Source organism: Schistocerca americana, chromosome 3 (assembly GCF_021461395.2).
Source record: "Schistocerca americana isolate TAMUIC-IGC-003095 chromosome 3, iqSchAmer2.1, whole genome shotgun sequence".
NCBI classification, from domain to species: Eukaryota; Metazoa; Arthropoda; class Insecta; order Orthoptera; family Acrididae; genus Schistocerca; species Schistocerca americana.
The window spans coordinates 247,476,997-247,598,892 of record NC_060121.1 but is presented as its reverse complement, the minus strand read 5'-3'; the positions used below and the strand labels follow the sequence as shown (position 1 = coordinate 247,598,892).

General features: G+C 43.0%; 1 long non-coding RNA gene across 1 annotated transcript; it reads right to left on the bottom strand.

Moving 5' to 3' along the window:
* Positions 1-7,319: 7,319 nt before the first annotated feature.
* Positions 7,320-53,970, bottom strand: LOC124606754. The gene is made up of 3 exons (XR_006978720.1): positions 53,847-53,970; positions 27,067-27,246; positions 7,320-8,532 (listed from the first exon to the last, which is right to left on the bottom strand). It is a non-coding gene; the product is annotated as an uncharacterized LOC124606754 (long non-coding RNA).
* Positions 53,971-121,896: the final 67,926 nt, after the last annotated feature.

Genomic DNA, 121,896 nt, shown 5'->3' with positions numbered 1-121,896 from the left:
CACCCCGAATCTCCGCAGAATCGTCTGAGCCTCTGGTTTAAGCCTTCTACTCGGCTACAAACCAGAGGACCGCAATCAGTTCTGGGAACGATACTACAAATAGTTAGCTCAGATTCCACCCCGCGAGCGAGGCTTTCAGCCTTCACCAATTCCGCCAACCGCTAGTATGAACTGAGGATGACTTCTGAACCCAGACGGCAGGAGTCATTGGTGCCGACATGAGCAACAATTTGCAGTCGGGTGCACCTAGTGCTCTCTATCGCCGCCGGCAGGGCCTCCTCCACATCTCTGATGAGACCCCCCGGCAAGTAGTCTGAGTGAACACTGGCCTTCTACCCTGACCTTTCCGCTATTTCCCTAAGTGGCTCCATCACCCGCCTAACGTTCGAGCTCCCAATAACTAATAAACCCTCCCCCCGTGTGTCTGCTCGGACCTTGCTGAAGGAGCAGCCACATGTCCACTCACAGGCAGAGCAGGTGATGCCACACGGCCAGTCTCCTCATTGACCCTCTGCCTCGTGCGCCGTGAACGCCGCTGAACCCGCCACTCCCCTTGGGGAGAGGGTGGCCCAACCGCGCCCGGTACTCACGAAGATGTCTCGACAGCAGGGACAGTGGGTGAAGCATGTAACACCTGTGGTGTACCATGCGATGCACCAGACTCCCCACTGCCGTTACGCTCAGAGGCAGCAGCCTGAAGACGGCTGACCGCGGACATCAACATGTTCAGCTGTTCGCAAACAGTGGCCAGCTCCCCCTGCGTCCGTACACAGCAGTCACACATCCTATCCATCCTAAGAAATCAATTTACTGTAGAGAGTTAATCAACTTTTAACTAAACCACTAATTCTCTAAAGGCGGCTGATAGTTGACTAAACTGTGGTTGCTAGACACTTCTTGTACAAAATAATGAAAATAGCACTACCCGTCTCTGGACTGTATTGAAAACAAACACTAGCACTACTGGCACTATGGCTGACTAAATGGACTCTCTCTACTGTATTCAAAACACACACAAAATCTATGGAACACTATTACTAGCACTCGACAATTAAAGCTTCCTAAAAGCAAAAACACATGGAAGCAGAAGTGACAAGTAAGAAAAATACAGTTAATACTTAAATTAAAGTAGCTCGCTGTACAGCAGACGTGAAGCAGACGGCAGTTACGATGACACTGACACTACTAGCACTATGGCTGACTAAACGGACTCTCTCTGACTGTATTCAAAACAAACACGAAATCTATGGAACACTATTACTAGCACTCGACAATTAAAGCTTCCTAAAAGCAATAACACATGGAAAAAGAAGTGACAAGTAAGAAAAATACAGTTAATACTTAAATTAACGTAGCTTGCTGCACAGCAGACTTGAAGCAGACAGCAGTTACGAAGACAGGTAGTGGTTATCCATTGCAGTAGTAGCCCTTGGGTGGCCTGAGCGAGGCATGTCATCGACACTTCCTGTCTTTCTGTATCTCCTCCATGTCCAAACAACATCGCTTTGGTTCACTCTGAGGTGCCTAGAGACTTCCCTTGTTGAGAGCCCTTCCTGGCACAAAGTGACAATGCGGATGCAATTGAACCACGGTGATGAGCATCTAGGCATGGCTGAACTACAGACAACACAACCTTCCTGGTGGAATGACTGGAACAGTTCATCTCTCGGACCCCTCCGTCTAATTGGTGCTTCTCATGCATGGTTGGTTACGTCTTTGGGCAGGTTTAGTGACATCTCTGAACAGTCAAAGGAACTGTGTCTGTGATACAGTATGCACAGTCAACATCCATCTTCAGGAGTTCTGGGAACTGGGGTGACGTAAAACTTTTTTTGATGTGTGTATTTGATCAACACCACACATGCATGCTCGTATTTGTCATGGCATACTATCCACAAGTTCATCAAAGCACTGTTGGTCCAGATTGTACCACTCCTCAATGGCGACTCGATGTAGAACCCTCAGAATGGTTGTTGGGTCACATTGTCCATAAACAGCACTTTTCAGTCTATCCCAGGCATGTTTGATAGGGTTCATATCTCGAGAACATGCTGGCCATTCTAGTCGAGTGATGTCATTACCCTGAAGGAAGTCATTCACAAGATGTGCATGATGGGGGTGCGAATTGTAGTCCATGAAGATGAATGCCTCGCCAATATGCTGCCAATATGGTTGCACTATCGATTGGAGAAAGTTATTCACATATCGAATAGCCTTTACAATGCCTTCTATGATCACATGTCAGTCCCACATAATGCCAACCCAAAACAGCAGGGAAGCTCCACCTTGCTGCACTTGCTGGACAGTGTGTCTAAGGCATTCAGCTTGACCATGTTGCCTTTATCAGGAGAAAGAAAACTGGCATTCTACAGATCGGAACATGGAATGTCAGATCGCTTAATCAGGCAGGTAGGTTAGAAAATTTAAAAAGGGAAATGGATAGGTTAAAGTTAGATATAGTGGGAATTAGTGAAGTTCGGTGGCAGGAGGAACAAGACTTTTGGTCAGGTGAATACAGGGTTATAAGTACAAAATCAAATAGGGGTAATGCAGGAGTAGGTTTCGTAATGAATTAAAAAATAGGAGTGTGGGTAAGCTACTACAAAGAGCATAGTGAACGCATTATTGTGGCAAGATAGACATGAAGCCCATACCTACTACAGTAGTACAAGTTTATATGCCAACTAGCTCTGCAGATGATGAAGAAATTGATGAAATGTATGATGAAATAAAAGAAATTATTCAGGTAGTGAAGGGAGACAAAAATTTAATAGTCATAGGGGACTGGAATTCTATAGCAGGAAAAGGAAGAGAAGGAAACATAGTAGGTGAATATGGATTGGGGCTAAGAAATGAAAGAGGAAGCTGCCTGGTAGAATTCTGCACAGAGCATAACTTAATCATAGCTAACACTTGGTTTAAGAATCATAAAAGAAAGTTGTATACTTGGAAGCAGCCTGGAGATACTAGAAGGTATCAGATAGATAATATAATGGTACGACAGAGATTTAGGAACCAGGTTTTAAATTGTAAGACATTTCCAGGGGCAGATGTGGACTCTGACCACAATCTATTGGTTATGAACTGTAGGTGGAAACTGAAGAAACTGCAAAAAGGTGGGAGTTTAAGGAGGTGGGACCTGGATAAACTGACTGAACCAGAGGTTGTAGGGAGATTCAGGGAGAGCATTATGGAAAGAAGTACAGTAGAAGAAGAATGGGTAGCTTTGAGGGATGAAGTAATGAAGGTAGCAAAGGATCGAGTAGTAAAATGATTAGGGCTAGTAGAAATCCTTGGGTAGCAGAAGAAATATTGAATTTAATTGATGAAAGGAGAAAATATAAAAATGCAATAAATGAAGCAGGCAAAAAGGAATACAACCATCTCAAAAATGAGATTGAGAGGAAAAGCAAACTGGATAAGCAGGGATGGCTAGAGGACAAATGTAAGGATGTAGAGGCTTATCTCACTAGGGGTAAGATACACACTGCCTACAGGAAAATTAAAGAGACCTTTGGAGAAAAGAGAACCACTTGTATGAATATCAAGAGCTCAGATGATAACCCAGTTCTAAGCAAAGAAGGGAAAGCAGAAAGGTGGAAGGAGTATATAGAGGGTCTATACAAGGGCGATGTACTTGAGGACTATATTATGGAAATGGAAGAGGATGTAGATGAAGATGAAATGCGACATACGATACCACATGAAGAGTTTGACAGAGCACTGAATGACCTGAGTCAAAACAAGGCCCCGGGAGTAGACAACATTCCATTAGAACTACTGATATCCTTGGGAAAGCCAGCCCTGACAAAACTCTACCATCTGGTGAGCAAGATTTATGAGAGGCAAAATACCCTCCAAATTGAAGAAGAATATAATAATTCAAATCCCAAAGAAAGCAAGTGTTGACAGATGTGAAAATTACTGAACTATCAGTTTAATAAGTCACGGCTGCAAAATACTAACGCGAATTCCTTACAGACGAATGGAAAAACTGGTAGAAGCTGACCTCAGCAAAGATCAATTTGGATTCCATAGAAATATTGGAACACATGAGGCAATACTGACCTTACGACTTATCTTAGAAGAAAGATTAAGGAAATGCAAACCTATGTTCCTAGCATTTGTAGACTTAGAGAAAGCTTTTGACAATGTTGACTGGAACACTCTCTTTCAAACTCTGAAGGGGTAAAACACAGGGAGTGAAAGGCTATTTACAATTTGTACAGAAACCAGATGGCAGTTATAATAGTTGAGGGACAGGAAAGGGAAGCAGTGGTTGGGAAGGGAGTGAGACAGGGTTGTAGCCTATCCCCAATGTTATTCGATCTGTATATTGGGCAAGCAGTAAAGGAAACAAAAGAAAAATTTGGAGTAGGAACTTAAATCCATGGAGAAGAAATAAAAACTTTGAGGTTCATCAATGACATTGTAATTCTGTCAGAGACAGCAAAGGACTTGGAAGAGCAGTTGAACAGAATGGACAGTGTCTTGAAAGGAGGATATAAGATGAACATCAACAAAAGCAAAACAAGGATAATGGAATGTAGTTGAATTAAGTCGGGTGATGCTGAGGGAATTAGATTAGGAAATGAGACACTTAAAGCAGTAAAGGAGTTTTGCTATTTGGGGAGCAAAATAAGTGATGATGGTCAAAGTAGAGAGGACATAATATGTAGACTGACAATGGCAAGGAAAGCGCTTCTGAAGAAGAGAAATTTGTTAACATCGAGTATAGATTTGAGTGTCAGGAAGTCGTTTCTGAAAATATTTGTGTGGAGTGTAGCCATGTGTGGAAGTGAAATGTGGACGACAAATTGTTTGGACAAGAAGAGAATAGAAGCTTTCGAAATGTGGTGCTACAGAAGAATGCTGAAGATTGTATGGGTAGATCACATAACTAATGAGGAGGTACTGAACAGAATTGGCAAGAAGGGGAGTTTGTGGCACAACTTGACAAGAAGAAGGGATCGGTTGGTAGGACATGTTCTGAGACATTAAGGGACCACCAATTTAGTATTGGAGGGCAACGTGGAGGGCAAAAATCGTAGAGGGAGACCAAGAGATGAATACACTAAGCAGATTCAGAAGGATGTAGGTTGCAGTAGGTACTGGGAGATGAAGAAGTTTGCACAGGATAGAGTAGCATGGAGAGCTGCATCAAACCATTCTCGGGACTGAAGACAACAACAACAACCATGCACTTATTACTAAATGCTCAATCATAAACGGTATCATTTGAGATTTGTGACTGGACTGAGATTTTCTTGATGGAGAGTGTACACTGTGTTCTCTTGGATAGAGAACAAGTGACAGATGTAAAAGTGAAACTTCCTGGCAGATTAAAACTGTGTGCAATGACCGAGACTCGAACTCGGGACCATTGCCTTTCACGGGCAAGTGCTCTACCATCTGAGCTACCGAAGCACAACTCACGCCCAGTCCTCACAGCTTTATTTCTGCCAGTATCTCTTCTCCTACCTTCCAAACTTTACAGAAGCTCTCCTGTGAACCTTGCAGAACTAGCACTCCTGAAAGAAAAGATACTGCGGAGACGCAGCTTAGCCACAGCCTACGGGATGTTTCCAGAATGAGATTTTCACTCTGCAGCGGAGTGTGCACTGATATGAGCTGATAGAGCTTCTGTAAAGTTTGGAAGGTAGAAGACGAGATACTGGCAGAAGTAAAGCTGTGAGGACCGGGCGTGAGTTGTGCTTCAGTAGCTCAGATGGTAGAGCACTTGCCCCCAAAACGCAAATGTCCCGAGTTCGAGTCTCGGTCGGTGCACACAGTTTTAATCTGCTAGGAAGTTTCATATCAGCGCACACTCTGCTGCAGAGTGAAAAATCTCATTCTGGAAACATCCCCCTGGCTGTGGCTAAGCCATGTCTCCGCAGTATCTTTTCTTTCAGGAGTGGTAGTTCTGCAAGGTTCACAGGAGAGCTTCTGTAAAGTTTGGAAGGTAGGAGATGAGATGCTGGCAGAAGTAAAGCTGTGAGGACCGGGCGTGAGTCGTGCTTCAGTAGCTCAGATGGTAGAGCACTTGTCCCCAAAACGCAAATGTCCCGAGTTCGAGTCTCGGTCGGTGCACACAGTTTTAATCTGCCAGTAAGTTTCATATCAGTGCACACTCCACTGCAGAGTGAAAATCTCATTCTGGAGATGTAAAAGTATTTTCAAGTATGTGTTAGGGCAGTGCTTGGAACTCTGTTGTTCATGTAACATATTAATGACTGCGCAGATAGTATTAATAGGTTCCTTGGACTATTCACAGCTATTTAGAATGAACCTGCATAAATATTCCATCAGATTTTGATCAGATTTAAAAGTGGGGCAAAGACTGGCAAGTTGCTTTAAAGGTTCAGAAAAATAAAATTGCATACGTAATAAAAATAAATAAAAAAATAAAAAAAAATTTTAAAAATGTTGTATACTATGGCTACATTATGAATGTTAATGTTGGAATTGATCAGCTTCAACAAATACTTAGGAGTAACAATTGGTAGGGATTTGAAATAGAATGATCACATAAGCTCAGTTGCATGAAAGTGGGAGACAGACTCCAGTTCATTGGTAAAATACTATGGAACTGCAATCAGTTTACAAAGGAGATTGTTTACAAATCACTCATGCAACCCATCCTATAAGTGTGTGGGGCCTATATCAAATAAGACTAATGGGGGGTACTGAATGGATACAGACAAGGCCAGCATGAATGGTCACAATTTTTTTGATCCATTAGAGAGTGTCACAAAGATGCTGAAGGAACTGGCAGATACTTGAAGACAGGAGCAAATTATCCCATGAAAGCCTACTTAGAAACTTTCTAGAATCATCTTTAAATGAGGAATATGGGACTATACTATAAGCTCCCGTCTATTTCTACCAAAGGGATGACAAAGACAAAATTAGACTAAGTACAGTGCAAACAGAGGCATTTAAGCAATCATTCTTCTCACAGCCCACATGCATATGGAACAGGAAAAAATCTTTAATATCTGGTACAGTGGAAAGTACCATCCACCATGCAGTTCAGAGTGGTTTACATTATGTAGATGTAGATGCAGCATAGAAGCTTTTGTCTACTATAAAGACTTCTGAATAGGTCTTGCTGTTTGCTAAGAGGCCTGTGTTGTACTTACCATCAGCACCATCTGATTGTAATTGAGTCACATGATTTTCATTGTAGATCACATTTTTTTGGTCTTGTTATTCCTCTGTTTGCATTATGTGTTTCATAATGGGCATTTCATACAGTAGAATACAATGAACTAGTGTGGCAGGATTCTGTGAGCTGACAGGATTAGGATACACGTTTACACAATAGTAAACAAAACATTATTTAATAACAATTCTTATAAAAACCATGTAAACATTTTCACAATTTTGATTCTTCATCACAATTAACTTGAGCAATTTTTTGACATCATCATAATTCATTATTTTTAGTGCAGATCAGTAGATTACACATCTATCTCAAATTAATGATAATGTGTGGCAGCACATATTAATATTAAATTTATGACACTGAAATGGAATGGATGAATGAAAAATGAAAAACAATATATGCATTTCAATGAGCATTTCTATGTGAAGGCTAATCTGTGAATGGCTACAGTACCACACATAAGCAGTTTGCTATGGATATTATTTATCATATGTCTGTTGCTCATATTTGTCATTCTACTTTTGAATATTTAAAATTAAATTTGAAGATTTTTAAGTAATTTTTTATAATGTAGAAAAGACTGAAAACAGTTTTGCCACAATCCTCTGAAAGCCACTGCACACTTATGTCAAACAACATTTTAATGTTTATTTTTTAAAATGTTTCTTAAATGTATTGCTCCTCATCTATTAGAGCTGCCAGAACCCAAAAGTCTTGGAGGATTGTTACTGAAATGAATGCTATCTGTTCATAAATGATAAACTATGATGAATTATGTACTGAATTTCATACTGTGTATCAAAGGTGTAATGAAATACTTGCTATAGAAGTTCTAAGAGTTCAGTATTTTTCATGGCATTTTTGCTACTGTAATATAATGCCACATTACAGATGGTATGCCATACCTATTAAAATTTGAAACTAAATGCTGTAAAATAATTGTGGTGAAAGACTGTGAAGCACTGTTGTGTGTCTGTTGGCTGTAAACCAGTAGAAAATTAGTCTATTCACCAAGACACAACATAAATGTCAAAATACACATCACAAAAGTCATTCAGCCTCTTCTGTCATTTACAGTCCTTGTCCTTCACTCTGTTGTTCTTAGTTAATAACTAACACTCATGCACATCACTATTTTCTCCATCAGATAACATTCACTTGTCTATTCACATAACATTGCTAACTCAAGGTGAGCAAATCTGCACACTGTCGCCATTCTGTGGTCCCAGGATGTTCTTGTTGGAAATGTGATGTTATTGATTGTACCAGTGGCCTAAGCAGCCACACTAGACTAGAAGCAACTTGTATGAGAGTAACCACAACGAGACAAAGGGATATTCCTGATGAAAGAGAAGACAAATGACCTAAAAAACAAAAATATGTTATATTTTAGTGAACTTACTGAAACTATAGTCAAAATAAAATACACATAACATAATGATGGTACCATACACATAATTATCAACATCTATTACAAACCATGTGAACAACAAAAATACATAATTACAATTAGCTAACACTAACTATTAAGCTTTATGAGTGAAACATGTGGAACATGAGGCAAACCCAAGGAACCTGCACTAGTGAAAGTGTAATGCAATTAACACAATGCATTCTGTAGTTGCTAAAATAACTAGCATACAAATTATTAATCAATTAATTTTTCATATTCATTCCAGAGCTGCATGCTACATAGGCAGTCATTGAGGAAAACAGAAGAAGAGACTGCAAAATATTCACAGCAAAGGATTCAGAAAAGATAAGAAAAGAAAACTGAAAGTGGGCTGAAAAAGAGAGGTGATGAGAAAAGTTAATAATGCAAATAAACTCTGCAATAAGATGGATGCAAAGCACCAACAAAAGACATTGGAAATAGGGTAACATACAACAACAAACTGACTGTGTTGGCACAGATTAATGCATACAATAAACTTCTTAACTGTGCACCTTTGTTATAATGCTGCCTCAGATACAATCAAGTTCACTCGAGAGGTGACACAGAAACAGTGATTTCCTGTGATTTATGTTACAGGGCCATAGGTTACACTACTACTGGGCGTTCCACTTAATCCTAAACATCAGCAGTGAAAAATTATGTAAATGCTTAAGTTGAGCAGTATTGCAGAAATATTGCTACAGACATAAATTCAACCTATACATTACCAATGTTAAGCAGCTGCTACAAACAGCGTTAATACCAAATGATCATTAAATTGCTATGAATAATATTTGGGACACTTGGAATATACTGCAATACCAAATGATCATTAAATTGCTATGAACAATATTTGGGACACTTGGAATATACTGCAATGCCCAACATATATCTCCTATTGAGATTTTGAGGACAAGATTAGATTAACTACAGAGGCATTTAAACAGTCATTCTTCCCACACTGCATATGAGAATGGAAGGGAGAAGACCATAATAACTGGTACAGTGAGACATACTCTCTGCCATGCATATCACAGTGGTTTGCAGAGTGTAAATGTAAAATTATTTATGCTTACTCACTAGACATTTAAAATTGTAGAATAAACAAGTATGCTGATACTATGAAACAATCTTCTGCTTCTTTAATTATATTCAGTTGTTGCTGTTCATATTCTATTTCTAGCTTAGTATTTACATTACTACATTGACATTATATAATCTTTATTTAATTAAATTTTGTTTAATTATAACAGATCCATTACTGAAGGAACTAAAAGAATTTTGTCACAGGATTTGAGTTGGAGGTGATCCTTGAGATATGAAGTATGGTGTAGAAAAAGTTCTCTGATTAGGTTATGAAGTGTTTAATGTTAGAGAGAACACTATCTCAGAATCTCACTTAAGATCATTACTTAAGCTGAGGAGCTGATTAAGGACTTCAGAACAGCCTGACAATAAACCAAACAGAAACAGTCTTCTGACAGTTTAAACAGCAAGAGGTAAATTTCAGAAGTACTCAAGCATACAAGATATTGGATGCATAAAACCTATATTTGGAGAAATTCAGTGTGGAATTATTACAAGTACATAAATGTTATTTGATATTTCAGATGGTGTTTTCGAATGTTATAATTAAACATAAATTCTTAGATGATTAATTTATTTCTGTCTGATGATGTTATGACTGATACAACATTTTTAAAGCTATTCATGTAATAATAGTTGGTGATACATTTTGATTTTCAAGAAATATGTAGGCCAAATATTTCATTTTAAAGGATATGCAGGTAAAGACAAATGTAACAGAAAGCCATTTCAGATTGCTAGCCTTCTCATCCAACCACTTATATGTATGGAATGAGTCAAGAAAGTAGTGACAGATGCCTATTCAAGTGCTGATTATGCAACTGTGTAACCACAAAAATATATTTAACATTAGTGTGGCGAACACTGCCAACAAAAAGTATTAATTGTGCTGGCCTATGGTGGCCTTTTCCAGCACACTGGCCAGCACTAGGGAACATTGTATCGCAAGTGCTAAACTAAGTGCACCTATGACAAGAGAAGACCAAGACACGCCCCAAAGCTATGGGCCAATAATGCCCCATGGGCAGCATGCCTATACGTCATTGACACCACTGACTGAGCTGTCTCAATCTCTCAATCTTAGTACCTCAGTAAATCACATCAGGACTCAGTTTGCATTGCACCTCAGTACCTCACTCTGTGCACCAGTCTTCCACAGTGATAGTCATTTCCTCGCACCTATGAGGGAACATAGTCATTTTATATAATTGTGATTTGGATACGGACAAGATTCAAGAATTAGTACACGTTATCTGATTGCTGTTATCCAACAAACTTCAGACTGGACATCATTGAAGATAAGTACTCAACTGGTTCCTGTAATAAAGTGTATTTTAACCATGTTTGCACTTTGTGTTGTGGTGAGAGGAAACCGGCCACCCACCTATCATACCACCCTCTCCTCATCCACCCAGGAACCACAAAACATTACAAGAGGGCACAGCCACAACAATAATAGTACTCAATACATGCTTAACAAGAAACAATAAGTAGAAGAACTGTCACTTAGAAATTAACAAGACTAGGAGAACGGGTAATTAATACTTTTACATTTCCAATATTCAGCTGTGATGCATGTACCACTGAATATCCATTCTCTTGTCACTGTCAGTCCATTCACTATAACTTCTAAGCCATGTTTTTACAACTTTAGTGTTGCATATAATTTATTATTAGGATAAATGTGCACAATTGTGCATAAGTTACATAAATTATATAGCTTTGTGATATCACACCTTGTTCATCACATTTCAGTATGCACATTTTTTATTATAAACAGAGTTCTACCAGTGATTTTACTCATTTTTTAGAGCCGGTCACATGGTAATGGTCACAGGGTTGGTCGCACAATTCACACACACAGTTACTGCTGGGGTCGTGGAAACTCTTGTTCTTGGATATTTTGTGTTGGTGTCCATGCACTGCTTTCGAATTCATCAGGTGTCAGAGTTCTTCATTTGTGTTGGTTCAGAGCCAGCCAGGGTGGCCGACCGGTTCTGGGTGCTACAGTCTGGAACCGCGTGACCACTACAGTCGCAGGTTCGAATCCTGCCTCAGGCACGGATATGTGTGGTGTCCTTAGGTTAGTTAGGTTTAAGTAGTTCTAAGTTCTAGGGGACTGATGACCTCAGAAGTTAAGTCCCATAGTGCTCAGAACCATTTGAACCTTTTTTTTTTTTTTTTTTTTTTTTTTTTTTTTTTTTTTTTTTTTTTTTTTTTTCAGGATCTGTTTGTCATTGCTTCTGTTGTATAAAAGTCCAGCCAAATTTCCTTTCTCTTCTTCTCTTTTTCATGTAGGAGTTTATTCGAGTTGTCAGTGGATGGGAGCCTCGTACATAGTTCCTCTATGAAAAAGGGTTCCCTGACGAGTTTGTATACTAGCCTCAACTTTGTGTGTTTTGAAACACCTAGGGCAGCTTTCAAGAAGCTTGATTTAACTGTTTCCAGAATCCTTAGGTCTTTTAGACTCAACTTTTCCCAGATGAGATCTATTCCATAGGTTGTGATGGGAACTATATTTGCCACGAACAAGGCCATGGCTGTTTTCAGTGACACTCTGGATGTTGCCTTGATGTCAAACATGGCTTTTGTGGCAGTTGCTGCTCAAGATTTTACATGTATTCAGAAAGATCTGGCAGTGCTTGTGTTACATATAATCTGCTGTTCTGACTTTCTTTGATTCCACATGTGTGCGTGTCTTGTCTTTCAAGTATCTTTGTCTATGTTTATTTGTGAGCTTCCTTGTTAATGCTTCTAGCCTGGACAGAGCTTTTCTCTGTTCTAGTCATTTCATGCAGCAATCTCCAGTATCATTCTGTACAACTGAACAATATAACTTGCTCATCAGAAAATCTGATGATAAACAGGTCGATAAGGAAAAAGTTTAAAGGTGCTAAGACTGACAATGGGGCTGAGTGCATTAATCACCTCCTTCACTGACATTTAAAGGAGAATGGTATTATCCATGAGAGCAGTTTACCATATGCATCACAGCAGTATGGTAAAGTTGAATCAGATCTACAGAGTAGAGTGGTCATGCAATGGTTATCTACTCTGGCCTACCATGGACAATTTGCACAGAAGATATCATTGTGGTAGTTTAGATAAGCCTTTATCCTGGTAAGCTCAATTATTATATCTTATTAATATTGTAGTGTGTCCTATTCTCATTTTGGTGGCCAAGAAATGTTTTCAGTCACTTTTGTTTATTCTAGAGTGAATTTTCACTCTACAGCAGAATGTGCACTGATTTCAAACTGCCTGGACATGAACCTGGAATCTTTGCCTTTCGTGGGCAAATGCTCCACCAACTGAGCCATCCAGCCATGACTCATGAGCTGCCCTAAAAACTCTACAGTGTTGATGAAGGACCCCTTCTGAATGTATCAACTACAACTATAAACAAAGTAGTAGCAGAATTCAAGATTGTTTTTTTTTATATCACAACTGATAATCAAAATTATTTTGTAGATTTATAAATCAAATGAAACCATGAAAGTCAGTATGTATTCATTTGTCAACTGCTCTTAGAAGACTTTAATATTCACAATTGCAAGCACAATGCAGCACCTATTAATGGCAGTTCCGAGCAACTGTTGGGATAATGCCCAATGGATGAAAATCACAGAAAGTGTTCTCTTTTGTGAGGCTGTAGATAAGCTGATGCTTGCAACTACTGCTGTCAGATCCGGCATAATGTCTTCTGACAGCCTTATAAGTCAGTTTCTATACAACCTTGGAACTGAACATTTGGCTAATGTTGACTGTGTCCTGAATTGTCTTCAATGAACAAGAGATAAGGATGTGAAATATAATCGTAGTAAACTCATACTTTGCATGTACTCAGATTCTGGCAGATACACACTGATGAGCCAAAACATTATGACCACCTGCTTAATAGCTCATTTGTCATCTTTGGAATGAAATACACATCTGATTGTGCATCTCATAGTAGCTTTGTGGAAGTATGTGGCATCTGATGTCTATGTACTGGTAATGTACACTATTGGCCATTAAAATTGCTACACCAAGAAGAAATGCAGATGATAAATTGGTATTCATTGGACAAATATATTATACTAGAACTGACATGTGATTACATTTTCATGCAATTTGGGCGCATAGATCCTGAGAAATCAGTACCCACAACAACCACCTCTGGCCATAATAATGCCCTTGATACGCCTGGGCATTGAACCAAACAGAGCTTGGATGGTGTATACAGGTACAGGTGCCCATGCAGCTTCAACACAATACCACAGTTCATCAAGAGTAGTGACTGGCATATTGTGACCAGTCAGTTGCTCGGCCACCATTGACCAGACGTTTTCAATTGGTGAGAGATCTGGAGAATGTGCTGGCCAGGGCAGCAGGCAAACATTTTCGGTATCCAGAAAGGCCCGTACACAACCTGCAACATGCAGTCATGCATTATCCTGCTGAAATGTAGGGTTTCGCAGGGATTGAATGGAGGGTAGAGCCACGGGTCGTAACACATCTGAAATGTAACGCCCACTGTTCAAAGTGCCATCAATGCGAACAAGAGGTGACAGACGTGTAGCCAATGGCACCCCATGCCATCACACCGGGTGACACGCCAGTATAGCGATGATGAATACACGCTTCCAATGTGTGTTCACTGCGATGTCGCCAAACATGGATGTGATGCAGTAAACAGAACCTGGATTCATCCAAAAAAATGACGTTTTGCCATTCGTGCACCCAGGTTCGTCGTTGAGTACAACATCACAGGTGCTCCTGTCTGTGATGCAGCATTAAGGGTAACCGCAGCCACGGTCTCTGAGCTGATAGTCCATGCTGCTACAAACATCGTCGGACTGTTTGTGCAGACGGTTGTTGTCTTGCAAACATCCCCATCTGTCGATTCTGGGTCGAGACGTGGCTGCATGATCCATTACAGCCATGCGGATAAGATACCTGTCATCTCGACTGGTAGTGATACGAGGCCATTGGGATCCAGCACAGCATCCTGTACTACCCTCCTAAACCCACCGATTCCATATTCTGCTAACAGTCACTGGATCTCGACCAACGCAAGTGACAATTTTGTGATACGATAAACCACAGTCGTGATAGGCTACAATCCAACCTTTATCAAAGTCGGAATTGTGATGGTGCACAATTCTCCTCCTTACATGAGGCATCACAACAACGTTTCACCAGGTGTCGCCGGTCAACTGCTGTTTGTGTGTGAGACATCGGTTGGAAACTTTCCTCATGTCAGCTTGTTGTAGGTGTCGGCACCAGCACCAACCTTGTGTGAATGCTCTGAAAAGCTAATCATTTGCATATCACAGCATCTTCTTCCTGTTGGTTAAATTTTGTGCCTGTAGCACATCATCTTCATGGTGTAGCAATTTTAATGGCCAGTAGTGTAATAAAGCATAAATAATGAGCCACTGATTTGGGTACACTGTGATGACACCCTATAGCAACCCAGATGTGTTCGACAGGATTCACGTCAGGTGAATCTCGTCACAAAGAAATCAAAATAAGTTCACTATAATACTTCTCAAACCACTATAGCATGGTTATGGCTTCAAGGCATGGAGAATTATACTGCTGAAAAATGACATCACGGTTGGGGAAAACATCAAGCAAGAGGGGATGCAGGTGGCTGGCAGCTGTTAATTTGTTGATTGCTACCACAGGTCAAATGCAAACACAGAAGAATGTCTCCCAAAGTATAATACTGCTCCTACCAGCCTGCATCTGTGGTGTGCTGGACATTTCAAGCCACTGTTCACCTCGATGGTGCCACTTGTAGAGACAACAATCAACCTAGTGCGGGGTGCACCCATAGAGCTGACAAATTTCCATCAATCACTGGTCGAATTCCAATGGTTCCATGCCTGCTGCTATCATAATTGACAATATTGTTGGGTCAATATGTGAACATGTAGGGCGGTATGGTGTGGAGCTCCATGTTCAACGACGTACAATGAAAGATGTGCTCCAAAACACTTGTGCATGCACCAACATTATGCTCTTTTGGCAGAGATGCCACAGACCATCATCCATCCTATTTTACACAACAGACAAGCCTCCAAACCCCATGTTCTGTGAAGAGTCGTGGACATCAAATCATTGAGCACCTGATGGTAGTTTCACTGTCTTGCTATCTCTTTCTATAGGTGCTCATGACAGTAACACATGAACATCTGACCAGCTTCACTGTTTTTGAGATACTTGTTTGCAGGCTCTGAATAATGATAATCTGCCCTTTGTTGAAGTCATTTATCTCAATGGATTCCTCCATTGCAGCCCATATCTTTGCTAGAGTGATCCCCTATCCACATCTGCTCTGCTTACATACTTTCGTTACTGCGTCATGTGCCCACAACACCACCAGGTAACATCCAACATTGTGGTGGGCAGTGGCCATAATGCTTTGACTTATCAGTGTACTTATGTATATTTTATACGTTATATAATGTGCTACATGAATCATTCCCTAGAAAAACTGTTGCTTCACTATCTCACAAGCAAAAATGTGTCAGCAAATCTACAACAAAAGCAGAGTATGTTTCAGCTTCAGATGTTGCTGTTGGATTCACCTGACTCTGAATGTCCATTTAAGGAACTGGAATCAACACCAGAGCAACCAACTCAACTATTTGTGGACAACCAGATTGTATTACAGTTGAAGAAAAACTATGCCCATCATGAAAACACTCAATACAGGGACAAAGTTTCATTACATACATGAAAAGAAGATAATGACTCATTTCTTGTTTACAATACTAGATCAAAAGACCAGCTATAATGACTCCTTTCTTTTTCATATGCTAGATCAGAAGACCAGCTGGAAAACATGTTTACAAAGCCACTTACAAATATACTGAACTAACTGCTATTAATAATCAGTACTGCCTTTAAAATCATTAAACACATAAGGGAGTAAAACAAAATACATACTGGTGTGCAAAATTAAAGCAACAAATGGAAATTTTGCAAGTTTGCATTTATTTTGCCACAAAACAGTACACACATGTGACGGTAAAGTACAAAAAGTGTTCAGAATACAGAACGTAAATAACTGCAACATGCATAATGGTAGACAAAAATGTTCTTCATTTTTTCCAACTTAACAGATTTGCACACACGGATTCTGACAACTGGTTAATGTGCTCAGTGTGGAATGTGACCACGTCTGGCAGCAATACAGGCATAACAACAATGGGGCATGCTGTGAATGATGTCATCAGTCTCATGTTTAGGCAACAATGCATGTTCCTCCTGCAGAGCTGCATACAAATCTTTGTGAGTGGTTGGTGGAAGCTGAGGTGATGCAACCCATCTCCCGATGTATCCCAGATATGCTGTATGGGATTCAAATCGGGAGAGTGCCACAGGTGCAATATCTTTCATTTCCAAGAAAACATCAACCACCTGTGCTCTATCGAGCATTATCATCCACCAGTACAAAGTCTGGGCCCACAGCACCTTGTGACAACTGCACATGAGGTCCCAAGATCTTGTCATTACAGCTGATAGCAGTTAAACCTTTACCCACACAATTGGGTACTGATATCTGTTGTCAGTTTGCATGATTATATCATGAATTAGACACAGAAGGGGGAAACGACAGTTTATTGCTTTATTTTTAGAAGCCAGTGTAGCTTGTTATGCTAATTATTTGTGATGTGTGTGTGTGTGTGTGTGTGTGTGTGTGTGTGTGTGTGTGTAAGGGGAGCTAATATGTTCTAGCTTCAGTGTGTGTGTGGTGGGTGATCATAGATGGGTCCATTGTCTACCTAAAGTCATGTTATTTTTGTGGTCTTTGGTGAGCAGAGGGGGTTCTTTATCTATTATGTATTTTATTAGCTTAAAAAGCATGTGGCTGCAAATATTTGTTTGGTTATTTACAACATGTTTCTTTTCTTTTATTACCTTTTGGGTTTAGAAATTGTCATGTCAGACTAAAAGATACATAGGTGACATCCTCTTCTCAGAAGCAACCCAGAAAATAAGATAGAACAACTACACACAGAGATAAACACCCTACATAGAACTTTAGAGAAATAATAAGCAGGGCAATTATGCATCATAGATATACCCATCATAAAGAAAAATAACAAACATGCATTAAAAATTTATGGGAAAATGACCAAAACAGACATAGTAAGACACCTATCATCTAACTACTCATAGTCCCAAAAAACAAGCAGCTCTCTGATGCATGTTCCACAGACTAAACACAGTACCACTTGAAATACAACTACAATAAGGAGCTGGACATAATTCAGATAGCAAAACATAATGGATACCAAAAATCTATAGTTACAAAATTGAATAACAAAAGCCAGAAAAAACATAAAAATGATAAACAAAACATCACAGAACAACAAAAACAACAACAACAGCACTACACAAGGCACAACATCAAAACTCAACAGACCTGCTGGTACTCATTCACATACAAAAACAAACTGACACACAGAGTTGTGAACATTCTCAAGAAACAAGGAATAAAAATAGCATACAAAAACAATATCTCAATATGGAAATGTCTAAAGAAGGAAGATGACACTGACATATATTTTTAAAAAATCTGTTATTTGCCAACTTCAGTGCAACAGTTGTGATGCTCTATATTTAGGGCACATCAGTGAACATCTGAAATAAGTTATAAAGAACATAAAAGAGCATAGAAACATGGCACCAGCCATTCAACATTTGCAGAACACCTCTGACAAGAAAACCACCATCCTAACACAATAAAAAGAGACACGAAAATACATTCATTAACAAAAACATCTCCTAACCTTACAAGAGTATTTCAGAATCCAAAAGGCAATAATAGAAGAGAAACATATAATAAACAACCAAACAAACATTAGTAATGAAACAGGATCCAAACTGATAAAATATGTAGGTAAATAACAACCTTGCTAGCTTTCCTAAATCACCTACCATTGTACCATAGTGAGGCATTCATTTACACAATCAGAATTTGAGAGAGAGAGAGAGAGAGAGAGAGAGAGAGAGAGAGAAATAACAGACACTCCCACTACCACCAATGCTAACAAAAAATGAATGCATCCTGCAATATTACAACAAAGTACGCAAAATGGCAGTGAACCTAGATAACATATAGTGTAAGAGAAAGTGCTGTGCACAAAATTCTAACACATATGTGGAGAAGAATGTTATGAATGATGTAAGAAACAGAAAAACCAAGAGTAAAGAAAATAATTTTTGCCATTTAAGTTAAACCATGAGAACTGTTCAAGATCCTAGCAAGCAAAATAGTTCCCTGCACCGAATTCCTTTAAAATCTAGAACTATTCTGTGATCTTAGTGGTTTGACAACCGGATATGACGGTAAAATAGAGAACAACTTAACATAATCACAGAAGGAAAGGTGATATCTAGATGAAATAAACTGAATACAGTATTATATTTGTGGAAAATATAATAAGATGTGACTAGCTGATCAACTGTTAAACGTTGTGTATAGATTTTCTATTTTGTATAGAATATTTTATACATTTTATGAGATGTGATATAGATGGGAGGGTTTGTATAAATTTTGAAAGTGATGGGTATTGTAGCTAAAAGCATGGTTTATAAGAATTGATAAATCATGACTAACACAAAACACACATCAAACCTTTCAAACAACCCTCACAAACAAGTGTGCCTGATTTGTCATTATTTGCCGTTTCAATAGGTTTGGAGGGGTTCCATCTTTGGGGCTATCTTCTTTCTCTTCTTCAATCCTAGTATCCATTGCTATTTTTTCCTTTCTTACTTCTCATTTGAGGATCTGTCTATCTTTTCCCTCTTTCTATATTCACAAACTCCTACCACTGAAGTCCTTCCTTATTTCCATGGTTACTAAAAACCTAAATCTTATTGTCAGATAAGAAGGCTGAAGTATCAGACTACACAGACACACATCGATATATACACAAATATACCCTTCTACACAAATATTAAATCACATAAGAGGAAGCCTGTCATGATGTGAGAATCACAAGGTGTGGCAGGGAAAATGTGTTTACATATGGAAATATGGGCACATATATATCACAGTTCTACATTGAATATACATAAGAAGAGGTGCACAAACATAACGAACAACTATAAAGTAGTAATGAGTAATGTATAAGAGAGATGCATGAGCAAAGAAAGAAAACGAAAGTAGGAGTAGAATTAGTCACGTTGGTCACTAAGAAACATCAGCATAATGACTACTCTGAGGAATTGATGGATAGTGGGACATAAATAGTATAAGTAAATATAATATCTATTAAAAATATAGAAGTTGATAAGTAGAAGAGGACTCTAGAGAGTAAATGATATATTAAAGAATAAATGCAAAGTTTAAGATAGATTTATATCTTTACCAGAAGATACTTAATTATGGTATACATAGAAATGTATACTAGGGTAATGAACCATGAGGACTATTCAGAAAGGATAAGGGGAGCATACCCAGCATTCAGTAAGTATAAAGGGCAGGTGTACCTACATGGAGATAGGACGATCTGTGGCCTAAAAAATAGGGATGTTTTGTAAGGGGGTACCTACCAGAATGGAAAGAGGAAGTGCTTTCATAAAGTCAACCCACAAGCAAGGAATAGGTGACAATCCTAGGAGAAGGGGACAGTATCATGACAAAAGTCACAAATTTTATAGGGATTATTCTGGGAAGTGTGAATTCTATGAACGACTAGCATTATTAGGTTTCGTGGAAACAAATTAGTGTCAAAAGAACACTTTGATTTCGTCCAGAGTTCTTTGAAGCTACAAATAATAAAAGTTATACATACTTGAAAAAGTTAAAGCAAAAGATAAGAATAGAAAATAGATTACTCACGTGTCATAAACATCTGTAGTTTATGATTGAAAAAAAAAAAGACAAAAAGGAAATAAAGAAAAGAAAAAGAGTTCTCACAATTACTAAATATTAGTAAAGCTGGCTAAAACCATGAGTAAATTCTCATGTCTTAACAACAAAGTAAAATAAGATAAGAGTAGAGAAACGAGTAAGTGAAAGATTGTTCAAGAGAGGACAAAGAATTGTTATTGAAAGAGAATATATGTATATAAACATATGAAATACATGTATACTGTTAAGATAGGAGATGTTGTAATGAGTGATATTATTTGCATAATGACTAAATATAAAATATCACTTGTTTGACCTGAGGGGGGGGGGGGGGGGGGTGGATATGTAGTGATTCGAGAATTTCTGCGTAAATTCTAGAACCACTCAGCCTTCTACCGTCTTGAACATACAATATTCTGGATATGAGTGTTGGATGGTAGAATCCTACCTACTGTGCATCACATGTTTGTGTGCGCAGGTTTAAAATCTATCGCAGGAAGAAAGTAGATGAGGCAGTTGGACTGCACTGAGAAGTAACTGTCAGGCAATCTATAGATATTTTAGTGAGTGTGTAAGGAAGAACCATGGATTTTATATGCAGCTCTGTGCTTATTGTGTCATTGACTATCGTTATTAAAACAAGAATAGTTGAAAAAGTACTCTTGTAGACTCTTGACTCAGCCTTGTTAGAGGCAATACTCATTTTATGATTCATGTTTAGAAAGTTCAAAGTATCCAAGCCAACTTTCTTTTAACTGTAACTTAATTTGTTTCTAATGTCTGACTGTATGAGAGACTTACAGAAAGTTACCTATTTATGTGGAAAGTGAGAGTTTTATGGTGTATGGTGATCAAATACACTATTAACTGACAAAAAGTAAATTTTGTATGTCTACTTATTTCATAAGCAGAAAGAGGCTTAGAAGTACCTGTACCTAGCATTACTCAATGGAGAAGAAGTCAAGAGTGTTTCCAGCAGCCGGCTAGCCAGTAGAGAAGAGTGACTACTAATTCCAAGTAAGTCATCTCATAAATAAATGGAGGGTGGTTTGGGGGAATAAATCATCATAACCCTGATTCACACTAACATTTTAAGTCATCAGAACATTAGAGGCTTTGTCATAGCCCTGCAGAGACCGCAAATACTAGCAAATACTGGCACCTAAAACAACCATCACAGAATTTTCCACAGCATTTTTGTAGTAATTTCAGTGAGATTTGTCTCACCATGTTTAGAAGTCATAGCTAAGGGTGCTTGTGTGTTAACTCTATCACACATCTCTGTTGTCAGCACACAGTCATTAACTTCATAACTAGAATTGTATAGTCTAAAGACTACAAAGGGGTAAGCAGTCTGTGTATGGTCTATGCTTTGACCTGGAGGGGCTGTTGTGTACTGGTGACTTCTGCCATACACCACAGGATGCACCCTAAGATTGGCATGCAGCATGAGCATTATGGCCCTTCACTGTAATTCAGACCATCATTTCATGATAGAAGTTTGTGTGTTACAGTACATGGAGTTTTATCACCATGATCCATGTTACAGTCTCCTATTGAACTACATTAGGGTAACTGAAATCTTACCCATTTTTACTTTATACCACACAAATGAGTAATCCTCCATCAATAATATTCACTCATAAATAATGAGATCTTATGTGAAAAGTCTGACATTGCAACTAGCATGGCCTGCTAACTTACTAATATAATTTGATGAACAGTACTGTTCTTATCCCATTTCCCTTCAACCCAGCCACAACTACTTTTGTGGCTTTAGATGACCATACATTTAGAAAGACTGCTGGATTCTGCATCTCACGTAAATGTAACCTCAAAACAGGCAAGGAATTTGCATGAGTTGCTGAAAGTTAAGAATCACCTGCTTCATCTTATTATTATTTTTGTTTATGATATGGTCAGGTCTGGCACACACATTAGAAATCATAGCAGAAGACCTGAATTTATGATTGGTATTTTTACTGTATCATCTCTTCCTGCCCTGTCCTTCCTGCTACAGTGCTCATGCCAAAGGCTGGCGATGTGACTCGCCGATCTTCCAAAGAGCCGCCACACAGTTACGCGGGTCCTCTACATGCGGTGCTGTCTGCCAGCCATGCAGCAGCAGCGCCACCTTGGCGGGCAGCCAGCCAGCGACCGCTAGACTCGGACTCAGATCTGATTTGACTGTTAAAGTGTGCACACGTCTTACTTTGTTTACTTGATCTGTGACTTTCATGTATTGTGTCGCCCTTGAAATATATTTGTTCAACTTGAAGTTATAACAGCTGGTTTGGTGCAGCCGCCTACCTACTAGGTCCTGTGTTCTCTTCAGCTCTTCACAAGTAATGTAACCTACATCTACTTGAATCTACTTACTACACTCAAGCCTTGCTCTTACTATACAATTTTTGCCCCCTCTCCTTCCCTATATTAAAAAATTTACAATCCCTCACAATTCTATGTAGTCATGTTGCGATGTAAATTCTGTTCCCCTTAATTTCTTTCCTTCTTTTAACATCACATCTCAAAAGCTTTTATTCTCCTCTTGTCTTGCCTGTTTGCTGTTAATGTTTCACAATAGTATTTTTGATGAAGCTGAAGAATATTCATATATTTCCTCCTGAAAACGGGTTCCTGCATGTTTCTGAGTAGGTCTGTTCAAGACAATTAGGCGTCTTTCTACAAGTGTCTGCCAACACAGATTTTTCATAATTTTTATGCCATTCTTGTGTAAGTTAGATAAGTCTGATCAAAGCATGGTCCTCTTGTGTATGTGCCCAGTATTCTTAACACTCTGATATCCTGGTACGAACACCACACACTTCAGAAGTTGTCCATCCTTTCAATAAATCCCAGCTTGGCATTTGCTTCAACTGTAACTGAACCTACGAAATCAATCTGTTCCATTTTGCTATGCATTGTTAATGATTTCAGCTGTGTCTCACAAACTATACAGGCAAATGCTACTGTTAAGTTAGGCTTAGCATAGTCCTCAATTTGATATGTGCCTATATTTATAGGTGGTCTCCAATTGTTACTCCTGCTTAATGCTACATCACTAACAAATTAGATGTTTCTATGAAGGTTTTTTTGAAGTTTCAACACAATAAAACCTTTATGGGTCTCTCGCCACATAATGTTGCAGTGTGAATGTAATGTTTCAGAAAGGTTACTTTCTCTCTCTTCTGGCAAAGTGGTAGTGTCACTGTCCATCTCCTTACATAGGAAACTGGAATAACATTTCAAACCTTGCACATTAAACTTGTTCTGTCACTGCTTAACAAAAACATATTTCCTGCATGATGGCTACTACAAGGGCGATTCAGAAAGTAAGATCCAGTTGGATTCAAAATGGAAATCACAGTGAAAATTTGATGAAGCTTTCACAAATGTGTTGGGCAGTGCCTCTAGTATGCCTCACAATTATGTAGTAGTAGTAGTAGTAGTAGTAGTAGTAGTAGCTTTCATGCAGCCACATAACATAATTGTCATGCATTTCTTTCATCACAACAATTTTCAGCTTCTCTCTTCAGGGGCAATTGAAGATGCACCTGCAGCATTTTAAATGGGAAGTGTTTGATCACCCACAACACAGCCCGTGATTGGTCCCCCTGAGTTTCATCTCTGCTCACATTAACTGTTGGCTATAAAGACGCAATTTTGGCACAGACAATGTGTTGCAGACAAGCACAGAGAACTGGTGGAAAACACAAGTGGCTGCCTTCTATAACATGGGTATTGGAAAACTGGTACAATGCAACAACAAATGTTTAAGTTGGAGCATTGACTATGTAGATAAGTAGCTGGAAGGTGTAGACAACAGTTGCAAATAAAACATTTATGATTTACACAGTGATTTACATTAATGACTAATCAGGTATTGGTTTCCAAATAGCCCTCATACTACGAAAAAGTTGATGGGTTTCCAGTGGCTCCATCTCTATCATGTGTCATGGGTCATGGTGAACTTCTACACCAAAAAATTTGAAGAGATTTCTCTAAGCATAACCAACATGTTTATGGTGTGACACTGTGGCAGGGACACACTAAATGAATTCATCACCAGAATATTAGATTTACCATGGAAGTGGAGGAAAACAGCTGTCTCCAATTTCTGGATGTCTGCATTGTAATGAAACTGATCATTATCTCTAGTACTTGATGATACATGCAAATAATTGGAGTACACAATACGTACTAACACTCAGAGTACCCAATACACTTGGACAACTGAATTACCCAATACTCAAAAATACTTCAGAGATCATATAAATTTTGGTTTTCTTTGTTGTGATTGAACAAAATATAGAAAATTGTTTCACTTAGTTACAAATACGTTAAAATGTACTACAATAAAATATTTCAATATGTGAAACATTGTGTTCATTTTAAGTTTGAAAGAAACTTTCAAAATAAATCAAATCTTGTATTGTTACTATTCACAAATATTACATTACATTTAAAAGAACTTCTGTAATGTAAATGTCATGAAACATTGCTGAATTACTTTTTATGCAAACAATCAATACGTAATAATGATATCTTTGAAATTATAGTGAGTCATGAACATTACTGGTTACTTTGTATTTCAGCTATTTATTTTTTTGTGGATATTAAAAAGAGTTAGTCTGATTTATGAGGGAAGTTGGAAGTAGTTGTAAAGATATAACTATTCTGGTATGCCACTGTACATTAAACGCCTTTTTCTGTGATAGAAAAACTGCCTGCAACAAGGTTATTTCCAGTAAATATTTTGAAGCTGAATCCTATCATCCTCATGCAAGTAGGAAATTTATATCTCTATATACTTAGCAACAACAAAGACAATAAACTTCAAAACATCAACAGAATAAGCTGGGTAATGAAAATCACCAAATTCTTATTATTCATGAAAATTATTTTATAAGTAATTCATCACCCTCTCATACTTGTTGTAATTAGTAGAACAATTTCATAAACATATGCAAAGTACCAGTTTTCCTAGTTAGCAATAAAATTAATCTTGAAATACAAGCAGGGAGGTTTTAACATGCAGAAGAAATCTGATGACGCCCTGGAACATGAAGTATACCCCCATATACCTGTATCTTCCAGCAAATAGCTGACTCGATCCAGGGCAGCAATACCTGTCTGTCGATGTGTATATGCAATTGTAAGTCTACATCTGGAAAACAAATCTGCACTAGTCAAGCACAGCTTGCTCAGTTAATAGTTTCTGGAACAGCATTATTAAGGAGGCAACTGAGATAAAAATGACAACAAATCTCGTTAGTCGAGATAAGGGTTTTGCCATGAGTGGTGCTTGGCAACCGGCCTTTGAAGAAATAAGATGGAAGAGACAGTGTCGGCATCACATAGGGCAGCAATGGACAGTGGATGCAAGTTGCCATTTGCATAAGCGATTAGGCAAGCCACTGTTATACGTTGTGGAATGGTCACTGCAACATTCAAATGCCTGCCGCTGATACCTATTTAAGAAGATGAGTTGTGACACACTGACCCTTCAGCAGAAGATGGAAAGCGAGAGTAGCCCTTCTGAAACATCACATTCATGCACTGATATTATGGGGCCAGAAACCTGGGATGATTTTATTACAACAAATTAGACATCACATGAAAAGTAATGCATATGTCACAGTTACCTCAAATATAATCTAAATTACTTCTGCATCATTAAATGATACCCTCTGATGAGGTTCTGCCTGTCAATATGAAAGACATTTGAAAACAAACGTTAGCTGAGTTGAACAAGGAGTTGAGGAAATAGTCTGATGCCTCATTTTGATTCAGAATAAGTTCCAGATTTAAGCAAAATATAGAGCTGAGTGATACGTGGCAGTACCTCTGTGGACCACTTCTACCACCTGAGATCTGATTTCAATAATCAGTGATTAGCTGGTCTGTGTGGAGTCATAAAGCAGCATTCATTGGAGGGTCAGCTAATTACTGAAAGTAAATTTTACCAAAGCATAGTATCCTTTGTGAGTCTCCGTACATACTTTCAATTTATTCTCCACAAATAAAATGGTAACCTTTCTGTATCCTACTATAAGGTGAAAAAAGTATATTTTCTTGCATTTCATTTCAGTCTGTTATGCTTTCAAAACGTAATGTGAAAAACAAGCTTAAAACTTTCATTCTACAAAATCTTAAGACAAAGATTTGGATTAAATGTGGAAAAGTGAGTAATATGTGACCAGATTGTCAAAGCTACTTTTACAAATTCATTTCTTTTTAGAGTTTTCTTTTTTTCTTTTTCTTTGCCTTTTTGCTTTCTTTTTATTTCCTTTAATTATATTGGCACTACACAAGATGCACATATACCAACATGTAACTACATGCTATATAAAAGGAGAGCATTTACTCCAGAATGCACAATCTAATTCATTAAAATTATAATACGCTACACTAAAAGCATATTTCAGAAACCTTTTGCCATATGAGACTCTCTAGACCTGTGTATAACAACTGATATTATTATAAGCTCCATTTCAAATGTTGAAAATATCATACCTAGAAGTGGGATAAGCAACAATGAGAAGGTTCCCACAAGAAGATCCACAGCAGGCTGCAAGAGTGAAGTGTCTGCATCATCCAGAAAGCTTGCTCCACATGCTAAGTGACCTCCTTCACCCAGTCCAACAATTGCTGCCCCTAGCAGCAATGCATCATGTGTAGCAGCTCCCAGCAGCACTGTATCAATAGACCAACATTCATGGAAATAATCAATCCAACAATTGACTTGTGTTAGCTTTGATACAAGGGTCATCTTTGAATTTACTCTCATTTGTCGAGTTATTTATTTTTGCTTATGAATATGTATTGTGTTGATCAAAACAAAAAGTAATTTTGTACACTTTGTTTTATGAGAAGTATAAGCCTTACCTATAGTTCAATAGCTCATACCTAAATATTGATTTGAAAACATATCTTAATTTTACAAGCAAAATTACCATTCTAGAATCAATATAAGTACACAGTTGCTAAACCACCATTCATTCACATCAAGATTGAGTTTAAGAGAGTCAGATCAATAGGTCAGTTAACGAAGAATTGGGGTTGAAGGTAGCCAAAACTTTATCAAAGGGGCCCATTATATCATTGCAAGAAGTAATTTCTGATACCACATTGGCCTTAAATGATGATGGTTGGAAAAGAAACATAATAATCTGAATGTAGCTACTAGCTGTGTAATGGCATTAAATTCTATACATAGAGAACACTAATTTTTAACACATCATTACAATCCTGTTCCATAATTAAAAAGATATGGATTTTTGTTCCTTTAATTGTCTTCACCAAATTTCAGTATCCAAAAAGTATTTTCTGTCTTTGGATTGAGACAGTGTAGCAATATAATACAGCACAGATTGTTATAAAAAAAGGGCCTTTCTATTTTATAAAACATGAAGTAATGATGTTAAATAAAATGAAAATAATTGTACAGCACAACACATTACAAGTCAAACCCAGGCAGGAGAAAAAGACAAATACCACACCATCAAAAAATAAATAAAAATTAAAGAAACTTCAGAAATAGAATAAAGCAAAAACTTTCTGGATTATTGTTAACTAAGAGATATTTAAAAACAGTAAACTGGATGGTCCTCAAGTTCAGTAAACAGTTATGGCAAAAGTGATGATACTTTGAAATCACTGTTCATTAAATTTTATGATTTCAGCCAATCAACATCCATATGTTAAAAATAAAACCAATTAAGTGAAAAGAAATTTGAAGCATACATTTTTTACTGGTGTATGTCGTTGAGCAGGGCCGCAAGAGGCCGGTGCTTTTGTGCCGCTGTGGTTAATCAGTATTATACTGGTGAGGAGATAAAATTGCCAACCACATCAGTGGAAAAACATACCATTTTGTTGAAATTTTGTGTCTTTCTGCCCCCGTTTTGTTGGCCTAGGCAAATCATCAGATGTAAACGTACACTGATGGGGCCACCAATGGTGTGTTATGGGGTCATTATTGTTCACTATCTATACAGAGTGATTTTTTTATGTGTATGTAAAATAATGTAATGTACAAATAATGCTAAAAGGATTAGAAGGTTACATAGTCCCTACCATTTTAATGTAAACCCATATTTACAGAGCTATTAGTATTTTCTGAGGCTCATTAATGACAAGCCAGAACAATACCACATTAATTAATATGTAAAATGATCACATTACAAAGATTTCATTGAGATGTTTCATCCAAATGGAGCATGGTGGTAGCAAAGTTCATAAAAAACATCAGCAGTAAATCAAGTGAATATGTGTCATAAATTTGGAAACACCATACTTCCTCACCGAGCTTGGTCAACAGGGCTACTTGGTGAGTACTTCCGAATGAATTTAGTGTACTCTTCCTGGTACATATGCACTGCATATTGTTGAAATGGACCAGGAAGTTCCTGAGTAGCTGCCTGTTCCAAGCAGTCAGTTTTCAAATGTTAATCAACATTGTTAAACAGCTAAAATGGTTGTCCAATCCTAGTCGCACGTTGCCTACTAATGGCATCCAGGGGTAGCTAAAATTTGATTCTTTAGTACCTCATATAATTATTGACCAAATCAAAAAATTTAAAATGCAGTCATAATCCACTCATTTGGAGGTATAATGCTATGTTAAAGGTTTAACACAACAAATCGAGTATCAAAGTTAGAAACTGTGTACTTGTCAATAGGCAGTGTAGCTCATGGTATTCAAACTACTCAGATTATAATCATCCAATATTTGAGAATGAGAGTACTTAGAAACTTCCAGCAAGCTTCACACATAATTTCAAACCATTTCATAATTTTTTTCCTCACTGACAGTTCCCTCCACAATCCTCCAACCCCCCCCCCCCCCCCCCCCCACCCCTCCCGACTGCCCCCATAAAACTGTGAAAGGAAAAAAGTTTATTATTTACTACATTTCCACTGTTCATTCAGTAAAACTTCAGCATTAGTGTGAGGTTCTAATTTATTGCTTCTCTACCACTAATTCTAGTTTAAACACTTTTTGTGGACAGTGTACTTACATACCACTGAATGTACCTGGAAAATTACATATTGTATGACACACAGTTCAGGAAACATGACAGCATTAAGATTAAGATGCATGACAAACTAGCTTTTCCTAAAACAGAGTGCAGATTACTCAGACTGTATTCATTCAGTGAGCACCATGAAATTAACAAAACAAACATAATTAGTGCATTGTGTCCTAAACCATAGAGATTTTAAATGCTTAATACAAAATTATTTATTTAACTCATTAACCAGATGTTTGAAGCTGTTTGTAGATGTGAGTTTGATTCTTTAAAAATTTGGGGGAGAAGGAGGGGGGGATTACTGGCATTGATAAAGTGTTGGTTAAACAAAAAGATGGAAGAGGAATTCTGGTCTGCAATCTGTACTTTCTGTATGGATCAGCATACACTGCAAAGTCACCCGCATAAAATGTTAAAACGTGTTTGGAGGCAACCTGGTCAGGCTGAATGCCTTAGACACATTGTCTGGCAAGTGCAGCAAGTTGGAGGTTCCCTGCTGTTTTGGGGTGGCATTATGTGGGACTGACGTACACTGCTGGTGGTCATGGAAGGTGCTGTAACGGCTGTGCGATACATGAATTCCATCCTCTGAGTGGTGGTGCAACCATATCGGCAGCATATTGGCAAGGCATTCATCTTCATGGACAACAATTTGCGCCCCCATCCTGCACATCTTGTGAATGACTTCCTTCAGAATAATGACATTGCTTGACTAGAGTGGCTAGCATGTGCTCCAGACATGAACCCTATCAAACATGCCTGGGAAAGATTCAAAAGGGCTGGCCGCTGTGGCTGAGCAGTTCTAGGTGCTTTAGTCTGGAACTGCGCTGATGCTAAGGTCACAGGTTCGACTCCTGCCTTGGGCATGGATGTGTGTGATGTCCTTAGGTTAGTTAGGTTTAAGTAGTTCTAAGTCTAGAGGACTGATGACCTCAGATGTTAAGTCCCATAGTGCTTAGAGCCATTTGAACCATTTTTTAAATTGAAAAAGGCAGTTTATGGACAATGTGACCCACCAACCACTCTGAGGTATCTACACTGAATCGCCATTCAGGAATGGGAACATCTGGACCAACAGTGCCTTGATGAACTTGTGGATAGAATGCCATGGCGAATACAGGCATGCATCATTCAAGAGGATGTGCTACTGGGTATTAGGGGTACCAGTGTGTACAACAATATGGACCACCACCTCTGAAGGTCTCACTGTATGGTGGTACAACATGCAGTGTGTGGTTTTCATGAGCAAAAAAAAGGGTGAAAATGTTGTTCATGTTGATCTCTATTCCAATCTTCTGTACTAGTTCTGGAACTCTCGGAACCAAGGTGATACATTTTTTTTTTTTTATGTCTGTATAAAAAGGTTGCAACTCCAACAAATTGTAGTGAAATGCTGGTATAATTAGAGAGGAATGATGTTGGTACAGGACTCACAGCTGAACTTCAATGTAAGTAAACAACCAGAAACATAGTGCAGATAAATAAGTGAAAAGATCTACACTCTCAATACTCTATTTAAGAAGTATGCATACCCAATTAATTACTGTGAAATACATAAAATAGCAAATATGAATGTCAAACTGTATTATTTTTGCCATAAATATGTGATGTCTAACACTGTCCTGTCTGTAGCAAATCATGTATGTGACAAATTATATTAATATCTGTGACAGATTGTATTCATTATGCTATATATACCTCCATAACAATAGCATTATACCCAGAAAATTTTGAGGAAACTTTATCCTTTCATAAGTCTCAGAAATACAGGGTGATTCAAAAAGAATACCACAACTTTAAAAATGTGTATTTAATGAAAGAAACATAATATAACCTTCTGTTATACATCATTACAAAGAGTGTTTAAAAAGGTTTTTTTTCACTCAAAAACAAGCTCAGAGATGATCAATATGGCCCCCTCCAGACACTCGAGCAATATCAACACGATACTCCAACTCGTTCCACACTCTCTGTAGCATATCAGGCGTAACAGTTTGGATAGCTGCTGTTATTTCTCGTTTCAAATCATCAATGGTGGGTGGGAGAGGTGGCCGAAACACCATATCCTTAACATACCCCCATAAGAAAAAAATCGCAGGGGGTAAGACCAGGGCTTCTTGGAGGCCAGTGATGAAGTGCTCTGTCACGGGCTGCCTGGCGGCCAATCCATCGCCTCGGGTAGTTGATGTTCAGGTTTCATAACTAACCTTTTTCTTAGGACTCTCCATACAGTTGATTGTGGAATTTGCAGCTCTCTGCTAGCTCTGCGAGTCGATTTTCCTGGGCTGCGAACAAATGCTTGCTGGATGCGTGCTACATTTTCATCACTCGTTCTCGGCCGTCCAGAACTTTTCCCTTTGCACAAACACCCATTCTCTGTAAACTGTTTATACCAACGTTTAATACACCACCTATCAGGAGGTTTAACACCATACTTCGTTTGAAATGCAACAACTGTCGTCGATTCACTTCTGCCGTACTCAATAACACAAAAAGCTTTCTGTTGAGCGGTCGCCATCTTAGCATCAACTGACGCTGACGCCTAGTCAACAGCGCCTCAAGCGAACAAATGTACAACTAAATGAAACTTTATAGCTCCCTTAATTCGCCGACAGATAGTGCTTAGCTCTGCCTTTTGTCATTGCAGAGTTTTAAATTCCTAAAGTTGTGGTATTCTTTTTGAATCACCCTGTATTTTCACATACTGTCTCTGATTTTTCATTAGCACATTTAATCCATGAACTTCCATCTTAATACCAATACTCTGTCAATAAAAATATTGTATTGTTACAGAAGATAAGTTGTCTGACAAAGAAATGAAGCACCTGGAAGACATAGTCTGATGTCAATGTAGCTTTCTGGACATATACAACATGGGAAGGTACATAATTGATTAGAGATGAGTTGTTCTCTGTGAGAGATAGAATGCCCACCAGATTGGATTAGTGTTGTTCATGTTTAGTGTTGTTACCAGGCCTGTTATGGTATATAAGGAGTGTTATCAGTGTCAGATCTTGAGTGATCACTGTGAAGGACACGGAGATGCCATGTATCTGTGTGAGGCTGCATTATCAGCACCTAAAATAGTTTGGAAGGGGCCTCACAGTAAGTCTCCATTTGCTGGCTGCTCAAATCACGCAATTATAGGGCATTTGGATGTGGCAGGAGCCCCACATTGGACTGTATGGGAACATAAGTATAGGCATCCTCATTGTTAAGGTTCTGGTTGACCACATCTGACCATAAGGGAAGATCACCATGTTGCACACTAAGCACACTGTGACACTTTCACATCTCCACCTACCATCCAAGAACAAGTAATGGACTTCCTACAACATTCTGTTCCATCTCACACCATAGGTTGGAAACTGGCTGCCTGTGAGTTAGGGAATTACTGTCGCAATATGTTTGGTGTGGTGCCATAAGTGGGAAGCATGGACTGCTGGTGAATGGCGATGCACTGTGTACAGTAATGAATCACAGTTCTGCAGCATCTTGGATCACCATCTTTGGCCAGTATGGCAGCAATCGGGGGTGAGGTCCTTTACTTCCAACACTTGGGATAGGCATAGTTGTGTTTACACCTGACTTCATGGTGTGGGAAGCCATTGGATATGACTTTAAGTCATGGTTGGTACCGTGTCAAGGAACTCTGACAGCACAATGGTATGTAACAGACATCTTGTCATTCTCATGTTTGATCTCTTCTGCGACAGCAATGTGGTGTCATTTTTCAACAGGACAACATGCGTCCACACGTGATTTGTGTTTCTATGAACTGTCTTCAAGATGTTGAGGTACTTTTGTGGTCAGCAAGATCCACAGATCTGTCCCCAATAGAAGATTTGTTGGACGTCTCTGATATCATCTCCATACAAAAGGGCTAGTTAATACAGTTGTGATACAGGTAGCCTCAGCAGTAAATACAAAGGTCTTATGACATTCTTCCCAAATGAAAGAATGCACACATCCAGGCCAGGGATGATACAATGTCATACTGATAAGTGGGCTCATACTGTCAAGTTCTTTGTAAATTTGACTCGATTTTGTAAGCCTAATCACTGAGTTAACATCACATACCCTCTCAACCTGCGAAGTTTCATTTTGTTTCCCCCTCGCTCCTGGGTGCTTCAGTTTCTTTGTCAGGAGTGTTTACATAATCTTTATACCTACATTTTCTATTGGCTTGTCCTATGCAGTATGTGCATAAAATGTAGCAGGGCGGGAGCAACATACATAAAACGTCAGAGAAGTCTAATTGTCTGAAGCGATCTGAAGGGAACACCCACATGAATCTAATTGTAACCAACGCTGATGCCAGGCTGAGATTCACTGGAAGAATTCTACAGAATTGTAACTAAACCACAAAGGAAGTGGCTTAAGAAAACACTCGTTGTAATATTACTATTGCTCGTTAGTCGTGTACCTATACCAGGCGGAGTTAGCAGAGGAGTTAGAGAAGATCCAGAGAAGGGCAGTATGTGTCGTCAGAGGTTTGTTTAGTAACCGCGAGTGCATTATGGATTTACTCAAGCTGCAGTGGCAGAGAGTAATTTTGCATCGCAAAGAGGACAACAATTAGAATCCTAAGACACCCAAACAAGAGTTGGGCAACATATTACTTTCCTCAAATCATTCTCAAATGAAACAAAGGAGAGAAAACCACAGTGGTATGATAAATACCCTCCTCCACAAGAAGTTAGCTATATGAGGAAATTAAGTATCGATTTTGTTGAAATGATTATTGCATTCTTTTTATTTATAGTGGCACATGTTTATCACATGTTACATTCAACATGAGCACCATTCACATCCCGAGAAGATTCCAATCTGCCGGCTGCGGCACGAAAGAAATTCCGGAGCATTGTGGTGTTGTAGCTGCAGCAGGTTGTTTAATTCGGCTCGGAGCTTCGCGAATCAGTTGGTGCTGTGTCGGCGAAACATACACCACTTGGTAAACTCCCAGACAAAGGGGTCCGTGCCGCTCAGATAATGGGTCCTGCGTGCCCAATTCACCTTCCAGGAAACACAGCATCCAAAAACGTATACACACACCTGTGGCAGAATGCTGAGGTGTCCCGTTCCGGTAGAAGTAAACATTATGCTCAAGTTCACCCCGCACAAGTATCAGCCTCAATGATGCAGTTATCTCGGTTAACTCTTCCACAAGGTTGCCTCGTCGCTGCGTAAGACCTGATGGAGGATGCTGCGATTTGCATCTACTTCCAGCAAATCCTGACACACGTTCATACGCTCTGCCAAAACAGCGTCACGTAAGTAGTGGAGAACCCGCAGATGGTACGGCGTTTTCTTCAGAGCGTGTCCCAACATTTTATGTACAGTCGAGCGAGGAACATCCACTTCCAGCGGCAATCGCCACACCGATCTTGGACTGCGTTCAGTGGATGTTCTAATATCTTATACCCGGTCAGCAGAGGTCGATGGGCGTCGTTGTCCGGTTTCCTTCAGAAAGGTACCAATGTGCTTAAACTTCTTCACTAATTGTTGAAATGCTTTCTCTTTAGGTCCAGGTATATGGGAAAGGCTATCAAATCTCGCCCAAATTTCACCATACGACAACCTCTGCAACTTCCACGTCACTACAGCTATCCTCTCCTGCACAGTTAACACTAAGCCTATTCAGGTACCTATAACAACAGAACACATGTTTAGTGGTGCCATGAAGCCAATCTATCGTTTTCAGCACCAACTACAACTTTTCCATCTACGATGTACCTGCGTGGGTGCAAAGTTTAAGCATTTTTCCAACACTGAAACCGTGACGTCATCCAGTTCCTTAATTGTAAGATTAATCATAGTCCGTTGACAAGTATCATTTCTTGATATCAAGTGTTGACGACAAAGACGTTGAAATTTAGAGCACTGCCTACTAGAAGCACTTCTGTGCACTCAATCTGATAAAGCATTCCCACCATGGAATGCATTTCTTCTGTTGAACAAGTTGTCTTTCGTCTTCCGGAAGAGCAGAAGGAAGAGATTAGACAGGAGGTTTCTCACCTTTTGCGTCGGGCTCGGCCTCCACGAAGTAACATTTCTCCAGCCGAACGAGCAGCTATTCGGTCTATTAGAGAGGACCCTGAACTGTTAATTTTACCAGCAGACAAAGGTAATGTTACCGTTTTAATCTCTAAGGCAGATTATGTGAATAAGATGTATGATTTACTTAAGGATCCGTCGTATCGTATAGTACAGAAGGATCCCACGGATCGCATAAAACGGACAACGATTTCACTTCTGAAGAAGACTTCCTTACCTGAGGACACTACCAAAAAACTACGCCCTGGTGCGGCCGTTACACCTAGATTATACGGCTTGCCAAAGATCCATGCGCCCTATTGTTTCTAATTTGGGTGCACCAACTTACAACTTGGCAAAATATTTAGCGTCGGCTCTCAGCCCTCATGTGGGTAAATGTGAACACCATATTTCCAATTACACGAATTTTATTCAGCGCTTAAAGTTGCTTCGTCTTGGTACCTCTGATTTACTTGTTAGTTTTGATGTGGTGTCACTGTTTACTCGCGTCCCTCTTGAAGAGTCATTGATTTTAATTAATGAAAAACTTGATACGGAAATGACGAAGCTCTTCCGTCATGTTCTGACGTCCACCTATTTTTTTATTTGATGACAAATATTTCGAACAAACTGACGGTATGCCTATGCGGAGTCCTTTATCCCCCATTGTCGCTAATCATTTTGTGGAGGACTTTGAGGATATTGCCCTGAAAATCTCTTTTTTGAAGCCTTCGTTTTTTCTGAGATATGTTTCTTGTTTGGTCACATGGAATTGACTCTTTGCACCGGTTATTAGACCGTTGTAATTGTCTTCATCCGAACATCAAATTCACAATGGAAACTGAAAAGTAGGGAAAGTTACCTTTTTCCTATGTACTAGTTTATAGAACCCCTCCATGAACCATGGACCTTGCCGTTGGTGGGGAGGCTTGCGTGCCTCAGCGATACAGATAGCCGTACTGTAGGTGCAACCACAACGGAGGGGTATCTGTTGAGAGGCCAGACAAACGTGTGGTTCCTGAAGAGGGGCGGCAGCCTTTTCAGTAGTTGCAGGGGCAACAGTCTGGATGATTGACTGATCTGGCCTTGTAACACTAACCAAAACGGCCTTGCTGTGCTGGTACTGCGAACGGCTGAAAGCAACGGGAAACTGTGGCCGTAATTTTTCCCAAGGGCATGCAGCTTTACTGCATGGTTAGTAGCATGGAGAGCTGCATTAAACCAGTCTCTGGACTGAAGACCACAACAACACAGTTTATAGAAAAGAAGACGGTACTCCTGGACACAGTGTTTACAGGAAACCGACTCATACCGACAGGTATTTACAAGTTTCCATCCACCTTTTCAACGTACAGGAGTCCTTCGGACCTTGGTTAAACGAACATATGCTGTCTCGGATGCTCAGAATTTACCACAGGAGCTGCAACATCTTAAGGACGTGTTAATAATAACGGCTATACGGACCGACAAATTCGAAGTGCTTTTGAGTTTGGACCTGTACCTGAACCTTCTGAAGACACCTTTAGGTCTGTGGCTTTTCTTCCGTATGCTAGGAATGTGTCCGCCAAGATAGGTAGACTCTTGAAGAAATATGAGCTCAGATGTGTTTTTCGTCCGCCAGCCAAGATTCGAGCACGTCTTGGCACGGTTAAAGATGATTTAGGTTTGAGGAAGTCTAGTGTTTACAAAATACCGTATGAGTTTTTTCTGAGGTACTAATGAAGCTAAAAACATACTATCGTAATAGCAATAACTATTAGTCTGCGACTAAAGGAAATGCTTATATAATGTCCGTCCGACATCAACCCATCGAACATTCATGGGACCGTGTAGAGGTCAGTTCGTACCGTCAACGACAGGTGTATTGAACATCATCGCTATACGCAATTATTACAACCAGAAAAATTTGCGGTGGCTGAGCATTGCCTTACAGAGGGACACAGGATGCTATACAATGAGACGCAAGTAGTTGCAAATGCTCCGCGGTACTGTATCTAGCGCATGCGCTGTTGTTCTTCCGATGCATATAAAGGTGCAGTCATTTGCGAGTGGAATCAGTTATCGGCGAGAGAAGCGTAGCTTTCCTCACCTGATGATGGCGGCCAGGTGGACCGCTGAAATATTGTGTTCAGATGACAGTTTGATCCGGCTGGAAACCCGACAAGAATCTGATATACTAATACGCCGGGAACGTCTACATAGTCACAATACTGCGTGATATAACCACAGAAATCAATGTGAGAAGACGAACGTATCCGTTGGGGCAGTGTGGAGAAATTTGGCGTTGTTGGACTATGGCAGAAGACGACCGACGCGAGTAACTTTGCTAAGGCATATCATCTGCAGCTCCTCTCCTGGGCTCGTACCCATATCGGTTGGACTGGAAAACCGTGGGCTGGTCAGATGAGTCCCGATTTCAGTTGGTAACAGCTGATGATAGGGTTCGAGTATGACGCATACCCACGAAGCCATGGAACCAGGTGGTCAACAAGGCACTGTGGAAGCCTAGTGGTGGGCTCCATAATGGTGTGGGCTGTGTTTAGATGGAATGAACTGATAATTTAATGGAAATGGTTATGTTCGGCTACTTGGAGACCACTTGCAGCCATTCATGGGCTTCATGTTCCCAACCGAAGATGGAATTTTTATAGATGACAATGCGCATGTCACCGGGCCACAGTTGTTTGCGACTGGTGTTAAGAACATTATGGAGAATTCACGCGAATAATTTGCACACCAAAATCGTCCGACATCAACCCATCGAACATTCATGGGACCGTGTAGAGGTCAGTTCGAGCAAAAAATCCTGCACCGTCAACACTTTCGCAATTACGGTCGGCTGTAGAGGTAGCATGGCTCAGTATTTCTGCAGGGGACTTCCAACGACTTGTTGAGCCAATTACACGTCGAGTTGCTGAACTACCCAGGGCAAAAGGAGGTCCGACACGATATTAGGAAGTATTCCATGACTTTTGTCACCTCAGAGTAAACATTAATGGCTTGCTAGTGAGGCACGTATTTGGAGGTACTAATGAAGCTAAAAACATACTATCGTAATAGCAATAACTATTAGTCTGCAACTAAAGGAAATGCTGATATAATGTTGTTCAGTGCACAGTCTTCAGTTATCAATAGAAATATCTGCACTTACACGCCTAACACCTTGTATATGGCAGTTGTTGTTTAGCATGGAAGCGATTTTACAATGTAACGTCCACGCTGGTTGATAGGAGTCGATGAACAACAACCTCGGTCTGACAACTTATGTGTAGGGATTTTCAAGATTCGTATCATTGGTCCCTAGTTTATTAATTGGGACCTAAACAGACAGAAATTCCTAACAGTAGCTATAGTACCTCGCAAATTCGGCGTTGTAGAAAATATTGATTACAAGAAGGGACAGGATGTGTTACAACAGCGGGGAATAACTTCCATCGTAACATAGGGAGCTGTAGAGGGTAGCAACTGTAGGCAAAGATGGAGATTGGAACACATCCAATAAATAATTGATGACACTTGGTGTGAATACTACTCTGAGAAGAAGAGGTTGGCATTGGAGAGTAACTCCTGGCAGGTCGTATCAAAGCAAACAGAAGATTGATGACTCGGCAAAAAATGTTTGTAGAGCGGCGTGCAATATTATGTTTTAGGTATTGGGGGTGTTGATAAAATATCGATACATCGATACCTTTTGCAAAAATATACATAAATGTCAGCGATATTTTTACTCAAGGTATATCAATATATCTATACCAAAATCGCAATTTCTAGTGCCGATATTTTTATTTTGAATTTTTTTATATAATTTTTGGTAAATATTTGAAGTTGTTCTTTTGAAATTTTAGTCGAAAATTATTTTACTTTCAGTGTGTGAAGGAGTCTCACTGCCTTTTGACCTTTGATCACGTCCAGTCTTTCTCCTTGATTGTGTGAAGCAAGTATATGTGGCACAAAAAAAGAAATCCCATTGCAAGTAGGGGGAGGGGGGGGGGGCGTGTGAACGGAATAACAACGTTTTCGATGTGAAGAAATAGCACGTAAGTTTCGTTAAAAATGTGCTATTTCTCCATATCAGAGTTCTTCAAATACAGGTGATGAAAATTATGAACAAAAATTTAAATGACAAGACCGGTCATCGCAGTGGGCGGAGATGTGTAAGGAAAATGCTGAGGTAACCGGCACTCGGCGCTGAGAACAGAAATTGCAACTGGTTCACATTACAACTGCAAGTCGCTGGCGTTGGCAGAAATGGAAAACAGGAAGTCGACATAATGTGTTCTGAACAAATCCGATATGTGATGAAAGTGAAGGGCGGATCCATAGCAAACTTTTTACTATGCTATTTGCATGCAGCTACCATTGTTAGAAAAGTGGTTATTGCCAAAGCTGAACGTGCGTTGTTTTCCTTTCAATTCTTGCTCTAAGGGCGTATAGGCAAGTTGCTAGCTTGCTGACGTACAGAATATCTATTAATAATCAATACTTAAAGATACAGCTCTAAAACCGGCAGTATATTTACAGTATGCAGCTGATATTTTTATAGGCCGGTACGTCGATATATCGATATATTCTTTGGTATATCTAGAGCCGATAATGACACTTTTTTAAATATCGATATTCGTATTCCTGACATTTTCAAAAATATCAACAGGTAAGGCATGTCACAAAGCCACTCGACTTGTTTCCGTAGTTCTCTCACAGGCTTTCTTGTCAGCAGCGGACAGTAGTGGAAAAAATAGAACTGGCCAGCAAGATATTTATAAGCCTGACGGGGAACCGACCCTTGTTAATGAACAGGAGAACAATCCATCACGCAAAATGCTGGAAACTGTGACTTCAGTGCACCAGTCAAGATTTTAAAGCTGGAAGTGTTTTGGTAAAACCATCACCAAAGTATGCAATGCAAAACCTAGTGGCAAAATGACGCGAAATGAGCTCCGTACCGAACAGAAATGCAAACTAGCCGAAAACAGTTGGTCGAGAAAAGGAAAGCCTGCAAGAAACGCCGACGAAATCTTAAATCCGTTTATCTGTGCAAGAAGGAATTAAGGGATTGTCGTGTCGAAACATTATCAAAAAGAACCAGATTCTGTATCTTCACAAATTTACTGATGTACATGACGCATCTCGTGGTCGTGCGGTAGCGTTCTCGCTTCCCACGCCCGGGTTCCCGGGTTCGATTCCCGGCGGGGTCAGGGATTTTCTCTGCCTCGTGATGGCTGGGTGTTGTGTGATGTCCTTAGGTTAGTTACGTTTAAGTAGTTCTAAGTTCTAGGGGACTGATAACCATAGATGTTAAGTCCCATAGTGCTCAGAGCCATTTTTTTAAATGTACAAGAGTCACAGCGTCCAGACGAACTCAACGCGTGTTGAGTTCTGCCGAAATTTACACTCTTTAGCGGTGTGTCCGCTGATATGAAACTTTCTGGCATATTAAAACTGTGTGCCGGACCGAGACTCGAACTCTTGGGTAGCTCACTCAATAGAGCGCTTGAGAGCGAAAGGCAAAGGTCCCGACTTCGAGTCTTGGTCCGGCACACAGTTTAAATCTGCCAGGAAGTTTCTCATATCAGCGCACACTCCGCTGCAGAGTGAAAATTTCATTACGGACACATCCCCCCAGGCTGTGTCTAAGCCATGCCTCCCTAACATCCTTTCTCCCAGGAGTGCTAGTCTTGCAAGGTTCGCAGAAGAGCTTGTGTGTAAGATTTGGAACGTAGCAGACGAGGTAATGGCGGAACCGGCACACAGCTTTAATCTGCCAGGAAGATGCATATGTGTATCAACCCACAAAAGACAAACGACTGCATGGATGTTTTCAGCAAGACGGAGCAACAGCACTCATTGCATGACAACCTTATACGAGTGCATGAGGTGTTCAGAGAGGAGAAGATACCCAAAGGAGAGAGTGACATCTCCTGTCCGTCTCGCTCTCCTGGTGTCTGTGATTTCACCTGTGAGGTAAATTAAAGTCAGGTCTACTACAGTCCCCGCACACTGGAGGAGCTACAGCAGAACACTGGAAATGTTGTTGCTGTCATCCCTCAGGCACAGCTGCTACGCGTGTCTCACTGTTTCATAAAGTGAGGAGAGCGCTGCATCGTTGTCAACGACGGCCATTTCCAACATCTTCTGTGTTGTTCATTTACAAGGGTCAATACGCCGTCAGCCTCCGGAATAAAGAGTGTTTATAACAAGTCCCTTAGAATTTCTGCCTCGATATTAATAATTCTGACTTTTTTGCGAGAAATCTACAAGAATGTACACGACAGAGCACTGTGAGCAATGTCGTATGAGGAAGCGTGGAACGATTCCAAGCGCAAATTTCACAAAACCAACTCCTACAAGACACGACATCAAGAAAGCTGTCAATAAATTCATGCGAACTGCTCGTGCTACTAACGAACAGCGTTCGGGAAGGTCGGCCGTAGCAGATGAAACTATAGAAGAGACTCACGAAGAAGTTACTCGCACCACCTCAGGATCAACTGGAAGACTAACAATGAATTTAGTATACGTCTCTCTCTCTCTCTCTCTCTCTCTCTCTCTCTCTCTCTCACACACACACACACACACACACACACACACACACACACACACACAACCACTATGTGGAAATCACTGCGGCTGGAGCCGGCCGAAGTGGCCGGTGCGGTTAAAGGCGCTGCAGTCTGGAATCTGGAACCGCAAGACCGCTACGGTCGCAGGTTCAAATCCTGCCTCGGGCATGGATGTTTGTGATGTCCTTAGGTTAGTTAGGTTTAACTAGTTCTAAGTTCTAGGGGACTAAAGACCTCAGAAGTTGAGTCCCATCGTGCTCAGAGCCATTTGAACCATTTGAACTGCGGCTGGAATTGAATAAACATTCCTATCTTGTCGAAATTGTCCATAAACTTGAAGAACGTTGTCTATACCGTCATATAAGCTTTGCGTTACGACTTTTTGGATGTCGTTAGAAATGCAAATTTAATGTAGCACATTGTGTTCAGCTACGAGGTAACATTTCGCATCTGTGGCTGGCTCTGAGCACTATGGGACTCAACTGCTGAGGTCATTAGTCCCCTAGAACTTAGAACTAGTTAAACCTAACTAACCTAAGGACATCACAAACATCCATGCCCGAGGCAGGATTCGAACCTGCGACCGTAGCGGTCTTGCGGTTCCAGACTGCAGCGCCTTTAACCGCACGGCCACTTCGGCCGGCCTCGCATCTGTGTACATGTGGATAGACATGGTTGTAGGATTTGAGCAGGCCAACAGCGAATGGGAACGTGACACGCCAAAGGGAAATGTGTGGATGGGAATTGCAAGATCGAAAGTATATCGACCATACGTGTCTGCTGAGAAAACAATAATCGGTAACACCTATCTTGACCTAACGGAATGGTTTTTGGAACCACAGTTGATTCAGGTTGACATTTTCGATACTGCTGTCTACCAACAAGATGGATCAGCTCGATAGTTTTCAGTAGTTATCTTGGCCAACGTGAATTCCGCTTTTCCAGGGAGATGCATTCGCAGCGCATCTCTAAGACTGGGTTCCCTGTTCTCTCGATATGAGCCCAGTAGACTCTCCGTCTAGGGATTTATCACCTCCAAGGTGTATCGTGTGAAAAACAATAAATTCACCAACTGAAATACCATATTTTTGCAGCTGTGGGAAAAATAACGCCAAATTTATCAGCAAATGTGTTCCGGGTTATCCAGGAACGATGGGTGGTATGTGTAGGGCGTTCGACAGCGAGGTCACCATCGCCCTTACTCAACTAATTGGATACGAATGCGGTTTCGTTTTGTAAAAAGTATGCACCAAAAGGTAAAATATAAAGTGTAATCCTCAGCCACCCTGAGACACTCTCTCTCACACCAAAAGATGCATGTCTCAAGAAAGTTTGTGATTAAAACATACAGGCTATAACTACACAACTGTGCCTCGTCGATAAATGGGAAATGAAGCAATCGCCCTGAAAACACATCAGAATGTTCTACCTAGGATACTACTGACAAGGGAACCTCCCCATCGCACTCCCCTCAGATTTAGTTATAAGTTGGCACAGTGGATAGGCCTTGAAAAACTGAACACAGATCAATGGAGAAAACAGGAAGAAGTTGTGTGGAACTAGGAAAAAAATAGGCATAATATACAAACTGAGTAGTCCATGTTTAAGATATACAGCAATAAGGAGACACTGTGCTCAGGAACGCCGTGGTCTCGTGGTTAGCGTGAGCAACTGCGGAACGAGAGGACCTTGGTTCAAGTTTTGCCTAGAGTGAAAATTTTAATTTTTTATTTTCAGACAATTATCAAAGTTCAGGCACTCACACAAAATCAACTTCGATCTCCAAAATTCCAGGACATGTTCAGATTTGCTTGAACATATGCAGGATTTGACGTTCTACACACGGAAAAATTTGAAAACGTTAAAAACATGTTTTGACAGAACACAGGGAAAACTGAGCGACTGTGGAACTGTTGCATTCATTTGTTGCAGTTTATGTGACAAACTCTTATGTTTTCATCACTTTTTTTGGGACTGATTATCACAACCACAAGAAAACCTAAATCGGGCAAGGTAGAAGAATCTTTTTACCCATTCGCCAAGTGTACAAGTTAGGTGGGTCGACAACCTATTGCTGTCATGTGACGCACATGCCGTCACCAGTGTCGTATAGAATATATCAGACGTGTTTTCCTGTGGAGGAATCGGTTGACCTATGACCTTGCGATCAAATGTTTTCGGTTCCCATCGGAGGGGCACGTCCTTTCGTCTACTGATCGCACAGTTTTGCGGTGCGGTCGCAAAACACAGACACCAAACTTATTATAGTGAACAGAGACGTCAATGAACGAACGGACAGATCATAACTTTGCGAAAATAAAGAAAATAAACCTTTCATCGGAGGAAAGACTTGAACCAAGAACCTTTTGTTACGCAGGTGCACACGATAACCACGGGACCACGACGAACCTGAACTTACACTATCCTTTATGTTGCCTATCTTGCAGATGGACTAGTCCGTTTGTATATTTTGCTTATTTTTTTCATAGTTCCATACAACTTCTTCCTGTTTTCTCGAGTGATCTGTGTTCAGTGTTTCAAGGCCTATCCACTTTGCCAACGTATAACTAAATCTGAGGGGGGTGCGATGGGGAGGTTCCCTTGTGAGAAGATCACACATAACGCAGAATTTTAAAATACGGACAACATTTGATTCATAATCTAGAATGCCAGGTCGGCTGGTAAGTTGGTTGGAGCCCACATGGTTTGGTATAAAACGCATTCTGTTAAAATGTGGTTTACCGACACCTGTGCACCACAAGCACTGCATACTGATGGATCCTCCTGCCTGAGGAGGAATCCATGACTCGGAGGACAGTGCCCTATCCCGAGGCCCGTTAAGAGCCCTGCCCCCCTCCACGGCAGCCTGAAGGAGAAACGTCAATGTCGTGACACTGGTTGCACCGACTGCAGTTTGTTGTTCCACTCCAGCTTCCACAGACGCGCGACCCTGTGCCTCGACAGTTAAGTAACTGCATCTAAGAGGGCAACACATTCAGAAACTGTACAGGGTGATTCAAAAAGAATACCACAACTTTAAAAATGTGTATTTAATGAAAGAAACAGAATATAACCTTCTGTTATACATCATTACAAAGAGTATTTAAAAAGGTTTTTTTTCACTCAAAAACAAGTTCAGAGATGTTCAATATGGCCCCCTCCAGACACTCGAGCAATATCAACCCGATACTCCAACTCGTTCCACACTCTCTGTAGCATATCAGACGTAACAGTTTGGATAGCTGCTGTTATTTCTCGTTTCAAATCATCAATGGTGGCTGGGAGAGGTGGCCGAAACACCATATCCTAAACATACCCCCATAAGAAAAAATCGCAGGGGGTAAGATCAGGGCTTCTTGGAGGCCAGTGATGAAGTGCTCTGTCACGGGCTGTCTGGCGGCGGATCCATCGCCTCTGGTAGTTGACGTTCAGGTAGTTACGGACAGATAAGTGCCAATGTGGTGGCGCTCCATCCTGCTGAAATATGAATTATTGTGCTTCTTGTTCGAGCTGAGGGAACAGCCAATTCTCTAACATCTCCAGATACTGTAGTCCAGTTACAGTAGCACCTTCGAAGAAAAAGGGACCAAAAACTTTATTGGCTGAAATGGCACAGAAAACGTTCACCTTAGGCGAGTCACGTTCATACTGAGTTGTTTCCCGCGGATTCTCAGTGCCCCATATACAGACATTGTGACGATTGACTTTCCCGTTAGTGTGGAAAGTTGCTTCATCACTAAACACAATCTTTGAAACGAAAGATTCATCTGTTTCCATTTGAGCAAGGATAAAATCACAGAAATCGATTCTTTTAATCTTATCAGCTGCAGACAATGCTTGAACCAATTTCAGACGATAAGGTTTCATAACTAACCTTTTCCGTAGGACTCTCCATACAGTTGATTGTGGAATTTGCAGCTCTCTGCTAGCTCTGCGAGTCGATTTTCCTGGGCTGCGAACAAATGCTTGCTGGATGCGTGCTACATTTTCATCACTCGTTCTCGGCCGTCCAGAACTTTTCTCTTTGCACAAACACCCATTCTCTGTAAACTGTTTATACCAACATTTAATACACCACCTATCAGGAGGTTTAACACCATACTTCGTTCGAAATGCACGCTGAACAACTGTCGTCGATTCACTTCTGCCGTACTCAATAACACAAAAAGCTTTCTGTTGAGCGGTCGCCATCTTAGCATCAACTGACGCTGACACCTAGTCAACAGCGCCTCAAGCGAACAAATGTACAACTAAATGAAACTTTATAGCTCCCTTAATTCGCCGACAGATAGTGCTTAGCTCTGCCTTTTGTCGTTGCAGAGTTTTAAATTCCTAAAGTTGTGGTATTCTTTTTGAATCACCCTGTATTTTCCTAGCAGGTATTGTTAGCTGCTTCATCCGATTCTTCATTACCGAGAATGATCACGTGCCCTGGTGCACAGCAGGATGACACTTTCTTGCTCTGTATTTGTAAATGGAAAAGGTTGTCGTGGATCAGCTGAAGATACTTTTCTATTGAACACCTGTAATGGATAGCCTAAACGCTACTTAGGGAGTCGGTGCAGATAAGAAATTTGGTAGTAGGATAACTTCTCGTCTTTCCAGTGCACTCAAGACTGCACGTAATTCAGCGTCATACACTTTGAATTCACCACGTAAGCGAAACTCGACAACTTCTGGAAATAACACAGCGCAGCCGACTGAGAGATTTTGATTAGACCCATTAGTGTAAATGACCACATAGTAATAGCGCTCGGATAAAATTCTGTAAAAGATCGACTTAAAAACGTAGCCTGCAGTAAAATTCTTGTTTTACACTGATAAACAATACTGGGTCTCCGTATCAACTACGGTGGCGAACGACTCCAGCCTCGAAGAAGCACAGGAAGGCGGTCAGCACTGAGTGCCGCTAAGTCATGCTGCATGCGAATCCCGAATGCCTTCACTGCTCGTGGACTATATCTGAATAGTAACTACGTTGGAAGGGATGGAACGGAGTGAAGTGCCGGCAACTGTGGGGTGGGGAGTGGGTGCATACATGACACAGCATGAGAACCAGCCACTGGATGTGAGTGGTGGTTTACCAGCTCAAAATGAGAGGCTAGGAACCGGACTTGTCCTATATGATCCTGTCCGTCCCGACAGCTGAGTGGTCAGTGCGGTGGTTTTTTACGCCAAGGGGCTCGGGTTCGATTCCCCGCTGGGTCGGAGATTTTCTCCGCTCAGTGACTGGGTGTTGTGTTGTCCTCATTATCATTTCATCCTCATCAGTGGAAGGCAACGGGAAACCACCACTGGAATCACTTCCCTGGACGCTCATGCGGTGGACCTCTCTGACGAGGCTTCCCCCATGACAGGACCTGCCCTAAGGCAGAACACAAAGTTTTATATGCTCCGTCTGGTCGAATCCCCTCATGGTGAACATCAAGGAGTGATCCTTAAGATAAGACAGCCTAACCGAACTGCAAACCGTGCATCCATAGTCAAAATGGGATCGCTTTTAAAACTGGAGCCGACATGTTCCATCTGCCCCCCATGACCTGTGGTCGAGGTATTTTAAAATATTCAATGCCTTTAAATCTTGGGTTTTAATATTGTTGAGAAGTGGTAACCATGTCAGTTGATCATCAAATGTGAGACCCAGAAACCTCACTGAACTTTTAAAATTGAGAACATTGTCCTTCAATTTAATTATGGGCAGGTTAAAAGAGCGACAGGCACGATTAAAATTAACAGAAACATATTCCTCTGAGGAAAATCAAAAACTGCACTATCTGCCCACTTCTTCAACCGTCGTATTGTCAGTTGCAACTGACGAGTAGTTGTTTCAAGGCTAGAGGAGGAGCAAAATATTACAAAGCTGTCCACGAACACTGAACATCGAAAAGGGGATTTTACCACAAACATATTACCACTGATGGTAATAGCAAAGAGAGTCAGACCTAAAAATCAAAACGCCATATCGAAAAATTGGGACTTGTGCTTACATTCGCATGGTCATGGCATTGAAACACACTAAATTTTTGTTAAGAAACTAGCTGAGTACCTGGCGTTGCCCAGATTTGTATTTATTCCAATTAATTATATCTCTGTGTGCCTCCGCCTCCCCTCTCTCTCTGTCCATATCCTTCTCCTCCATCTGTCTGACAACCTCTTTCACCACCAGTCTGGGCCGAGCGGTGTGGCCGTGCGGTTAAAGGCGCTTCAGTCTGGAACCGCGTGACCGCTACGGTCGCAGGTTCGAATCCTGCCTCGGGCATGGATGTGTGTGATGTCCTTAGGTTAGTTAGGTTTAATTAGTTCTAAGTTCTAGGCGACTGATGACCTCAGAAGTTAAGTCGCATAGTGCTCAGAGCCATTTGAACCATTTGAGCCACCACCAGTCTGTTAACTCGTCTTGCCCTTCTCTCTGTCCATCTGCTTCTTCGCCTTCTCTGTCCATCTGTTTCTCCGCCCTCTCTGTGCATTTGCTTCTCCGCCCTCTCTGTCTATCTGCTCCTTCCCCCTCCATCTGCAACCCCGCACTCTCTTTGTCTATCTGCTCCTACCCCCTCTGTCCATCTCCTTCTCCACCTCTCTGTGTCCATTTCCTCCCACTCGCTCGCTCTCTCTCTCTCTCTCTCCTCTCTCTCCTCATTTCCTCGTATTTCCTTTCTCTAACCATCTCCTCTTCACTTTCTCCGTCGTTTTCTCCTTCCTGTCACTCTGATCACCTACTCCTCCCTCATCTCCCTGTTCATCTCCTCGTCTTTCCTTTCTTTGTGCATTTCCTACTCCACTCTCGAATGTCGCTCTGCAGTTTCGTATTCACGCAGCTCAATGTTTATGACGTCATATCTGTTTAAGTATGTATTGTGCGATGACATAACTTAGCAAGTAAATCCAGTGGTATATGTGGAGACTGTCTTCTAAATATGTTGCGAATAGAGTTATTAGTAAAGAAGTAATACATTAAAAGTTCATCACTGATGCGGTAATTTTACTGCATGAACAGCAAAAATAAAGCAAGCAAGTAAATTTTTTGTTTCATCATTTCGTGTGGGGGGAGGGGAGAGCTGAGTACGAAAAAGGCTCATAAAGATGATAAATTATGTGTAATGTTGATTGCAAGTAAATAAGTGCCCCGTTCTTAAATACTGGATGAATGTAGTGTGGCTGTTTGCATGTTGTGAGCTCCCTTTGAGAAGTAGATTGCTCTTATCCTTGCAGGTGACAAGAGTAGCATTTGTCGACTTCGCAACGGCGTATGATACGGTCAACCACCAGCTACCACTATTCAAGGCCTACAATCTGACTAAAGATTTAGGTCCAACCAGACTCATCTCCTCCCTTCTGCAGCATCGCACGTTCTTCGTCGACTTTCAAGGACAGCGTAGTCGATGGCGGCTACAGAAGAATGGCCTCCCGCAAGGAAGTGTTTTGGCTCCAATTCCGTTTAATATATACACGAACGACCAACCCATAGCCCCAAACACCAGGAGCTTCTTATATGCTGACGACCTCGCTCTAGCGACGCAGAGTACAGATTTTGAATCCGTAGAGAACAAACTCACGAATGCCGTCGAAGGTCTATCCAGATACTACAACACAAACCAGCTTAAATCAAACCCTTCAAAGACCCAAGTGTGTGCTTTTCATTTGAGAAACAAGGAAGCCACTCGCAAGTTGAAAATAAAATGGTCGAGGGTCGATCTGGAATGCTACGACACTCCAAAATATCTAGGAGTGACACTTGACGGATCTCTCACTTTCAAAAGGCACTGCATGAAATGCGAGTCGAAAGTTTCCATCAGAAACAATCTCCTACGGAAACTGGCCGGATCACAGTGGGATAGTCAACCTCAAACAATCCGAACATCTGCAATGGTTCTATGCTATTCTGCGGCAGAGTTTGCCTGTCCTGTTAGGTATAATTCAACTAACGCCAAACAGGTGGATGTAGCTCTCAACGAAATCTGCAGAATTATAACAGGTTGCCTGAAATCCACTCCAGTCGAATGGCTTTACCACCTCGCAGAAATAGCACCACCACCTGTTCGAAGAGAGATAGCTGCGAACAGGGAAAGAAAGGCAGTGGAACAGGAAACTATCCATCCTCTGTATGGTCATGAACCGCATCCGCAACGACTGAAGTCATGGGAGGGTTTCCTTAGGACATTGAAGGAACTTAGAACCACTGCTGAAAAAACTAGGTTCCAACTATGGAGGGCTACGACCTACCTTCCTCCTGGTTGGAAAAGAGTTGTTGAAGCTTTATCTTCAGGTCATGACGTGGAATGGACAACTTTGAAGTCCCTCAATAGACTGAGATCCGGAGTTGGAAGATCAAAAGTTAACTTGGCAAGATGGGGATACACTGATACATATGATATTCGGTGTGACTGTGGAGAAGAGCAGACAGTTCGGCACGTGCTTCGGTGTCGACTGTGCCTAGTCTCCTGTACAGAAGATGATCTTCAACGAGCAACAGAAAATGCACTGAAAGTGACCAGGTTTTGGTCAAAAGGAATTTAATCATAGCTGTGTAAAATGTATGAACATGTGCCTGTATGTTTCTGACTCGAGAATAAAAAAAGAAAGTAGTTCTTTCTAGGCAGTAAGTGATACATGTACCAAGTATGATTGAAATCGATCAAGTGGTTTAGTAGGAGATATGGAACGTACATACATACACACTTGCATACACTTTTATAATACACGGATGGGCTAAAACATTATGACATCCTGCTCAATAGCTTGTTCGACGCTCTTTGGAACGAAACACATTAGTGATTGTGCGTGACAGGGATCCGGCAATTTGTTGGTAGGTTTGTGGAGATATGTGGCATTAGTTGTCTATTCGCAGGTCATGTTATTCGACTTAACAACAGGCCACTGAGTTACGTACGCGGTGATGGTGTCCGAAAGCGACTCAGATGGGTACCATAGGATCTACACTAGGCGAATTTGGTCGCCGAGACATCAACGTGAGTTCAGTATAATGCGCCTCAAACCACTGGAGCACGGTTCTGGCTCCGAGACACGGACAATTAAATTACTGAAAGACAACATGACCGCGGAAGTGGACATCAAGAACGAAGGGATGCACGTGGTTTGCAGCTGTCAGCGTGTCTTCAATTACTACCACAAGTCCCGTATAATACTGCTTTCACCAGCCTTCGTCCGTGGCGCTCTGCACTTTCGAACCGCCGTTCGCCTCGATAACGGCGTTTGTGGAGACGGCCATCGACCTAGTGCAGAAACATGTGGTTCACCTGAAGAGCCGACACGTTTCCATTGATCAATAGTCGAACCGTGATGGTCCCGTGCCCACTGAAATCGTAATGGAACATATCGCTGGGTGAACTTGTGAACATGTAATGATGGTCTGCTGCGGAGTGTCTTGTTCAACAATGTACGATGAACGGTGTGCTCTGAAATAGTTGTGCGTGTACCAGCATTGTGCTGTCTTGAAGAGATGCCACAGATCACCACTTATGCTACTTTACAGGACAGACAAACCTACGAACCCCATGTTCTGTGAAGAGTCGTGGATGTCCTACCATTTAGCACCTATTGATAGTTTACTAAAAATGGTTCAAATGGCTCTGAGCACTACGGGACTTAACATCTATGGCCATCAGTCCCCTAGAACTTAGAACTGCTTAAACCTATCTAACCTAAGGACATCACACAACACCCAGTCATCACGAGGCAGAGAAAATCCCTAACCCCGCCGGGAATCGAACCCGGGAGATAGTTTACTCTGTCCTACCTCTTTTCCTAGATGCTCACGACAATAGCACGCGAACATTCGGCCAGCTTCACCGTTTTCGAGTTACTTGTTCACAGGTTCTGTGTAATAATAATCTGCCCTTTGTCGAAGTCGCTCGTCTCAATGGATTTACCCATTTGCATCCCACATCCTGCTAGGGTGACACCCTGTCCGAGTCTGCTCCTCTTACATTCTATTTCTATCGCGTGACATGTCTGCAACGCCACCAGGCAGCATCCAACGTCGTGGTGAGCAGTGGTTATCATGTTTGGGCACGTCAGTGTACATACACTCCTGGAAATTGAAATAAGAACACCGTGAATTCATTGTCCCAGGAAGGGGAAACTTTATCGACACATTCCTGGGGTCAGATACATCACATGATCACACTGACAGATCCACAGGCACATAGACACAGGCAACAGAGCATGCACAATGTCGGCACTAGTACAGTGTATATCCACCTTTCGCAGCAATGCAGGCTGCTATTCTCCCATGGAGACGATCGTAGAGATGCTGGATGTAGTGCTATGGAACGGCTTGTCATGCCATTTCCACCTGGCGCCTCAGTTGGACCAGCGTTCGTGCTGGACGTGCAGACCGCGTGAGACGACGCTTCATCCAGTCCCAAACATGCTCAATGGGGGACAGATCCGGAGATCTTGCTGGCCAGGGTAGTTGACTTACACCTTCTAGAGCACGTTGGGTGGCACGGGATACATGCGGACGTGCATTGTCCTGTTGGAACAGCAAGTTCCCTTGCCGGTCTAGGAATGGTAGAACGATGGGTTCGATGACGGTTTGGATGTACCGTGCACTATTCAGTGTCCCCTCGACGATCACCAGTGGTGTACGGCCAGTGTAGGAGATCGCTCCCCACACCATGATGCCGGGTGTTGGCCCTGTGTGCCTCGGTCGTATGCAGCCCTGATTGTGGCGCTCACCTGCACGGCGCCAAACACGCATACGACCATCATTGGCACCAAGGCAGAAGCGACTCGTATCGCTGAAGACGACACGTCTCCATTCGTCCCTCCATTCACGCCTGTCGCGACACCACTGGAGGCGGGCTGCACGATGTTGGGGCGTGAGCGGAAGACGGCCTAACGGTGTGCGGGACCGGCTTCATGGAGACGGTTGCGAATGGTCCTCGCCGATACCGCAGGAGCAACAGTGTCCCTAATTTGCTGGGAAGTGGCGGTGCGGTCCCCTACGGCACTGCGTAGGATCCTACGGTCTTGGCGTGCATCCGTGCGTCGCTGCGGTCCGGTCCCAGGTCGACGGGCACGTGCACCTTCCGCCGACCACTGGCGACAACATCGATGTACTGTGGAGACCTCACGCCCCACGTGTTGAGCAATTCGGCGGTACGTCCACCCGGCCTCCCGCATGCCCACTATGCGCCCTCGCTCAAAGTCCTTCAACTGCACATACGGTTCACGTCCACGCTGTCGCGGCATGCTACCAGTGTTAAAGACTGCGATGGAGCTCCGTATGCCACGGCAAACTGGCTGACACTGACGGCGGCGGTGCACAAATGCTGCGCAGCTAGCGCCATTCGACGGCCAACACCGCGGTTCCTGGTGTGTCCGCTGTGCCGTGCGTGTGATCATTGCTTGTACAGCCCTCTCGCAGTGTCCGGAGCAAGTATGGTGGGTCTGACACACCGGTGTCAATGTGTTCTTTTTTCCATTTCCAGGAGTGTAGATTGTGTCGTTTATAGTACATAATTAAATGTTCAAGTGGAAAATTGTAAGTGAGCTTGTAAAGACGTAATTTTTTTTTTTTTTTTTTTTTTGAGTCAGTTTTCATTCTGCCCAGCCTGTATTTGGAGGCTTGTCTTCCTCGGCCGCCTCAGCTCATTAGGGCCGATCGCCAGAGCGGCGAACAGCTGTGGGGAGCGCCACTCACCGTAGAGTCCTGCGGCGGTGAGCAGCCCCGAGACGCCAGTCAGGTAGGCGGCGGTGGGCGGCGCGAGGCGCGCGCAGCAGGGCGCCGCGACGAGCGCGCAGAGGCGGCCGAAGGCGGGCACGGCGGCCGCGAACGCCGCCTCCTGCGTCGAGTAGCCGGGCACCGCCTCGCGCGCCAGCAGCGGCGTCAGCACGCACACCAGCGGCCCGCTCAGCCGCCAGCACGCCTGCTGCGCCGCCGCCGCGTACGTCAGCCGCCTGCGAGCACACACACCACCGACACCTGTAGTCTGCGTTACACTCATAGAGTAACCGTCTCTGGAGTGCGCATTGCGTTCTGCGCATGTTGTCAACATTAAACCTGGACTGTCACGTGTTTTCGGGACTTCGCTGTGCGTGTGTGCTTTCTGCAGCGTTTGAAGTTTATAATATCAAGAGTTTTTGTTGTGTTTCACCGTTTGTTTATAGCGTAATAGCGACGGTGAATTACTGTTGTTGCTACGGATGCAAAGAAAAATATGCGAAAGGAGGGACAGTAACTTTTCATGGGTAAATGGTTCAAATGGCTCTGAGCACTATGGGACTTAACATCTATGGTCATCAGTCCCCTAGAACTTAGAACTACTTAAACCTAACTAACCTAAGGACAGCACACAACACCCAGCCATCACGAGGCAGAGAAAATCCCTGACCCCGCCAGGAATTGAACCCGGGAACCCGGGCGTGGGAAGCGAGAACGCTACCGCACGAACACGAGATGTGGGCTTTTCATGGGTACATACCGTTGTTGATGTTGTTGTCTTCAGTCCTGAGACTGGTTTGATGCAGCTCTCCATGCTACTCTATCCTGCACAAGCTTCTTCATCACCCAGTGCCTACTGCAACCTACATCCTTCTGAATCTGCTTGGTGTATTCATCTCTTGGTCTCCCTCTACTATTTTTACCCTCCACGCTGCCATCCAGTACTAAATTGGTGATCCCTTGAAGCCTCAGAACATGTCCTACCAACCGATCCCTTCTTCTAGTCAAGTTGTGCCACAGACTTCTCTTCTCCCTAATCCTATTCAACACCTCCTCATTAGTTATGTCATCAACCCATCTAATCTTCAGCATTCTTCTGTAGCACCACATTTCGAAAGCTTCTATTCTCTTCTTGTTCAAACTATTTATCGTCCATGGCTACACTCCATACAAATACTTTCAGAAACGACTTCCTGACACTTAAATCTATACTCGATGTTAACAAATTTCTCTTCTTCAGAAACGCTTTCCTTGCCATTGCCAGTCTACATTTTATATCCTCTCTACTTCGACCAAATAGCAAAACTCCTTTACTACTTTAAGCGTCTCATTTCCTAATCTAATTCCCTCAGCATCACCCGACTTAATTCCACTACGTTCCATTATCCTCGTTTTGCTTTTGTTGATGTTCATCTTATATCCTCCTTTCCAGACACTGTCCATACCGTTCAACTGCTCTTCCAAGTCCTTTGCTGTGTCTGACAGAATTACAATGTCATCGGCAAACCTCAAAGTTTTTATTTCTTCTGCATGGATTTTAATACCTACTCCGAATTTTTCTTTTGTTTCCTTCACTCCTTGCTCAATATACAGATTGAATAACATTGGGGAGAGGCTACGACCCTGTCTCACTCCCTTCCCAACCACTGCTTCCCTTTCATGACCCTCAACTCTTATAACTGTCATTTGGTTTCTATACAAATTGTAAATAGCCTTTCGCTCCCTGTATTTTACCCCTGCCACCTTCAGAATTTGAAAGAGAGTATTCTAGTCAACATTGTCAAAAGCTTTCTCTAAGTCTACAAATGCTAGAAACGTAGGTTTGCCTTTCCTTAATCTAGCTGCAAAGATACGCCGTAGGCTCAGTATTGCCTCACGTGTTCCAATATTTCTACGGAATCCGAACTGATCTTCCCCAAGGTCGGCTTCTACTAGTTTTTCCATTCGTCTGTAAAAAAATTCGTGTTAGTATTTTGCAGCCGTGACTTATTAAACTGATAGTTCGGTAATTTTCACATCTGTCAACACCTGCTTTCTTTGGGATTGGAATTATTATATTCTTCTTGAAATCTCGGGGTATTTCGCCCGTCTCATACATCTTGCTCACCAGATGGTAGAGTTTTGTCAGGACTGGCTCTCCCAAGGCCATCAGTAGTTCTATTAGAATGTTGTCTACTCCTGGGGCCTTATTTCGACTCAGGCCTTTCAGTGCTCTGTCAAACTCTTCACGCAGTATCATATCTCCCATTTCATCTTCATCTACATCCTCTTCCATTTCCATAATATTGTCCTCAAGTACATCGCCCTTGTATTGGCCCTCTATATACTCCTTCCACCTTTCTGCTTTCCCTTCTTTGCTTAGAACTGGGTTTCCATCTGAGCTCTTGATATTCATAGAAGTGGTTCTCTTTTCTCCAAAGGTGTCTATAATTTTCCTGTAGTCAGTATCTGTCTTACCCCTAGTGAGATACGCCTCTGCATTCTTACATTTATCCTCTAGCCATCCGTGCTTAGCCATTTTGCACTTCCTGTCGATCTCATTTTTGAGACGTTTGTATTCCGTTTTGCCTGCTTCATTTACTGCATTTTTATATTTTCTCCTTTCATCAATGAAATTCAATATTTCTTCTGTTACCCAAGGATTTCTACTAGCCCTCGCCTTTTTACCTACTTGATCCTCTGCTGCCTTCACTACTTCATCCCTCAAAGCTAACCATTCTTCTTCTACTGTATTTCTTTCCCCCATTCCTGCCATTTGTTCCCATGTAGCTCTAATTATAGTTATCATATTAGTAAGTGACACTGTACATGTTTAAAAATTTCGAGACGCATTATAATTAAGGCTTGATTCAGTAGGCGTATTTTTGTACGATTTTATGACTATATAATACATATTACGGTTCGTACAAAAGCTTACAAACAATTGCTTCCTCTCGTAAATTTGCTAGTGAAACAGGAAAGGGAATGGTTAGTTGTTTCAGCAAATATTATCATCCATGCATTTATCAGTGACTTGTCGATTATGTATATAGATTACTCAGTCTACTATTTATTTAATAAACTGGGAGCAAGTACGTAAAACGCGTTAAATAAATACTTCAAAGTGTCACTAGTAAGAAAAATTGTGGTTTAGGTCGCAAAAACAAGAAAATAAATACGCAGAAATGCCAGAAAAAAGGACGAATTAGCGGCGATGTAATCGCTAATGTGTGTCAAATTCGGTGTTTTTTCGGACACTTGCAAAAGTACTAGCGTACTGTCAAGTCGTTTTCCAAGACTGTCACTGCATAAATGTACGTCAGGCTCGGTAATACTATAAAGTGCCGTATCATACCGAAAACTATCGAAAATCGAGTGCATATGAACTGTGACACCTATCACAAAGAAGCAGGATATAATATCACTTGCCCTTAAAAGTTACGTAGCTGGTTTATTCTCGGTATCAAATGGATACTGTTAAAATGTCTGCGCAACGTATATAAATAATCCACGTCATGTACGAAAACAATCCGTCTGTATTAGGGATGTAGTGACATTCTAAATATACAGGGCGCTAAACGGACAAACACACGACGTCCAGAGATCACGTGACCAGGCCGGCAATGTATGTTGACAACACAAAATCTGTTCCGCGCATGTGAATCCTCACTCCAGAGATATTTACTCTATGGTTACAATCGCTTGCATCACAGTACTTTTTTTCTTTTGTTTTTGACAACGCATGTGTATGCCACCTTTACAATCTGAAGACGATCATTGTACGGCCGAAACCGGTTATGACTGTGTCATAAACATGTCATTGCGTCTTAAACAGAACAAAAAAAAAATACAAAACAATGAATCACGCACTCCATAGACAAAATGTCGTTTTTTCCAAACCATTGCATCACAGTCTAACACATACAGTGGTGAGACTGTGAAAACGTTGTTACTCTTTTGACAGCTCGAGCGACACTATGCTGCGTTCACCATAACAATAAACCTGATGTAAACAAACACAAACGCTGTGATAGGGTCAGCAACCACAGTTTTTGTCCCGCTCTTGGAAGTAGGTCCAACTTATGTATCAGATATCACTGTAAAAGTACCTTTAAGACATTCTAATGCAGCAACAGCCATCAATGAAACTTCGTGGAAGATTGAAACTCTGTGCCGGACCGAGACTCGAACTCGGGAACTTTGCCTTTCGCGGGCAAGTGCTCTACCAGCTGAGCTACCCAAGCTCGACTCCAGACCCGTCCTCACAATTTTACTTCTGCCAGTACCTCGTCTCCTACCTTCCAAACTTCACAGAAGTTCTTCTGTGATACTTCCAGGACCAGCATTACTAGAAGAAAGGATATTGCGGAGATATGGCTTGGCCACAGCCTGGGGGATGTTTCCAGAATGAAATTTTCACTCCTGCACCGGAATTTGCGCTGATTTTGAAACTTCCTGGAAGATTAAACCTGTGTGGCGGATCGAGACTCGAACTCGGGACCCGAGTTCGACTCTCGATCCGGCACACAGGCACAGTTCCCGGGACCTGAGTTCGAGTCTCGGTCCGGCACACAGTTTTAATCTGCCAGGAAGTTTCAAAATCAGCGCACAACTCCGCTGCAGAATGAAAAATTTCATTCTCGAAACAGCCATCAATGTTTTCCTTAATCACACCTTAGCTACATAATTTCTATTTCAAAAATCGCGTAAAGGCACAGTTGCCGTAATCGCTATTTGTGACTTAATTGTATCACTGTTAATACGCGCTGTGGAAATGGATGGCACTGTCTCCTGCTTCCTAATAAAACACTCGCGTGGAAGATGGTTAGGCGAGAAAAAATTTGTTCTTAATGTTTTTCAGAAGATTACAGAGAAAAACCAGTTCTGACAGTTTTCAAGAAACAGTATGTAATAAATACACTATGTGCTCAAACGTATCCGGACACCTGGCTGAAAATAACTTACAAGTTCGTGGCGCCGTCCATCGATAATGCTGGAATTGAATACGGTGTTGGCCCACCCTTAGCCTTGATGACAGCTTCCGCTCTCGCAGGCATAAGTTCAATCAGGTGCTGGAAGGTTTCTTGGGGAATGGCAGCCCGTTCTTCACGGAGTGCTGCACTGAGGAGAGGTATCAATATCGGTCGGTGAGGCCTGGCAAGAAGTCGGCGTTCCAAAACATCCCAAAGGTGTTCTATACGATTCATGTCAGGACCCCGTGCAGGCCAGTCCACTACAGGGATGTTATTGTCATGTAACCACTCCGCCATAGGTCGTGCATTATGAGCAGGTGCTTGATCGTGTTGAAAGATGCAATCGCCATCCCCGAATTGCTCTTCAACAGCAGGAAGCAAGAAGGAGCTTAAACCATCAATGTAGGCCTGTGCTCTGATAGTGCCAGGCGAAACAACAAGGGGTGCAAGCCCCCTCCATGAGAAATACGACCACATCATAACACCACCGCCTCCGAATTTTACTGTTGGCAGTACACACGTTGGCAGATGACGTTCACCGGGCATTCGCCATACATACACCCCGCCATCGGATCGCCACATTGTGTACCGTGATTCGTCACTCCACACAAAGTTTTCCCACTGTTGAATCGTCCAATGTTTGCCCTCCTTACACCAAGCAAGGCGTCGTTTGACATTTACTGGCGTAATGTGTTGCTTATGAGCAGCCGCTCGACCATGAAATCCAAGTTTCCTCACTACCTGCCTAACTGTCATAGTACTTGCGGTGGATCCTGAGGGAGTCTGGAACTCCTGTGTAATGGTCTGGATAGATGTCCGCCTATTACACATTACGACCCTCTTCAACTGTCGGCGGTCTCTGTCAGTCAACAGACGAGGTCAGCCTGTACACTTTTGTGCTGTACATGTCCCTTCACGTTTCCACTTCACTATCACATCGGAAACAGTGGACGTAGGGATGTTTAGGAGTGTGGAAATCTCGCGTACAGACGTATGACACAAGTGACACCCAATTACCTGACCACGTTCAAAGCCCGTGACTTGCGCGGAGGGCCCCATTCTGCTCTCTCACGATGTCCAATGACTACTGAGGTCGCTGATATGGAGTACCCGGCAACAAGTGGCAGCACAATGCACCTAATACGAAAAACGTATGTTTTTGGAGGTGTCCGTATACTTTTGATCACATAGTGTATAAGAAAACGTATTTTAGTTGGAGATGTCAAGTCAAACACCTTTCAGCCCTTTAGTTTCCAAATTTATTTTATTTGGCTACCAGTCTCTGCGATTTACTACGCCATCTTCAGGTGCCTGACCGACGTGAAGGAGGATTCCACCTCGGTTCTGGTCAAAACAGGGGCCAGTAATCTTCGGTATTAGTAAATTTCGGCTTGCTATAGCGATCACGTCAACCATCATAAGTGATCGCTATAGGAAGCAGAAATCTACAATACAGAATTCTGGCCCCGATGTTTCCCATATGTTAGTCAGGGGCCTGACGATGGAGTAATTAACCGCCGAAACTGGTAGCCAAATAAAATAAGTTTGGAAACTAGACAGCTGAAAGGGGTTTGCTTTGACATCCTGTATCGAACAGCCGAGTCCCGCAACCATCTCTGACAAGAGTATTTTAGTTGTCTTTGTGGCGCAACGATAGCGTCGTAGACTGATATTCTTGTGTGCTGGTTGGCGGCGGTTGGAAACTCGTTATAGTCTATAATTCTTTTTATTCGGTTTCAGTATCTAAATCATTTAAATATGAAATTCATCAAATATATGTTACTTATACTTAACCATCATTTTCAACAAAAAAGCTCGTCTTCCAGTTTCCGACTACATATCAGATGCAAAATTCTGGTTTTAATTGCAAATTTACATTCTTAATTATCGATATCTTATAGAAGATTGTTAAAGAGTGTTGAAGTTAAGGAAATATAGCACAACTAAATTTTTTGGAGAAAAATGAAAAATTAAATACTCTTTATTTAAAATGTTTTATAGGATAGATGTGGTCTCACACGAGCCGGACTGATAAGCGTCTTAGAAACACGGAAAACAATTTTCGTGGCGTCGAGCACACTGTACAAATGCTGCATAGCTCTGCAATCTGAACCCAATAGATTTCATGTGGAGCCAAGGTAAGGGATTTGACTCGAAAAAAAAACAAGACGTTTAAGCTGTCAAACGTCCTGGAACTAATACATGAAGCTTTGTCACACGTCACGAAATGCAGAGCAGCACGTCAGAAAAGAGGAGGAGGAAATGTGGAATTTTTGGTGGTTAGGATTCTGTTGCTGATCGCCTCGTTACCAACGTAGCAGTACTGAAATGTACCGTACTCCTTGGAGTCCAATATGGAAGGAGTTCAGGGACTACCAGATAACTGACTGCAGTACCTTCAGTGGCTTCAGAATTTAGCTACATGTGAAATCAGCAGAGCGCTCCTACCCGACACATAGCTCATGCAAAAAAATTACACTTGTTAAATTCAGGAATTTTCATCACTCTCTTTTTTAATTAGAATACTATGTTAGCTAAGACCAAGACCATGTTACGTTTCCCGTCCGGTCACCTAAGAAACGTATCGCCTGAGTTTTGTCATATATTATTTCCTTTCGTTTAAAAATTAAATGTTACCCAAAGCTCTATTGTTTCTCCGGTCTCTTTTTACGCCTTTACTGCAGCTCTTCACATCACTGCAGGTTAGTGGAATCACTTGCCTGGCCAATGTTGTCCTAGCTAAATGCAGCGGTAAACCTGTTCTCCCGTATCATCGCTGAGTCGATATACGCGTAACGCACAGCGTTGTCGCATCCTTATTATCGTATTTGACTGTACTCGAGACAGCTTGGCTTCCGCTCCACGAGAAACGAAATGCAGTGAGGTTCCAGCAAACGCGGAAGAATGTATAGTGTAATGTTTATGTGGCGTCACCGCCAGACACCACACTTGCCAGGTGGTAGCCTTTAAATCGGCCGCGGTCCATTAGTATACGTCGGACCCGCGTGTCGCCACTGTCAGTGATTGCAGACCGAGCGCCACCACACGGCAGGTCTAGAGAGACGTACTAGCACTCGCCCCAGTTGTACAGCCGACTTAGCCAGAGATAGATCACTGACAACTACGCTCTCATTTGCCGAGACGATAGTTAGCATAGCCTTCAGCTACGTCATTTGCTACGACCTAGCAAGGCGCCATAGCATTTGATATTATTTTATATTGTGGTTATAACATGTACCGTCAAGAGAGATGTTCTACAATTGTGGATTAAAGTTAAGTATTACATCAACTACGTACTTTATTTGCTACTATTAATTCCTTTAACTGTTCCAGACCTCACGCCAATCTGCGTGAGCTTAACGCGTGCCTTTCGGCTTCCTCTCATTGTGACTTGGCTGTCTTGGCAAGTCACAACAGTTTACATGAGGTTTAGTCTTATGATGAACGGAGTGCAGCTCACCAAGCAGTGGGAAAGCAGTGAGTCATATCTGTCGTAAGGATATTGATGGTTCTTAACTATTTTTCTACTTAATTATCGAAACAGTTGTTATATTTTTGCGTTCCACACATTTCTAAATTACCTAGAGACATGAGTTACTGTGAAATAAATGTGAAGACAGCCAATCTCACTGATTCAGTGACATAAGCTACAACTTATTCATGAAGAAATACTTTCGAATACGTGTACAGTTGCGGGTTACTCCACTGAAAATACAAGAACATATGCAGAGTGTTCAGAAATTGCCGTTACAAACTTCTAGGACTTTTAGACTGGAGTAAGTACATAATATTTGGAATAGGAACCCTGGAAACATGTTTTCTAGGTAGCTGAAAATGCTGTCAACTATGTTTTCATTGCTGACAAAAAAATTCGTTTTCTAGACTGTCTGACAAGTCGCATCAGTACATTTCATTGGAAGCTATACATAATTTGTAGTGGATTACTAGAGTGAATATACAGCATATTCTCTACAAATAACTAAACCGACATTTGCTTACAAATTTTATTAATGAATCAGATACTAAAGATGAATTTTACTTTAAATACTATTCTGCAAACCCTGGCAAACATGAAATAAAGTCAACTGCTGATTTATTCCTCAGATGCTTACTGTCACCAACAGATACTTGCAGTGTTAACAACATTTAAATTTCGATAGGTGTACCGTATTGTAAGACACAACACAGCCCCAAATTAATTATTTTTCGTATCTATGATGCTCGTCAAATGTCACAATATTGTAAAATATCTGCAGAATACATCAGCAACACAAAAAAGTGCAATGTTTGTGTCTTGTATCACAATGCTTATGTCAAGTATCTAGATGTTATTTTTCACACACATTTGTCAAATTGGTGTCAATAAAACATGATTATGAACTCATGTGCCATGAGTGGGGAAGCGAACATAATATTTCATTAGATGACAATTACGAGAGATGACTGGGACCTAGTTGAGTTCAAGTACAAAATTTTTACCATAGCGTAATGCAAAAATTAATTATTTTACCTCATTTATGATGTTTCTCAACTGTCACAATATTCTGTGAAATGTCCGCAAAATACATCAACAGTGCAAGAAAATGCAATGTTTACATTGTAATGGTATCTAAATAAGTTAAGTGTAAGCAATGTGCTGATGTATACGTTTTTCATTATCACTTTTGAAGGGGATATAAGATAATACATCGTTATAAAAGATGTAATTGATTATTTAACACGTTGCTCCAACTGGAACTATGGCTCTCCAAAACTATAATCAACTTCACCAGCATCTAATAGAAACACGACTACACTCACATACACAAAACGATTTTAGAAAGGATGCAAGTAAGAAAGTTTTTTCATCAGTTCGATTTTAGGCAGGAAGAAGGTGTTTTATTAGCACTTTAACTACAGACCGACATGATTTGTTTATACACACTCATGAGGTGACCAAAGATTGTGACAGAGATGTAACATTTCCAACGACAATGGCATAGCCGATGCTTTGAAAGTAAATAAAATTGTCGCTTATGGGGTACAAAAAGGCACACATGCGCAGAGTGCTTATCATATTATGCAAATATAACTACAGATCTCTACGAAAATTCGAGCAAAATAAAATAGTATTATATGTACGATTGTGCACACTTTACAAGCACAATGAATCTTCAAATTAAATATTCCCAAGTTTTAATGGTCTGTATTTAGGTCCTACAGATACACAGCCGAGATGGTTCATCATTGTGATAGGCTCTTTTATTTTAATAGCAGCTAAAATACTACGTTCTCACTGGGCAATTTGGTGCCATTTGCACACATCATTTTAATACTACAGCTGGGCTGGTTGGGCAGAAGAGGGAAGAGATTTGGGGGTCTAAAGCGGAATTGAGCTAGTTCCCCATCTTGGATTTTTGATCGGTTGTTTCATTTTTAATACTTTCCTGTGATTGGTTGGAGGTACAAATGGGGATGGGGTGGAACATGTAGCACATTTGAACTAATTCTACCATCTTGGTTTTTTGATTTCCTATTTCATTTTTAATTCTTTGCTATGACTGACTGGGAAAATCTGGAGTACAGTGTGGCAAAAAAGGACATTTGAGCTACTTTTGATTGGTTGTTTCATTGTTAATGCTTTGCTATCATTGGTTGGAGATGAAGATGATAGAGGGGTGTGGCTTGTCACGTGATAGGTAATAGGAAGCATGGCTTGAGACGTCAATGTCCCTGCCCCTGCATGTAGGCAATCCAAAGGCAAAATTCAAATTTGTCCCAGAATCCTCATTACCTTCTTAGTTTTAACTATTTGCTGATGACCCTGTGTATATGGGCAAGTATCATCGTTGATTGACTGTAGAATGATGCAGCATGACAGAATTTCTGTTTCGTGTGATGAATGGCAGCGTAATATAAATGTAGGAGAATGTACGAGGGCTATTCGGAAAGTAAGGAACGATCGGTCGCGAAATGGAAACAACAGTGAAAATCCGATGATATTTTGCACAGGTGTTTTGGGCAGTGTCTCTAGTATGTCGGTCGATCGCATTACGTAGTTCTTTTTAGTTCTGAGCACACAGGGAGCGCATAATGATACCAAGAACAATAGTGTCTCCCGCCAAGTACGAAGGCCTGGTGAGAAATTTCGCCTGAAGCTATGCAGCCAACATAACATAACTGTCATGCATTTTCTTCTTCAAGACAATTCTCGGCCGCATTCTGCAGGGGCAATGAAGACGCCCCTGCATGGTTTTCAATTGGAAATGTTTGATTACCCACAATACAGCCCGTAGTTGTCTCCCTCTGAATTTCATCTCCGCTCACATGAACCGCTGGCTATGAAGACAACATTTTGGCACAGACAACGATCTGCAGCCCAGAGTAGAGAATTGGCGGAAAGCACTGGCGGCTGCCTTCTATAACGAGGGTATTGGAAAGTTGGTACAACGCTACGACAAACGTCTAAGTCGGATCGGCGACTATGGAGGTAAGTAGCTGGAAGTTGTAGTCAACTGTTGCAAATAAAACAGTTTTGATTTTCATTGTGGTTTCCATTTCGCGACCTATCGTTCCTTACTTTACAAATAGCCCTCGTATTTCAATGCAGGTGAGTAGGAAAAACATGCCTGTATTCTTCGAATAAAGTATTTATGGAGTGCAGCTTATTAAAGTCATAGCGATTAAATGTCTACGCATAATGTTTCAAAGCGGTATGAAATGAAATTAGCAGATAAAGAGGTTGTAGGGAAGGCGTATTTGATTAACTGGGAGAGTTTCAGGGAACTGTGGTTCATATGGAAATGAGACAACGTACAGAATACTAATGCGACCCATTCTTGAGTACTGCTCAAGTAATGGGGACCTCCACCAGGTCAGATCAAAGGAATTCATGCAAGTGGTTGAGATTTGTTACTGGTAGATTCGACCAACACGTGAGTGTTACGGAGATGTTTCATGAACTCGAATGGGAATCTGTAAAGAGGAACGTTATTCCGAAAATTTAAAGAACGGACATGTGCTGTGGACTGCAGAACGATTCTACTGGCGTTAAGATACATTTCGCGTAAGGACCGGTAAGACAAGATAAGAGACATTAGTGGTCGTATGGAGGTAAATAGATAGTCATCTTTGGTTTTAATAACTGGTTCAGCTGTATTTAGTCATTTATTATTGGACCACAATCGGTTTCGTGGCACTAAGAGCCACATCTGCAAGTTAACATATGACAACATTAAAGTGGAAATGCTCATAATCTTTTTATCCAACATTCGTTGTCTGTCGAAATAAAATACCACTAAAAGACGGTACGTCGCAGAATAAAAACAGCCAGATTGCAATATATTGGATGGGTCCGCTTCTTCAATGTATACGGAACAGTGTGCAGGGGACGCAGCTGCGTGCTCTGTCATGAAGATGTCGCTTTTAGTGATCCTAATAAAAAAAGGACTAAATACAGCTGAAGCCATTATTAATACCCAAGATGACTGCTCATAGCTGTGGTTGTTGCACCTGCAAGGTTGTCTGCAAATACACAGTCGTTCCTGTCTCGCTCCATTTGTGAGTGGAACAGAAAAGGAACTGACTCGTACTGATACACGATAGCCTCCGTCGTACACCATTCGGTGGCTCGCGGAGAATGTATGTAGATGCAGAAGCCCCCAGATGAAAGCACCTGACAGAGCGTGTCCGCACAGTTTTTGAAAAGCACGTTATCTGAATGTAAATCGTGAGTGGGTTTACCTGGTGAAGGCCGAGGCGAGCCCGCCGCACCACCAGTAGCAGCGGAAACGCACGTCGAGGTCCAGGCAGCAGCACAGCCGCCGTCTCAGACGCTGCATGTGCAGCGGCAGCGCCGGCCAGCGCATGCGCGGACACGACAGCGCGCTCGCCCGCGGCTCCTCGGCCCTGCCGCAGTACAAACGGCAACGATATACCACTTAAAGTATATCTATGTCTCCGGGAAGTAATATCGACATTTATACAACAGAATATCGATGGTTCTCGATATACTTCCTTGAAACGATGAGGTTTGCCGATGACGTTGTAATACTGTTGGAGACGGCAAAAGACCTGGAATATCGGATGAACGGAATGGACAGTGTCTTGAAGAGAGGTTATGAGATTAACAATAATAAAAGCAAAACAAGTGTAATACCATGTATTCGATTTAAATAAAGCGACAGAGTTCGCACAGCATACAGTGGCCGATGCGCAGTGAACAGTTTCCATCCAAAGCGCTCGCCGAGTTCATTCGTTTGTTCGAAAGGGGAGACCGACAAGTGTTTTCCACCTTTCGGCCTATCAGCGACGACGGAATCGAGGCGCACGACCTGCAACCTTTCTGAAGCGATTTTACAGAGCCTATTCGGTAAAAAAAATTCATTTTTGCTATACTTATAGCTATGTACACGGTGGTCCATTGATAGTGACTGGGCCAAACATCTCACGAAATAAGCATCAAACGAAAAAACTACAAAGACCGAAACTCGTCAAGCTATTAGGGGGAAACCAGAGGGCGCTATGATTGGCCCGCTAGATGGCGCTGCCATAGGTCGAACGGATATCAACTGCGTTTTTAAAAAATAGGAACCCCCATTTTTATTACATATTCGTGTAGTACGTAAAGAAATATGAATCTTTTAGTTGGACCACTTTCTTCGCTTTGTGCTAGATGGCGCAGTAATAGTCACAAACGTATAATTACGTGGTATCACGTAACATTCCGCCAGTGCGGACGGTGTTTGCTTCGTGATACATTACCCGTGTTAACATGGACCGTTTACCAATTGCTCAAAAGGTCGATATCGTGTTGATGTGTGGCTGTTGTGATCAAAATGCCCTACGGGCGTGTCCTATGTATGCTGCTCAGTATCCAGGACGACATCATCCAAGTGTCCGGGCCGTTTGCCGGATAGTTACGTTATTTAAGGAAACAGGATGCGTTCAGCCACTTGTGAAACGTCAACTACGACCTGCAACAAAAGATGATGACCAAGTCGGTATTTCAGCTGCTGTCGCGGCTAATCCGCACATCAGTAGCAGCCAAATTGCGCGAGAATCGTGAATCTCAAAAACGATGGTGTAGAGAATGCTACATCAACATCGATTGCACCCGTACCATATTTCTATGCACCAGGAAATGCATGGCAACGACTTTGAACATCGTGTACAGTTCTGCCACTGGGCACAAGAGAAATTACGGAACGATGACAGATTTTTTGCACGCGTTCTATTTAGCGACGAAGCGTCATTCACCAACAGCGGTAACGTAAGCCGGCATAATATGCGCTATTGGGCAACGGAAAATCCACGATGGCTGAGACAAGTGGAACATCAGCGACCTTGACGGGTTAATTTATGGTGCGGCATTATGGGAGGAAGGATAATTGGCCCCCATTTTATCGGTGGCAATCTAAATAGTGCAATGAATGCTCATTTCCTAAGTAATGTTCTACCCATGTTACTACAAGATGTTTCACTGCATGACAGAATGGCGATGTACTTCCAACATGATGGATGTCCGGCACTGGCACATAGCTCGCGTGCAGTTGAAGAGATATTGAATAGCATATTTCGTGACAGGTGGATTGGTCGTCGAAGCACCATACCATGGCCGGCACGTTCACCGGATCTGACGTCCCCGGATTTCTTTCTATGGGGAAAGTTGAAGGATGTTTGCTATCGTGATCCACCGTCAACGCCTGCCAACATGCGTCAGCGCACTGTCAATGCATTTGCAAACATTACGGAAGGCGAACTACTCGCTGTTGAGAGGAATGTCGTTACACGTATTGCCAAATGCATTGAGGTTGACGGACATCATTTTGAGCATTTATTGCATTAATGTGATATTTACAGGTAATCACGCGGTAACAGCATGCGTTCTCAGAAATGATAAGTTCACAAAGGTGTATGTATCACATTGGAACAACCGAAATCAAACGTACCTACGTTCTGTATTTTAATTTAAAAAAATCTTACTGTTACCAACTATTCGTCTAAAATTGTGAGCCATATGTTTGTGATTATTACAGCGCCATCTATCACAAAGCGAAGAAAGTGGTCCAACTAAAACATTCATGAATATGTAATAAAAAATGGGGGTTCCTATTTTTTAAAAACGCAGTTGATATCCGTTTGACCTATGGCAGCGCCATCTAGCGGGCCAACCATAGCGCCATCTGGTTTCCCCCTTCAAACTAGACAAGTTTCGTTCTTTGTAGTTTTTTCATTTGACGCTAATTTCGTGAGATATTTGGCCCGGTCACGATCCATGGACCACCCTGTATACACTGTGCAACACGGATAAAGGATCACTTTTTCAGAAAGCCGCACCTGTCTTCCATTGCAGTGTAGAAGTTTCAGATTTACCTCAAAAGCACCTACAACCTGTCTCTGCTGTGGTGCAAATGCCTCGCTCCCTGCGACGTCACCCTCGGGCCCGGTGACGGGGCCGGCCGGAGTGGCCGCGCGGTTCTAGGCGCTGCAGTCTGGAACCGCGTGACCGCTACGGTCGCAGGTTCGAATCCTGCCGCGGGCATGGATGTGTGTGATGTCCTTAGGTTAGTTACGTTTAAGTAGGTCTAAGTTCTAGGCGACTGATGACCTCAGAAGTTAAGTCCCATAGTGCTCAGGGCCATTTGAACCATTTTTGAACCCGGTGACGGTCCAAACAGCAAGTTGTCGATAAACGTGAAAAAAGGCCAGACCTTAGAACATCATATGAGGCGTAAGGTGGGTCAACAATGTCACACTGGCACAAAATTCCGCGACAATTCTGCCCAAAGTGATCGTGACGTGTCACGTGATGGGTAGGATGTTAACTCCCTCTTACTCACGTTTCACCCCTTCGTTTGATGGGGGCCTCAGAACTGCGACGCCCAGAGTTGAAATCATGCGTTTTTTTTAAAAAAAAAAAAAGAAAAATAGTGGCAAGGAAAGCATTCTCACATACCGCCGCTCAGAATCGACACGAAAAGGCCTTACGGGGTGCCTAAACTGGGTCAATGAAATCACTCCTTTCCTTGGGCTGTTGATTCCATTTCGCAACCGAAAATGGTAATTCGCAGTTTGAGGAGAAACGGGACTATCATCATGACAACCTTCGACTTTTCTGACACTCCTCGGACGATTCAACTCTTCTCTAAGATCATCGTGGGCAGGCAAACCCAATGAACTTGATCGCCCCCCTCCAGAGTGGAGTGCGACAGTAGTTTTTGCTCTCGTGTAAGGGGTGGAACCACTGGGGACCGTTCAAAACTATTCGACGAAATGCAAAAGCAATCCGAAACAGAAAATTACTTTTGAATACATTCTGGAAGAGACAGTGATCAACGTGTTTCGAATATTTACTATTAAAAACAGTCTTGATTACAATTTATTTATCACGGTGACCGGTTTCGACCACTACTGTGGTCATCTTCAGACCAATGAGTAAGAACCTCCTTCCGCTGGAGAATCACTAGTGTTTTTAATAGTAAATATTCGAAACAGAAAAGTTTATGCTTTTTCAGCCATCCTGTTTCATGCTTTCCTGTGGCGTGATTACCAAGGAGCGCCGCAACTCCTTGACACCTTTTCGACTCTTGAATGCTTTCTACCAGGTGCAAGAGCAGCACCTTACCTTACCTGCAGGCGCAGTTTGTATCTGTACAGGTGCATTTTTAAGGACGCAACAAAGGTGGGCAGGTGGCCCCGATGGCATGGCCAAACTGGGGGTCCTAGAGGGAGCTTGTGCCGCCTTAATCACGCATCTCACACCACATCCGAGGAGGGCGCGAAACAGTAGCGCTCAAAAACATAAGCACCCTTTGCTGCTTCGGATCACGTTTAAATTTCGTCGAATAGTTTTGAACTGTAGCTGGTGGTTCCACCATGTACACCAGAGCAAAAACTGCTGTCACACTGCACTCCAAAGAGATTCGGTCACGTCCAATGGGGTTGCTGGCCCACGATCTCATTAAAGAGGGGTTTAATCGTCTGGAGATGTCAGCAGTGTCAAAGGTTGTTATGAAAGTCGTCCTGTTTCTCATTATACTGCGAACTGTTGTTTTCGACTGCGAAATGCGTGGGAATCAACGACCCAAGGAATGGGGTGGTTTCATTGGCCCCATTTATGCTACCCCCGAATCTTGAGCGGTGATGTGTCTAAAATGTTTGACTCAGCCAGCCACACGACAAACGCGTGACATCAACGCTGGGCGTTCTGACCTTCATCGCAGCAGCGTCAAAGAAGGTGATGATGATGATTAGTGTTTTGGGGCGCACAACAGCGAGGTTATCAGCGCCCGTTCCCAAAAGTTCAATTCAGAGCCGAATCGTGAGAGAAGTGGTATTGTTCAAATTGCAAGATTGGACACAGCACATCAAAACAGGGAAATAAAACTAAAAATAAAATAGCAGTACAAACAGGGAAAAATAAGTAACTGTGGCTGAGTGACCACTTACAAATAATGGGTGACCAAACCACTGGACAGCATATTAAGACTTCAATCCCAAAATTTTGGGAAGAAGGCCAGACATCACACAAAAACGTAAAACTCTAGTGACACTCGCCTCATTATTAGTTAAAAGAGAGGGTAGGTCTGGTGGGAAACTGAAATCTTCCCTCAAACCTGCATATAAAACACACTCAGTTAAAATATGCCGTATCGACAACTGTGCCCCACATGTCTGACACGTTGGTGGCTCCTCACGACGTAACAGAAAACCATGTGTCAAAGGACAATGTCCTATTCTAAGCCGTGTAAGGGCGACTTCCTCAGCGCGTCGTTGTCGGAAGGAGGTGAGCCACGGTCGGACAGAATCCTTCACCGCTCGCAACTTATTATCCCTCACGTCCAGCCACTGAGCCTCCCACCAACGCATGACCTTCCGAGTCACGAAAGACATAATGGCCTGCTGGGGGGCGGAACAGCGAGCAGGAGGTGGGATGGAGCAAGCCTCCTTGGCAGCCGCATCTGCAAGTTCATTTCCAGGAATCCCTATGTGCCCTGGAACCCAGCAGAAAATCACATCCTTACCATGCTGTTGCAAGAGCAGGAGTGCGTCCTGCACCTCTTGCACCATCCGATCTGCAGGGTACATTTGTTGAAGAGCGTGTAGAGCACTTTGGGAATCGGAGCAGATGATGGTCAAAGAAGGGATAAAATGTGAGTAAGAGGATGTATGATGACCTTCCCATCGTGTGACACGTCGACTGTGGCATTGGGAAGAACTGTGTTGAAACATTGCGTCAATGCGACATCATTAACCTACGTTACACGTCACACGAATTTGTGAGCTCTGGCCATTGTCGTTTGAGGCGTCGCTGAGCCCGAGGGTGACGTCACAGGGCGTCAAGCTTCTGCAGAAAAACGGAGGGAGGCTGTAGCTACCTTTCAGCCAAATTTCAAACTTCTGCGTCGCGATGACAGACAATTACGGCGTTTCGACAAAGTGATTCTTCAATTTTGTTGCACCACGGAAGGGTGGCTTACTTTTGCAGCTTGCAGCAAGCGTTACTTCATACACTACAGGCCATCAAAATTGCTACACCACGAAGATGACGTGCTACAGACGCGAAATTTAACCGTCAGGAACATGATGCTGTGATATGCAAATGATTAGCTTTTCAGAGCATACACACAAGGTTGGCGCCGGTGGCGACACCTACAACGTGCTGACATGAGGAAAGTTTCCAACCGATTTCTCATACACAAACAGCAGTTGACCGGCGTTGCCTGGTGAAACGTTGTTTTGATGCCTCGTGTAAGGAGGAGAAATGCGTACCGTCACGTTTCCGACTTTGATAAGGTTCGGATTGTAGCCTATCGCGATTGCGGTTTTTCGTATCGCGACATTGCTCCTCGCGTTGGTCGAGATCCAATGACTGTTAACAGAATATGGAATCGGTGGGTTCAGGAGGGTAATATGGAAAGCCGTGCTGGATACCAACGGCCTCGTATCACTGGCAGTCGAGATGACAGGCATCTTATCCGCATGGCTGTAACGGATCGTGCAGCCACGTCTCGATCCCTGAGTCAACAGATGGGGACGTTTGCAAGACAACAACCATCTGCACCAACAGTTCGACGACGTTTGTTGCAGCATGGACTATCAGCTCGGAGACCATGGCTGCGGTTACCCTTGACACTGCATCACAGACAGGAGCGCCTGCGATGGTGTACTCAATGACGAACCTGGGTGCACGAATGGCAAAACGTCATTTTTTCGGATGAATCCAGGTTCTGTTGACAGCATCATGATGGTCGCATCCGTGTTTGTCGACATCGCGGTGAACGCACATTGGAAGCGTGTATTTGTCATCGCCATACTGGCGTATCACCCGGCGTGATGGTATGGGGTGCCATTGGTTACACGTCTCGGCTACCTCTTGTTCGCATTGACGGCACTTTGAACAATGGACGTTACATTTCAGATGTGTTACGACCCGTGGCTCTACTCTTCATTCGATCCCTGCGAAACCCTGCATTTCAGCAGGATAATGCACGACCGCATGTTGCAGGTCCTGTACGGGCCTTTCTGCATACAGAAAATGTTCGACTGCTGCCCTGTTCATCACATTCTCCAGATCTCTCACCAACTGAAAACGTTTGGTCAATAGTGGCCGAGCAACTGACTCGTCACAATACGCCAGTCACTACTCTTAATGAACTGTGGTATCGTGTTAAAGCTGCATGGGCAGCTGTACCTGTACACGCCATCCAAGCTCTGTTTGACTCAATGCCCAGGCGTATCAAGGCTGTTATTACGGCCAGAGGTGGTTTTTCTGGGTTCTTATTTCTCAGGATCTATGCACCCAAATTGCGTGAAAATGTAATCACATGTCAATTCTAGTATAATATATTTGTCCAATGAATACGCGTTCATCATCTACAGTTCTTCTTGGTGCATCAATTTTTATGGCCAGTAGTGTACTATAAGAACGTGTGGTGTCCGTTCTTTCGGACATGGCAATGTGCATCGGCCGTGAGGCGTGGCGAGACAGCCAGCGCGGTTGGTATAACACTGTCCTGGATTAATGCCCCTCCCTAATAAGCAGGAGATCCCGGATTCGAATCCCGGTCCGGTACACATTTTCACTTGTCGCTGTCGATTCCGCAGAATGTTCCGATGCAGTAATCCATTTCCTTTCCCTTCTCTGCCCCCCCCCCCCCCTTCCATCTTCAATTTACGTGTAACATTACGTCATAGCTGACGATAACGCCAGAGCAGCTGGTCTTCCATAATACGGAAGTCTTGTAGCATACCACACGCAGGGTGGTGTTGAGTAAGAATTTCGTGAACTTCACTTTGGGACACTACCATCGCTGGAAGCCAAACAAGCTATAGCCGAGATGATATTTATAAGCGCCCATTCAGCTAACAGGGATATTGGAGCCGGCACCACAGTAACCAGTTGGCGTCATTCAATGGAGCCGCTGGTCAGACCCACCATCTGTCCAGTATTCTCAGGGCAGCCACCACCAACCGCCGTTTGTATACCGCGGCCTAGGATACGGAGCTCTCAGTTGCCCAGCACTTCGGTTGCAGATTGCAACATAGGCTGAACCGAGAGGCCTTGCTCGCCAGCCGTTTCTGCAGCTGCCATGTGACATCCAGGTACGTCAGACAGGCGTTACATTAGCCAAGCCAAGCCTGCTACTGCCTCCCACTCCAGATGCAGCAGCGCCTTCTCGCTCCACGTGTCAGAGATCGACACCTCACCATGTGTGCACATACCTGTCTACGGCAATGTGTTTGGCAATTCGTTGTTAAATAATGAGAACCGCTCAATTGTTGACGTCTGCTGTTGAATGCCTGGGTGTGAGAGCGACTATGCTATCCTGACATACTGGAATAATGGGAACTCATCCCTCTTGACAGTGGTTCTCCCGCAAGACAACCATTACAATATATACAACTTGACCAAAAAAGTGATCCATCGAGGAGACATCGTCAGATATCAATGTAACTTTGTACACGTACTTACCATTGTTGGGTATGAAAATGATTATATTTGCAATTCTCTTTGATAAGTCAGAATAGCCTTCAGAGTTCATTACTGTTGCTTAGTCTTTATTGTTGTTACCAGGCCTGACACGTTATACATACGGCGTGAACAGCGCCAGTTATTGAGTGATCACTGTGAAGAACACGGAGAAGCCACGTACTTGGCTAAGACAGAGCTACCAACAGCTGGCCCAGTTTTAAAAGGGCCTCACTCTATTTGGCCAGTAGGTTGAATCATGCAGTATCCAAATTTGTGGCGCAGCTGGATGTGAGAGAGGTTCTATGGTGGACTGTGTCGGAACATGAAGGCACGCATACTCGTCGTCAAGGTTCGGGTCGACTACATCTGACGACCCCAAAGGAGGATCACCCGACGAGGTGCGACAATAAAGTGACGAGACATGTGAAAAAAATGCTGCTTACAGTTTTAGTCAAGTTTAGTGTTGTCTCCTTCGAAGTGGTTCCCTTCTGATTGAACACATTTTTTTCAGCGCTTCTGCTATTGATGGTAACATTTCTGGAACTCATCTTCTGTAATACCCTCCAAGACCCAAGTCACAGCTTTTTGGACATCTTGTGTTGTTTGAAAATGGTGTCCTTTGACGGCCATTGTGACTCTTGGAAACAGAAAAAAGTAGCACGGAGCGATATCTGGTATATAAGGTGGCTGTAGAAGTAATGAAATTTGTTTTGAGGTTAAAAACTGCTGTACTGACAGAGCAGTAAGGGATGGCGCATTATCGTGATGCAGAATCCAATTACCAGCAATGTTGGCACGGACACGAAGAACTCTTTTACAAAGTGTTTCTAAAATTTCTTTGTAGTAATATTAGTCAACTGTTTGTCCAGGAGGCACCCACTCTTATTGAACAATTCCCTTGGAATCAAAGAAACACACAAGCATGCATTTCAAAAATGCAAATGTCTCTGAGCACTATGGGACTTAACATCTATGGTCATTAGTCCCCTAGAACTTAGAACTACTTAAACCTAACTAACCTAAGGACATCACACAACACCCAGCCATCACGAGGCAGAGAAAATCCCTGACCCCGCCGGGAATCGAACCCGGGAACCCGGATGTGGGGAGCGAGAACGCTACCGCACGACCACGAGTTGCGGGCGCATGCATTTCACTTTTGACTTTGACATGCGAGCTTTTTTTGGTCTGGGTGATCCCTTTGAGCACCATCGCAAACTTTGGCGTTTGGTATCTGGATCGTACTGAAGAAACCAACTTTCATCACCAGTGATAACATGGCTCAACAATTCTTTATTGAATCCCGTTTGCCCTAACAGATCGGCTGCCACACTTTTCCGTGTTTATCGCTGTTGTGATGTGAGATTTTTGGGGACCATTTTTGCACAAATCTTTCTCATACCAAGGTCTTCAGTTTTTATTAGACGAACCGTTTCTCGATTGATGTTCAGCTCTTCTACAGTCATTTTCACGGATAATCTTTGATCAGATCATACGAGTTCACGCACCCTGGTCAAGTTGACATTCGTCCGTGAGGTTGATGATCGTCCACTGCGGTCTTCATCTACAGCATTCGTTCTGCCTTCACTAATCATTTTATGCCAACGAAAAACTTGAGAATTTGACACAACCTCCTCTCCAAAAGCCTTCTGAAGCTTACCGTAAGTTGTCGTCGCGTTTTCACCCAATTTAACGCAAAAAGAAGTGGCATATCGTTGCGCAATGTTATGCGTTTCCATTTCCGTGACCAGAGACACAAACATGTGTTAACTTATTACAGCACAACTCACAACTGAGCAGTTGCATCGATGTGCCACTTCGACTAGAAGCAGCTTACAGACAACGGTCAAAGATATTGTGCCTACGCAAGCCTGCAGGGTTGCCATATCTTGCAAAGAAAATCAGTCCCATTGCTTTATTGTCGCACCTCGTAAGATGTAATTCCTTGAGATCAATTAAAACCAGCCCATCTTTTTTTTATAACCCTGTAATTTTACAGTGCTATGGTCCCAACGTTTAAAGAAAAGGGAAACAAAATTTTGTGCAGGTTTCCAATGAGATCGACAGGAAGTGCAAAATGGCTAACCAGGCATGGCTACAGGACAAATGTAAGGATGTAGAGGCTTATCTCACTAGGGGTAAGATAGATACTGCCTACAGGAAAATTAAAGAGACCTTTGGAGAAAAGAGAACCACTTGTATGAATATCAAGAGCTCAGATGGAAACCCAGTTCTAAGCAAAGAAGGGAAAGCAGAAAGGTGGAAGGAGTATATAGAGGGTCTATACAAGGGCGATGTACTTGAGGACAATATTATGGAAATGGCAGAGGATGTAGATGAAGATGAAATGGGAGATATGATACTGCGTGAAGAGTTTGACAGAGCACTGAAAGACCTGAGTCGAAACAAGGCCCCGGGAGTAGACAACATTCCATTAGAACAACTGACAGCCTTGGGAGAGCCAGCCCTGACAAACTCTACCATCTAATGAGCAAGATGTATGAGACAGGCGAAATAACCTCAGACTTCAAGAAGAATATAATAATTCCAATCCCAAAGAAATCAGGTGTTGACAGAAGTGAAAATTACTGAACTATCAGTTTAATAAGTCACAGCTGCAAAATACACTCCTGGAAATGGAAAAAAGAACACATTGACACCGGAGTGTCAGACCCACCATACTTGCTCCGGACACTGCGAGAGGGCTGTACAAGCAATGATCACACGCACGGCACAGCGGACACACAGGAACCGCGGTGTTGGCCGTCGAATGGCGCTAGCTGCGCAGCATTTGTGCACCGCCGCCGTCAGTGTCAGCCAGTTTGCCGTGGCATACGGAGCTCCATCAAAAAAAAAATGGTTCAAATGGCTCTGAGCACTATGGGACTTAACATCTTAGGTCATCAGTTCCCTAGAACTTAGAACTACTTAAACCTAACTAACCTAAGGACATCACACAACACCCAGCCATCACGAGGCAGAGAAAATCCCTGACCCCGCCGGGAATCGAACCCGGGAACCCGGGCGTGGGAAACGAAAACGCTACCGCACGACCACGAGATGCGGGCTGGAGCTCCATCGCAGTCTTTAACACTGGTAGCATGCCGCGACAGCGTGGACGTGAACCGTATGTGCAGTTGACGGACTTTGAGCGAGGGCGTATAGTGGGCATGCGGGAGGTCGGGTGGACGTACCGCCGAATTGCTCAACACGTGGGGCGTGAGGTCTCCACAGTACATCGATGTTGTCGCCAGTGGTCGGCGGAAGGTGCACGTGCCCGTCGACCTGGGACCGGACCGCAGCGACGCACGGATGCACGCCAAGACCGTAGGATCCTACGCAGTGCCGTAGGGGACCGCACCGCCACTTCCCAGCAAATTAGGGACACTGTTGCTCCTGGGGTATCGGCGAGGACCATTCGCAACCGTCTCCATGAAGCTGGGCTACGGTCCCGCACACCGTTAGGCCGTCTTCCGCTCACGCCCCAACATCGTGCAGCCCGCCTCCAGTGGTGTCGCGACAGGCGTGAATGGAGGGACGAATGGAGACGTGTCGTCTTCAGCGATGAGAGTCGCTTCTGCCTTGGTGCCAATGATGGTCGTATGCGTGTTTGGCGCCGTGCAGGTGAGCGCCACAATCAGGACTGCATACGACCGAGGCACACAGGGCCAACACCCGGCATCATGGTGTGGGGAGCGATCTCCTACACTGGCCGTACACCACTGGTGATCGTCGAGGGGACACTGAATAGTGCACGGTACATCCAAACCGTCATCGAACCCATCGTTCTAGCATTCCTAGACCGGCAAGGGAACTTGCTGTTCCAACAGGACAATGCACGTCCGCATGTATCCCGTGCCACCCAACGTGCTCTAGAAGGTGTAAGTCAACTACCCTGGCCAGCAAGATCTCCGGATCTGTCCCCCATTGAGCATGTTTGGGACTGGATGAAGCGTCGTCTCACGCGGTCTGCACGTCCAGCACGAACGCTGGTCCAACTGAGGCGCCAGGTGGAAATGGCATGGCAAGCCGTTCCACAGGACTACATCCAGCATCTCTACGATCGTCTCCATGGGAGAATAGCAGCCTGCATTGCTGCGAAAGGTGGATATACACTGTACTAGTGCCGACATTGTGCATGCTCTGTTACCTGTGTCTATATGCCTGTGGTTCTGTCAGTGTGATCATGTGATGTATCTGACCCCAGGAATGTGTCAATAAAGTTTCCCCTTCCTGGGACAATGAATTCACGGTGTTCTTATTTCAATTTCCAGGAGTGTACTAACGCGAATTCTTTACAGACGAATGGGAAAAAAGTAGAAGCCGACCTTGGGGAAGATCAGTTTGGATTCCGTAGAAATGTTGGAGCACGTGAGGCAATATTGGCCCTACGACTTATCTTAGAAAATAGATTAAGGAAAGGGAAACCTACGTTTCTAGCATTCGTAGACTTAGAGAAAGCTTTTGACAATGTTCACTGGAATACTCTCTTTCAAATTCTAAAGGTGGCAGGGGTAAAATATAGCGAGCAAAGGGCTATTTACAATTTGTACAGAAACCAGATGGCAGTTATAAGAGTCGAGGGGCACGAAAGGGAAGCAGTGGTTGGGAAGGGAGTGAGACAGGGCTGTAGCCTTTCCCCGATGTTATTCAATCTGTATATTGAGCAAACAGTAAAGGAAACAAAAGAAAAATTCGGAGTAGGTATTAAAATCCATGGAGAAGAAATAAAAACTTTGAGGTTCGCCGATGACACTGTAATTCTGTCAGACACAGCAAAGGACTTGGAGCCGGCCGGAGTGGCCGTGCGGTTCTAGGCGCACAGTCTGGAGCCGAGCGACCGCTACGGTCGCAGGTTCGAATACTGCCTCGGGCGTGGATGTGTGTGACGTCCTTAGGTTAGTTAGGTTTAATTAGTTGTAAGTTCTAGGCGACTGATGACCTCAGAAGTTAAGTCGCATAGTGCTCAAAGCGATTTGAACCAAAGGACTTGGAAGAGCAGTTGAACGGTATGGATAGTTTCTGGAAAGGAGGATATAAGATGAACGTCAACAAAAGCAAAACGAGGATAATGGAATGTAGTCGAATTAAGTCGGGTGAAGCTGAGGGAATTAGATTAGGAAATGGGACACTTAAAGTAGTAAATGAGTTTTGCGATTTGGGGAGCAAAATAACAGATGATGGTCGAAGTAGAGAGGATTTAAAATGTAGACTGTCAATGGCAAGGAAAGCGTTTCTGAAGAAGAGAAATTTGTTAACATCGAGTATAGATTTAAGTGTCAGGAAGTCGTTTCTGAAAGAATTTGTATGGAGTGGAGCCATGTATGGAAGTGAAACATGGACGATAAATAGTTTGGAGAAGAAGAGAATGGAAGCTTTCGAAATGTGGTGCTACAGAAGAATGCTGAAGTTAGATGGGTAGATCATGTAACTAATGAGGAGGTATTGAATAGAATTGGGGAGAAGAGGAGTTTGTGGCACAGCTTGATAAGAAGAAGGAGCGGTTGGTAGAAAATGTTCTAAGGCATCAAGGGATCACAAATTTAGCATTGGAGGGCAGCGTGGGGGGTAAAAATCGTAGGGGGAGACCAAGAGAGGAATACACTAAGCAGATTCAGAAGGATGTAGGTTGCAGTAGGTACTGGGAGATGAAGAAGCTTGCACAGGATAGAGTAACATGGAGAGCTGCATCAAACCAGTCTCAGGAGTGAAGACCACAACAACAGCAACATGGTCCCAACGTTTAAAGAAAAGGGGAACATAATTTTGTCCAGGTTTCCGTTCCAGCGGTCTCACCTGTCGACAGGTGCGACGTTGTTGACGGCCTCCAGAGTGGTCCAGCGCTGGATGGGCGGCTCCTGCTTGTCCTTCTCCGCGTCGTCATCGCCTCCCTCGCCGTCCTCGTCGCTCTCCTCGGGAATGCGCGGCAGGATGTCGACGCCCCCCAGCGGCAGCAGCTTGCGCTGGCTCTGCACGGGGCTCCTGGGCAGCGGCATGCCCAAGGGCAGGCCCAAAGGGCCGTCCGACCCTCCCAGGGCCAGCGGCAGCGACAGCGACAGCCGGCCGTCCAGCTCTTCATCCGTGACCGCAGTGGCCGGGTTGCGCCAGCCGCGAACGCCCAGCAGCGGGCTGCTGCCACCGGTGCCGCAGAAGTAGTCCCTGCCAACACTGTCTATGAATGCATCGGAAAAAAACTTACATTACAATTTTACTAAATCTCAAAAGAAAAAAAAACATGTATTGCATAAAAAGTTCTCGGTTCACTTGCCGCGCCGGCCGCGGTGGTCTAGCGGTTCTAGGCGCTCAGTCCGGAACCGCGCGACTGCTACGGTCGCAGGTTCGAATCCTGCCTCAGGCATGGATGTGTGTGATGTCCTTAGGTTAGTTAGGTTTAAGTAGTTCTAAGTTCTAGGGGACTGATGACCACAGATGTTTAGTCCCATAGTGCTCAGAGCCATTTGAACCATTTCACTCGCCGCATCAAATTCGTATGAAGTTCCAAGCTTTCGAACATAACACCTTCCATCATTGTAGTCACGAACTAAAACTGACTGTTCTGAACAGTTTTTTTCCCCTTTAATGTCATTTCATGCCCCTCTTCCCTTCTGGGTGGGGGTTTGCAGTCAGCAGTATGAGGCCTAGTTTACACGACGACATTGGGTTGCGCCACTCGTTGCGTGGAATGAGTTGTACGCGAATGGTTTAGTATTTGACTGCAGACACTGCGAAACCAGTATACACTTCAGTTTCGTCGTTTTGTCGGTTACTGAGTCGTATCTGAAATTAAAGTTTTGGCAGCTGCACGTCCCACGCGTTGTGTGGAGTTAAAGTGTGGTGTCACCGCCAGACACCACACTTGCTAGGTGGTAGCCTTTAAATCGGCCGCGGTCCATAAGTATACGTCGAACCCGCGTGTCGCCACTGTCATTGATTGCAGACCGAGCGCCGCCACACGGCAGGTCTAGTCTAGAGAGACTCCCTAGCACTCGCCCCAGTTGTACAGCCGACTTTGCTAGCGATGGTTCACTGACTACATTCGCTCTCATTTGCAGGGACGACAGTTTAGCATAGCCTTCAGCTACGTCATTTGCTACGACCTAGCAAGTACTATCTTCAAGAATGTTTTCTGAACAGATAATATTGTGACTCATGTACTGTCAAGAGCGACGTTCATCATTAATGGCTTAAAGTTAAGTATCAAACTATTATGTCCGCTTTCTGAATTCTCATTCCTTGTCATGTTCCAGACCTCAGGTCAGTATAGTTCTTCCCTCCTCACGCCAGCCTGCTTGAGCTAAAACGCGTGCATTTCGGCCTCCACTCGTAACACGGTGTTGGCTCTTCTGCTAACACAAAATAAAGCTTGTTGCGTGGAATCGACGCATAAGAAAAATATAAGAAACGTGTTTCGATTCGTGAGTGGATAAAGAAAATACGTCAGCTCGTTTGCTCAGCATCCTTGCTGAAAAAATTTATAATGGGTGACCAAAGAAGTTCTTTTAATCATCTTATAATGTTCACGTTTCCTCTAAACAGAGTCAATTACGCGATAAGAAATAAAGATACTGTAATACATGAAGCACTGTCGACAGAAATGAAATTACACATCACATTGCGTGCATTACAATCGAGAACACTCGGCATGCTGTAAGATGCGGCTTTAGTTGGTGAACACACTTTTTCATTAACACTAATAATTATTAACATTAACAGCAGTAATTATTCGAAGCAGGCCGCAGCAAGAAGAGTGGTTTCCAAACTACGCTCTTGAAAACAGATCTGTACTGTGGCAATATTTCAAAAGTCAACATATGTGAATGGGGAGCACCGCTGCGACGTTTTAAATAGGTGAATATTGAATAAAGAATGCAGCTTCTTGATTTGTGTAGCCTTTCCCCCTGTCAACAATATTCCTTAAAAAAGGAGAGTCGGCCAACTTGAACTATGGGATTTTAGTCTTTTATACGAGAGCATTTCCATAGCTAGAATTACACTTGCTTGTATTTTTATTAATTCAGTTGTATATGTGCTCCTACTTCAATAAATTTTGCCCTTTAGCTCAGACATTGTCAAACTATCTATGTTCTGATCGCACGTCAAGGTCTCAGGAGCAGCAATACCAGCATCACTTAAAGGAGAGAGGATATAAAATGTAGACTGGCAATGGCAAGGAAATCGTTTCTGAAGAAGAGAAATTTGTTAACATCGAGTATAGATTTAAGTGTCAGGAAGTCGTTTCTGAAAGTATTTGTATGGAGTGTAGCCATGTATGGCAGTGAAACATGGACGATAACTAGTTTGGACAAGAAGAGAAGAGAAGCTTTCGAAATGTGGTGCTACAGAAGAATGCTGAAGATAAGGTGGGTAGATCACGTAACTAATGAGGAGGTATTGAATAGGATTGGGGAGAAGAGAAGTTTGTGGCACAACTTGACTAGAAGAAGGGATCGGTTGGTAGGACATGTTTTGAGGCATCAAGGGATCACAAATTTAGCATTGGAGGGCAGCGTGGAGGATAAAAATCGTAGAGGGAGACCAAGAGATCAACACACTAAGCAGATTCAGAAGGATGTAGGTTGCAGTAGGTACTGGGAGATGAAGAAGCTTGCACAGGATAGAGTAGCATGGAGAGCTGCATCAAACCAGTCTCAGGACTGAAGACCACAACAACAACAACATCACTTAAACCCCACAAACACCTAACCAAAGCATAGATACCCAAAAAGTGAACATTATTCTCCGTTCCCCACTTCATATTTCAGTTTCTCTACATTCTACGAATACACACAACCTCAAAACTCATGCAACTAGTGTCGCCAACGTTGGAACACGCCGAAACTGTTTAGTTTCATCGACGGGTTCCACAAACGCGCGGCGCGCATGCGCAGTGGCCGGTAGCGCAGTTCCCTGCAACCTAGTGTCGTCGTGTAAACTAGGCTTATGCTGCTCCACTCTTCAGCCAACCAAACTTAAAACAATTATAATGAGAATATACAAACAAAATGTGGGGCGTTTTCTGTTTCAGAGTAAAAATCAAAGAAGTACAGTTTAAAAAAACACATAGCAGGAGGATAAAATTCTTCTGATAAAAGCACTGAAGCACTGCACATTCACTTAAAATCTGAAGGACGTGCACTAGGGTTAGAACTATTGCTGGAGGACAGAGTAAGTTCCATAGGGTTGAGGGATGTGGGTAAAAAGATAGTGTGCTGTGGGGTAGAAAAAATATGGAGATGAGATGTAGGACGGGAGCTGGATGGCGGGAAATGCAGTTGATGGGAAAGAGGCAGAGGAGTAGCGTCAATAGGGTAGTGATTGCAGTAGGGAAGGCATGGGGATGGACGGAAAGAGAAAGGAGTTCTGATGTGGAATGGGGTAGGTAAGGAAGAGTTAAAGTTGTTATAAGGCATAAATATCGGGGTGGATCTGGTTGTCTGGGAGGGGGAGTTGGATGCATTTGCATTGGGATAGGATATGGAGGGGTACACTTGTGAAGGTGCGACAGTATACCAGGGCTGACGATCATCGTGAATAAGCTACTTCATGACAGCGTAATTTTAAAAAAAAATGGTTCAAATGGCTCTGAGCACTATGGGACTTAACTACTGTGGTCATCAGTCCCCTAGAACTTAGAACTACGTAAACCTAACTAACCTAAGGACGTCACACACATCCATGCCCGAGGCAGGATTCGAACCTGCGACCGTAGCAGTCGCGCGGTTCCGGACTGCGCGCCTAGAACCGCTAGACCACTGCGGCCGGCGCGTAATTTCTAAACCTAGGTCTACGGCTAAATAAACCTTTGGTATGCATGGTTTGCAACTGGTTGACCGATTTCCTTCAACCTCTCTTTTTTTTGTTTCTTGAACGTAATATGTATGAAAATAGAATCATTACAGTTATAATCACTCCGTTTACATGGGGCTCCAAACAGCGGAATTCTTATACCTATTTTCCAATATCATTTCTGGGTGGTCATGTAAACACTTCAAAATCGCTTCTGGAAATCCGCTTCTAATTGCCGATTTTCCAATTCCGCAGTCGATTTTCGCTCCCATGTAAACCCAAGCGGCTGTGAAAAGTGCTTAGGTTGTCAAGTTACGTCTTGTTTACAGAATATTCGGTTCGTATGGACTTATTACGCAGTGAAGGAGAAGCAGAAATATTAGACTGAGCATGAAGCTGTCTGCCTGTAACATTTAAGTGAAGAGAAATAACGACTGTGTTGACTAAATCAGAAACTGGGTCAGCTGTTTTCCAGACGCTGTATTTAACTGGGCTAGCATATCCACTGCAAACCTTAACATGTTTAAAAGACAATTGAAAACTATAATGTAACAGGCTTTTATAATTAAAGTGTAGTTACTCAAGGAGATCCACTGTGGGGTGTAATTAGCGTATGGCAGTGAAACCTGGTGGATATGCTAATGTGTTAATGTGGAACCGATATATGCTGGAAAAAATTAATTTCAAGTTTGACCACCAGGTAGGATTCTGGCGCTGTGCAGCATCTCGTCAATGTCTCCAATGCAGATATTAAACACGGTGTGCGAGTGGTTACTGATAATAAAATCATAATTATGCTTTTCTAACTAATTTGACTTTTTCTGTCGATGACCCATTCCGAATCCATTACATTTCTATACATCTTTCTTGAGTACACAGCACCAGATTTGCGCCTGGTGGTGTAGCGACCCAACGTTGGGCGCCATATATGTTTGCAGCGACCCTTTTTTCTATCCCGACTTCCGTATCTTGCATGAAAGTAGGAATGTTAATTTATCTATGCATCGACTGGTATTGAGGAGCTTTGTTTTATCCCGGCTAGTTCTTAAATTAACCCCAGTGAGTCACTACACGTATTGCCTTTCCAGTTCTGAAGGAAAAAACCACAAGTAAATTAATACTAGTGTTTTCAATAGATTCTCGTTCACTTGTTTCAGTTACTAGTCTGCAGTTTATTCTTGATGAAAATCACGTAACCTAATTATTTATGAAACTAAATCGAAGTAAAGTTCAAGACGAATAGTCAGTTTCAAATTAACACGTTATTTTATTTAACAATAATCATTAATAAATCAGTTCATTCACACGATCGCATTCAAATGGGTTCTTTGAATAAGTATCCAATCTGGAATCCCGTCAATATCAGAGATACTAAACAATGTTCTGTCCCTTTCGATAAAAAGATTGTTCCTGTTTAATACCCATAAACTGTCACGAACTGTGATTACTAGTCGCGTGAAGTAAAGCTTTTCCACTATCACAATACAAAATCCAAATCTGTCCAAAAATCGTTAATTCCGTAAAATATTTAAATCTTCACACGAAGTGACGTTAAAGTCAGAGAGATTATTGATCACCTCCCCGTTCCTCTAATATGACAAAAGTTCTAATTCTGATCTGAAATTAATGCTTCCCAAAAAACAATCTCGTCGCGATTTATTCTTGCGCCCTGGGTTAATAAAGCTCCTATTGTTGCTTCCTAATGCTGTACGTCCTAATTGACTTCGAACAGTCTAGAAGATAGAGACTGGAGTATCATAATTGCATTGTGTGTCTATTTATAATTTAGTAAACGCTATCTTTGGTGTTCAAGACCTACGTTCTGTGACTATAATATTGATTTTCTCATATATAAGAATAACTAATAATTTAACCATTTCTATCGTTTTCCCCCCTCCCATGCTTCCAAAATTTATGATTAAAATTCTTTTCTTTTTCTATTATTTTTCCCACTACAGATTTCCCTTTCTTTGTCTCTTATTTCTATTTCGTAAATTACCACTTGTGGAGGGGCTTGGGACATTTTCTGAACTTATATTTCGAGGGCATGGGAGCTAATTTGGGAGTTATTTTGGTTTATTAACACCGAGAGGCGTTGTAGGTGTTACAGTGGCCAAAATTGGAACTTTTTTTTTCAGCTTAAATCGACTCCCCATTAACGCATTGGAATATCTACCTAGTTTCGCTACCATACGATAATTACGTCCTGTAATGGACCTTTGTGAGTTGATGCACTTTAATTATAACCCTTATGTTTTTATGTTACTTCATTAAAATATTGCCAATACATTTCGTGTAAATTAGACCTACTTGGGGTCTATCTGACTCCAGCGATATTCATTGAGACAAAAAAAATCCTTGGTATAGCCCACACAAGGTACGGTGGCCGATTTGCAGTGGTTTGTTTTTGTCCAAAGCACTCGGAGAGTTCACTCGTTTGTTAGAAATGGGAAGCCGGCAAATGTGTTCCAAATTTCTGCCTGTCAGCAATGTCATAATCGAGGCCCTAGTCCTGAAATCTTTCTGCAACGATTTTACAGATACTATTCAGTAAAAAAAAATTCCTTTTTACTTTACTTATAGCTTCATATGTCATGTTTATAACGATGTGCCCATCATGTGTTAATGGTGATAGGTATTCTGGTTTTACATGCATTTAAGACACTACGCGAAATTCGGAAAATTTTGCAATGAAAAATAGAGGGCACTATGATTTTGCGTTTGGTGAATATTACATAATATATTATCGCATAGGAAATTTAGCTAACGCATTGAATTTTTCTTTAGACGTGGATAGAAGTATCTGTCATCAGTCTCGAGAAAACTGATCTGATGTAGCACACTCATTTGCGGTCGCGCAACTCCAGCGATAAAGCCAGAATGAAATATCTGCAACATTCCTCATATTTCATAAACGGTTCCAAACATCGAAATGAGATTTTGGCAAATGCCAGCATGCAAAGAGGTGAGTATTTTGCCATATCGTTATTACGTAAAATTTCAATATCTACCGTGTTATTCCACTAAGTGCAGACTTTTTCAATGAAAGAATGTAATTTTCAAGGGCCATCGATATCTGATGGAAGGAGAAATGCTGCGGGTTTTGGAACAACGTAAGTGAGGACATTACATTTTTTTTTCTTTTTTTTACCGAGGATACACTTTTTCATAAGCTACTGACTTTACTTTTCCTCAGTTCCTCACTTCACAACCTTAATAAACCACTGTTTCGGAATTCTCTCACAATTTTGTCAGCAAAACTTGTTAGTGAGGTGAGACTGTGTAAACTCTACTGCGTGTTCCATTTCAGACAAACAGAAGGACTCTCCACCGCGTATGTACAGTCAAGTAAAGGGACTGTTCAGACACACGTTGCAAATGCCGAAATAAGGGACAGGTACGGAAGACCTTCCAGATAGGAGAATGCAAAAGCTCAAACAAAACTAAAAATGTGAGACCCCAGTTGCTCCTGGCCTATACAACTTTCAAATAACTTCCGGGAATTCAGCAAGGTAACACTTCCAGCGACCGCCGATATTTCGGCGGGAGAACACCCCGCCATTTTCAAGGCGAACTGCAACGGACAGGCGACGTATATGCAAATTTAAAACCTCGGTTCTCAGACTGATGCAGGTAAGATAACACACATACTGGACACTAGTGCCATCAAAGAAACTGTAAGGACCGTGGAGGATCGATGTACTGAACATAAACGGCACACACGATTACAGCAGCCAAGTAGATCTGCTATTGCCGAACATTGCTTGGATACTGGTCACCCTGTGTTATATAATAACACCGAGATATTGGCATGCACGTCCAGCTATTGGGACAGTGTTATTACGGAGGCAGTTGAGATTAAACTAGCGAGCAACCTCGTTAACAGGGATGGAGGTTTTTGTTTGAACTCTGTTTGGAATACAGCTCTCCCACTTGTCAAAAATCAGAGGGAGAGACTCAATGCTACCTCTCCTGCGAGTTCGTAGTCTCACTATTGATATCTCTGACTTTGGTCATCTTTGATCTTTGGTGGCACTAGTGTCCAGTGTGTGTGTTATCTTTCCTGCATCAGTCTGAGAACGGAGGTTTTAAATTTGCATGTACGTCGCCTGTCCGTTGCTGTTTGCCTTGAAAATGGCGGGGTGTTCTCCGGCCGAAATATTGGCGGTCGCTGAAAGTGTCACCTGGCTGAATTCCGAGAAGTTATTTCAAATACTAAAAATGTGTGTGCAGTGCGAGATTTCGGCTGTGGTCTCTGTGCTGGAAATGTTCAGTAAGTGTGTGCAAAAAGTATTGATAAAGATTGTGGTTTTCGTTGAGAACATGAGATAAAGTAAAACAATGTTATTTCCTTGTAATTGTCACAGCAATATATGTGCACTTTTCTTTCTATTTCCTAATAAATATATGTTTATGGCCTGTTTGAGAATAAGTCATAGTGTGTCCTCGGAGTCTTTCGTGACGGTATAGATGAATAAAACGTTTTTGGTTTTTAAGCCGCGTCAGTTCGAATAAAATCCTCGAGCTTTCGATAGCCATCTCCCCAATCGTCGTCAGGAGCTCACTGACTGCCGGGGCTGTTGCGGTTTCTCGCTTATATAGGCATGATGACATCATCAGCAGCCAATCAGATAGACCCAAAGTGGCGCGCGCGCGTAAGTCGCCCCGGGCAGCTAGCGGAGCTATTACCCGTGGCAGCACAGGTGACGTCGGGTGGCGCCAGGGGTAGGCGCCACGTTTGAAACTGCCGCTCCCGCGTCGTGCATCTGTCTTTGCTTTCTTTCGATGTCCAGCATGCCCTGCTGAGTGTGTATCCCTGTTCTCTGTTGAAATTGTTGTTGTTTAAACGAATTTCGGCCGCATGAGCCAGTCCTTTTGTGTTTCTAAGCAATGCTCCGCTATGGCTGACTTGTCAGTCTCCCTTAGTTTTATATGGCGCTTGTGCTCAGCACAACGTTCCGCAACTGTGCGAATTGTTTGTCTGATATACATGCTGCCAGATTTACAGGCTACACCATACACGCCGGACACTCGAAGAGCAATGTCGTCTTTAACAGGGCGCAACATATCTCGTATCTTGGGGTCGGGCCGGAACACTGGTCTTAGCTCATTTCTCTGCAGAAGACGTCCTAACGTGCTGCTAATTGGTCCACAGTATGGCAGGAAAGCAGTCCGTTTGGCCTCTTCTTCTGATTCACCAGGTGTCTTTCGTCGGCAGCCCTTGAGAATTTTATTCGAATTGACGTGGCTTGAAAACCGAGAACGTTTTATTCAACAAGTCATAGAGACAAAAAATATTATTTCATAACTACACGTTTTCTTAATTTGTAAGTCTGTGCTCAATCAGTATGGTGTTTACATCGTATTCTTTACTTCGACCCTTTTTTTCTTTCCGGTCCATCCAGGTGGTTCGTTGGTCCCTCCTCCTAGTGTTAATGAGCCAGGCGAAAATAAATCGCTGCATTTTCGGCGGAATTCGTTTTAGATACTAACCATAGCAGAGATGACAGTAAATATTTTTGAATGGTCACCATGGAAGTTTGGATGTGGAGGGTCTCCACTTGATATTTACAAAAAATGTGAGTGTACGGTTCAGTTTAGAACAGCACTTCCGCTCCAGCGCTCAGCACTCCCCCTATTGCCCATAACCCCCACCACTACCTCTCTCCCAACTTGCGACCTGCCTTCTGCGGATCTGCTGGCCACGGCATTCTGTACGAGCATTAGTAGGAGGGTAAATGTCAGTGGCGGCCCGTGAGTATAGATTCTGAGTGTTCATACATTTTTAGATTCAGATAAATTTGAGAACGCGAAATTAATGGAATCTGCTGAACCGGTGTAACTGTTATGCTTATCAACAAGTTTATGCAACTACAGGCACTGACAATAATAATAATGATAATAATAATAATAATAACAGTAATAGTAGTAATATTAATAATAAAACGCATAATTTATCTGACAAAGAAAGAACCGTCCTTGTGGATTTTTGTTGTGTTTCACATAATTAAGTTCAGTTTAGGGTGATAACGAAATAAAGTGTAAGATTTCGCAACTCTATTTCGCTTTTTTGTATAAACCAGAGTTTTTGTGCTTTCCCATTTTTTCAGACATATGTACAAGATCCCTATCATATGTGTTAGTTCACAATTTACTTCAAGGCTGAAAATCAGATATGCTTGCGGTGCACCCACAGAGCAATTTGTGCTAATTGTACACTTCCTTGTTAAATGTTCGCTTGTAGCCACGCTAATTTAACTTCGTCGCTCTCTCAATAAAAAGGTCGGTTCTTGGAGGCCCTAGCTCCTTTGCGGCTAACTTTTCCTGGTAATTTAGTTTTCTGTTCCCAGAATGCAATTTCCACTCTGCAGCGGAGTGAGCACTGATATGAAACTTCCTGGCAGATTAAAGCTGTGTGCTGGACCGAGACTCGAACTCGGCACCTTTGCCTTTCACAAGCAATTGCTCTACTGAATGAGCTAACCATGCACCACTCATGATCCGAACTCTCAGCTATACTTTTCTGTCAGCGTTTAAAATATGTAGCTCATGTTTACACTGCACACAAAAACCGATTCCCGCACAATAAGCTACAAATTACAAATGTTGTAACTGCGACCGGAACGGTCGCGTGATTGCAGAGAGTGAAAGCGCGGCGGCACTAAATGGGAGTGGCCCGCGAACAAACAAAACAAACAGGGAAGGACGGACACGAACAACGAAGGACGACCGAGCAAGATCTATCAAACAACAACACGCAAATAGCAACAGGGTCACAAGCAAAACCTCACGAATCCACAAAGTCCACTCGTACACAGAAACAAGGTAATGTAAACACGCTGTCTGTAGGCGAGATGTCGATAGACCAACGCGAGTATCAGACTGCCTGCTGAGCTTTATTTTCTTTATTGTGATGTCATTCCCCTGCCCCATATGCGCAGGGGAGGGCTGTCAGCGGCACAATCCGCACTCTTCTGCCGAGTGACATGACAACTAAAACAAGAATAAAATGCTACATATATAAGGCGATAAAAAAGGGGACATAAAACAGAGTAAGGGGAAATAATGGAGGTAAAAATACACTGACAGGAAGACGTTCATGGGGGGACAATTAAAAAAATCACCATCAAATTAAAAAACCCCGTTGGCGATTCTTAAAGCACAAAGAAGACACCGAATGCACAAGCACAGGTCAAAAGTTGGCCACAGTATTAACAACACTTCAGAACAACACACTTAGAACCCACTTGGAGCACACACGGTGACGATTAAAACTGCCAGGTGGGACCTGCCGAGGGAGAGGTCAGAGAGGATGGAAAAGGAGGGGAGAGCAAGGGGCAGCAGGGGAGGCAGCGGGATGAAGAGAGTAGGGGCATCAGCGGGTACACGAAGAGGCAGGAGACACGTGGGGCGGGAAATGAAGAAGGAAGACAGGGCAGGAGGGAATGCAGAGACACTGAAGGGCAGCACGAGAGGGAGGGGGAGTAGGAGGGGTAAGCCGCTCACGTGAAGGGAGGGGGAGGAGAGGGAGCCCTGTGGAGGAGGCAGGAAGATGGGGTTAGAGTTGGTAGGAAGGGTACCTGCTGAGCGAGAGGCAGGTGCTTAAATACATGATAGAGTACATCGCTATTGGCCGCTGGGACCACATACTCCACTGTGGAGCCCTCACATTATACGAGGGCCAGGAGCGCGTGCGCACCTACGGTTTATGGCGTGATGGCTGGAGGGACCTCTAGTGGTAATCGAGGTCCATGGCGTCTGGCGCAGATTCGAAACCCACGGCGATCGGTAGCAGAACAAACACAAACCTTCGTCTGTTGTATAATGTCTGTGTAGTAACGTCTACCAACATGGTCACTTGACTAGAATACAAATGAGGCGCTGAGATCCATAAGGGTCTAAAGCACACTGCCGACGCTCTTACATTTAAGTCAATATCAGACAATTATGTACAGGTTTCTAACTACCGCTACCAGTCACAAAATTTGTTAACTAATGTATTACTTATTTACTGTGCGACGTGTTTCGAGGGAATATCTTATCATCTGGCTATATGGCATTACGAAAACAATCTCATAATAACATAAAACAGATGTTAAACAGTCCTTTCGTAAATGCTGTGGCTATCCTGTGGAAGAAGGGAAAAACCTAGTAAAAGCCGATGCCACTTTGTAAGATGGCCTGATGTTTGCATTAAAATGTTTTATAACAGTCATTCACTGGTGCTCAATTTGTAATGTATTTCGTCAACCTACACCTGTAATACGATAACAAGACGTGCAGGAGACATGTAAACATCTGATATCACATAGATCGACAGATCGATAGTCAATTTGAAGCCAGCTGCATTTTGACCGTCATCTTGTCCACTGCACTACAGATTTGTTACTGTGATCGTGTTTCCAAGTTACTGGTAGGTTTGTGAAAATTCGTGAACAGTGATCAAGAAAGCCAAGAGAGCCACAGAAATGAAAACACTTCAGCTCATCACAACGAGACTGCCACACCATAAGAACAAAATGAGTCACTTACAAAATACTGTCATGCAAACATAAGTTCAGCTTACAAGTGACATCGCCTCTTACTAGGTCTTCTCTTCTTCCACAGGATAACCACAGCATTTATGAAAAGACTCTTTAACATCTGTTTGATCTTATTATGAAATTGTTTTCGTAATGCCATACAGCCTGGTCAGATATTCCCCCGAAACATGTTGTTGTTGTGGTCTTCAGTCCTGAGACTAGTTTGATGCAGCTCACCATGCTACTCTATCCTGTGCAAGGTTCTTCATCTCCCAGTACCTGCTGCAACCTACATCCTTCTGAATCTGCTTAGTGCATTAATCTCTTGGCCTCCCTCTATGATTTTTACCCTCCATGCTGCCCTCCAATACTTAATTGGTGATCCCTTGATGCCTCAGAACATGTCCTACCAACCGGTCCCTTCTTCTAGTCAAGTTGTGCCACAAACTTCTCCCCAATCCTATTCAATACTTTCTCATTAGTTATGTGATCTACCCATCTAATCTTCAGCATTCTTCTGTAGTACCACATTTCGAAAGCTTCTATTCTCTTCTTGTCCAAACTATTTATCGTCCATGTTTCACTTCCATACATGGCTACACTCCATACAAATACTTTCAGAAACGACTTCCTGACACTTAAATCTATACTCGATGTTAACAAATTTCTCTTCTTCAGAAACGCTTTCCTTGCCATTGCCAGTCTACATTTTATATCCTCTCTACTTCGACCATCATCAGTTATTTTGCTCCCCAAATAGCAAAACTACTTTACTACTTTAAGTGTCTCATTTCCTAATCTAATTCCCTCACCATCACCCGACTTAATTCTACTACATTCCATTATCCTCGTATTGCTCTTGCTGATGTTCATCTTATATACTCCTCTCAAGACACTGTCCATTCCATTCAGCTGCTCTTCCAAGTCCTTTGCTGTCTCTGACAGAATTACAATGTCATCGGCGAACCTCAAAGTTTTTATTTCTTCTCCATGGATTTTAATACCTACTCCGAATTTTTCTTTTGTTTCCTTCACTGATTGCTCAATATACAAATTGAATAACATCGGGGAGAGGCTACAACCCTGTCTTACTCCCTTCCCAACCACTGCTTCCCTTTCATGACCCTCGACTCTTATAAGTGCTATCTGGTTTCTGTACAAATTGTAAATAGCCTTTCGCTCCCTGTATTTTACCCCTGCCACCTTTAGAATTTGAAAGAGAGTATTCCAGTCAACATTGTCCCTCGAAAGATGTCGCACAATAAATAAGTAATACATTAGTTAACAAATTTTGTGATTGGTAGCGGTAGTTAAAATCCTTTACATATTTCTTGGCACAGTCACGGTCAAAAAATAGTCAAAATGGCTTCTAATCTCAGAGAAATCAGTGATACAGCTTTTCGTGAATTTTCATACACACAATGCGGGCCTATAGCATGAATAAACCTGACTCACCATAAGATAAACAGATTTCAGAAGCATGAGTAAATGCTACAACCTCACAATCGATGGTGATGTGATTTAGGCTCTTGTGATTCTCAGTGCCCCAAATGGATTACTGTATGACAAATTTCATAACTCAGTATACTATTACTCATTCAGAAAGCCATAAAATAGGTTTATTGTCAGTAAAACTTTAACGTATACTGACGACGTACAATCTAATTTTACTATGAGGGTCATTCCAAAAAAATACACACTATTTTTGTAAAAAATACAGTTTTCATTCTCCATGTGTGAACGTTTTACAGTGTGTAGATACATCCTTCCCACTTGCTTTCAAACTTGGTTCAACCTCTTTCCATGAGTGGCGCCGTCACAGCATGTCTTCAAGATGGCTGCTACACTTCACGTTAGAAGCAACGTGCTGTCATAGAATTGCTGTGCTGTGGAAACGAGACAGTGGGAAACATCCGCAAGAGGTTGAAAAAGGTGTATGGAGATGCTGCTGTCTATCGCAGTACAGTTAGTCGGTGGGAAAGTAGGTTACGTGATGAAAGCGGAATGGCAATATTGAGGATTGTCCTCACAGCGGCAAGGCTCGTACTGCACACACTCCAGACAATGTACAGAGTGTTAACGAATTGGTGACTGCTGACAGACGCATCACAGTGAACGAATTGTCACGCTACATAGGGATAGGGGAAGGAAGTGTTTGCAGAATACTGAAAGTATTGGCGTTAAAAAAAGTTCGCACCAGGTGGGTTCCGAGGATATTGACAGTGGCTCACAAAGAAACAAGAAAAACGGTATGCAGCGAACTTTTGGAACAGTACGGGAATGATGGAGATGAGTTTCTTGGAAGAATTGTGACAGGTGATGAAACATGGCTCCATCATTTTTCACCAGAGACGAAGAGGCAACCAATGGAGTGGCATCATGGAAATTCACACAAGGAAAAAAAATTTCAAAACCACACCTTATGCTGGAAAAGTTATGGCTTCAGTGTTTTTCGATTCCGAAGGACTCTTGCTTATGGACATCATGCTGGGTGGAACCACCATAAATTCTGATGCATATGTGACGACACTGAAGAAACTTCAAGCTCGACTGAGTCGTGTTCAACCACATCGGCAAAAGCTGGATGTTCTGCTGTTGCACGACAATGCACGGCCACATGTCATTCAAAAAAACATGGAAGCGATCACAAAACTCGGATGGACAATACTGAAACACCCGCTGTCCTGACCTGGCTCCATGTGACTATCATCTGAAACTTCCTGGCAGATTAAAACTGTGTGCCCGACCGAGACTCAAACTCGGGACCTTTGCCTTTCGTGGACAAGTGCTCTACCATCTGAGCTACTGAAGCACGACTCACGCCCGGTACTCACAGCTTTACTTCTGCCAGTATCTCGTCTCCTACCTTCCAAACTTTACAGAAGCTCTCCTGCGAACCTTGCAGAACTAGCACTCCTGAAAGAAAGGATATTGCGGAGATATGGCTTAGCCAAAGCCGGGGGGATGTTTCCAGAATGAGATTTTCACTCTGCGCGGAGTGTGCGCTGATATGAAACTTCCTGGCAGATTAAAACTGTGTGCCCGACCGAGACTCGAAGTCGGGACCTTTGCCTTTCGCGGGCAAGTGCTCTACCATCTGAGCTACCGAAGCACAACTCACGCCCGGTACTCACAGCTTTACTTCTGCCAGTATCTCGTCTCCTACCTTCCAAACTTTACAGAAGCTCTCCTGCGAACCTTGCAGAACTACCACTCCTGAAAGAAAGGATACTGCGGAGACATGGCTTAGCCACAACCTTAGCCACAGACTATCATCTGTTTGGGAAACTGAAAGACTCTCTTTGTGCAACAAGGTTTGAAGATGATGACTCCCTTGTACGCGCTGCCAAACAGTGGCTCCAACAGGATGGTTCAGAATTTTACCGTGCGGGTATACATGCGCTAGTTGCAAGACAGCGTAAGGCAGTTGAGAGCGATGGAAATTATGTGAAGAAATGAAAATATTGTTCCTAAAGGATGTATCTACACACTGTAAAACTTTCAAAAATGTAGAATAAAAGATGTATTTAAAAAAAATAGTGTGCATTTCTTTTGGAGTGACCCTCGCACATAGTGACTGAATTAGCATATCTGACAGGTGTGCCGTAATCTATTCTAGCAGGATCTATGCCGAGTAAATGAAGATAAAAATCTGTCGCATTGTGCTACCACCTGGTGACACTGACGTGAACTGCTAGCTGAGTGGCAAGGGCCAGATGTGTACAGCGTGAACCGTGCATGTTGTTTATCATATCGGTGTGTATTCGGCGCGAGTCGCTCCTTAACACGTGTACAACTGGCCCTGTGCTCACGCCCTGTTGGCAAGTTTCACATAGCCATATCCTTCTGATTGAGGCGTCTATGTTACATTTAACAGCAAAGAAAGAAAAATGACAAGTAAATCCGCAAGGTGCCGAAAGTTAGGGTGTCAGGCGATCATCATAGGCCGCACCACCTGCTCCTTCCATCTCCATCATTTCTACTTCACTATTTATGGTCATCCTATCCACCTTACTCCTTCCCTCAAATATCTTGGCCTCACCCTCGACCGCCACCTCACCTGGACTCCCCATCTCTGTACCATCCAAAACAAAGCTCACAACAGACTCCACCTCCTGAAACTCCTGTCCGGCCGGACTTGGGGTCTGCATCCTTCCACCATCTTTCACACCTATAAATCCTTGATCTGCCCGATACTCTGTTATACCAGCATAGTTTGGATTTCTGCCCCTCCCAGCTTCAATAAATCCCTCCAAATCGTCAAATGCCATGCGCTCCGCCTCGCCTTCCACATCCACCTTCCAACCCCACGTGCATCCTCTACGACCTCATCCCCTTATCCCACCTTCTCCTTTTTCTTGAACACATCCACATACTATATATTGCCCGCAGCACTGATCTCCCTCACTCCCTGGTGTCTCCCTTCCTCTCCACCCACAGCCCGTTACCACACCCTTACCATTGTGTCCCACCCTCTCTCCATCTCCACACTCTCCGCCTCCTTTCCCAACGCAACTTCCACGATCTACCCCTCCCGGATGATGAGCTTCGCACTGACATCTACCCTTCCTACCAACTCGAACCCATCTTCATCCTGCCTCCTCTTTAGGGCTCCCTCTCTTCCCCTTCCCTTCTCCTGAACACCTTCCCCCTCCAACTACCCCTCCCTCTCTTGTGCTCCCCTTCAGTGTCTGCCTCCTGCCTTGTCTTCCCTCTTCATCTCCTGTCCCACCAGTCTCCTGCCTCTTAGTGTACCTGCTGACGCCCCTACTCTTTTCATATCGACCCTTCCTCTGCTGCCTCCTTTTCCATCCTCTACGGTATCTACCTCGGCAGGTCCCACCTGGCAGTTTTATTCTTCATTGTATGTGTGCTCCAAGTGGGTTTTAAGTGTGTTGTTCTGGAGTGTTTTTAATACTGTGGCCGACTTTTAACCTGTGCATGTGCATTCAGTGTCTTCTTTGGGGCACCGAGCGAGGTGGCGCAGTGGTTAGCACACTGGACTCGCATTCGGGAGGACGACGGTTCAATCCCGTCTCCGGCCTTCCTGATTTAGGTTTTCCGTGATTTCCCTAAATCGTTTCAGGCAAATGCCGGGATGGTTCCTTTGAAAGGACACGGCCGATTTTCTTCCCCATCCTTCCCTTACCCGAGCTTGCGCTCCGTCTCTAATGACCTCGTTGTCGACGGGGACGTTCAACACCACTAACCTAACCTTACCTTCTTTGGGTTTAAGAATTACCAGCTGTGTTTTGCAACTTTATGATGCCTTTTTAATTGTCCCACATGAACGTCTCCGTGCCAGTGTATTTTTACCTCCATTATCTCCCCTTATTCTGTTTTATGTTCCCCTTATATATGTAACATTTTATTCTTGTCTTAGCTGTCATGTCACTCGGCTGAAGAGCGGCGGATTGTGCCGCTGACGGCCCTGCCGTGCCCATATTGGGCAGGGGAATGAAATCACAATAAAGGAAAAAAAAGTTAGGGTGTCCACGTGCCCTTACACAGCAGCCGCCACCCTTTAATGTGTTTCGCTTACCCGTTCCACGCGGTGACCGGCGAGGGCGAGAGGTCGGCGAGCTCGACGTCGCCGAAGAGCGTGTAGGCGCGGCCCCTGCCGGCGGCGCGGCCGGGCCTGCGCAGCAGCGCGGCGCCCACGAGCGCGTGCAGCGAGAGGCCGGCGAGCAGCAGCTGCGCGCCCGCGTGGCCCAGCCGGCGCAGCAGCGCGTGCAGCAGCAGAGGGCCCGAGAACTGGCCCAGCGCGCGCGCCGCAGACAGCGCCGCCGACGACAGCTGCGACGGGCCGCCCACGTGCGACTGCAGCGCCGCCGCGCCCTGGCAGCTCGCCACCGCCATGCCCGCGCCTGCGCACAGCGCGCCGTCAGCGGCGGTACAAGGACGCCCACCAGAAACCAGCTTCCGCGAGCACTTGCTGAGGTGTTTACATCAGAATAAACTTCGGGTGTTTATAATTAAATCACAGCAAATCACGGAGGACAACTGACGTCTGTAATTATCGTAAGGCAGCAGAAATTGGTAGAGGTTCATGAGGAATTTAGTTCCAATTTTCTCCACCAGCTGCAAATCTGGCCCTGTAGACTGTTCGACGGAATGATATCCACGCTGTCATTTGACAACCGCAATGTGAATGAACACTGTCGCTATCGGGGACACGACTGTGCGCTGTTAGTAAAAATTTCATCTACATCTACATGGATACTCTGCTAATCACATTTATACAGGGTGTTACAAAAAGGTACGGCCAAACTTTCAGGAAACATTCCTCACACACAAGTAAAGAAAAGATGTTATGTGGACATGTGTCCGGAAACGCTTAATTTCCATGTTAGAGCTCATTTTAGTTTCGTCAGTATGTACTGTACTTCCTCGATTCACCGCCAGTTGGCCCAATTGAAGGAAGGTAATGTTGACTTCGGTGCTTGTGTTGACATGCGACTCATTGCTCTACAGTACTATCATCAAGCACATCAGTACGTAGCATCAACAGGTTAGTGTTCATCAAGAACGTGGTTTTGCAGTCAGTGCAATGTTTACAAATGCGGAGTTGGCAGATGCCCATTTGATGTATGGATTAGCATGGGGCAATAGCCGTGGCGTGGTACGTCTGTATCGAGACAGATTTCCAGAACGAAGGTGTCCCGACACGAAGACGTTCGAAGCAATTGATCGGCGTCTTAGGGAGCACGGAACATTCCAGCCTATGACTCGCGACTGGGGAAGACCTAGAAAGGCGAGGACACCTGCAATGGGCGAGGCAATTCTTCGTGCAGTTGACGATAACCCTAATGTCAGCGTCAGAGAAGTTGCTGCTGTACAAGGTAACGTTGACCACGTCACTGTATGGAGAGTGCTACGGGAGACCCAGCTGTTTCCGTACCATGTACAGCGTGTGCAGGCACTATCAGCAGCTGATTGGCCTCCACGGGTACACTTCTGCGAATGGTTCATCCAACAACGTGTCAATTCTCATTTCAGTGCAAATGTTCTTTTTACGGATGAGGCTTCATTCCAAGGCGATCAAATCGTAAATTTTCACAATCAACATGTGTGGGCTGACGAGAATCCGCACGCAATTGTGCTATCACGTCATCAACACAGATTTTCAGTGAACGTTTGGGCAGGCATTGTTGGTGATGTCTTGATTGGGCCCATGTTCTTCCACCTACGCTCAATCGAGCACGTTATCACGATTTCATACGGGATACTCTACCTGTGCTGCTAGAACATGTGCCTTTACAAGTACGACACAACATGTGGTTCATGCACGATGGAGCTCCTGCACATTTCAGTCGAAGTGTTCATACGCTTCTCAACAACAGATTCGGTGACCGATGGATTGGTAGAGGCGGACCAATTCCATGGCCTCCACGCTCTCCTGACCTCAACCCTCTTGACTTTCATTTATGGGGGCATTTGAAAGCTCTTGTCTACGCAACACCGGTACCAAAGGTAGACTCTTCGTGCTCGTATTGTGGACGGCTGTGATACAATACGCCATTCTCCAGGGCTGCATCAGCGCATCAGGGATTCCATGCGACGGAGGGTGGATGCATGTATCCTCGCTAACGGAGGACATTTTGAACATTTCCTGTAACAAAGTGTTTGAAGTCACGCTGGTACGTTCTGTTGCTGTGTGTTTCCATTTCATGATTAATGTGATTTGAAGAGAAGTAATAAAATGAGCTCTAACATGGAAAATAAGCGTTTCCGGACACATGACCACATAACATATTTTCTTTCTTTGTGTGTGAGGAATGTTTCCTAAAAGTTTGGCCGTACCTTTTTGTAACACCCTGTATACCTGGCAGAGGGGTCATCGAACCACCTTCACAATTCTCTATTATTCCAATCTCGTACAGCTCGCGGAAAGAATGAACATCTATATATTTCTGTGCGTGCTCTGATTTCCCTTATTTTATCGTGGTGATCGTTCCTCCCTATGTAGGTCGGTGTCAACGAAATAGTTTCACATTCGGAGGAGAAAGTTGGTGATTGGAATTTCGTGAGAAGAGTCCGTCAAAACGAAAAACGCCTTTCTTTTAATGATTTCCAGCCCAAATCCTGTATCATTTCTGTGACACCCTCTCCCATATTTCGCGATAATACAAAACGTGATGCCTTTCTTTGAACTTTTTCGAAGTACTCCGTCAGCCTCTGGTAAGGATCCCACACTGCCCAGCAGTATTCTAAAAGAGGACGGACAAGCATAGTGTAGGCAGTCTCCTTAGTAGGTCTGTTACGTTTTCTAAGTGTTCTACCAATAAAACGCAGCCATTGGTTAGCCTTTCCCACAACATTTTCTATGTGTTCCTTACAATCTAAGTTCTTCATAATTGTATTTAGTTGAATTTACGGCTTTTAGATTAGACTGATTTATCGTGTAACATAAGTTAAACGAGTTACCTTTAGCACTCATGGGGATGACCTCACACTTTTCGCTATTTAGGGTCTACTGCCACTTTTCGCACCATTCAGATATGTTTTCTAAATCGTTTTGCAGTTTGTTTTGATCTTCTGATGACTTTATTAGTCGATAAACGACATCGTCATCTGCAAACACCCTAAGACGGCTGCTCAGATTGTCTCCAAAATCGTGTGTATAGATAAGGAACAGCAAAGGGCGTATAACACTACGTTGGGGAACGCCAGAAATCACTACTGTTTTACTCGATGACTTTCCGTAAGTTACTACGAACTGTGACCTCTCTGACAGGAAATCACAAATCCGGTCACATAACTGAGACGATATTCCATAAGGAAGCAATTTCACTATGAGCCGCTTGTGTGGTACAGTACCAAAAGCCTTCCGGAAATCCAGAAATACAGTATAAATCTGAAATCCCTTGTCAATAGCACTTAACATCTCATGCGAGTAAAGAGCTAGTTGTGCTTCACAAGGACGTTTTCGAAATCCATATTGACTGTGTCTCAATAGACCGTTTTCTTCGAGGTAATTCATAATGTTCGAACACAATATATGTATCCTGCTTCATATCGCCGTTAATGATATGGGCCTGTAATTTAGTGGATAACGCGTGTGCGAACAGGAACGGTAAAAATTACAGAAAATGATGCTGAGGACAACAGAACACCCAGTCCACGAGCGGACAAAATCTCGAATCCAGCCGGGAATCGAACGCGGGCCTACTTTCACGGGAGGCAAGCACGTTACCACCTAGCTAAGCAGGCAGACAGTAACAGTTACAGTATTGCACTGAGAGAATGTCCCGACTCAAATGTCTGAGGAGAAGCCCGGCGTCATTAAATGATTTAAAGAATATGATAATGAAATTACAAAACACAAGTGAGCCGGGTGAGGTACCAATAAGAGGAAGCCATCCTATACCAGTGGAAGTTATTCATAAGGTTGCCGTTGCTATTAACTGACATGCAGCACATTCCCCAGGTAGTGCTAGTCGTCGTGCAGTGTAGCGAGAGTTGTCCATCCCATGGTCAACAATATGGAGTGATGTGTGGTCTATTTCACACTGATACGGTGCAGCAATTGAAACCTCATGATCCACAGCAAAGTTCTGAATTTGCTGCTCAGTGTCTGCCACAGATATAAGTTGATGGCCTGTTGCCGGGAAATAGTCTATGGAATGACAAGTCATGTTTCGCACTAGATGGTGCAGTGAATATACAGAACCACAGAATTCAAGCACCTTTGCTCTCGGTCCATTGTTCTTTGAAGAGCATACATCCTCAGGCCCTGTCAGATGGCCGGCCCCTGTGGCCGAGCGGTTCTAGGTGCTTCAGTCTGCAACCGCGCGTCTGCTACGGTCGCAGGTTCGAATCCTGTCTCGGGCATGGACGTGTGCGATGTCCTTAGGTTAGTTAGGTTTAAGTAGTTCTAAGGCTAGGGGACTGATGACCTCATATGTTTATAGTCCCATAGTGCTCAGAGCCATTTGAACCCTGTCAGATGTACCGTGACATCTGCATGTTATCGAGACCTCTTTGTACAGCATGTGATTCGTGCTTTGGAAGATCGGAACTGTGTGGAAACCACTGTTTCCATGCAGGGTGGAGCTACACCTCATGTCAACTGGGTGATGCCAATGAAAAATGTGCTTAATGCATCTTTCCACGAATGTATTATCCCCAGAGGTTGTCTTGTAACATCACCTGATCTGAATCGATTTGACTTTTGACTATGGGGATATTTAAAAAGAGTTTACCAGGGGTACGTTCAGGCTCTCACTGACCTGAAGGCCAGTATACAGGAATATGTTTCTGAGATTCCACCAGAACTGCAGCGAGCAACGGTTGATCACATCGTTTTACGCATGCAGCATCTCGTCGACGTCTCCGTTGGTTATATTGAACAATTTGTGTTAGTGGCACTTAATAATAAAATCAACGTTATCCCTTCCTCAGTCGTTTAACCCTTTCTGCCCACCTCCCGCTCCTAGTCCATATGGAAACAATTCTTGCATTCACAGCGTCAAATTTGCACCTTGCGGCCAAAATTTGAACTAATTTTCTTCTAGGGTAAACCGGTTCCGCAATAACGCATTCGAACATCTACCGAGTTTCCTTGGCATACGATAATTACAGTCCACACTGGTCCATTGTGAGTTGCTGCACTTTATAACCACCCGGTACTTGCGCATGTTTACTTCCGCAAGTCGCTTGGGCAAGTTAGTTTCAGGAAGCTGTTGCAGGTACCTGCGAAAGTGAAACTTAAGCTTCTGGCTGCGTATAAAACGTTCGAATTGCTTCTGGGAGTGCAACCGCGATATTTTGACATACGCACACCCTGTCATTTTCAAGGCAGAAATGCAGTGCCATAAATGAGTGTAAGGAAATTTGAAACCTCGATATGCAGAGTGTATGCGGAAACACACACACACACACACACACACACACACACACACACACACACACACACACTGAAAATACAAGCGCCACCACCCAACCAAAGTTGACCAATTTCAGAAGTTATCGATTGTGAATATTAATTATAAAAAGTTATGGCGTGTTTTCTTAAATCCTGCGAGGAATCCTGTTCTGTCCCTGTTCAGGAAACAGAGGGACAGAGCTAATGCTACCCCATTTCTTGGGTGTTAATATTCACTATTGCTTTGGTTATCTTTGGCTGTATGGTGGCGCTAGCGTTTATAGTGCGTGCGTGTGCATGTGTGTGTGTGTGTGTGTGTGTGTGTGTGTGTGTGTGTGTGTGTGTGTTATGTTTCCGCATATGCTTTGCACACCGAATTATTAAATTTACTTGCACGCAGTTATCTCTCTGCATTTGTGCCTTCAAAATGATAGTGTTTGCACGTGTCGAAATACCGATATGCAGGTGCACTTCTTTTTCATTTTATTTGATTTCACGCAGATCCCATTTCACCACATACAATTATTTCATGTAATAATACAAACAAGACACTGCTCTGACTATTACAAAATATGAAACCTAATTGAACCAACTAAGCAGTCAAGAAAGTACATTAGTCTGACACCACCTTTACAGAAAAGCAATTAAATTTTTTTAAAAATCCATTTATATACATGCATAATGAAACGTAAGAAAATATTCCCAAATTTAGATGTTACCTTTTATAATGATACAAAGACGGACGAAATGGCAGATATATCTGACAACGGACCTACTAAAGGAAATTAGAGCTACTCTAAGAGAAAGATAATGGTTAATTTTTTAAACACTGTGCAATGTAGCTGTTCTTGGATGATTGCATTCATCACATTCTACTAGTATGTATACTGTCCTCGTCAGTGTCGCAGGATTCACATTGTTACAGTCCCCCGCAAAAGAGTTTCCACCAGTCGCGTAGTGACATAGGCAAGCAGAAGTATATAGTGCCATGCTTAAGAACCAGAGCAACAGCCACAGTTGTTACATAATTATTCTTATCGAAAAAATCTTGACGAAAAACGAAAAGTTAAGAATAAAAGAAATATTTGGTTGAAGAAATGGTTCCAAAGGCGTAGACTATACTGTTATGTTGTCAAGAAACAGTACTGAATGCACATAGAGGTGGTGTTGATGTCAATGAAGTTTTTTGTTCGTTCCGCAAAAACATAAAGGTCTCTTACAGTGGGAGTGGCATTTTGATAGCTAATAGAGCGCAGTGTCCTTTCGTAAATACACTCCTGGAAATTGAAATAAGAACACCGTGAATTCATTGTCCCAGGAAGGGGAAACTTTATAGACACATTCCTGGGGTCAGATACATCACATGATCACACTGACAGAACCACAGGCACATAGACACAGGCAACAGAGCATGCACAATGTCGGCACTAGTACAGTGTATATCCACCTTTCGCAGCAATGCAGGCTGCTATTCTCCCATGGAGACGATCGTAGAGATGCTGGATGTAGTCCTGTGGAACGGCTTGCCATGCCATTTCCACCTGGCGACTCAGTTGGACCAGCGTTCGTGCTGGACGTGCAGACCGCGTGAGACGACGCTTCATCCAGTCCCAAACATGCTCAATGGGGGACAGATCCGGAGATCTTGCTGGCCAGGGTAGTTGACTTACACCTTCTAGAGCACGTTGGGTGCCACGGGATACATGCGGACGTGCACTGTCCTGTTGGAACAGCAAGTTCCCTTGCCGGTCTAGGAATGGTAGAACGATGGGTTCGATGACGGTTTGGATGTACCGTGCACTATTCAGTGTCCCCTCGACGATCACCAGTGGTGTACGGCCAGTGTAGGAGATCGCTTCCCACACCATGATGCCGGGTGTTGGCCCTGTGTGCCTCGGTCGTATGCAGTCCTGATTGTGGCGCTCACCTGCACGGCGCCAAACACGCATACGACCATCATTGGCACCAAGGCAGAAGCGACTCTCATCGCTGAAGACGACACGTCTCCATTCGTCCCTCCATTCACGCCTGTCGCGACACCACTGGAGGCGGGCTGCACGATGTTGGGGCGTGAGCGGAAGACGGCCTAATGGTGTGCGGGACCGTAGCCCAGCTTCATGGAGACGGTTGCGAATGGTCCTCGCCGATACCCCAGGAGCAACAGTGTCCATCATTTGCTGGGAAGTGGCGGTGCCGTCCCCTACGGCACTGCGTAGGATCCTACGGTCTTGGCGTGCATCCGTGCGTCGCTGCGGTCCGGTCCCAGGTCGACGGGCAAGTGTACCTTCCGCCGACCACTGGCGACAACATCGATGTACTGTGGAGACCTCACGCCCCACGTGTTGAGCAATTCGGCGGTACGTCCACACGGCCTCCCGCATGCCCACTATACGCCCTCGCTCAAAGTCCGTCAACTGCACATACGGTTCACGTCCACGCTGTCGCGGCATGCTACCAGTGTTAAAGACTGCGATGGAGCTCCGTATGCCACGGCAAACTGGCTGACACTGACGGCGGCGGTGCACAAATGCTGCGCAGCTAGCGCCATTCGACGGCCAACACCGCGGTTCCTGGAGTGTCCGCTGTGCCGTGCGTGTGATCATTGCTTGTACAGCCCTCTCGCAGTGTCCGGAGCAAGTATGGTGGGTCTGACACACCGGTGTCAATGTGTTCTTTTTTCCATTTCCAGGAGTGTACAATAATTGTCGCTCATAACGCCAATCCTCAGGCTTATATTCGTCCAATGAGGGCCCATCAGTTTCTCAGCTGAGAAAACTTTATTCTTCATCTACCTTCTATTTGGCGACATATACTGTATTCCAACATTATGAAATACCTCGAAGACACATTGAGGTATAACGAGCACGAATTCAGAAAATGTCGTCCTTGTCAAACACAGCTGGGTCTTTATTCATATGAACTAATGACTACTGTTGACAGTGTATCGCAAGATGATTCCCGTTTTCTACAGACTGGGCAAAATAAAAGTGTCCCAGAAAATATCTCATGCAGCTTACGATAGGCAACCCAGCTTACACATGATGCCCCGCCCCCTCCCGCCACCACCGGTGAGGATGAAATGTTCGACTACCTACTTTAAACGTGCACGAAATACTTTCGGAAGAAGTTGTAGTACCACCCTGCTCCCATCACTTTATCTTTGTCAACGAAAAACTTTATACACGCTTGTGCAAGTCGTCTATATGGATCAAAGACTCATTGCGACTGCGAGAGGGAGAGAGAGAGATTATCTCTGACTCGTGACATAAAAACTCTGTGTAAATAATGTGGAACATTACGTGTAGTATGAACTTACTTACTTCTGACTGAACTGTCATCAGCAACATTGTTGGAAGCTTCCATTTTGACTACGGAATGTAATTTGATTGATTATGATAAAATTTCATCTCATACATGAGGACGATGTATACTGAAATATAGCTATCATTTACGGAAAAATATAATTTCATGAATGGAAAAGGTACGTTTAATTCTTTCGTTGTTATATCTTATCTCTTGTATGCGGCTTGGGACATTATTTGGTGTGTCTGAACTGGTAGGGAACTTTGCATCCTGGGAATTAATTAAAACCTGCACCACGGTCGTTTATGCTTTGATTTGTAGATTAATTTCTGGACTTTTATCAAAATTAGCACACAACATGCACACTGATTCCCGTGCTGCAGAGTGAGTAGTCATGGCACCCAAGACGGCTTCCCTACGGCGTACGGTTGTGCCTCTGACTATTTGAGAATGTTTGGAGTCTACGATGACCGAGTCCACAGAAATTTTATTCCAGGTGTTGACTTCGACTTCGAGAGTCAGGCAGAGTACGATTACGAATTCTGTAGCTGCCCTTTAAACACCATTAATCATTTTGCTTTGTGAACTTGAGGATTCAAACAGGAATTAAAGTAATACCTGGTAGTGTGGGAGATATTTGTGTTAAAAATACTGGGGAAGTGAATTCTCTCGCCCAAAAGTTTTCATTCAAGTAACCAGATATTATTCAGTTATAATAATTCAGAAGTTAAAACGTTTGCAGAAGACGTTCGACATCTGTTTATCTGTGCAAACGACTTAGGACACAATCTGCACAGCCCACTTTGATTTCCTGCAGAGGAAGCTGTCGTTTACTGCGCAGTATAGTCATCAGAATACCAAAACGAATTACAGAATGATTTAAAATGGTTGAAAAGGCTCTGAGCACTATGGGACTTAACTTTTGAAGTCATCAGTCCCTTAGAACTTAGAACTACTTAAACCTAACTAACCTAAGGACATCACACACATCCAAGCCCGAGGCAGGATTCGAACCTGCGACCGAAGCGCCCAGAGGTCGGCCCAGAATGATTTAAATGAGATACCTGCACAGAGCAGAAATTGGCGTTTGACCCTGAACAACATAAAATTGTGAGGTCCTCTACGTGAGTATTAAAATATACAGTTTTGGTTACACAATAAAGCATACAAACCTAAAGGCTGTCGATTCAACTGAACACCTAACGACCAACTTAAATTGTAACCATCTCATGGGGAAGGCGAACCAAAGAGTGTGTTTTATCGACAAAACACTTAGAAGATGCAGCAAATCCACTAAAGAGATTGCCTACACTACACCGTCCGACCGTCCTCCTTCTTACAACTCGTTGCTGGAGTACGTGTTTAAAAGTATGAACTCGTAAACTTGGAGAATACATCGTACTCTGCGCGAGCCGTATCAAGTTGTCCACAGCGAGCGATGTAATTCCCGAAGAACTAAACCAATCGAAACCATACACAACCCAGAATCGTCAACAGCGTACGTAATACGTCAAGAGAGCAAACAGGAAGAGAGAGAAGGAGGGAGGGAGAGAGAGAGAGATGGGGGGAGGGAGAGAGACCCCTATACAAGCAGCCGTCTGTGTGTGTCAGAATATTAGCAGATCTGGTATCTAAACAAGAAAACACACAGGAGAATTGAGTCGGCGGCGGCCTTACCTTTTCACCTCGGACACCAGAGACGCTCTCTCCAACAAACACGGCGTGGACGCGCTCTGTCGGCGGCCGCCCCAACCAGTTCGCTAGCTGCCAGCGACGTTGTTTCCGCGTCCTTCGTTTCAATGGCATTATTGGCATTTACATGTACATTAATACTTCGCAAGCCACCTGACGGTGTTTGGCGGAGGGTACTTTGAGTACCTCTATCGGTTCTCCCTTCTGTTCCAGTCTCGTATTGTTCGTGTAAAGAAAGATTGTCGGTATGCCTCTGAGTGGTCTCTAATCTCTCTTACTTTATCCTCATGGTCTCTTCGCGAGATACACGTAGGAGGGAGCAATATACTGCTTGACTCCTCGGTGAAGGAATGTTCTCGAAACTTCAACGAAAGCCCGTACCGAGCTACTGAGCGTCTGTCTTGCAGAGTCCTCCACTTGAGTTTATCTATCATCTCCGTAACGCTTTCGCGATTACTAAATGATCCTGTAACGAAGCGCGCTGCTCTCCTTTGAATATTCTCTATCTCCTCTATCAACCCTATCTGGAATGGATCCCACACCGGTGAACAGTATTCAAGCAGTGTGTAAGAGGTCCATGACTACGTCAGAGGTCCATGACTAAGGAATTTATTGCTAGCGCACTCGAGCAAATGTAATTTCGATGGATTGCTCACGCGCTGCCTGCGATATGTAAGCTGTAAGAGAATCTCAGACCAGAGAGCAGTGTTGGCTGTAGTAAGAGCTGTGTCAGTAGTAGCGGTAGTAGCGAGCAGTCTGGTGCATCGAGTTGGCTGGGCCGGTCGTAGGGAGCGATGGCGGTGCCTGAGCGATGTAATATAAGGTAAAAGCAGCCGCGCACATATGTAGTTTGTTACAACAAAATTTGTTCTATTGTTATATCAAGTCTCATGTAATTTTTTCAAAAAAAATCTATTTAATAATAGCTTTTTTATAAAATTAACTTTTTTGACAATCATTCATTTGAATTTAATGAATTTACTAATTTATGCAGTCCATAGTCATCCAGATTACCATAAAGAAAAATCAGTTGTTTCCTTTTATACATGACAAATCTAGCGGCCAGCATTGCACTCGGCTGTGCCAGAAAGATTTCTTAGAGGAGCAGACATATACGCGTTATCCGGCGACTTCATTGAGGTAAGAATTTTCAGTTTATTCAGTATGATCTTTCAGGGCCATGACGCAGCACTGCTGACGTCCAAATTTACCAGTTTAGATTCACAGTCAGTTAATTATTGAAAGGTTATATATGAGTCACATTTTTTATTAGGAGGTTAATCACGTTATTATTGCGTGGTTACGGAATAATAATTTGTTGGGAGGTTACACTGAATGTGAATGATATAATTATTTTTTCTTTTGGGAGGTTACAAGTGCGTGAACAAGTGTACTGTAACCTACTTCCTTGACTGCATTTCCTTAGGATTCTTCGAATGAATCTCAGTCTGGCATCTGCTTTACCAACGATTAACTTTATATGGTCACTCGGTTTTAAATCTCTCCTAATGCCTACTCTCAGATAATTTATGGAATTAACTGCTTCCAGTTGCTGACCTACTATATTGTAGCTAAATGATAAAGGATCTTTCTTTCTGCGTATTCGCAGCACATTACACTTGTCTACATTGAGATACAATTGCCATTCCCAGCACCATGCGTCAATTCGTTGCAGATCCTCCTGCATATCAGTACAATTTTCCAATGTTACAACATCTTGACATACTACAGCATCATCCGCAAAAAGCCTCAGTGAAATTTCGATGTTATCCACAAGGTCATTCATATATATTGTGAATAGCAATGGTCCTACGACACTCCCCTGCGGCACACCTGAAATCACGCAAACGCGGATACCAAACTGTTTTGGAATATTGCTGCGCTGTGTAGGATCTGTACTCATACGACAGACGGAGGACATCGCAGAAGTCCAAAGAAAGACTGCTCGTTTTGTATTATCACGAAATAGAGAAGAGAATTTCACAGATATGCTAGATGAGATGGAAATCAATGAAACAAATTCGTTTTCGTTGCCGCGAGATTTTTTTTACGAAATTACAAGCACGAACTTTCTACTCTGAAAGCACATTTCGTTAACACCCGCCTACATAGAGAGAAATTACATTACTAATAAAACAACAAAAATCAAAGTCCGCACGGAAAGATTTAGTGTTCATTCTTCGCTCGTGATAAATAGTATAAAATGGTTCGTAGAACCCTCTGCCAAACACTTAAATGTGAACTGCAGAATAATCTGTAACGAATAGTGATAATGATGGTTATTAGGACTTACGAGACACACAGTCATTCCAGGTGAACTCGTTAAATAATACGACGAAGAAGGAAGGAGGGCCGGCCGATATGGCCGAGCGGTTCTAGGCGCATCAGTCTGGAACCGCGCGACCGCTACGGTCACAGGTTCGATTCCTGCCTCGGGCATAGATGTGTGTGATGTCCTTAGGTTAGTTAGGTTTAAGTAGTTCTAAGTTCTAGGGGACTGATGACCTCAGATGTTAAGTCCCAATAGTGCTCAGAGCCATTTGAACCAAGGAAGGAGGATTATGGTTTAACGTCCCGTCGGCGTCAAATTCGTTAGAGACAGGGGTCAAGGATGGAAACGGAAATTGGCCGTGTCCTTGGAAAGGATCCCTCCCGATATTTTCCTCGAGCAATTTACGGAAATCATGGAAAACCTAAACCAGCACTGCAGAATGCAGTTTTAACCGTCGTCCGCCCGAATGCGAGTCCATTCCACCTCGCTATGTAATACGTCGAGAAAAGACTATCAACGTGCTGGAAACTGGAAGTTTAATAGCAATTTTTCTTCCACATCGTAGTGAAATTACTCTGTTTATCCTAATAAGCAGAGATGGATACTCATTAGTCCACTGAAAGTATACTGAAGCGTCAAAGAAACTGGTACAGGAATGAGTATTCAAATACACAGATATGTAAACTGGCAGAATACGGCGCTAGGTTGGCAACGCCTATATAAGGCAACAAGTGTCCGGCGCAGTTGTCAGAGTTGTAACTGCTGCTACAATGGCAGATTATCAAGATTTAAGTGTGTTCGAACGTGGTGTTATAGTTGGCGCACGAGCGATGGGACACAGCATCCCTGAGGTAGCGATGAATTGGGGGGACTTCCCATACCACTATTTCAGGAATGTACCGTGAATATCACGAACCCGCAAAACAAATCTCCGACATCGCTGCGGCCGGAAAAAGACCCTTCAAGAACGCACCAACAACGACTGAAGAGAATCGTTCAACGTGACAGAAGTGCAACCCTTCCACAAATTGCTGCAGATTTCAATGCTGGGCCACCAACAAGTGTCAACGAAACGTCATCGATATGGGCTTTCGGAGCCTAAGGCCCACTCGTGTACCCTTGATGACTGCACAACACAAAGCTTTACCCCAAACCACATTGGACTGTTGATGACTGGAAACATGTTGCCTGATCGGACGAGTCTCGTTTCAAATTGTATCGACGGCATGGACGTGTACGGTTATGGAGACAACTTCATAAATCCATGGACCCTGAATGTCAGCTGGGGACTATTCAAACTGCTGGTGGCTCTGTAATGGTGTGGGGCGTGTGCAGTTGGAGTGATAGGGGAACCCTGATACGTCTAGATACGACTCTGAGAGGTGACACGTACGTAAGTACTCTGTCTGATCACCTGCATCCATTCATGTCCATTGTGCATTCCGATGGGCTTAGGCAGTTCCAGCAGGACTGTGCGACACTCCACACGCCCAGAATTGCTACAGAGTGGCTCCAGAAACAGTCTTCTACGTTTAAACACTTTCGCTGGTCACCAAATTCCCCAGACATGAACGTTATTGAACATATCTGGGATGCCTTGCAACGTGCTGTTCACCCCCGCGTACTCTGACGGATTTATGGACAGCCCTGCAAGATTCATGGTGTCAGTTCCCTCAAGCACTACTTCAGACATTAGTCGAGTCCATGCCACGTTGTGTTGCTGTATTTTGCGTGCTTGCAGGTAGGCCCTGCACGATATTAGGCAGGTGTACCAGTTTCTTTGGCTCTTCAGTGTAGAATAGTGACTTACACACAAAGATCCATGTTTTCTCGCCGAAAAGACGTTCATTCTCTTGCAAAAACACCTCTGAAGAAAATTCTCTCTCTCTCTCTCTCTCTCTGTCTCTGTCTGCCGGCCGGGGTGGCCGTGCGGTTCTAGGCGCTACAGTCTGGAACCGTGCGACCGCTACGGTCGCAGGTGCGAATTCTGCCTCGGGCATGGATGCGTGTGATGTCCTTAGGTTAGTTAGGTTTAAGTAGTTCAAAGTTCTAGGGGACTGATGACCTCAGAAGTTAAGTCCTATAGCGCTCAGAGCCATTTGAACCGTTTTGTCTCTGTATCTCTCTGTTTATCTATATATCTATCAATCTCTTTCTTTTTCTCTCTCCCGTTCTCGCCCCTCCTACCCATAGATCTGCGACCGATACATAGTTTTCCTAAGAGTCAGTACATGCGGCTGTTCAAATGAAGGCATTTTTAAGTTTCAGTTCTGGATGGCATTGCTATTCTTAAAGGCAAAACACTAAATCGATAAACCAGTTATGGGGAAATGTACCAGCTGTGGCCGTTTTGGAAGGACGTTTCCGCCATTCACTTGCAGTGGCTTATGAATAAGAATGGCTGTACGTGGTTTCCAAAATAGCTCCGACCTACAAACGACTGGGAAGTCTTAACTGTTGCGTGAAGTCACTCAATAGAATTAACACAGTACTGCTCTGTACTAGAACTCTTCACTAACATCTATAAACCCTGACAAGCAGCTCCGTGGATCGAGAGGTGTAAAGGGGAGGAGGGGCGAAGAGGGGGTGCTCTTCCAGTATTAAAGCGTATCCCACGAAAATTCAGGGAAAATGTACAATAATATTTGGATCATGCATAACTAATGATTAGCCTGAAGCTCCAGTTTGCCAGAACACTAGAAAATATAATCAACAATGAGGACGAGAGCATAACTTCAGTCATTATTGTGCCGAATCTCAAATGTGGCTGATATACGTATTTTTTAGTGAAGGAAAATAGTTCATTCTGTTTACAATACCGATTGTCACTTCGAAAGAGCTGTGCAAGTAAATAGCTGCAAGTTAAGTTCAAATGGTTAGAGTCATCTGAACCATTTGAACTTAACTTGCAGCTATTCTCTCTCTGTCTCTCTCTCTGTCTCTGTCTGCCGGCCGGGGTGGCCGAGCGGTTCTAGGCGCTACAGTGTGGAATCGCGCGACCGCTACGGTCGCAGGTTCGAATTCTGCCTCGGGCATGGATGTGTGTGATGTCCTTAGGTTAGTTAGCACCATGGGACTTAACATCTGAGGTCATCAGTCCTCTAGACTTAGAACTACTTAAACCTAACTAACCTAAGGACATCACACACATCCATGCCCGAGGCAGGATTCGAACCTGCCACCGTAGCAGCAGCGCGGTTCCGGACTGAAGCGCCTAGAACCGTTCTCAAGTTAATTAACAGAATCATTATTTCACCATATTTCGGCACTAGACGATGCGAGGTTAATTTGTTTGGGTACCAGGTATATGCTGCTGTTGAAGAAATAGTAGAACCATTTGAATGAAAAGGCCGCATCGTTTCTCTCTTTTTACGGACTCGACTACTCGCCCCTTAGCTAATATCTTCCTCAGCAGTCTTCTGACGAGCTCACAATGTTTATCGACCTAAATAAACCAGGATATGCCAGTAGGGGAGTTGAAACGTTGAGTTTGTTGAAGGTGCACAAGGGAAAATGACGCCACCTAATCATGCATAATTTCACTGACAGCGGCCTCAAAACCTTATATGTGTGTTACTGATATCTCGACCGCTTATCTTCAGGCCACCTTCAGAGTGGGCTGGCAATGCGAGCGCTGTACCTTCAGTCCGTCAGCTCACCCGGATGATGGCCAGAAGGTAGTAGTAGTAGTAGTAGCTTTATTCATCCGTAGATATCTTTTTTCAAGGATATAGGGCATTTCAAAGTATTTGAAAATTTAGATCAATTTAAAATAAGCTAATTCATATACACATACATTTACAGACTTCTAGTTAGAAAAAAATGTTCAAATGTGTATGAAATCTTATGGGAGTCAACTGCTAAGGTCATCAGTCACTAAGCTTACGCACTACTTAACCTAAATTATCCTAAGGACAAACACACATACACCTATGCCCGAGGGAGGACTCGAACCTTCGCTGGGACCAGCCGCACAGTTCTAGTTAGAGACAATCATTAGATTTACTCCTGCTATAAAATACTATTTTTACAGATAACTTATTAAATAATGTAATGCGACATTGTTCACTCATATCTTACCATCAGTCACTGCGCACACTATACACACATTGTTTCATAACACTTCACTCACTACACACACACACACACACACACACACACACACACACATACACACACACACAAAGTGATCTCTGGGCCATTTACTATACCGCAACTTCCCATTTGCTATCCTGGAAGACTGAGTCTGCATCCGTCCGTAATGAGTGAAATGTTGAGCTCAGAAAGAGGAAGAGGTGTTAGTATTGTGCTATGCATACCTTAGGAGTAAGTATTTCTAGAAAGGAAAAAACACAAATTTAAGGTATATGTGGAATGTTGGATACATAATAATCATTATTATTTATTTGCATAACATTTTTTATCAAACCCCTACTCTGTTTTAGCTAGATAAGTAATCTTTCAATGTATAAAATGTATTGCATAACAGGTACTTTTTAGCTGACTTTTTAAATAAGTGTATTTTTGCAATTTCTTTAATCTCTTTTGGTAATTTATTGTACAGTTTTATTCCTTGGTAGGAAATGCTGTTTTGAGTTTTATGTTTATTTTTTCTTGGTGAATGTAAGTTGAGTCTATCTCTTGTTGCATGGTCATGGACAGAGCTGTTTGTGCAGTAATTACCAATGTTATTTTTGATGTGTACAACTGACTGGTAAATGTATTCACATGGAGCAGTTAAAATCCCTAGTGTTTTGAACAGATCTTAACAATGAGCTCTACTAATACTTTTGGTTATTATTCTTATGGCTCTTTTCTGGAGTTTGAAAATTGTGTTCATATTTTGTGCATTTGTTCCCCAAAAAAGAATGCCATAGCTAAGAATTGAGTGTACGTATGAATAATATGTAACTAAAAGACACTGCATGTTACACACTGATGATAGAATTCTAATGGTATAACATGCTGATGACATTCTGTTTGCAAGTACCTTTGTGTGCTCACACCACTTCAATTGAGAATCAATACTCACTCTTAGAAATTTTGCATTTGTTGCACAGTCTGTAGAGGTGCCATCTACATTTAATTTAATATTATCATTTTTCCTCTTCAAATTGAAATTCGTGGCATTAGTTTTCTTTATGTTCAATGTCACTTTATTGCTTATTGACCAATCATAAACTTCAATCAGCGAAGAGGATTTCTTCACCATGAGTAACACTACTGGGAAAGTCATTGATGTATATCAGGAACAGTATTGGTCCTAATATGCTACCTTGCGGAACCCATATATTAATGTATTTTGGTTCTGATAAGTGTTTTACTGAATGTTTGGATCTGTTTGGAGTATGTGTTATCTCTGAGGCTGAAATACTGGGTGATCAAAAGTCAGTATAAATCTGAAAACTGAATAAATCACGTAATAATGTAGATAGAGAGGTACAAATTGACACACATGCTTGGAATGACATGGGGTTTTATTAAAACCAAAAAAATACCAAAGTTCAAAAAATGTCCGACAGATGGCGCTTCATCTGATCAGAATAGCAATAATTAGCAAAGATGATGTTCTTTACAGGAAATGCTCAAAATGTCCACCATCATTCCTCGACAAAAGCTGTAGTCGAGGAATAATGTTTTGAACAGCACTGTAAAGCAAGTCCGGAGTTATGGTGAGGCATTGGCGTCAGATGTTATCTTTCAGCATCCCTAGAGATGTCGGTCGATCACGATACACTTGCGACTTCAGGTAACCCCAAAGCCAATAATCGCACGGACTGAGGTCTGGGGACCTGGGAGGCCAAGCATGACGAAAGTGGCTGCTGAGCACACGAACATCACCAAACGACGCGCGCAAGAGATCTGTCACGCGTCTAGCAATATGAGGTGGAGAGCCATCCTGAATAAACATCGTACGCTCCAGCAGGTGTTTATCAGCCAGGCTGGGGATGATGCGATTCTGTAACATATCGGCGTACCTCTCACCCGTCACGGTAGCAGTTACAAAACCAGAATCACGCATTTCCTCGAAGAAAAAAGGCCCGATAACGGTAGATGTGGTAAATACAACCCATACCGTGACTTTCTCGTCGTGTAATGGGGTTTCCACGACAGTTCTAGGATTTTCGGTAGCCCAAAATCTGCAATTGTGGGCGTCGACAGACCCTCGCAGAGTGAAATGAGCTTCGTCGGTCCACAACACCTTACTCAACTAATCGTCACCTTCCGCCGTCTTTTGAAACGCCCACACCGCAAATGCCCTCCACTTCACTGAATCGCCAGGTAACAGTTCATGATGCCGATGGTTTTTGTTCGGATAGCATCGGAGGGTACGCCTCAGTGCCAACCAAACAGTAATGTATGGAATGCCGGTGCGACGTGCAACTGCACGAGCGCTGACTTCCCCGTGCATAGACGAACTCGCTACAGTCTCCATTTCTTCCTGAACTGTCTCAGCAGCATTACGCCTTGTCACTACGGGGTCTATCGTCTAAACAACCCGTGCCTTCGAACTTCGAAATCATTCTCTCGCCACATTTGTCAACGGATCTTTACCCGTTCGAATTCCCTTCCTACGGCGATAGGATCGTGACGCTGAACTAGCACATTCCCCATTCTGATAATACAGCTTCACTAAAAGCGCCTTTTCAGGTAACATCAACATGCTGCGACTGCTGGCGCATCTGATTCTCTCTCTCATTGCAGCTCCTTTCATACACAACTGTTATGTGCAGTAACTGACGTTTTGCTGTCCAGCGCCATTTGTCGGACATTTTGTGAACTTTGCCTTTTTTTTGGTTCTAATAAAATCCCATGTCATTCCAAGCATGCGTGTCAATTTTTACCTCTCTATCTACATTATTCCGTGGTTTATTAAGTTTTCAAATTTATACTGACTTTTTGATCACCCGGTATCTGCAAGCCAAAAATCTAGTGGTCAGGTCAATACGCAGTGAAGATATGAAGACGCACATGTGTTGCTTTGTCTGTTTGGCTTTGAAGTTTACCTGCGAAGATCCCGATGCCGAAGAAGTCTCCGCAGGGCAGGTACGCGATGGTAGTTCCCAAAGCCACCGCCGCGACGCCAGCCGCTGCCAGCCACCGCCGCGGTCTCAACGTGCGGCACCATGATTCTGCACACACATACAAACACACACATGGCACAGTGCAAGGGAGCAGGACTAAGCCGACAGACTGGCATGCATTCATAAAGAGAACTACTTACCTGCGAATATTATTACGTTAGACGTCAACAACCACCGCCCAATCTCTCTTCTGACTGCCTTAACCAAAATTCTTGAAAAAGTAATGTACTGTACAGTAGTTTCAGACCTTTGTAAAACCAAAGTTTTAACAAAATGTCTGTTTTGTTTCCAAAAAGGTTTTTCAACGGAAAATGCTATATATACTTTCGCTAATGAAATATTAAATGCTCTGAGTAACCGGAAGTCACCCCTTGGGATTTTTTGTGATCTCTCAAAGGCTTTTGATTGTGTGAATCATGAAACAGGAAGAAGATGTTCTGATATGCAAATGATTAGCTTTTCAGACCATTTACACAAGGTTGGCGCCGGTGGCGACACCTACAACGTGGTGACATGAGGAAAGTTTCCAACCGATTTCTCATACACAAACAGCAGCTGACCGGCGTTGCCTAATGAAACGTTGTTGTGATGCTTCGCGTAAGGAGGAGAAATGCGTACCATCACGTTTCCGACTTTGATAAACGTCGGATTGTAGCCTATCGCGATTGCGGTTTATCGTATCGCGACATTGCTGCTCGCGTTGGTCGACATCCAATGACTGTTAGCAGAATATGGAATCGGTGGGTTTAGGAGGGTAATGGGGAAGGCCGTGCTGGATCCCAACGGTCACGTATCACTAGCAGCCGAGATGACAGGCATCATATCCGCATGGCTGTAACGGATTGTGCAGTTACGTTTCGATCCCTGAGTCAACAGATGAGAACGTTTGGAAGACAACAATCATCTGCACGAACAGTTCGACGACGTTTGCAGCAGCATGGACTATCAGCTCGGAGACCATGGCTGCGGTTACCCTTGACGCTGCATCACAGACAGGAGCACCTGCGATGGTGTACTCAACGACGAACCTGGGTGCACGAATGGGAAAACGTCATTTATTCGGATGAATCCAGGTTCTGTTTATAGCACCATGATGGTCGCATCCGTGTTGGTGACATCGCGGTGAAAGCACATTGGAAGCGTGTATTCGTCATCGCCATACTGGCGTATCACCAGGCGTGATGGTAAGGGGTGCCATTGGTTACACGTCTCGGTCACCTCTTTTTCGCACTGACGGCACTCTGAATAGTGGACGTTACATTTCAGATGTGTTACGACGCGAGGCTCTACCCTTCCTTCGATCCCTGCGAAACCCTACATTTCAGCAGGATAATGCACGACCGCATGTTACAGGTCCTGTACCGGCCTTTCTGGATACAGAAAATGTTCGATTGCTGCCCTGGCCAGCACATTCTCCAGATCTCTCATCAATTGAAAACGTGTGGTCAATGGTGGCCGAGCAACTGGCTCGTCACAATACGCCAGTCACTACTCTTGATGAATTGTGGTATCGTGTTGAAGCTGCATGGTCAGCTGTACCTGTACACGCCGTCCAAGCCCTGTCTGACTCAATGCCCAGTCGTATCAAGGCCATTATTACGGCCAGTGGTGGTTGTTCTGGGTACTGATTTCACAGGATATATGCACCCAAATTGCGAGATAATGTAATCACATGTCAGTTCTAGTATAATACCTTTGTCCAATGAATACTCGTTTATCATCTGCATTTCATCTTGTCTAGCAACTTTAATGGCCAGTCGTGTATATTAATGACTTGCCATTCTATATTGACGAAGATGGAAAGCTGGTACCTTTTGCCGATGATACGAGTATAGCTATCACACCCAACAGACAAGAACTAACTGCTGAAATTCTAAACGATGTTTTTCAGAAAATCATTAAGTGGTTCTCTGCAAATGGGCTCTCATTAAGCTTTGACAAAATACATTATATACAGTTGCACACAGTAGATGGAATGACAACATTAGTAAATGTATACTTCGATCAGAAACCTGTAGCTAAGGTAGAATATTCAAAATTTTTAGGTGTATTAGGGGGGAACCGGAAAAAACTCACTGATGATCTGCTGAAACGTTTGAGTTCAGTTACTTATGCTATTAGGGTCATCGCAAATTTTGGCGATATGCATCTCAGTAAATTAGCTTACCACGACTATTTTGATTCTCTGCTTTCGTATGGCATCATATTCTGGGGTAACTCATCATTGAGTAAAAGAGTGTTCATTTCACAAAAGTGTGTAATCATAATAATTGCTGGAGCTCATCCAAGATCATCCTGCAGACACTCATTTAAAGAGCTAGGGATCTTCAATGTAGCCTCACAATATATATATATATATATATAATTGAAACGTAATAGCAGTGCACACGGCTACAACACTAGGAGAAAGGATGATCTTCACTACTCAAGATTAAATCTAACTTTGGCTCGGAAGGGGGTAAATCATGCTTCCACAAAAGTCTTTGGTCACTTACCTAACAGCATCAAAAGTCCGACTGATAGCGATATGGCATTTAAAAGGGAATTAAAATAATTTCTGAATGGTAACTCCTTCTACTCATTAGATGAATTTTTGGATATAGTAAGTGGGTAATTTCCCCACCCCACACCCAAAAAAAATTTAAGTGTCACGTAATATTTTGTGCAATGTAATACCTTGTATAGACACATTTTATTAGCCTGACACGTTCCGCATCATTACGGAGTGTCGTATTCATGATCTATGGAACAAGTACTAAACTAATCTAATTACCTTCCGATTTTCTTACCGTTCAACTTAATTCTACCACAAGAAAACAAGTCGCTTTGCTGTCAACCTTTCCCGAGGATCTGAGTCACTGCCAGGCGTAGGACTCGGATTCAGTTCTCGATACTGCAAAGGATTATTCCTTGGTGGGAGAACAGGAACGGGTGGACTCAGACTTGTGAGGCCATCTGAGGACTTACTTGACTGAGGAGTAGCGGTCCGAGGTCTGGAAAGCTGGTAACAGCCGGAAGAGCAGTGCCCTGACCACACGCCCGTCCACATCGCATCCACATAGTGAGAAAGGCAAAGGATGACAATGCGGCCAGTCACCACCCTCCACTTCTCATCTAAGATATACACTACCTGACAAAAACGTGAAGCAGGAGGAAATGAAATGTTGAGTAGGTATGAGATGTTCTTTCACTGATTCCAGAATCGAGCCAAAATTACGAAGAACTCGACTGCAAGAGCCCAGTATGATGCACTTTCTCTGATCTAGATGCATACACTGACTCAGTTGTAGAGGGTGTCATCAAGTTATTGTATCCTGCCCTCAGAGAAGCTGCCCACAACTGTCTTCGATGGGCATGAGGCGAAGTTGACGTCAGGGCTTGTCCGACAAATCTTCTCTCGGGGACAAATCTAGGGATGTTGCTGCGCATGGAAGTGCCTCAACATCACGCATACAATTCATGTGTGGATGAACATTATTCGTTTGAGATTTGGCATCACGATATTGTCACATGAGAGTTAATACCTTTGACTGCAGGACGTCTGTGACTTACCATTCTGATGCAGGGCTCCCTCGATCACTACCAGCCATGACTT